This window comes from Saccoglossus kowalevskii, chromosome 10 (genome assembly GCF_978046115.1).
Source record: "Saccoglossus kowalevskii chromosome 10, keSacKowa6.1, whole genome shotgun sequence".
NCBI lineage: Eukaryota > Metazoa > Hemichordata > Enteropneusta > Harrimaniidae > Saccoglossus > Saccoglossus kowalevskii.
The window spans coordinates 10,762,821-10,884,716 of record NC_140650.1 but is presented as its reverse complement, the minus strand read 5'-3'; the positions used below and the strand labels follow the sequence as shown (position 1 = coordinate 10,884,716).

Sequence of the window (121,896 nt, the reverse complement as noted above, 5' to 3'; positions counted from 1 at the left end):
ACATTTCAAAGTTAATTTTTCGCTTAAATCTACATATTATTACTAAAATTAATTCCATGTCAATAAATTGTATTTTCTGTTAAAATTTTGATTCTAAAAAGATTTGCCATTATTAATATCCTTGGTATATGTTGACAGGTTATCTCCAACTAAATCAACTCTACATTCGAAGTAACACCTCTATACACACAAATAATTTTTGTGGAAAATTTAAAAAAAAAATTCTGCCAAAGCAAGAAGTACAACTGAGAAAACACAAGTATATATAACAATGAAAACAAGAACATACCAAATAAAATACTAATGAAAAATATCAGTCCAAGTAATTTACTTTAAAATACTATTAATTTCAATAAAAAAATGGGTGACATATTAAAGCACATAGGGGAACATAAATACTTGAGTAAACAAAAACACAAAGAATATAGTTATTTGCAAATCACTTTGGCAAGATACATGATATATACCGGTATGCACATGATAGTTTGCTTTATACTAGCACGGTATGTGAACATAACTTTTTTTTTTAAATACCATATTTGTTAAATTTAAAGCTCATATGTACACATAACCCATTATTATGGATTATGGAAATATGGCCATTACGTAGGTTCATTTTGTATGTTTTAAAAATACTATACACACACAACACAGGGATTATTGTTAAAAAATTAAAACCAATTACATAACAGGACTCCATAAATAACTTTTAATTTTCTTGAGAAGAGACAACTGAATAATGGTACTGTAAAATCTGTAATAGAAGCAAAATGTTCATAAGGAACGAATACAGTTTTTATTAGGGGTGCTACTTCAAATACAGATTTCACGATAGTGGTAATTCTACTGATATATTGTAACAGTAAATGAATAACTATTTTATAATGAAATCAAATTTGGGTTGTGCGATGCGAGATATCACAGATCTAACAAAATGGACACCAAGGTAAATAAAATAAATAAAATATTTTGGACCTCTACTCATTATTATGAATTTCATAATAACAAACAAGCAGCCTGTCGGCTGAGATAGCTCCGCTGTTAGCAATGCACATGGCAATTAAAGAACAGAAGATATCATTAGAAAATGAACAAATCTGAGAGAGGTCCACATGTAGTACCTATATATGTAATATCAAAGCAATTGGACTTGCGGTTTTTAACAAGAATCCGAAAATATCACTTTTTACCAAAAATTACAAAAATATTCATCAAAATTAGAGAATTAAAGATATCATTATGAAATGAACAAATCTGAGAGAGGTCCACATGTAGTACATATATATGTAATATCAAAGCAATTGGACTTGCGGTTTTCAACAAGAAGTCGAAAATATCACTTTTTACCAAAAATTACAAAAATATTCACCGAAATTAGAGAATTATAGATATCATTACAAAATGAACAATCTGAGAGAGGTCCACATGTAGTACCTATATATGTAATATCAAAGCAATTGGACTTGCGGTTTTCAACAAGAAGTCAAAAATATCACTTTTTACCAAAAATGACAAAAATATACACCAAAATTAGAGAATTAAAGATATCATTACAAAATGAACAAATCTGAGAAAGGTCCACATGTAGTATCTATATATGTAATATCAAAGCAATTGGACTTGCGGTTTTCAACAAGAAGTCGAAAATATCACTTTTTACCAAAATTAGAGAATTGAAGATATCATTACAAAATGAACAAATCTGAGAGAGGTCGACATGTAGTACCTATAAATGTAATATCAAAGCAATTGGACTTGCGGTTTTCAACAAGAAGTCAAAAATATCACTTTTTACCAAAAATGACAAAAATATTCACCAAAATTAGAGAATTAAAGATATCATTACAAAATGAACAAATCTGAGAGAGGTCCACATGTAGTACCTATATATGTAATATCAAAGCAATTGGACTTGCGGTTTTCAACAAGAAGTCGAAAATATCACTTTTTACTAAAAATGACAAAAATATTCACCAAAATTAGAGAATTGAAGATATCATCATGAAATGAACAAATCTGAGAGAGGTCTACCCAAGGTACATATACACCAAGTATCAAAGCATTCAGGCTTGTAGTTTTCAAGAAGAAGTCGAAAAAGTAAAACATTGACACGGACGACGGACGACGACGACGACGGACAATCACTCATATGATAAGCTCCGCTCGACAAAGTCGACAGCGGAGCTAAAAAGAAGAGCTAATTGTACCCACAATGCAACTGGCTTATATTTAGTGCTCCTTTATTTAATACACATTTTACTGTACAGTTAAATTGTGCTTTTTGTTATATATAATTTATAAAGTAAGGGTAAATATACTTTAATATACGACAAAGATCTTGTGTGTATCAAATATATTTTGACCATAAGTATTACCAAATCACAGCGGTCACCTGGAAAGGTTCTACGAAAGTGAATGAACATGAAGATCACTGTATTCAAAAACGCTTGTATAACCACACTTTGCGAATAAGCAAAGGCACCAGCGAATACAGCCTGTAACGAAAACTAACCAATTCTCTCACAGACTCACTCATTTTCATTTAGTATTTCTAGAAATCTATGTTTGTCTTGCGATTTATGTTTATCTCGCATTTCGTGCGTCTTCTTTAATAATTCATTCAAGATCTTTATTGCATAAGTTAATTGTGCAGTTTATAATTTTTGGTTAAACGTGTACATGATTTTATTTTTTCTTTGCGTTAATAGTTCGCCATAAATGATTGAAGACAAAATATGTACATTGCAGTTTGTCCCAAATGGCAGTTGTGGAATTGCTAGCTAGGTTGACTAAATCCTTTGGAAATTTTGTTATCGATATAGAATTTGAATATTAAAGAGTTGTGGTCGCCTCGCAGCGTGTGTTCCAATTTCATGTAAATAATGTATTTTACACACGTTGTATACATCGCTACAGGACAGGACGCGGCACAACGACTACCGCCCTTTAAATTTTCAATACGTTTCCAATTTAGCAAAATTTACAAATATATACAGTAGTACAAAGATACACGATATGTTATCCTGAAAGACCTGGTGGCTTAATAAGTAACAACTTGTTACACAACACATCAACGAGAGTACTAAATAGATGGAGAATATTAAACTCAATCGCCACATTAGTGCCAATGAACAGTGTTACATAATTACTGTTTTGTCTAATTTTTAAGGAAAATTTTGTTTTTTATTAGCCAGGATATTCAAATTAGACTATGTCAATCACAAAGTCAAATTCAAATTAGTAAAAGGTCAAAATACAGGATAACAAGATCAAAAAATTGTATAATCACATGATTCTACGAGTATATTGGGTTAGGTAACTGGGTAATATTGCATGTAAGCGTATGTTGTTGGTGTTTCTGATGACAAATAATAAAATTTGTACCAGTAATTCAATTTTTGAATTGTAGTCTGACATTGGACAATGGGCATTGTCCCAAAAAGTAAAATTTCCCAGATATGGAGATAAATAAGTTGAATTGACATTTGACAATAAAATCCAGATTGTATTCACAGCAATGCACATGTCTTTATGTGCTCGGTCTTGGAAATACAAACACACAAAAAGTTTGGTAAAAACAATTGTGTACAATTATGCTTAAAAATACTCATGATCATTATCATCATCATCATCATTATTATCATCATCATTAGCAGTAGAAGCAATACCCTCGTTTTGTTGTTGTTCGAGGATTTTCAACATATATCATAATTTCGTATCACATAATTCATCGTCGCTTTCTGATTTCTCTGTAATGACTACACCCTTATGTACGCATTTAAGAGTAGTTGCATCGAGCAGAGCGGGCCAAAGATAACCCTTTATCTTTTTGTTTGTATCATTACGATGGAATCTTTGATGTAATTGGTCGTTGAAATCTTTATGATCATAGTCTAAGATGTACGGAGGTGAATGTGTGCTCAGTTGCCAAGCAACACGAACACAGGTGCCGATGAAGGATTTTATGCCAGAAGACATGCGTAGGCTTGGGTAATCATGTAGTGTTGAGAACAACTGCTCGCTGACTTTCTGTGAGAAAAACAAATGCAGTTGTTAATAAAACATTTTCACCAATTGAAGTAGAATTATTATCTTGCGTGTAATCTTAAACAAGAGAAAGGAAGTAGATTAAAATGCCTGCCTCGTCGTCATTGTTATTGTTGTCCCAGTCGTTAACTCTGTTTCTTGTGGTTACAATTTCATATTAATCAGTGTGAAATCTAGTGGCATGATTCGCTTGTTTATTTTAGAAAAATATTTGAAAAAAATTATATTTAAAATTGTCTTCTTGTTGTATATAGTTACAATAAGTCAAACAATTTATATCTGATCACATCCAACCTTTGAAATTTAAACAATCCCTGAAAACGTCAACTATATTAAAGTTCAATTTGTGTGACTTTCATGTCTGATTTTCAAGACATGTGCATATTTTTTGGGTGGTCTGTTAAAAATAATTTCTTACTTCTATGACATTATTCAGATCATACTGCTTTGCTGTCCTATAGAGGTAGTTAGTTGTCAGACACTCCATCTCCTTCACATAGACACTATGCGTACTTATCTGTGCACTAACTCCTGTATTAGGTATGTTGACAGCTTCAATAACTTTGGACATCATTTCCTCAATTTCATTTTGAGAAAAACGAAATGCAAGCTGAAAAAATAAACACAAGGAAAAAAATTAATTTGCATACCTTATAATTTGCATACCCTGTAGTTTGCATATCCTATAATTTGCATACCCTGTATTTGCATACCTTGTAATTTGCATACCTTATAATTTGCATACCTTATAATTTGCATACCCTGAATTTGCATACCTTGTAATTTGCATACCCTATAATTTGCATACCCTGTAGTTTGCATACCTTGTAATTTGCATACCCTATAATTTGCATACCCTGTATTTGCATACCTTGTAATTTGCATACCCTATAATTTGCATACCCTGTAGTTTGCATACCTTGTAATTTGCATACCCTATAATTTGCATACCCTGTATTTGCATACCTCGTAATTTGCATACTTTGAATTTGCATACCTTGTAATTTACATAACTTTAATTTGCATACCTTATAATTTGCATATCCTATAATTTGCATACAATACACAAGTCATATGTAAACAAAACTGGAGACATTCTTTAGACACATGAACATTTGTCATGGCATTCATTATACAGTAACATGCTAGAAGTTACAATAGGATGTAACACAATATGCAAATTATGGTCTGGAAATTTGAAATTTAACATATGTTATATTTATATTCAGAAAGCTGCAACTAGGTATTAATTGATTTTTCTTCATGAAATGGTTCTCATTTTAATAACTTTTTTTGTCAAAATCATACCAAAAAATGAGCACAAACATTTTTTATCTGATATCTGATGTGTAACTTTTAAACTGCAGGGAAAGTTTTTATTGGTGATTATTTTTAAATACAAAAACACATCAAAAATTGCTCTTCACCGAGTTTGGTGTATTGATGTTTTGACATTAAGGATTTGTGTCACACTGCAGGTAAATACATTGTTCATATTATGAGTAAAATAAAATAAAATTTCCTTAAAAATTGACACATTTTTACGGTGTTGAACACGTTATTATTTTGTAGTCACAGTGCATCACACATAGAAAGAAATGTCATAGCTGTGAATATTTGAATGACCGAAGTGTTAAAAGTGCATGGTTCTTTTCAATAACTAGACAATAGTGTGTTTTTGTAAAATGTGACAAATGTAGACAATAACTGTGATGGCTCATTGTTGAATATACCTGAACATGATTGGTTTTCTTTCAAATTAGCTGCTATGTATACAGCATACATGCGTATTGGATACATTCAATACTGTGAATCCCACAATACAAGCTTATCAAAAACAAATTACAAAAATCTCAACCTCATGCGGTTCATTGCAATAACATTGGATTTGTTCAGGAATAATACACTGAGTATTTCAGAATTAATCGGTGAACAGAACTGTAAAACAAATATTACTGTGAGCAGTTGAATTCTTTGCTAGGATTTTTTGTGATTTGACAAATTCATAGCGTTCATGTCGAAAAAAATTCATGAAAAGCGAGAATTCAGTATATTCAGTAGCCGCACAGCGTATATGTCATGTATCATGTCATCAACCTACCACAATGACAGAGAATAAAAGCTTTGATTTGATATCATCTGTGTCATCAAATTGATTCAAGTCGGACATGACATCCAGCACATCCAAAGCATCTTGTCGCGATTCAGTGTATAGTTTAGTGTAAGCGTTAATCAAATCCACTGCAGGCTGCTCTGATGCTTTGCGGTAGAGATGACGCTGTGACGTATCAGATAATCTGAAGAAAAAAAAGTTAATTTCCTGTGACTACTGTTATGTAACCCCTGCATTTTCATTACATTAAGGTAGAGATGCAGTTTATTTGGCTTGCTTTTTAATTGAGTAATTAAACAATGAAGATGGTATTATATATCCAGCATGTTATATATTTTCTGAAAGCTTATTATACAAACTTTGTAAAACTTGTCTTTATTTTAAATATCCAGAATGAGATTTTTATTTTGGGTCAAAAATATGCTTTTTTGGACAAAAGAGGTTTAAAAAAAATTAGCTCAAAAACTTCAAGTCCGTTTGTGGGTAAAATTACATCACTGGATACCTTGGTATACTACTAATTCAAATGCGTCTACTCATCTCTCTAATGGCTTTCAAAGTCGCACAGCATGACCTCAAAGTTCACTCTTTTCTATTTTTGCATAATTTATATATCCATGTTAATTGCGGACTTGTTATTTTTGTTCCACTCATCGTAATAAACTGTCCGGACGCATTTTGAAGGGGAAACACCTTGTCAATAAAGTGTGAAAATTTCGAGGCAAATGGCCAAAGCGTCTATCAGCTATTTTAATTTAAAACCCAAGAATTCACCAAAAATAGAAGACGAGAAAAAGGCTAATTTGCATATTTGCGCGTTAAACCGGGAATTACTGCTTTGTCATACTTTGTCATACTTTCTAGACTATTGAAATTGAAAGTTAACGTATAGACATAGACATTTTATGTAAAATTGTTGGACCAGAACCACTGCTTTTGAATATATAAATCAGAAACACGTCATTCATACCAGTGTTTTGATGGGGTCGGTAAAAACACGTGTCAATGCCCAGTAAACATGACGTCATCTCATGAATTATTAAACAGGGGGCGGTCCTAGGAAGGTGACTTTTTATCAAGATCAAAACATCATGGCTTCTCTTCGATGTATTTTCAATAAAAAATCTACGAGTATTTCAGAGCCTATGGTTTACCGTGAAGAGTACAAAGTGGGATATTAAATTAATTATCCTTGATGATTTTTATGCAGTATTTAGAACCAACCCCAGGAAGCGAACGCACAATAATGAATAATCGCGTAATCCTAGAATCGAAACGCGAGGCACAGAAGTTTTGTTCAGCGTTTCCAATCCCATTTTCCCACTGCAACTTATTTGTTAAAAGAAATATTTGAATTCTGTTCGTTTTTTAAGGAGGCATATTTTTTTTTTTTCGATTTTGGTAACGCCTTATTCAGGGATTTTCTAAGACAGTCGCAGACAATCAGCGCACGGATGTACCTACTAGTACAAAACATGCTGTTGTACTACCGGCGACGGTCGCTGCAAGGAGAGAGCTCCAGCTCCTAACGTAAAAGTTTTAAAATTTCGACCGGTTTTAAATAATTAGTGTTGGAAATCTGACATGACATGAGTGCAAAATTAAGGTGCATTTTCGAGCGGTCGAATTTTTCTGAATAGAAATCAGCAAATGAAAAAATAGGAGTGCTAAACAGTGTGCTCGTTAGTTTTAAAAAAATGGAATGTCCGTCAAATTGACGTAAACTTCTCCATTTTTCACGGAAAAAGCAAAGGTCATGGCCGAGTTGCAGGCTAAAAAATTCAAAAATAAAAACAAAATCATCAATCAGTAAGTATTATGACAAGGAAATCAAAACATCAGACGCCGAGAAGCGGTCAGCGCGTCAAAAGAGTTGTTAATGTATCAAGTTACCTCTCTCTGTGATTTATTTTTCATTGAAATTATTTGCTTGTTTTCAATTAATTTTAGCGTACCTCTGCAATTTATTTTAGCATTGTCAGTTGTTTGCTTCATTGAATTAAACGGAGTTCGTCCGGTTGCAAACAAAGCTGTCTCGCACCACCTAGCACCTAGCATTGGACAAAAGATACACGAACGTTTGTATCTCCCCGACCCAGTGCAATATATCCGGTTAGAATCAAAGCTCACGTGTCCCTTATTTGAGGGACCAGATTCTGCCGTAAATTCGGGATGGGATTTAGAAAAAAATAAAATAGGACTTTTAAGATGTATTTTGGCGTCATTTTCGAACATTTCAATCATTCCTGATGCCTAATATAGAGTCTAAGTTTTACCGTAGTCATTGACGCCTATTCAAGAGTATGATGTTTATTGTGACTAGCGTGAATGGGTAAGCTGCGTTTCGACAATGAGCAGTTATCACTGTAAACAATGTTAAATTATTCTTCACATACTCAGTTTATTTTTTGAGAACAATTATTTAAAAATGAAATCTCTCAGTCAATGAGAAACTCGGATTCACGCCTTCAGGGAAAGTCACGTTTGGACGCTCACATCGATTTTGTTTTTCGTTCGGCAGGCTTATGCCTTCAGTGTAGCTTTTGCCTCTTCCGACATAGAAATCATCTGAATCTTCTTTCTACCTCTCTTTCTTTTCACACCACGCATAATGTAATGATAACAATTAGGAAAAAACGCTGAGGAAATATAATGTTTGGTTTGCTAGCGAACGATAACTGATTCGAGAATAATTGCACATGCGCATGAATTGAATGAACTATGACCCTTACAATCTCGATATGCATATTGTCAATCAAAGGTCCTGTTATTTGCTTACTCATGCAAATTAGGCAATTGGACATAAACATTGCCACGTGTGAGTGTTTTTTTATTTTTAACCAGAAAATAAACAGCAATTTTAATGGTGTTCCAATAAGAATTCATTGGTCAAATTTTCACAGAATGTTCTTTAGATAAAAATCTATATAAAAAACGAAAAAAACTATTTTTGATTGAAATTCACAAATAAACTGCATCTCTACCTTAAGTAATTGATACAGCTCTATTCATTCAATGAATTTAAAACCTGCAAAAAACATCAAACACTGAAAGACGAATTGAAAGCATATGACAATTCTACTTTTCATCAGTATTTCTAAATACCATTTACCATGTATTATAGATAATGAAGGAAAGATTTTTTATAAAAGTTATTTTCTTTTGGCACCATCAACAAATTCATGAATATTTTGTTTTGTAAGTTTTACAGAAACCAAATTTATTAGCGCGTATTTGACCAAATACATTTGTCTCCGGTAGGTGTGAGGCAGATTGAAAAGTCTTACACCTTTTTTTGGCCAAAATATTTGGCTAAAATGAAAATAATAAGTCAAAAAAAAAAAGCATGTACTTTTGTATCCACAAAGTTTTTTATACTATCTTCAGACCAATAAATACTATCAACACTACAAACCCATTCCTTTCATTTCTATGAATATTTATAAACTAAATGGAAGTTGAATCCAACCAGCCAATCAACAAGTACAATGCGTAATGACATCATTAGTAAATGTTCCAATGTTATGCCATTAACCAATAGAAACCTATTGTTTTATTTTGAAATGCCATAATAACATGTTATCTTACCTCGTCATGAGTTGTTTTTCGCGCTGCTGTAGTAGCTGTATCGTATCTTTGCATTTAGCCAATTCCGTTTTTAATCTTTCAATTTCATCGGAGAATAGTTTTTCTCGACTTGATTTGAAAATTTTCACTTCCATTGGAGAAACCCTACCATTCATTGAGGATCCATTAATTTCTACCGAGTTATTTGATTGGCTGTCAGCACTGCTTCCATCTCTCTGGTTTTCAACCTCACCTGTAAGATAAATTCCATGTAGTCGATTAATTTTTCTCAATTTTGTTTTTGCTTGGTAACATTAAATGCTACAAAATAAATCTTTTTTTCAAAAGTCAAGGTCAAATATTTATGTTTTTATAGAAACAAATTATGAAATAAAGAGTACATTTGTACAAATAATACTGTAAATTGTCTAATTTTCTCTTCAAGGAATTTCTGATTTGATAATTTAATGGCATAAAGACAAAAGTTATTGTGACTCCATAACATTTTCACATTTTTTGTGAAATTTACAAAAAATTGTCTCATGCGAAATTAAAACGATTTATGTGAATGAAAACCAAACGATACAACATTGCTGATGTTTGGAAATTTATGTTGCCATGCCAACATTGTTTCATCAAATTCCTCAAAATTCAAATGATGTATTATAAATTTACATACGTGAATATTATGTTAATTTTACAAGAATAGAAAAAAAAAATAAAAAATATCAGAGAAAATGCATTTAAACATTTACTTATAGACAGATTTTGTCATAGAGTACTGACGTCTCACATGTCACGTGACTAAAAACACACAAACAAGTTTATAATTTTACTAAATACATGTAGTCAAAAAACAACCTAACAATAATTTTAGTTGCAGATCAAAACTGTGACAACTCTAAGGGTCAACATACGTAAAGGTACACTCAGCTCTATAGCATAATTAGAGCAGAATGACTACAAAACAGTCTCCATTTCACTCCCTAAGTTAGTAGACATTCTTTACTCCTTAAGTTAGTGGTCATTATCATATCTATAGCATGGAACACAAGCCAGTCTGATTTTGGCACACTTTCTCTCAGTACCACTCTTCTGATACAATTTATGTAGTACTAAAATGGACTCTTTATAAAAATTTCTTTATGTCGTCCATTATATACTCCATGCGAATATCTTGAAATGTAAACTGAGTTGCAAGAATTGCCATAACAGATGATTGCCCTCAGTGGTGATTTCAATTTGTCTTTGTTTTTACACTACATGACATTAGAACATTACAAGACCAGTTTGTGTTAGGTAAATTAGTTCATTAATTATGCATAAAAACAATTTCTGAAGAGTATAATTGTTAGTAACCTGAGGAGTCTAGGATGAAATTAAAATTACAGTGGTTGGTTAGAGTAAAGTAAAGACAAACAGACAAACACATACGCCATAAGTGATAAATAGTTTACAATAAACAAACAAACAATATACAATTCCTGCAAAGTTAAATTTATGTGAAAATTAATTTATAAAGCATGTTTTAACCACCTAGCTTGCTGAAAATTCTTTGATATCAATGATTTTGTGCATTTTACATCAAATTGTTAATAGTTATTAAAACTGTGAAAGTATAATAACAAATATAGAATTTTCAGCAAATAGAGGAAGTGGCTTTAAAATGAAGCATGATGTACCTGTCAAATTAAGATCTGACCACAGCCATTCTTTGGCACCTATACAGTGGATAAATATTGAGGGGAAATAAACACCAATTATATAACATGCATTGAACACCAGTGATTCTACAAGCATTGTGAAAGCTGCTAACACCATTAAGCCCATCACCATGCACATTTTTTTATTTATTTGTCAAACAACCTGAATCGAACATGAAGCTATACGTATTGACTGCATTGCTTTAAACGACATTATCATCTTGCAGCATGTAAACCATCTAAATGCCAAGTAAACAAACACTGTACTACTGTAGAATACTTTATTTTCGCTTGGAATTTAATTTCGCTATTTTCGCTGAAGGAGTGATTCAGTGAAAATAAAATCCAGTGAATATATTTTTTTTCCTACATTTTACATTCAAATCAACAAATATCAGTGAAAATAAATTCCATACAAAACACCCAAAAAGTCTATTCAGCAAAAATTTATTCCAGCTGAAATATTCTACAGTATATAATCAGCCTGTAATCCATAATATAGTTTTTCAAAGATCAATTGATTGTTTGGACGCTTTTTGGTGTATAATTGTATCACATTGAAAACATACATTACGGACAGTATGCAACATTATTGGTATTGAGGTTAGTAGCAAGCAAACAGATTCTAAGCACATGAATAACAAAGAATCTTCCACCCCCATATTCCAGTAATGGTATATTCCATGCGCTTGATTTGCATGCAGGATAATACATGCTGATAGAAATATGGGGGTGGATAAATTCAAGCAAACCTCTTGCATCAACATGTACAAAAAAGGGATTATTAATTTTCAAAGAATTCTGTTATATTTACGCTTTCATGAGTAGGAAACCTAGAACAGTTGAAAATTTGCCAGATATGGGAAAAAAAAAATGATGATGAACAGTTCCTTAATTACAAACATGACAATTAATGAGATGCGTACTCTTAAGGTGTTTCCGGGCTGGAGGATGCGGCTCCGAGCGATCTCGACTACATGACCGACTTCTGCTTCTTTGACCTGTAGTAAAAACACATGCAAAAGAGAACATGCAAAATAAGAAGTATGTTATGTAACTCAAATTATGCTTTGTTAATACAACTTTCACATTGTTTGTTAGAGTCATTGACCAATCTTCAATAGTTTGGGCAGTTTAAGAATAACAAATATGAGAAAAAAGATGTTTCAATAAAAAAACAATGTTAATTCCATTTTTCGACTGGAATTTATTACCGATATCAAAAAAATGGGTTCATGCAGGAAATTATAAGACACAAAGTGTGTGTAAAAAAAGAGGGGGGATTTCCTTTATCAGATTTTTTGTTGTTCATTAATACATGTATCATCAAAAAATAAATTTCAAGTGAAATACAGTATACTAACACCAAAAATTAAGAATGATATTTAATTAAAGTTTTGACTGGCATTCATGGAATACTCATATTAAGACACATTACAAAGTTATTAGGTTTTTTAATTTGGAGAAATATATAATACAAGCCATGCATGGCACAGTCCCTGTTAGTTATCTAATTTAAGCTATACAGTTTTGTTTATAGTAATATAGCTGGAACATAAACATGTCAGGAATATGATGATTGTTTAACATTTAAATGATTGACATTTGTATCTGATTGTCAAATGAGTACTTGTCCATATTGAGAGATATTGCTCTGGAACAACATAAGTTAAAACAAAATCAGCCATTTTGAATACATGTATAATGAATATATAAAATTTGAACATAGTCAGTCAAAGCATGTCAGAGATATGGCTCTAGAAGCCCATTCATTAAAACAAAATGGCCACCAGTCAGCCATTTTGAATCTTATCTGAAAAACAAAATGATATGCATCAAGGTCCTATAATATCCATAGTATATACCAAGTTTGAACAAAATCCATCAGTGAACAACCGAGAAATGCTTGATTTTGATGATTTTTAGAACAAAAACGGCCGCTATTCGGCCATCTTTTAATCAGATCGTGAAACAAATTGATATGCATATGTATAATATCATGTATGATGTATGTGTGAAGTTTGATTATGATTGGTCCAGGCATTATAAGATACAGGTCTGGACGCACGCACACACAGACGGAAGCACAGAGGTCAAAACATAAGTCCCTGTTTTTGGACTGCGTTCGAACGAGGACTAAAAACTATAAAGTGATTTGACTAGTGACCTTTGATGACCCCATGTCAAGCTATATAATAATCACCTGTTGCAGCAGCCATTTTGTTTATTCTGTCTATCATAACTCTCAGTTCAGTGCTCTCTTCTACACTGTTCCTTCTAGGTCTCGTAATTGAATGTTTGATATCATCACGATCTATCGAAACAGAACGCCGTTCTTTTGATCGCCCTCTTCTAGATTTTTCTTTATTTCTTTGCCGTCCTCTTTCCTGCTTTCTTCTGATGTCCTTGCCTTGTCCTAAAGTTATCACTTCCATATCAGAGCCATTTTTACTGGTGGTCGCTATGTCTCCAGCATCACTAGAAGTTTTATCTGCAAAAAAAGAAGTTTAAGTTTAAGTTTAAAGAAAAAACTATCTAAATAATAAGAGCATTGTAACAAAGCTATATGATGGAGTTATCAGTTCTGAGAACTGCTTTGTAACAAGTATGCAAATAAACAGAACAGTTTTTGTTTATTATTCAGGTAGTCTATTTCAGTTAGATTTTCATCACGATCTATTGACACAGAACATGGTTGAATTCTTTCTCGAATAAATTATATGTTCTGAGTTCATTACTTACTGCCATCTTTGCCATAAGAACTATTTTATTTTTTTTTTATATTGAACCTGATATGAAACCATGATCAGTGCTGGGTTAAAAATATAAGATGTATTTGCATTTAAAATCACAAAATAAATTATGATTGGTACTATAATCATTGATGTTGGAAAAGACAATTATAAGTAGTTTGTTGCGCAAGTCCCTATTAAAAGACAAACTGAACAATCGTTCAAGAAAATGTTATTGGTACTTTAATATAACTGCAGACGATTATATTCAATGGATCATGCATGTAGCTCAAAAGTCTAAAGACAACTGAACAAACGCCGTCGGCTAAAAAACTAAATGGTGCTATGGCAAGTTGAGCAAAAGAGGGGTCAAAGGTCAGGTGAATCACTTTGTGAACTACTGTTCTGATAATGCAAATGAATCATATTGAGACGATCAGACCCAAAGTAATCTTAAAGTAGGAATGAAAATAACATAAGATAAATAAAATATGGTCGCGTATATGCAATATTATTTGACAATGTATATATACCGGGGCAGTTACAAGGGGTGACTCCAAATGACAGAATGGCGCCATTATACATTGTGTATTGCTGTGATAATTTATGGAGCGTAACAATAGCGAGACTATTCAAAAGAATTTGGTACTTTTATGTTGTATGGGAAGTTTGCATGTCATTGCTTTGTCAGTCGTATACCTGCGTTCTATACCAAGTCATTTATTCTGAAGTTTGGGTCTATGCTCAGGTTCTGACATGATTTATATAGGAGACATTGCTTTCTAGGTTTATATACCACAAATGCCCTTTTAATTTTCTTCAACGAGTTAGTGGAGATATCAATGCCGCAGATCGTACCATGGAATGATTGGACACCTGATCTGTCTTTTTTTTTCCAATTGTAGTTTTAATCCATAAAACCTAGATAATGAGCTTATAACAAGTAACTAATAACTGTCACTTGAATTAATTTACCCTTTGAACAGCAAAGTTAACTTTTGTCCCAGAAAGTAAAGCTGCATAGTAGTTCCATAGTAAATTCAATAATAGAAAATATATATTTGGATCCACAATTATCAAATCATTTCACTTAATATAAAAATTCTCTACAGGAATTGGAATAATTTTAAAGGCCTGAGTTTAATTACCGGTAGGTCAACTAAGCAGAAAAATATATGTTACACATTTTAATAGAAAGTTTTTATGGAGAATTAAATGACATCATACTGACTAATGGAAGATGATGGTCAAGGTCAAAACACTAGATAAAACACATGTTATGAATGTAGGCCTCTGATCTCTATAATCTGACTCCTAAAAAATGACATAATAACTATATTCCCTGTCAAAATTATGATTAACGTTGCAAAACAAAAAATATCACATTGTAAATAAATTTGATTTCTCTGAAATTTATTAAATTTAGGCATAGATCCCACAAAGGGTCTATGATTTAAGTATTTTAACTAGATATAGTTTAATTAAATAGCTTTCCTATATTGAATTTTAATTTAATTTGAGTTTAATTAAATTGCATTCCTATATAGGATTTTAATTTAATTTAATTTGAGTTTAATTAAATTGCATATGTATTTAAGATTTTAATTCAATTGTAATTATTTAATTGAGTTACTCCACAGATTACTGTTCCAGTTCCATGTTTTATAGGCAACCACTAATTTATTTCCATAGATTTTTTTGTTCCAGCCACTTCATCTGAGTTTCTATTGGCTGATCCCTAATGTATTTAAATTCTTTGTTCATATACATATATAGGTCTATTATAACTCTGGCACTAAACACTTGATTCAACTATACCTGTACCTCACCATGCATTGACAATCAAGTTTCAAATTGAAGCTTTAATTACATTATGTTTTATGTTAATTATATTTTAATTACAATAAAGGAATGTCCTATGTTTCCTGAAATTTAGAAGTTTCTGTTTCAATTGTCATGCACCTCTCTCTTTAACATACATTAAAGGAATGTTTAAGCTTGGTTGTACACAATGTATGCCAAAGCGTTGTATTCTTTTCCTACATATTTCTGCACAATAGAACTGAGTGGCTGAACTAGCATGGGAACAACGTCCCGTGTGACTCAATATGCAACAGGCAACTTCACAATGATTCGCAAAAATCCATACAATGCTTCTAAAGTTTCAAAACAAACAAATTAAACATTTTAGAAGTTTTTGAAGCTTATTGTGTCACAGTGACTGTTAAATAACGCAGTAAAATTTGATTGGTGATAAACGTATTCAGATTTCCCATTCAATCCATTTTAATTTTTCTATAAACACTATTCCAATTTGGGTGTATTCACTGCATGTTTCCTGTTCACATTTATAGTAAATACAATATGCAAATTAGCTTGTTTGCATATATTATAATATGTAAATTAGTTCATTTGAATAATTCAGCTTTGATTCATAGTTGTTAGTTTCATCTTCTTGATGTTTTTGAAACTATAGAACAATGTAGCATTAGTGTAAAAGTAAAAACAAAACTAAAAGGGATGAATTTTCACAAGATAATAATTTCAGGAATATATTTTCGTATGATAGAATAAGAAATTTCCCTGAATTCATTACAGGAGACCAGAGAGGATGGAAACTCACGAAATAAAAAGGAAGGTAACCAGACTACCATTATAGTTATGGGTTGTTTACTTCATCACATATTTGCATCTGACAGATGACTCTATGTAACAAGATTATCCTTTATAAATCACTACATTAGCACTTCAGTGTAGCCTCATTCAGTCACTATCTTCACAGTTCGGGAACACTGACGATTTACACTTTACCATTTACACAACTTAAATAGGTTATTAGCATAACAAACATTTTATTTTCACTTGGAATTTATTTTTGCTGAAGGGGTGATTATACTATGAATATAAAATCCAGTGAATATACCGATTTACATTCAAATCATCAAAAATCACCTAAACTCATTACAAAAGTCTTTTTAGCGAAAATTAATTCCAGTTAAAATAAAGTAGTTTGAAATATCTCAGAACACCTGTCGATCACCACCATACTCTCGGCCATAAAGTGCAGAATAGAAAAAAATCAATTTGCTCCCAAAAAATGATTCATGCACAGTGCATTATGACCATAAATATGAATACTATTTCTTGTCCAAAGATTTTTTTAGCAATCTGCGGTGTTTGCAGCAGATACAGTAAATTCCATGACGGCATGAAAGTTTTTTATATAGAATATTTATAAATGTTTTATATATTTTGATTCAAATGATAGTTAAAATTACTTGACAAATTACAATGTGTAGACGAATACATGCCAGTGAGTGATTGAAACCTGCAAAGACTCATGGGTAATGTGTGATACTAAATGGCTTTTATAGCCAATGAAGCTATAATGTTTGGATTTGAATAAAGGGCACTGATCAATGTAATATGAATATTTTATAAATTTCTATGAAAAACATTTATGCTTTCATGAAATTCACTGTATGTAACCGATGGAACACATGTATATTTCAACTTAAATATGGGACCAAATTCAAAATTGTCACCCTACTTATGAATTATATCGCAATGTGTCAATGAAACCAACCATCATTGGAATGCTAGACAATAACTGTCACAAGCATGAAGAATGTTTGCCCTTAACACATCGTTTGAGACGCCGTTGTTTTCTATTCATTTCAACTATCTGTTGAGGCATTCAGTAACCGATGTGATAACGGTTATATGTCGCATAATGACAATAACTACAGAAATATAATGATTTTATCTAATGACAATAAAACCAATAATATAATGCCTTTCTACTACAAAATGACAATGAAAAATATTGTGACAATGTAAATTATGTCATTATGTAGTTTCAAATTATTTTTTCACTGACATTTTGTGGTATAAGATAGTATATTGGGTTTATACCATATAATGAAAACTAAACAATAGAATGATATACCATGTAATGACAGTGAAAACAATAGTATTATAATATTATACAACATCAATGAAACAATAGTACAACATTTTTACCACAAATTTAACAAATTACAAACCATGGATAAATTACCATGTTTGTTTTTTAAATCATGCACTAACTTTATTTATGTCCCGTGATAACTATGCGAACTATGTCAAGGAGTAGGGTCAGTCTAAGGTCAAACTGATAGTTAATTACAAGTCCAAGTCAGAGTGAAAAGGAATAGAAAACATTTTTATAATATTCAAAATTACAATTGAGTATTGTGCTTGGGATGGCAGTGTTGCATGGTCTCTTTTGTATTCCAAAGTCTGACTTTATTTTTTTTTACAAATGTAGGTTTTATAATTTCAGATATGTTGCAACCAAATTCAAAGCAATAACTCCAAGTATTTCTATGTTATGTAGAAATTAACTTTAAAAAATTTTACCCTATTTTTCGTTGTACCATTTGGGTAAAGGTACCTTACTGATCTGAACAATTAACATTAAAATCTATGGATAGGGTAGGACCACTAATATCTTTCTTTTTCTGTACTTTCTCCATCAGATTGTATTTTTTTAAATCCACCATTTCAAAATTTCAAAATCCCTGGAGTTTCTCAGTTTTGTGTAAAATAATTAGTGTTGCCAATGTATTTTTTGGGTTTAGCAGTATATTTATCACTTTTTACAGTCACTCTTGGAGATGCATTAACAAATAATTCTTAATAACATACCTGGTGACTGTGTCCCGGATGATATCCCTGAATCCACACATAGTTGATCAGATTCATCTTGGGAATGTAATGTATGCTCTATCGTTAGCACAGTATCTTCATCACTATGGTAACCATCACCTGGCATGTTCATCATATCGGTTGGATTCTCATCAGAAACTCTTTTGAATATTTCCAACACTTTCCTCAGTCCCCGTGTGTACTGGGCAATGATCGGAGCAACTTTCACGTCTTGGGGTATAGTTTTGATTTCTTTGCGAAGCTGACCAAACGCTAAAAGTGCACCTTTATCGTTTTCTATGCAGTCTTGTAGAAACTGCAGCAGGTTTGGAAGTTTGGATCTCATACTTGGCTCTACAACATTTAGAAGTGATTTGTTCTTGTAAAGTCGTACTTGTATTTGATCTTGGTTGACTTTCATGAGTTTGTGGTGACTTGGAGCGGCCGTGCGGGCACTGCCTGTGGAAATGTTTTTAAGTGTCATTGGCTTGCTGTGGGAAAGACTTAAATCTTCAAGTTTCTGTAAAGCGGCCTTGTAGGCAATAATATTCTGCTCAAATTCTAGTTTCAGTGCATCATGCAAAGTCATTAACGAGTTGTCTATACTAACTAATCCATGCCCTCCCATGCCCTCCAATACTGTCTCCATCATTCTTTTCCGACTACGAAGTGTTTTCATAATTTCCGGCTCCACGAACGCAATAATACGTAAAATACTAGCGATGGCTTTATCCGCTTGGTCAATTTTCGAAAATTTTTGAGCATTAGGGTCTTCTTGCCTTGCTAGAAATCGTACGATTCTTAAAAGTATGTTTTCTACTTTTAATGTGATTACAGGAAAACTGTCCGGGTCGGCGATAAACAACTTGGAAAACAAACTTTCCAATATGACCAGAGAGTACGGTATTTCTTCAATAAAAACGTCAACTGGCATTTCCGGCATAATGGTTTTCAATGTCAGCTGGTTCATTTGGTTAACTAACTGCGAACAATCATCGAATTTCCGTTTCTCCATTAACAATACGATCTGTCGCAATGCAAAGCCAGGGTTCAAGTCAGACACCTTGATTGGACTGGGTGCGTCGCCGGCAAAACTTTGCACCCATGTTGATTCTTGCCATGGTAACTGTGCCTGGCCCCGTCGCCGTCTTTCCCGTTTAACGCGAGGGACATTCATTTCGATGAGCGTGGGAAACGGGTGTCAGGATTTCTGAATTTACGATCTACCGATACAAATCTTCACGTCACCTTTACATGTCGTCCATTATGCGTCCACCGAGCATCGACAGTGTTTATGTTTGGTCAAACCTGCGTAACTGGCCAACTCCACAGTGGTAACAGGTTGGATAAATGTGCTACCAGAACTGAACAAATCGTAAGACGAGAAGAAACCGATATCTGCCCGGAGAAGGACCAAAACAACCTGCCGAGAGTGGAGTCAACAAAATACACACACACTTATAGACCGTACTAATGCATGTGAAAAGAAAACCAGTTGACCAGAACAAGGCAATCGACAACACTCTTAACCAATGGGCAAAGTGAATCCAGCAGACCTTGCATAATATGAAGTTTAGTTATGAATAAACATGAGGTCGAATAAAAGAACTGCTGTCCGTGTCAGCTGAGGCGACAACAATAAAAGGCAGCCCGTCTCGAGTTCTGGAAAGAAGTTTGACCATGGCTGACCGACCAATAATAACACTGTAAGCGGGTATTAAAATAAACCTGTGTAAAAGTATATCGCTTCACAAAAGACGTTTCTTTATTGAAAAGCAGACACCCGTTTGTAACAAGTAACAGTGGGACGTCCCAAGGGATGTCGGTGACCTAGAGCACTGTGCTATGGCAAATATATTACATACTTTTACTGTTAAAAGAAGTTCTCGATTCACCATTCAAATTTAAGAACGCGGGAGGGGAAATATTAACATAACCACACAGAGTTGGAATCTGTAACGTATTCAAATATATAGATTATATCAAACAAAAATTAAAACGGATACGATGATCTTGTTTTAATCATTTATGGTGTAATAACTTATGTTTTGTACTACAACCTGTACTTGGCCACCTGTTGAATTCGTAGGCATTGTCAACTGTAAACAGGGCGCGTAGATTGAACCATCGGAGCCGCATTTGCTTGAACGAACACACTGAGTCGGACATCAATAACAGCGAGGCGATTGTCTGACACATTTAATGCAGGCAACATTTGGCCAAACTTGAATGTAATTATCGATTATAACAATACTGATTACTATTACGTCACAACTTTATTGATGTTGTAACGTATGTTTTGTTGTGATCGTTAATACCATGTTTACGTTCGTTGTTGGGTCGTCTATTTCTGTTTTTACGTTGTCTGTGATTTGACAGGTAATCTGTGCTGCTTTGTTCTGTGCTGCATGTACTCCCATTATAGACCTAATAGTACGTTTGGACTTTATAGGGTCTATGGTTTAGGTTAAAAGACTATGCAGCTAATGGCGCCGTCTTCTGTCAGACTGTCTGCAACAGTTTGTTGTTTTCATTTATTCATATTAAAACTAACACATGAACTGCAGAAAAGAAAATACATGGTCAAACACATTTATTATAATGGATCGCATAACATGGGTATTTGTACGACTTTAACTGGATTAAGTAACAAGCAAAATTACATTATTATTACAAATCAACGGACGGTGATGTTTGGCGAAATTTCTAATGATGTCCAAGTACATTTTTTTTTAGTTTTTAAAGTATTACTATCCATGTGCCCAGGCTGACTGCATTGTACTTTTACATTTAATTAACAGGATGCTGGATGGGTTGCTTTTTGTGTTCGCTGTTAACAGATAGATGGAAACTGAGTATTACTGCATGTGTCACCGCAATGCCGGAGTGTTGACACGCCAACGCCTCTCCGTCATTTACATGTTCCAATATTTGCTTCAAAGACGCTGCCAACACGTACGATACGAACAGACGATTTCTTCAAGTTGCCGACCTTTAGACACGAGAGGGCAGTAGATCTGGTCAGGTCTTAACTCAACTTCTATAGGCAGCTTAGTCATACCTAACTGGCCTGAGCCCTCGCAAATTTCAAAGCTAATATCACATAAAGTGATTTCTGAGAAACCATATACAATTTTTAGCAGCGTTATACATATTCTTTTACAACAATCGATGCAAACACCGAACGGCAAACACAGTATGTAGAACCAGACGACTAATGTAGCTATTGGCCAGCCAATAAGGAGTAACGTGAATAACCAGAACACGCCCCATAAAAAGTCACATCCATCCATGTTGCGGCATTATCTAAATGATGAAAAGAAAATAATACGTGATATAAAAAAAACTCACTTACACATTTAACATTTTAAGCTGTTAGTTATGTTTGTAGGTCGGTAAAAGCATGAAACAACAAACCGCAGTGGTTCGTGGTTTCATGGTTAAAGTAACGTGACTTGTGTTCCGTATCGTTCCGTATAGGATTAGTGAAATTATTTGAGTGAAACCTTGAAACCAAACATCGTCTATTGACGCTTTCTGTCTACAGTGGATATCACCAGTATTGAATGGATGCCACCGGGAAAGTATTCTAATAGTTGAAGACATCCTCCTTGCTATTAAAAGTAATAATAAGTTATTAATATCAGAGACAACATGGGTGTATGTATTAGTGCCAGGTGTTAAATATAAATCTACAACAGAAAGTGGTCACGTGATACCCCAAATTAATGGGTCATCGATCCTATATTTGAAATAAAAGAATGTTTTAATGGACAAAAAATAATACAATGAACTCACCAATGTGTAACTTGATAAATTTTGAGATTTTTTTTTTATCTTGAACAGATATTTAAAAACAAAACAATATCCAAGTCGTCAAAACAAGCATGACATTAGATTTGATTTAATTTGAAGTACCTCGAGGGTTTCTGTCAATGCTACTTAGCAACATTTATCTAGTAGTATCTAACGATGTTAGGATTACCTCGTAGTCTGTGTTGTAGTTGTTTTTGAGTGTCGTCCCTGTCAGCCCGAGGTCTTAATTCATAGCCACTGTCAGGTGAAAGTGATAGGATTTGACCTCTATCTGCCAACGCCCTGTCTTATAACACGTATACATTGATTGCATGGAATCAATGAAAGGTCGAAAATAAATAGAACGCTATTCATTATGACCGCTCACCGACCATGAAAAACGTTAACACCGTACCATCGCCATGGCATTTGACCTGCTGGAACGTAATACAAAATATATACTCACATACCGTACACTGTATATGTGTAGAATAAAAAAAAAGGTGGGGTCAAGTTGTCTTGGCCCGCGATGATACTGTCTGTATGCCATAGGCTGAAAAAGGAATACAGTTGGTTTTCAGGACTTTTCGGTTACTTGTAGTAACCGCGATATTACATTTTATCGTTGATTGGCCGTGTGTTGTCTTTTATTGACTTTTGCTTGTTTAACAGTAAATTCATTATATTATATTATATTATATTATATTATATTATATTATATTATATTATATTATATTATATTATATTATATTATATTATATTATATTATATTATATTATATTATATTATATTATATTATATTATGCTTTTTGGTTCACGGGTAAAATAAAATAAAAGACGATCACGTAACAGTACAAAAACACCTTGGAACCCCGTAGGCAGGCCGGTGACACCGGTTCGCACTTAAGGGGGTACCAACCCCCCTGCCAAATTCCAAGGGAAAATCAAAACATTTAAAACAAGTAACATAAAACATATATGCGCTGCTGTAAGTGTGTGCAATGATAGCCCACCAAGAGGACAAAACTCTTGGCTCCTGTGCGTGTGCTAAGTTTGTAAATACAATGATGTTCGTTTGTATCGATGTTTAACAACAAGACAAAGCAACTTCCTGCTTTAAATAGATCGTACCTGCCATGTTTACAGTAGAATGCGAAGTGTGTTATCCTCGATTTTACATAGTGCATCCTCTACCGTCCACATAATCTCAAATTCAGGCAGTTGGTTCATGATCCGGAAACATTCATATTCTGTTTCAAGCCTCGACTTAATACTTTGAATAAAAATGTCCAGAGGCTCACTCGATCCTTTGTTTTGCCTTTTATTACGACGGCTGACATGAATTGCAACCTTAGCCATGCACGCTAAGAAACAAAATAAACCTTGTGCCTTGCTCGACATAAAGTGTTTTGAGCGATGGGGTGGTAAAATAGTGAACCACCAAATCGGAATGCGAAAATCTGGTTGAAGCAGTCGCGACGCGATGTTATTAAAATAATGGAGTAAGGCGCTATTTGATGGACAATCATAAAAAATGTGTTGAAGTGTGTCAACTTCATCACAAAAGGGACATTTATCTGAATTGTTCAAACGAGCTTTGAACAGAAATCTCCCCGTTGGAAAGGCACCATGGACAATACGCCACTGCAGATCCCCATATTTGTTAATGACTGGTGTTTCATAGCAATCCTTGAAGTTGGGTTTAGCACTTTCAGGCAGACTAAGGATGTCCCGCCAAACAGTGTCAAGTTTTTGTAAGTGTTGTGTTATTGACTGGACACGTATTAGATATTTATAGATTGCGCCTTTTTCAAACTTATATAGTGGCAAATTTAGTTCATCAGAAAAGTGCAGTTCAAAGCTATGATGTGAAAGAGGTTGATTACACTTCCCATTCCCTTTGAAGTAGGTGTTGATAGTATCTTTCCATTTGGTAGGAATATAATCGTGAATGACCTTGATACTGAGATGGAGAATACGCTCGGAATGGATTTTAATTTTATCCGACATATCAGCGGCCTCCAACCAAGTTTTATTCGTTTCTGATACCAAATCACATACTTTGGTTATTCCCGCGTTAACAAAATGTCTGAGCGCAAAAGGGCTCATTTCGTATGGGATGTATGATGAGTGGGTTGTTAAACAGTGGCTCATTAAGAATATCAGTTACGTTATTATCATTGAACTTACGCACTTTCTCTACAGATTTCCAACACTGGAGGAGCTCATAATAAAATAATGGCAATCTTTGTAAAGGTGCTTTGATAGTGGTGCATAGAAGTTGACTTGCATATGACATATTGCTCGCTTGCATAAAAAAGTAGTCTGTGAACTTAAAACAGGGGTGGTCATGGTTATTATATAAATATCTTTGAATATAGGAAAGTCGCATAGTACTTATGCGTGTTGGAAGATGTGTAACATTTTGTCCACCTCTTTCCAAGGGGAGGTACAGTGTTGCAGCAGATACCCAATGTCGCCCTTGCCAAAAGAAGTCGAGCAGCATTTTCTGTACCTTCAGAACTACGTCCGATGGCGGCACAAGGCTATTAAAGCGATACATTAACTGCGATGAAATCAGATTATTAATGATAAGAGCGCGCGTTCTGTAAGACATGCTGTAAACAAAATGATTCCAGAAGTTGATCTTATTATTTACTTTTGCAACAAGTTCAGCCCAGTTCTGATTCGTATAAGTTAGATTATTCCCAAGATAAACACCCAACAGTTTCAACCCCTCGCTGTTCCATTTTATATTGAGAGGGGAGTAGGTGATGTTGCGCCAGCTACCTACCCATAACCCTTCTGATTTTTCGAGATTGATTTTAGAGTTTGACGCAAGCTCGTAGACATGTAACCAGCGACTTAGTAAGTTGAAATTCTGCTTGCGAGTTATGAAAAATTCCACGTCGTCGGCGTAAGCGGTGAGTTTAGAACGTTGGTTTTTGCTGTGAGGTATAACCAACCCTTCAATGTTTTCATCATTCCTAATTTTATGAAGTAGTGGTTCAATGGCAATGACGTAGAGGGTAGTGGACATTGAACACCCTTGCCTAATGCCACGGGCCACTGTGATGGGTGTAGTAAGGGCGCAGTTAACGCGGACCAGGGACTGGGCATTGGTATACATGAGGCGAATGTAAGAAAGGAAACGATCACCAAAACCAAAGGCACGAAGCGTATTAAAGAGGTATCCGTGATGTATCCTATCAAATGCCTTTTCCTGGTCAATGGCAACAATAGCCAGGGGCGAGTTAGTTAAGTTGGCATAGTCAATACTGTCACGAAGTAGATTTATATTGTCGTGAATATGCCTGTTTGGTATGCTGCAAGTTTGGTCTGGATGAATAATGCTGCCTAAAACACCGCGCAAACGCAATGCAAGCGATTTAGTGAACATTTTGTAATCGCTACATAACAGACTCACGGGTCGCCAGTGTTTTACGTTGGTAGCGTCACCTTTTTTAGGGAGGAGAGTGACCACGGCCCTTGTGCAGGATAGGGGGAGCACATTTTCGTTTGTGGCAGCAGTAAATACATCGCACAGATCACTTCCAATGATATGCCAAAAAGTTTGGTAAAATTTGTTTGGTATTCCGTCGATACCGGGAGTACGCCCATGGGGAAGTAGTTTGACCGTGGCACTCAGTTCGTCAAACGTGATTGGTTTGTCAAGGTCATCACGATCTGTTTCATTTAGTTGAGGTAGCCCTTCAAGGAGGCTATTTTGAGCTTCAATGTCAATGTTATCAGGCATGTACAGGTTATTGTAAAAGGTGTGTATGATTTTCCGTATTTCAGTTTGATTTTCAGTAAGAGTATTATCCTGGTGCCTCAACTGAAAGATCGCCTTTTTGGTTCCCTTCTTTTTCTGTAACTGGAAAAAGAAGGAATTGCAAACATCACTTTCATTTAAAAACTGATGTCGCGCACGCGTAGCACTGCCTTTGTGTTCACGTTGAACAAGGCGTGCGAGAAGATTTTTCTTTTCAGTGTAACTGTTTAAGAGCGGTGCATCGTGTGCAGTACAACGTTCGATGGTTTTAATTTCCATTTCCAATGCTTGTTTTTCGGTTTTGTATTTATTTTGTTTGAGTGTGCAATACTGTTGTGTGAGTAATTTTATTTTATTTTTGCCAATATCCCACCATGTCTGTATATTTACATAATTATTTCGAAGTGTTTGCCACTTCGCCCAAAAATCAGTTAAGATTGCCACATACACTTCATCGCGCAGAATTTCTGTATTCATACACCACACTGGACTTTTGTTTTTACTGTCACCAATGGCGATGTTGATGTGGACAAGGGAATGGTCAGAAAAAGCTAATGCGCCATTGCTTATGTCAATATTCTTAATTTTCCCACGCATACATTTGCTGACATAAAACCTATCAAGGCGCACAAGCGTACCACCACGCCCCCAAGTAAAGTTTAATGTGTTCCCGTGGTATTGGCGCCATGCATCAAACAGTTTGTGATGATTCAGGACAGATTTGAGGAGCTTTGCAGTGCGCATGTTCGGTTCAGTCCCTCTATTACGGTCAATGTCGGGTTCAGTAGTACAATTAAAATCGCCTCCCATGATTACTGGGTCATTATTTAGAGAACTGATGAATTGTTCAATTTTAGTGAAGCATTCCACACGCTCAGCGCCATTAATAGGTGCATAGACATTAATTATGTGAACAAGATTTTCATTAATTTGAACATGAGCGTGCAACACGTACCCAGGCATGATCTCAGATTGTGATAAAATATTCACAGTTGCTCCTGGCGAAAACAAAATAGCCACACCCGCACGATTAACAGTGCCATGAGAAAAAATACCAAAGCCACGCCACACAAGTTTCCAAATATTTTCATCGGAGACAAGAGAGTGTGTTTCTTGTAGCATATAAATATTACAGGGATGGTCACGCTTGAGATAATTGAAAACACTGTACCGTTTGAGGGCGTCCCGGCAACCATTGACATTGTAAGTTGCGCATGTAATTGTGTTTGCCATCATAACAAGGGAAATTAAAAATCAGCGATAAAGTTAACCGTTTTGATTTGCTGTTTAATTTTTTTAATGAGTCTGTGCATGCGAGATTTATCAGATGTGTTCAACTGCGTGGTATTGCGGTAGTTTATCAGATGTCGAACCAATATTTTAAGATTGGGGCAAAATTCAAAACACTTGTCTATAAATCTACGTGAGTGAAGTGTAGACACTAAAAAGGTTTTGATATTAGCGTTTGATATTGTAGATTCGCTGTTATCAGTACATGTTGAAACATTTGAAATGATAGACCCCTCATTCTCACTACATTCGCTGGCAGTTTCCTCCATATCATCAGCGGTTTTATTTTGTGACATAGGTGTGCTGAAAAGGTCTTGTGATTGATCAGTTAAACCACTTAAATCAATGGGGAGTTCGGATAGCGGCGAATCGCGCGGGGATTCAACTGTGAACTCAAGTGAGGGAGATGATGGAAATAGGGCCGACTCCGTAAGCTCGGGCTGTGGCTTTGGAGTGCACACTGTTACATTGGCATATACGTGGGGAAAGGGTTTGTGGGGTGGGGGGAGGCGATGGTGGTGCAATGGAAGGGGAAGGAGGGGTTCGTACCCTCTCTTCATCAATCGGACAATTTTGTTCAACAATTTCGATTGCATTTTCATCGTTACGCTTTTTAGAACTTGGTTCACATTTATTTTCGTCATTTAACTGGTCATTGTTTTGTTCTTCTCTATGAACTGGTGATCTAGAGCGCGTGCGCTTTTTGCTCATATATTTGGATGAATCTGTATTCATTTCAGTTTCAATTTCAATGTTATCTGTTGTACCATCGGTCTCATGATTGTTTATCTCAGTATCTGATGCTTGGGTGTTAATTATATCAGTTATGTCATCGTCTTTGTCGTGCAATGTGTCAGGGGAATTTAAATTAGTTATTACATTCACCTGTGGAGAGTCTGTTTGAGTGCTATTTTGGGCACTATTGTTTTCATCATTCTTCATTTGCATATTCGTTGTTTGAGAGTTTGGGCAAGTTTTACGTGTATGTCCCTTCATGTTACATGAAAAGCACGTCAATTCGTCAGACGAAACGTAAATATTATATGTCTGACCTTGAAAAGTAATAGGTAATAAACCGTTGATATTGAGATCTTTTAAATATACATAAACTTGGCGGCGAAAAGACTTTACATGTTTCAGTGCTGGTCTTTTGCACCCGAGTGGGATCGCTCGCACCGCGCTCATGACACGCCCGTATTTAGCTAAGGTATCTGTAATAAACTTGTCAGGTAAAAAAGGGGGAACATTTGATAGCACAATTTTTGTAGAGGGCCGGACAAGAGGTTCAACAGAAACATGGAGGTCTCCAATGTCAAGGCCAGCGGCAGAAACCATGTCGACCCATGTAACCTTATTTAAAAAGACAATAACCGATCGGTTCATACGGGATGCAGCCACAATATTACTGGCCCCGACTAAATCTGCAACCGACTCCACATAAGTTTCAACAGGAATGCCATCAATGTTTTCACACCGTACCGCATGGTTTCTAGTAAGGTGACCTGTTGGTGTTGACGGTGGCCTTGTGTGAGCGGCAGCCATCTTGGTTGCCGACCACCTTGCCAAGGCAAAGGCAAAAACACTCCAAAACCCACAATAATAACGAAAACAACAACTATAAATTACTCACGTAAAAGGTAGACACACTATATATACAGCTGTGTAGAAACACGGGCGCACAACGAACGCAAAACAGGCAGAAAATCGGGGAGCGCTGAAAAGCACCGCGTTCACCCGATTGTATTATATTATATTATATTATCAGGTTTTGGTAAAAACCATGCATATTAATTACCTAATTTGCATGATAATTAGCTCATTTTTAGCTGTTCCATGACTGTTCCACTGATATCTAAAGAACCACTTATTGAATTTTGATGAAACTTGGTACATAGATGCTCTGAACTAATACCAGGCCTTGATTAGTTTTGGGTGAAAATCTGTGCATATTAATTACCTAATTTGCATAATGATTAGTAAATTTTCGGCTTTTCCACTGATATCTCAACTTCTAATCATCACATTTCAATTAAACGTGGTACCTAGATGTCATAGGACACTAGGTCTGTGTAGTGACACAGACCTAGTAGTTTTTAGGGTAATATCAGTACATATTAATTACCTAATTTGCATAATAAATTAATTTTTTGATATTTCAAGTAGTAAGCATTACATTTCAATGAAACATGCACTATGCAGAGATCGATTGTTTTGAGATGAATATTTGTGCATATTAATTTGCATAATTAGTTAATTTTCGGATTTTCAAGTACTGATCATGACCTTTAAATGAATCTAAACTATGCAGAGAGCCAATTAGTTGTTGGTATATATTTATGCATATTAATCACCTAATTTGCATAATTAATACATTTTAAACATTTTCACTGATATCTCAAGTACTAATCATCACATTTCAATGAAACTTTGTACATAGATACTCTAGGACAAAATACAAATATGACCAGTTTTGGGTTAAAATCTGTTCCTATAAATTCCACAATTAGCATAATAATTCATAATTGTTTGGTTCTGATCACATTTCAATGAAACTTGGTACATAGATGGTCTGTTACATTGCGCAGACCTTATTAGTTTTACACTCTGTTCATTTAAATTTCCTGATTTGCATAATTAGTTTTCAGCTTTTCCATCAATATCTTAAGTACAAATAATTTTGAATTAATTTTTACTGTGTCTCCGATACTCTCAGCACACGGGAGTTGTTTCTAAGCTTTTTTTTTATTTTATAGTTTAGTTTTAAAAACAACTTTTATTATTTGTTCATCTCTTGTATATTTATATGTATTCGCCCTAGTCAATCCTGTTATTGGGCTGTTCATCGTGAATATATCACGTGACATTTCACTCTGTGTTTACTTATTTGGTTCTACAGAGGTAAATTCGATATTATAGTGTTATATGACTTCAAATATAGGAACAATGGTGAAAGTATTTGTTATCTGTCAGTTACCACTTGCCATGTTTGTATTATTTACAGTCACGGTCATGTGCACATATATATCTGACATTCCAAATAACTACACCACGCCTAGAAAACAAAAGTCGATTTATTTTCTACTTCCCTCTTGACCCCACGCAGTCACTGCATACGTGTCACGAGACAGAGTGTCACGGGGTCAAACGATTTCACTTTCGCCTGTGGCAGCGGCAGTTAAGACCTGACAGAGACAACGCTTAGAAAATATATCTACATCGGCACTTGTTAAGGTAATTCTACCAGCGTTAGACATTATTAGTTAAATGCTGCTTCGTGCCATGGAAATCGCAAGTATTTCAACTTGAACTCACTTAATCAGGCGTTCATATACCTCAAATTTGGGTCATTTTTTTAGTGACAACTGAAGTTTAGGAATCGTATCTCTGGTATTTAGGAGTTTTAGATTTTCCTAAATCAAACCACTAATCATGAAAGTTTCGCCGATTACTAAGCGGGGACTAATTAATAACATGGGGTCACGTAATGCGAGTGTCTTATATCGCATGTCTCAATGTACTACTCTAATTACCATTTAGGAATTCTTTCATTTCGAATATAGTATCAATGACCCACTAACTCGGAGTGTCACGTGACCATTCTCTGTTGTTTATTTCTGTTTTTAATGATAACACCTGACTACATATCTTGGCAAATATGATAACATTATTTGCGATATATATTTTGAATACTTATTTTAGTAGCCATGAGCGTACGTATTTTGAGTATTGAAATACGTTTATGTGTCATCCTTTATTGACTATTGGTGTTCATTATTGATTGTTGGCATCTTTTATTGACTGTTGGCATAAATTTAGTCGAAAAGCGACAACAATACGCACCATTGTTTAGTTTCAAGGTACGATAACACTATTTCACCTATAGGTCATTCTAGAAGAGGGCGCTCTTCGTGATGCCGGTGTATGCAAACTACTAGTACGCTATGAACATATCATAAAATAACTGATATATTTACAGCTGACATGTACATTTTGTCACACAATCAAATTAAATGTAATCAAAAAAGTTTTCTTTGCAGTGTACCACGTTTATTTGCATAGTCAACAGTTTGTTATTTTATTATTTTCTCATCACTTAGATAAAGCCGCAACATGGGTGGATGTGACTTTTTATGGGGCATATTCTGGTTATTGGTTTTACTCTTTATCGGCTGGCCTATAGCGTCATTGGTAGCCTGGATCTACGTACTGTGTTTGCCGTTCGGAGTCTGCATCGAGTTCTGTAAAGAGTTCGGCGAAGTACTCATGACGATTATACAGTTTCCAAGAACATGCGCGGAAAATATGGTTAACCAGAAATCGCTTTGCTAAATACTGTGTTCTGTTGGCTAGTCTTTCAACACTCGCTGTTATAGAAGACCACGTGATAGCACCAATAAAGTCGCCAATGAAATAAAAAAAAATGGTAGCAAAATAAAACCACTGGCAGCGCTTGTAATTAACTGCAATAATGACCATAGTTAGATGTGCAATTAACAAACAATTGATTGATTAATTTTAATATGTTTACGTTATGATACCTTTAATGAAATGCCAATTATATTAATAGATATATAACACGTGTTGGTATGAAAGTTTTAGCGTAACCATGGTGACTGCCATGACGACTGCCATGACTTCCAGGTATTCGCTGGGGATAAACTCTCTGGACAATTTAATGTAACATATGCTCTTATATGGGTGTGTCAGTTTCTTCAACCCATACCAATCGGTGACAGTCAGTTTATTCGAGAAAAGTACAATTATTAATTCAACATAACGAAACCGACACTTTCAAAGAGAAATAGAACATGGCAAACACTAAACTCAAATTACAACTAGCACAACTTGTGTTTCTCTTATTATAATGTTAAAGGCGTGTAGTCGTCGCGCCAAGCATGCGCGAGATATGTGCGTCTCATATAAACAAAGTTGTCAACGTTGACTGCTGCATTGTTTTAGGTTATTGGGAGATGTCGAAGGAGTCGCCGGCGGTAATCAGTGCAAGTCGCGTCCAGGTCAAACCTCATACTTGTATTGGAATGTGGAAAAATCAATATTAAAATGTTATCAACACAAATGTCGCACATGCGCAGCGCGACGACCGTCACCCTTTAAGGCTATTTTACTCAGAGATAAAATCATGAATCAGATTTATGCAATGCATCTACTCGATTGATAGATCAAAAGTATGTATATAGAAAACACACAGACATAAGTATGCCCACTTTTGGCATGTTTGTTTATTATTACTGTAAAATACTTTTCGCTTGAAATTTATTTGCGCTATTTTCACTGAAGGGAAGATTCAGTGTAAATAAAATCCAGCTACTATAAATTTTCTCCCTATATTTTACATTCAAATAGTTGAAAATCAGTGAAAATAAATTTCATGCACAACCCCAAACCGTCTTTTCAGTGAAAATTAATTCCAGCTAAAATAAATTATTTTACGGTACTGATCTTACACCGAACAATAGCTCCCTGGACTGTTCAGTCTGTTGTAATATTGACACTCGAGAAATATGTGATTATAAACGTACATCAATGTAACACAAATTGTGCAAAGTAATAACAGTTCCAGTTATTTGGACCCTGTCTTCCGCAATATAAACAATGTATACAAATATGTAGTGGAAAATAAATTAACGAATTATAATTTTAGGTGTATGTATTTGTTATGCTCCCCTTTCTTTGACTACGTCACAGAACATGTTATTATGTTTACTTAGTAATATGATGTATTGTTTTGGTTTATTTTTTACTATGTTCACTGCATTCAGTTATTACTTCTTTTGATACAATGTCATATTTTATTTTCAAATTGTTGCAGTGTTACAGTGTAAGTAGCGTGAGTGTGATTTTGGGAGCCAACATGATAAACATGCACTTGTAGTTGCTCGAAACAAAACGATTTGTAATCTTCGTAATGATATAAAAAAAAACTATCAATACCAAATAAACTTAATGGATATAATTACTATTTGTATGAACGTAATAAATAAAAAAAACAAATGAATGAATTGACTATTTATTGAACTATACAATATTCATTCCCAAGGGTGAAGGTCGGCGGACGCAACAAATAGGCGTCCAGGAAAAGCCCCCCCCCCCCCCACCACACACACTCGTCAGGTTCCGTAGAGGTTCACTTATATTCGAATTCTTTCTAAAAATTTATTTATCAAAGCAGCAGAAAAATACAAATTTAAAGCGGGTGACTTTTTCAAATTACAATTAAATAAAGCTGCCCTTCGTTTATTTCGCTTTTTCATGCATCAGAGTGACACCCGACTTAACACAATGTTTTATTCATACCAGTACCCCAGACCGAAGCGAATGGGAAGAAGTTTTCCCAATCTCGCCGCCGAGAGCACATTAAACGGATGGACAGTTCAAGACAAATGGCAAATGCAAATATTTTTATGGTTTTCTTCTTTCAGAGATATGGCCACACATATCATCAAAAACGACGACTTTAATGATTATTGGAGAGACTTTCACGATCGCGCATGCTCTGAAATGATAATCGCCACACTGTCGACGGTATTTTGACCCGAACTCCCCAAAAAATGTCGGAAAAATATTTATTACTTTTACTTTCGTTTTACTATGTATCATCGACACGTTTGTAGTAGGAAATTTGTGTGTAATAATCATCAGAACCATTGTACGTAAGGATGTGTGGGATAAGGTAGGAGTCTACATTAAGGAAGGTTCACGAAAGGTCATCAATGGTGGCGCAGTTTATCAAACACACAACACAATATTGAAAAAATGGCGACTGCTACCGATCGAATGGATGAACTGGTCCGGGATTATCTACTCTTCAGAGGATTTGCAGGCACACTGAAAAGCCTGGAAAGCGATTTAAAGTCAGACAGAGACAAGTGTTTCAGAGTAAGTATCTTAATTTCTTTAAACTTTGTGTTATTTTTTAAAACCGACATTTGGATTGTAAGTGTCAGTGAGTTTGGATTTATTTTCTGAGAAAAGTGAAATTAACATACCGGTACCCAACAATAAATCGTGTATGGAAATCTACGTCACTATCACCCAAACAATAACAGCACAACCAACAAGATCGACATTACTTCCCATTGATGCAGTTTTCTCCCAATGATATTAAGGGGTTAAACATTTGATGTCATGTGGGTGGGGTGGGGGTGGGGGTGGGGGCACAGTCACTTGGGGGCTGAAAATCAATAAATACTAATTTTCAAAAAAAATCATCCGCTATATGTATATAAATAAACGTATATAAATACGTATATAAATAAATATATACGTATATAAATAAATTTATTTATATACGTATAGCGGATGATTTTTTTTTGAAAATTAGTATTTATTGATTTTCAGCCCCCAAGTGACTGTGGGTGGGGGTGGTGGATGCAACACTTTGTGTGCATTTTTTTTCTTTGTGTCTTGCTTGCATTTTTTTTTCAACCACTATTCCAGCCACCCCTATGGTCGTCCCCAAATACAAGATCTCATTTGTCTATACTTTTACTTCCAGTTTTGATCTGTCTCAGAGCATAATAGTGTAAACAAAGATTTAAGGGTATGCAACATTAAATATCCTAGTACCACGGTTTTTAAGATCCTATTCCGTATGCACACGTCAACTAAAAGTTATTTCTGACCATTGGATTCACAGACTGCAACAGAGTGTCTCCCTATTAACTAAAAATTTACCCATACAAACATTCACTCTGCCACTGTAAAAAAAAATGAATGCTATTTCTAAGAAGTTTCGTTAAGAGATGGCTGCTGGCTAACTACCCGGCTACTCAGCTTTCTCATTCGACTACCGATACTTTGTATTTCTCCCAACTCCCAACCAATAGAAAATTAGCACATTTTAGGTGCCTACTTTTGTAATCTACTTCATGGCTGGTGAGAACATCAAATCTCTGGGGGAGAACCAGCCTTACCCATTCAACTCTCTCTGCAAGAAATTGCTCACACCATTTAATGGCAAGAATATTTTTTTTTCAATGATATCAAGTGTGAATGAAAACTACCGTACATCTCACTAACGGCAAGATAGTGTCTCCTTCTCACTCTGGTCTTTAAATCCAGTAATATGAGAGTATAAGAGAATACTGCAATGTACGCATAAGAGCAGTATAGTGATCGTAATGATCAATGCATAGCAGGGGTCAATGTGATCCAGTATTGCCTGAGTACACACTTTCTGGTATTCTCATGATACCCTTACTATTATACACTTTTTTCCTGCTTATAGTAATAATTTAATGAGAGATAACTTCTCTAACTGTTAGCAAAAATGTTTTGCACGACGCTTTTCATGTTGCATTCACTGACAGAATAGTTAATACATACACTAGATTAGCAAAAATAAAATGGTGAATCTCTCACAGCACACTATCATCCATCTTGCTAACTGACTGTCAGAATATTCTCAGAACCACTGTAAGTAATTCTTACACTGTACTGTATAATTAATATCTGATGATGTATCATTTCCAAATCAATTCAACCATGTGATCCAGCTAGAAAACATTTTCTTTTGTTTTTTCTTTTGAAGGCTAATAAGATAGTGGAGCAGTTATATCAGTTTATTTCTGCGTATGATTTAGAAGCGTTAAGACAGTATTGGAAACACTTGAATCGAAGAATACTTACAAGGTTAGAGTATGTACATAATACAATAATAAGAAAATTAGAAGTCAGTTTAATGAGGTAAGTCATTGCACAGTATGTGTTTCTTGTATCACATGTGATAGTTCACCAGGAAATGTACCATCGACGACCTGGCTTATTAACATGCAAGTATTTATATTAGTCAAAGGTTAATTTACACTTTTTGCTGCACAAGTGAAGTATGATGTTTTTTCATAGATGAGTCATGTGAATATATAGGTATATTTGTCACTGTAGTCAGGTCGCTGCAGACATCCCCAACTAGAGTAGCAGCCCACTTATCCAATAATGATTATCTGAGATATTACTTCTTCACATAATAACATCAATTGGACAAGCTTAAACACAAGAACCAGTGGACATTGACCATCGGTCCCTCAAAGTTGTACCCATTGGTGAATGGATTCAGTAACTTTGGCCTCCAAATTTAGTTAGATAGGAATTTGAACTTGGGTCTACCGGTCATGTGTCAAATGCAACAACTACTATGCAATTAGTGATCAGTTAAATGCTACTTTAATTTCCATTTCAATGTAAATTGTTTATGACATCACATCCCAAATATCTAGATGAATTCTCTGAGAAACACTCCCCCTCCAATTCTCATTCTCCTGTATAAGACTATGTTTAGATGAAATATACCAGTAAAATCTGTATTAGAATCCTCATCCCTAATAGAAGCTGCGTCCATTCTTTTTGACTAATTGAGAAATGCTTTAATAGAAGTCACATTCCTTCTGTTGCATTGTGACATTTTAATAGATGCCATGGCTTTTAATACAGATTTTAAGTAAGAGTTAATGAAATCTCATGAGAGATATATATGTATGCATATATGTCTATATTTTTAGGTGTTTTATAGAAACAACAGGAGAAAATTCCATAAAATTTCTTTGACATTTTTTGTATGACTTCTAAATTCTGTAGAAAAATGCTTATAAAAGTCTGAAGAAAGTCTATGAGAAATTCTATAGAACTGGAATCTCAAGAGATATGTACACAATACTTGACTTACTGTTCACAATGGTGGATGCCACCACTACTTGGGTGTAATATTGATATCCAGTAAAAGGAAATCTCAACATTAATTTTCTAACCCAAAGTGGTATTTTCGTCTTAGGTTATATGTGGTACATGCCATTCAGAATGGAAAACATGACAAAGTTAATGAATTTTTTGAGAAATTGGCCCCAGAGCTACAGGGACAGTCTGAATGGAAGGAATGGTTTGGTAAGTAAGTTTGTCATTGAGACAAGTATTCATTTAATTTAGTCCTGACACTCATTTCTTGGTGCTACAGTTTCCTGGGATTTGTATTAGTTTTGCTATTTAGTTTCATTGCTGAGTCACGGAGTACATGGGACTAACCAAAACTCACCAGATTAGAATCTGGCTAAACCTGGAGTGTGATCCATTCAATCTTCTCAGTCTAGTGTCTTATGGGAAGGACTAAACATCCCAGACTAGTCAGTCAACCCTGCAGAATGACTCTGTTATTGAAATACCTCAGATCAATCTCTGGCCATCCTTGGGTGCACTCCCTCTCTCCGCTTCAAGGTTGAAGAAAATACAAAGTAACATTAAAGCTACAGTATTCTAAATTACCGGTATACCATTTTCAATGATTTTACCAAACAAAGCATACCATACTTTACAATTCACTGGTGTATAGGGGGTCAACATAACAATGCTCTCAGCTCAGTTATAAATCCAATAACCAATTTGGTTGCTGTACAAATCCATAAACTGCATGTTGTATAATACACATTCACTTTACTGTTGTTTTTAATCAGCCAATTTAATTCACTGTCACTGTTTGACCATAAACAAATGGAATATGTATATTATCGTGTGGTTTTCTTTTATTACAGTTCTTCCATTTCTCCGTAATGCTGAACAGAATCCTCTATTTGAGATGTATTTTACAAAAATGTGGCAAGATACTTTAATTATATCACTACAGAATTTCTTCAGTATATTATTCCAGTCCATGCATATCCTTTGGAATAACTGATTTGCATACTGATTTGCATATTTCTGCTGATTTACATAGTCTGTGATTTACATACTGTCACTGACTTCTATACATATCGTAATTTGCATTCTGATTTGCATATTTCTGCTGATTTACATACTGTCACTGACTTGTTAACCTATTTTAATTTGCATACTAATTTGCACATTTCTGTTGATATACATACTGACCCTTTTGTACATATGTTAATTTTCATTTTGCCATTGATTTGCATATTGACATTGATTTGCATATCTGCTGATTTGCATATCTGCTGATTTGCATATTGACATTGATTTGCATATCTGCTGATTTGCATATTGACATTGATTTGCATATTTGCTAATTTGCATATTGGCATTGATTTGCATATATACTGGTTTGCATATTGACATTGATTGCATATCTGCTGATTTGCATATTGACATTGATTTGCATACCTGCTGATTTGCATATTGACATTAATTTGCATATCTGCTGATTTGCATATTGACATTGATTTGTATAATGACATTGATTTGCATATCTGCTGATTTGCATATTGACATTGATTTGCATATCTGCTGATTTGCATATTGACATTGATTTGCATATTTGCTAATTTGCATATTGGCATTGATTTGCATATATACTGGTTTGCATATTGACATTGATTGCATATCTGCTGATTTGCATATTGACATTGATTTGCATACCTGCTGATTTGCATATTGACATTAATTTGCATATCTGCTGATTTGCATATTGACATTGATTTGTATAATGACATTGATTTGCATATCTGCTGATTTGCATATTGACATTGATTTGCATATCTGCTGATTTGCATATTGACATTGATTTGCATATCTGCTGATTTGCATATTGACATTGATTTTCATATCTGCTGATTTGCATATTAACATTGATTGCATATCTGCTGATTTGCATATTGACATTGATTTGCATACCTGCTGATTTGCATATTGACATTGATTTGCATATCTGCTGATTTGCATATTGACATTGATTTGCATCTCTACTGGTTTGCATATAAACACTGATTGCATATCTGCTGATTTCCATATTGACATTGATTTTCATATCTGCTGTTTTACATATTAACATTGATCGCATATCTGCTGATTTGCATATTAACATTGATTTGCAAATCTGCTGATTTTGATAGTGACATTGATTTGCATATCTCCTGATTTACCTATTGTCATTACTTTGCTGTACATATATCTTTTATTTATTCCTTAACATTTCCACCTCTTCCAATATTGTTAAGTTTCGATGAGGAGTATTTAAGGATGAACAAATTAGAAAAAGAAAATAAATTACTGAAACAACAAGTAAGTAAACTGAAATGAGCTGATAAATTTATGTGTCAGTTGTATTTATGACTATTTAGTATGAAATATCACTGAGAATAATTTCACACTAGCGTGTCAATCTGTGTATACTCCAATATAAAAGCCAATTGTGTGACTGAATGATAACATAGTGCGATGACATTAACTCATAATAACTTACCTAACTTTTAAATTTCACAAATTAACTGACTTGCAAAATTCATGAAAGTTTGTCTTGTGAAATGTATCTCATAATAAAGTGCTATTCAATTTTTACATAATTAGATATCATTACATGCTATAGAAACTAATGGAGGACTTATTGCTATAGAAACTAATGGAGGACTTATTGCTATAGAAACTAATGGAGGACTTATTGCTATAGAAACAGATGGAGTACATAATTAAAACAAAACAACATGGATTCTATTCGGTCATCTTGAATTGGATCTACAAACAAATTAACAATGTTCTCATGTATATATCTATATGCATTGTCATTGTATCAATTTTGTTTAAAATTATTCAAATCATCTCTGAGAAACAGTTACAGTCAAGTATTTCTTTTCAATGTTTAAAGTGGTTGCCATCTGGTTGTCTGTTTATATGTTTTGCCTTCTTTGGATAGTTTGAAAAAATGAATCTAGACGCATGCATATTTACACAGAACCAAGATTAACAGGGAATAACATATGTTTGTATATGTTTGTTTTTGACTCCCATGTGCGAAGCACAAAATGGGAGTCTTTGCAGTTAGTGTGTCTGTATGTGTGTATGTGTGTATGTGTGTATGTGTGTATGTGTGTCCGACTGTTCCACTGCTATCTCAAGAACCATACATTGGTTTTTGATGAAACTTGGTGCATAGATGCTCTGGGCCAATGCGCAGATTTGATTAGGTTTTGGTAAAAATCCATGCTCGTTAATTACCTAATTTGCATGATAATTAGCTAATTTTTAGCTGTTCTATGACTGTTCCACTGATATCTAAAGAACCACTCATTGGATTTTGATGAAACTTGGTACATAGATGCTCTGAACATATGCGCAGATTTGATTAATTTTTGGTAAAAATCCGTGCATATTAATTACCTAATTTGCATGATAATTAGCTATTTTTTAGTGGTTCCATGACTGTTCCACTGATATCTAAACAACCACTCATTGGATTTTGATGAAACTTGGTACATAGATGCTCTGAACTAATGCTAGGTTTTGATTAGTTTTTGGTAATAATCCGTGGATACTAATTACCTAATTTGCATAATGATTAGTCAATTTTCGGTTTTTCCACTGATATCTCAAGTACTAATCATCACATTTCAATGAAACTTGGTACATAGATGTCATACGACACTGCACAGACCTGATAGTTTTTATGGTAATATCAGTACATATTAATTACCTAATTTGCATAATTAATTAATTTTCAGCATTTGATATAAGTAGTTAGCATTACATTTCAATGAAACTTGGTACTTACATACTCAAGGACTATGCAGAGATTGATTGTTTTCGATAAATATTTGTGCATATTAATCACCTAATTTGCATAATTAGTTAATTTTCAGCTTTTCCACGGGTATCTCAAGTACTAATCATCGCATTTCAATGAAACTTGGTACATAGATCCTTTAGGACTATGCAGAGACCTGATTAGTTTTAGGGTAAATAATTGTGCATATTAATTACCTAATTTGCATAATTAATTTTCAGCTTTTCTACTGATATCTAAAGTACTAATCATCATATTTCAATGAATCTAGAATTATGCAGACCCAATTAGTTTCCGGTAAATATTTGTGCATATTAATCACCTAATTTGCATAATTAACCAACTTTCACACTGATATCTCAGGTACTATACATCACATATCAATGAATGTACATGGATGCTGTAGGACAATAGACAGACCTGAATAATTGTGGGTTAAAATCTGTACATATTAATTACCTAATTTGCATAATTAACCAATTTTAATCTTTCACACTGATATCTAAAGTACCGTAAAAACTCCAAAATTTCGACTGGTTTTAAATAATTTGTGTTAGAAATGTGACGTGTTTTTAGAGTCAAAATTAAGGTGCATTTTCGGACGGTCGAATTTTTCAGAATAGAAATCAGCAAAAAAAAATGGGGATGATAGACAGTGTGCTTCATTAGTTTTTAAAAAATGCAATGTCCGTCAATTGACGTAAACTTCCTCATGTTTCACGGTAAAAGCAAAGGTCGTGGCCGAGTTGTAACTCAAAATCTAAACAAAGTCATCAATCAGTGAGTATTATGACAAGCAAAACAAAACATCAAGACGCGGAGAAGAGGTCAGCACAAAACTAATAGGTCAAAAGACAAAGCTGTCTCGCACTACCTAGGAAAACTTGTGAATGTTCGAAGTACAGGTACCCATTGGACAAAAGATACATGGAAGTTTAGCAAACGATCTCCCCGACCCAGTGCAATGTATCCGGTTAGAATCAAAGCTCACGTGTCCCTTATTTGAGCACCGTACCGGTGATTTGAGGGACCAAATTCTGCCGTAAATTCGCCCTTGGATTAAAAAATATAATGGGATTTAAGAAAATAAAATGGGACTTTTAAGGTGTATTTTGGCGTCATTTTTCGGACATTTCAATCAATCCTGCCGGCTAAAATAGAGTCTAAGTTTTACCGTAGTCATTGACGTCTGTCTATTCAAGAGTACACGTGTATGATTTTTATCGTGACTAGCGTGAGCGGGTAAGCTTCCTTTCGAGAATGAGCTGTTATCACTGTGAACAATGTTAAATTATTCTTCAGATGACCAGTTTATTTTTTAAAAACAACTAATTTTTTTATTTAAAAAAAATCATGCCGTTTTCGCATCATCCAGCTTTTTGATTGGTTAATTAGCGATTTGACCTATTTGACCTAAGAGAACATGGCGGATATCCTACAGCATCAAACGTTTATACGAGACCGGAATCATTCGCTTACGATGAAACTAAGTTGACTTTTATTTGTATTTCATAACCATTCAACAAATTTATTTTGTGTACATTATTATAATCACTACTGAGTACAGTAATAATCAACAATTCAGAAACGCAGCATGCCGAGATTTTTGTGTTCGTTTTTATTTGAAACTTCGTTTATTTAGAATATATTTTCGTTACCAATAAAATAAAAATCTCTCAGTCAATCAGAAACCCGGATTCATGCCTTTGAGGAAGGTCCCGTTTGAACGCTCACATCGGTTTTTTTTTCGTTTGGGGGAAAACTAAAACTGGTCGCAATTTTCGAATAAGAATGAGTCGGCAATTTTTAGTGGAGTCGAAAATTTGGAGGTAAATAAAACACCGAAACCCGGCAAATAAATAGGCGGTCAAATTTTTAGAGGGGTCGAAATTTTGGAGTTTTCGCGGTGTTAATTATTCCATTTCAATGAAACTTAGTACAAAGATGCTCTAGGACAATGTACAAACCTAATTAGTTTGGGGTAAAAATCTGTTCATATTAATTCCCTAATAAGCATAATAATTCATAATTTTTTGGTTCTGTTACATTGCGCAGACCTCATTAGTTTTACACTCAAATCTGGTCATATTAATTTTCTGATTTGCATAATTAGTTTTCAGCTAAGTAATTTCGAATTATATTTAATGTGTCTCCAATACTCTCAGCACATGGGAGTTCTTTCTAAGCTTTCTTTGATTTTGTTTAGATGTCAGTTTTACAGAAGATAGATTTAGAAAAATCCAGCACTGAACCGAAGATGGTGTTTGGTCAGATAAGAGAAATGAACGAAGACTTTGCTGACATTCCAAAGTATGTCAATATGTTTTTAATGTTGGTACTATGTGTTATGTTGTTAATGTTGGTACCATGTGTTATGTTGTTAATGTTGGTACCATGTGGTATGTTGTTAATGTTGGTACTATGTATTATGTTAATGTTGATACTATGTGTTATGTTGTTAATGTTGATACCACTTGTTATGTTTCAATCCAAAACATACTTTCAAAGTGAAAACATTGACAACACTTCAAGTATTTGATCAAATAATAGAACTTGAAATTAAGTATATCTATGGTCAAAGTAAATCTTATTTTAATAATCTACTATATAAAATGTGTTCTTCTATTAGTGATTGGCTTTTTGTTTCGTTAATTGCTATTACATGATTAGATCAAAGACGATTTGACTGCCAGACATTTTGTTTCCAAAATGTTCCCAAAATTGTTTTCTGGAAATGCATTAATTGATTATGATGTAATATCGCACATAACAGTAAACTGCATTCAAATTTTGAAACAGACAACTCATAATGTCTTATTTGAAAAGATAGTGTAAAATACCTTGCATAATGACTGTGATGCTTTATGTATAGATTTAGACAATTTGATCCAAATGGTGGCCATTTTGTTACATAACTCTGTTTATTTCCATTTCCTGGAAATGCATTGACTGATTTTTGACTCCCATGTGCGAAGCACAAATGGGAGTCTTTGCAGTTAGTGTGTCTGTATGTGTGTGTGTGTGTGTGTGTGTGCATGTGTGGGTGTGTGTGTATGTGTGTATGTGTGTATGTGTGTCCGACTGTTCCACTGCTATCTCAAGAACCATACATTGGTTTTTGATGAAACTTGGCGCATAGATGCTCTGGGCCAATGCGCAGATGTGATTAAGTTTTGGTAAAAATCCATGCTCGTTAATTACCTAATTTGCATGATAATTAGCTAATTTTTAGCTGTTCGATGACCGTTCCACTGATATCTAAAGAACCACTCATTGGATTTTGATGAAACTTGGTACATAGATGCTCTGAACATGTGCGCAGATTTGATTAGTTTTTGGTAAAAATCCGTGCATATTAATTACCTAATTTGCATGATAATTAGCTGATTTTTAGCTGTTCCATGATTGTTCCACTGATATCTAAACAACCACTCATTGGATTTTGATGAAACTTTGTACATACATGCTCTGAACTAATGCTAGGTTTTGATTACCGGTAGTTTTTGGTAATAATCCGTGGATACTAATTACCTAATTTGCATAATGATTAGTCAATTTTTGGTTTTTCCACTGATATCTCAAGTACTAATCATCACATTTCAATGAAACTTGGTACATAGATGTCATATGACACTGCACAGACCTGATAGTTTTTATGGTAATATCAGTACATATTAATTACCTAATTTGCATAATTAATTAATTTTCAGCATTTGATATAAGTAGTGAGCATTACATTTCAATGAAACTTGGTACTTACATACTCAAGGACTATGCAGAGATTGATTGTTTCCGATAAATATTTGTGCATATTAATCACCTAATTTGCATAATGATTAGTCAATTTTCGGTTTTTCCACTGATATCTCAAGTACTAATCATCACATTTCAATGAAACTTGGTACATAGATGTCATATGACACTGCACAGACCTGATAGTTTTATGGTAATATCAGTACATATTAATTACCTAATTTGCATAATTAATTAATTTTCAGCATTTGATATAAGTACTAATCATTACATTTCAATGAAACTTGGTACATAGATGTCATACGACACTGCACAGACCTGATAGTTTTTATGGTAATATCAGTACATATTAATTACCTAATTTGCATAATTAATTAATTTTCAGCATTTGATATAAGTAGTGAGCATTACATTTCAATGAAACTTGGTACTTACATACTCGAGGACTATGCAGAGATTGATTGTTTCTGATAAATATTTGTGCATATTAATCACCTAATTTGCATAATTAGTTAATTTTCAGCTTTTCCACGGGTATCTCAAGTACTAATCATCGCATTTCAATGAAACCTGGTACATAGATCCTTTAGGACTATGCGAAGACCTGATTAGGGCAAATAATTGTGAATATTAATAAATAATTTGCATAATTAATTTTCAGCTTTTCTACTGATATCTAAAGTACTAATCGTCACATTTCAATGAATCTAGAATTATGCATTTACCAATGAGTTTCTGGTAAATATTTGTGCATATTAATCACCTAATTTGCATGATTAACCAACTTTCACACTGATATCTCGGGTACTAAACATCACATATTAATGAATGTACATGGATGCTGTAGGACAATAGACAGACCTGGATAATTGTGGGTTAAAACCTGTACATATTAATTACCTAATTTGCATAATTAACCAATTTTAAGCTTTCACACTGATATCTAAAGTACTAATTATTCCATTTCAATGAAACTCAGTACAAAGATGCTATAGGACAATGTACAAACCTAATTAGTTTGGGGTAAAAATCTGTTCATATTAATTCCCTAATAAGCATAATAATTCATAATTTTTTGGTTCTAATCACATTTCAATTAAACTTGGAAACATAGATTTTCTGTTACATTGTGCAGACCTCATTAGTTTTACACTCAAATCTGTTCATATTAATTTTCTGATTTGCATAATTAGTTTTCAGCTAAGTAATTTCGAATTATATTTAATGTGTCTCCAATACTCTCAGCACATGGGAGTTCTTTCTAAGCTTTCTTTGATTAATAATGATAACCCACAGTTGACACATGCTATTGCATATATTTTTTCAAACAAGAAATGTGAGAGAAATATCAATACTGAGCTTAGCAATACTGAGTACCCAATGTTACCTCTGTGTTTTGCTGCTAATACTCTTTTTATTTGATGTGCAACTACATGTATACATTGATAAGCTTGGAAATGAAACTGTAATGTCTGTTAACAGTGTTTGTGGAACGACCATTGTGTATGCAAGTGCTTGGGAAAAATGGAAACCACTAGTTTAATAAATCTGATATCATAATGTCACGGGATATTCTCTGTATATTACACAGTGCTGCTGTTTGTTTTCAGAGAAGCTCCGAACAAAGAAAAACAATCTCAAAGTAAACTGATAAATAAATTGAAAGCTCCGTTAACAGCTCCATTACAACGAAAAAAATTCACGACCAATACTAGTAACTCAGGGAATACTGGTGGGGCTACTACATTAAGTAGTCAGAAAACTACTATAAGAGACATCAGTGTAATTCAAGATACACCGGTAACTCAGGGAAACACAGCAGATACTGGAATCAAACCCAACCTCTCACCCCAGGTATGCTATACATTAATATTATTGAGACCAACGGTTCTAGCTTTTCCACATAAACAGGAGGTAATCAAGTACCATTGTCTCTGTCCACCCATCTGTCCATCCGTCCGTCTGTCTGTATGTCTGGCCATCCGTCTGTGTGTCATATGTTATTCAATTGATATTGAAAAGGTTTGTGAGTGCTAAAAAAATATCCTCAATTATATTGACTGGTACTGACTTCCAAAATTTGCACTTCATGATTTAACAACATGCATGCAATGCCAAGGTCATCTTGAATACCAGGAACCAGGAAATCAATCTAACTTCTCACTGCTCTTTCTACAGATTGCAGCAAAACTTCCAAAACAAAAGCATTTCAGACAACATGATCAGCAAAGAAAGGAACTGTTTTCAAAACCTCCATCACAATTCAGGAATACAACAAATATTGCTACGACAAGTATTGGCGATGAAATGCAGAAAGACAACCAACCAGCAGAATGCAGCATTATGCCAAATCACACACAGGCTGTTGAAACGAAAGTACAGATGACTACAGATGGTAAGAATTATATTGTTGTAGATTGTTTTTAAATTTCTCCTTCCCCATAATAAATACAGGGAAAAAATTGATCACAATTTCATAATTACTGATTATGACACATGTCATTAACTTTTTTCTCAGTATGAAATATTTGTTTAGAAAAAAAAACTGCCTAAAAATAGTACCAACACTGTAGCAACCTTGCAGCAACCCTACAGCAATCCTACAGGAACCCTGTAGCAACCCTTTAGGTACCCTGAAGGAGCCCTTTAGCAACCAGACAAGAACCCTGTAGCTCTGTAAAACCCTTCAGCAGCCCTGAAGGAACCCTTTAGCAACCCTGTAAGTTACCCTGCAGCTGCCCTGCAGCAAGACTAGCAACCCTGTGGGAACTGCAAGCAACCTTGTAGCAATCCATTCGCAAACCATTTTGCCAACCCTGTCGTAACCCTGTAGCAACCCTGTCGTAACCCTATAGCAACCCTGCTGTAATCCTGTAGCAACCCTGCTGTAATCCTGTAGCAACCCTGTTGTAATCCTGTAGCAACACTGTTGTAACGTTGTAGTAACCCTGTAGCAACCCTGCCATAACCCTGTAGCAACCCTGCTGTAACCCTGTAGCAACCCTGCTGTAATCCTGTAGCAACCCTGCTGTAATCCTGTAGCAACCCTGTTGTAATCCTGTAGCAACACTGTTGTAACGTTGTAGTAACCCTGTAGCAACCCTGCCATAACCCTGTAACAACCCTGCTGTAACCCTGTAGCAACCCTGCTGTAATCCTGTAGCAACCCTGCTGTAATCCTGTAGCAACACTGCTGTAATCCTGTAGCAACACTGTTGTAACGTTGTAGTAACCCTGTAGCAACCCTGCCATAACCCTGTAGCAACCCTGTTATGACCCTGTAGCAACCCTGTTATGACACTGTAGCAACCCTGCTGTAACCCTGTAGCAACCCTGCCATAACCCTGTAACAACCCTGCTGTAACCCTGTAGCAACCCTGCTGTAATCCTGTAGCAACCCTGCTGTAATCCTGTAGCAACACTGTTGTAACCCTGTAGCAACCCTGCTGTAACCCTGTAGCAACCCTGCTGTAATCCTGTAGCAACACTGCTGTAATCCTGTAGCAACACTGCTGTAATCCTGTAGCAACACTGTTGTAACGTTGTAGTAACCCTGCCATAACCCTGTAACAACCCTGCTGTAACCCTGTAGCAACCCTGCTGTAACCCTGTAGCAACCCTGCTGTAATCCTGTAGCAACACTGCTGTAATCCTGTAGCAACACTGTTGTAACATTGTAGTAACCATGTAGCAACCCTGCCATAACCCTGTAGCAACCCTGCTGTAACCCTGTAGCAACCCTGCTGTAATCCTGTAGCAACACTGCTGTAATCCTGTAGCAACACTGTTGTAACATTGTAGTAACCATGTAGCAACCCTGCTGTAACCCTGTAGCAACCCTGCTGTAATCCTGTAGCAACACTGCTGTAATCCTGTAGCAACACTGCTGTAATCCTGTAGCAACACTGTTGTAACGTTGTAGTAACCCTGCCATAACCCTGTAACAACCCTGCTGTAACCCTGTAGCAACCCTGCTGTAACCCTGTAGCAACCCTGCTGTAATCCTGTAGCAACACTGCTGTAATCCTGTAGCAACACTGTTGTAACATTGTAGTAACCATGTAGCAACCCTGCCATAACCCTGTAGCAACCCTGCTGTAACCCTGTAGCAACCCTGCTGTAATCCTGTAGCAACACTGCTGTAATCCTGTAGCAACACTGTTGTAACGTTGTAGTAACCCTGTAGCAACCCTGCCATAACCCTGTAGCAACCCTGTTATGACCCTGTAGCAACCCTGTTATGACACTGTAGCAACCCTGCTGTAACCCTGTAGCAACCCTGCTGTAATCCTGTAGCAACACTGCTGTAACGTTGTAGTAACCCTGTAGCAACCCTGCTGTAACCCTGTAGCAACCCTGCTGTAATCCTGTAGCAACCCTGCTGTAATCCTGTAGCAACCCTGCTGTAATCCTGTAGCAACCCTGTTATGACCCTGTAGCAACCTTGTATAGATTTTTATTAGCCTTTATTGATATGTTTTAACATTACAGAGAGTGTAGACACAAGTCAACCATTTATAGTGTTAAGTCAAGAAGAATACATAGAGCATCATTCATCTATTACACAGGCTAGATTCTCATCTGTAGGCACAACGATAGCAAGTACAGATAGCGATGGTGTAGTGAAGTAAGTCTATCTGAATAATATCAAACTTTGTACAGACATCACATATACTGGGTTACTGATCATCATTGTTTTGTTGGTGTTGTTCTGTCAAAAAATTAGCCTAAATCATAAGATTGAAAATGACTGGTCTGATTTTAATTAAACTCAATATTGTGACGACTTATTGAGGTGCTGACAGGGACTATGTCATTTACTGGTTAAAAATGTCACCTGGCTTTTCATTTGAGGCTACAAGTATGTAGGCAATCGCTTGGTAACGTTGTGTTCAGTTACCAGTCATTCACACCCGAAGATTAAACAAAGTTGTTTGCTGTTATTGTTAATAAATATACAAATACATGTAGATTTTAATAAAAACAACTTACTGGTAACATTGTCACAGCAGATCACAAGCTAGTACTGATCAGTGAGTATCAGAAATTCACTTGCTAGTTCTAAACAAATCACATCACAGTTGGAAAGCCTATTAGGAGCTTCAAATTTGAAGTTAGGGGTTGACCAATTAAAAATGGTGGGGAGGGGGAATGGTAAGTTTTGAAAAAATTACTCTGCTGAAGATATTTTGAAAACATTTCCTTATTTATCATGCTATCACCATAATATTTACAGATGTCTAAATTTCTGTTTGTTGCAGAGTTTGGAGTTATTCGCCATCTCCAGTTACCACTGTTACTATAATGTCCAAATCACCGTTAATATCACTAGAGTGGGTCACAAAAGTTGAAAGATTGGTGAGTTCAATACATCATCTTATAAAGCAATCTGTCGCAACAAATCGTTTTATATGGGTATGTCATTGGATGAGATTTCCTAATTTATGTGTTGTCTTTCTTAGTTACTCTTAGGTAGTAGTAACTGTATTGTCAAGTTATTCGATACCGAAGCAAAAAGAACGTTACATGAAGTACCGACAGATAAGTTATATCCAAGGTAAGAAAGATACTGTATTGGCTCTTTTATCATCTCATCTCTGAAAAAAGACAAATGTAAGCTTAGTTTTATTTGTTGATACATTTACTAAACTGACATTATTTTAGAAATATTACTATTCGGTGGTCAAGTGAGCCAGGGTTTATGGACCAGATAGTGAAATTTTTATGGTTTCCCCATCTGCGGATGTGTTTCTTTAAGCATTTTTCACACAGTGAATTTTTTTTCTGAAATTCAATACTTTGTGAGTAATTTAAGAAAACTATTTGAAAATATGAATGAATAATTTAGGAAACTTAAAGGCAATTTTCAAAAAAACATTGCAAGTGGACGACCTGTCTCAATCGTCTAACCAGCGAGTTTTCTACTTCAGTAAGTTTGGCAACATTTGTTGGGAAAACCACTGCTGTATTTCATCACCTTATCACACAAATCTTTCTACTGAACCTCAACTTATAAATAATAACAACTTTTAGACTTTTGCTGTGTTGATTATCATGATTTGCCTTCATGAATTTTCTGCAGTCTTTATCTCAGAGAATAGCAAACACATTTACTGAAATTCTAAATCAAATTGCCTTGTATGTGGTTGTGATACTTAATTCACTTAATTCAAACCTCGCTGATTTGTTCTATCATCAAAAATTTTATAAAATTCTGTTTACATTATTTTTGTTATGCAAATCTTATGACCCCGTAACTTATTGGTTATTTATCATGGCTAAAATTTGCTACCAGTATTTGATCTCAAACACTAGCTCGTCCAGGCAAATTCAAAGAAATATGTAATGTGCACATTATATCCTTTGAAATGTGTTACATGTAATATATCAACTTCTTTTATCTTTGAGACTAAATTTTTTTTATTTTATTTTCATTTCAGAATAACATCTCTATGTTGTAGTCCATTAGGGTCTTCGTTTGTCTGCTCAGCTACGAAACCAAATATATTAAGTGCGGAACAAACCACATTGTCAGAATACCACAGTGCATCAAACATAAAAGCTGGCAAGCTGTGGTATTGGGATATGAAGACGATGAAGATACTTGTATGTCATAATAATTATTTAGAAACCTGCATTTATGATCATTTACAACCATAAATAGCCTAGCACGTAATTAACTTTCCACTCACTTGGAGCCTAGTCATGATACTAGTAAAGCTTCATTAAAGGGCGATAGTCGTCGCGCCGCGCATGCGCAAGACGTGGGTCTCATATACGCAAAGATGGCGATTTTGACTGTTGCGCACACCAATGAGTACAAACTTAAAAGTTACCAAGCTTCAATTAGGTTTTTTTATTGGTGTTCGAAAGGTATCGAAGAAGTCACTGGCGGTAATTAGTGCAAGTCGCGCCCAGGGCAAAACTCGTATCCGTGATTTAACTAGAAAAGCGCATTGAATTATGGGAAAATAAATGTTTATCAACACAAATGTCGCACATGCGTGGCGCAACGACTACTGCCCATTCACCATTCAGATTAGGGCAATTGTCTACAACCACATAATCTCCAGTGTTTACGTTTACTGCGTTTTCAGTTTGGCAATCATATTGGCAGTCTATACCTGATTGTAATGAGATATTACTAGCATTGTAGCTAGGCTTTACAGCATGGATGGAATGATCAATAATATTCAAATTTCAATTGTAAATTAATTATTGACATGATTAATCAATTACAGCGTGAAGTTCCAATAGAATTACACACTGCTTGTATAAACAGTACACAATTTAATCATAATGGGCATTTACTGGTGACTGGTGGATCCGATGGAGCAGTACGATTATATGGTTTGTAGTTTACGTTCACTTTACGGCAGATTGCAATATCGATAAAAGTAGAGATTGTATCTATGACATCATAACACTGGGTATAATTACTTTACAGACATGCACAGGTATGACTGTATAATGAGTTGGAAAGCTCACAATGGGCCGGTTTATTCCGTCCAATTCAGTCCTGATGAGAATTCAGTGTATAGTATGGGTGCTGATGGAAAGGTGAGCTTCAGTTTTATTTTCAACTCAATCTGGTATGCCTTCAATTTCTACTGATCCACAGTTTAATCAAAGCATATATATATATATATATATATATATATATATATATATATATATATATATACCCAACAAGCAAGCTGCTCTCTGATTGGTCCGATAGTTGGGTGGTTAGGGTTAGGTATCCAATCAGGTACAATCTTGTAAGTATTGACTCCTGATTCACTGTCACTCATAGGTTGATAATAAATGTTTTTGTTGTTTTTACAGTTTATTAATTGGAGTATCCATGACACAGGAAGGAGATTGCTTCGTGATCTCTCTGTACATGATGGAGCAACAGGACCATTTATTGTGTCTGGTTATAGCGGTTATAGACAAGTACATACACCAAAGGGAAAGTTGTTTGCATTTGATGTTGAAGGATGCCATGTGTTGACATGCGCATCAAATGGAGGGGTCATTTACAAGGTAAGATTTAAATTTTACTCAATCCATGATGTGTTAATAAAATATTTATATTAACATTGTCATTTGTATCACTGGTTACCAGTACAATTAAGTTACCGCTAATATTATATGGTGTACCGGTATGTACTGCTATAAAATACTTTATTTTAGCTGGAATTAATTTTCGCTGAAAAGATTTTTTGGGTGTATTGTTTGGAATTTATTTTCACTGAGTTGAATGTAAAATATAGGAAAAAAGGTATATTCGCTGAATCATTCCTTCAGCGAAAATTAAATCCAAGCAAAAATAAAGTTTTTTACAGTATTGTATTATCACTTAATGTCACTTGTTTGTATATCTCCCAAGCTCAACTTCCTTGTGCACATAAATTTTCTCCACCCATGTATAATGGTAATGGAATGTGAAACATCCATAGTTTGAAGTGAAGTGACAAAATAACTATATTTCTTAATTGCAATTTATATGATAAACTAAAAGTAATTGATGTTTAAAGAACAGCAACCATTTATGTAAATGAGTCAGAACATTCTACATTGTCTCGAATATGCACTCACAGATGCATGCAAAATGCATCAAATGAATTGAACACTGTAAAACCATTTATTTTTACTGCAATTTAATTTCACTGTTTTGAGCAATTTCCCTGGATTTTAAGTTCATGAAGTTGACAATTAAAAAATGAATTCTGGTGTTATTCTACATGTTCACATTAATTTAATAAATTTTATTTATCAATGAAAATCACGAACTTAAAAACCAGTGAATAATTAATGCATTTACAGTATCAAATTCATGACATTTCATTATCAGATTTATTAAAGGCTCAAAACATTACAAACTGATATTATAGGGTGATTCATGGGAGATCCTCTTTGTATTATTCATGACGTCACAAGTATCTAGCAACATCATGAACAAGTGATATCAGGTGATAGCCTATTTATCACATAACCAACTGTAGTTGCTACAAATATCCCCAACTATGTTTATCAATCATATGTTAATTTATGCCAATTGTGCATGGAGGTATTTCTGACGTTTTTCCTCTATTATCGATAGAATATTATGCTATCTTACCAATATCTTAAAGGCCCAATTCACTTGCCCCGGGCAAGTGTGAATTGGAGGTGTGGCTATGCTAATGAGTGTTGTTAATCACTTGCATAGCCTATGACGCATCCTGTTTCAGCGATCCAACAGCACGTGACTTTGATTGACAGTAGTTAATTATTCAAGATTAGTAGCGCGTACCTTTCCCCGGTTCGTGTTGTTGACTTTTATCCACCAAAATCTCAGCTCGTACACTATTTATTGTCATAAATACTACACACAGTCACTGTTGTAATATTCATAGTCTTATGCATCCTCTTTGACAAGACGTAATCGACCTGTAAATTCGAGAAAACGCATTTTTACCGGAGCTTGGCTGGAGCTGTTTACTACAGCGTGACAAGCAAGGAAATAATCTCTATTGTTTAGGAACGTATTTATAGTATACCTGGGCCTTTAAACTTTCAGTCTGGATTTAAAACTGTTACTGTGAACAAGAAATCAACCCTACCAGCTACCAATTTTTTTGCAAACAAAATAGCAATATTGATAGTTTAAATGTAACAATTTGTAATAGTAAGCTGATATCTGAAATTCTCCAAAAAAATGACACAATTTATTTTTCCCCATGCACTATATCATTAAGAATATTTTATTTACAACTGTGATATGCTGCATGGTCATCGAATAAAACATTTTATTGACATTATTTCAGTTATCAGACATCGGATTATCAAGAACTTTGACATTACTTGGACACCGTGCACCTGTTGTTAGTGTGGACTGGAGCTCTGCAATGAATTGTGGGATGTGTTTAACTGGATCCATGGATGGCCGAATCCGAGTGACCACCATATTGTCTCAATAAGCACATTTGGCATACTAAACGAGGCTTGATTCCATTGAGTGACCACCATCTTATACCAATAATCAGAGTTGGCATATGAAGGCTTGACTCCATTGAGTGACCACCATCTTGTCTCAATGATCACAGTTGGCATATTAAGCGAGGCTCGACTTCATTTAGTCATTACCATATTGTCTGAATGATCACAATTGAAAAATAAAAAATGCTCTATTGAGTGAACACTATCTTGTCTCAATGATCACAGTGGGCATAAAGAGGCTGAATTCTTGAATTTATTTTTAATCCAGTCATATTTTACCATATAGAAAAAGAGGCTTTTCATACTGCAAACATTTTAAACTTATTTGAAAAACTTAAAAATAATGTAAATGGAACCAAATTTGGTTCATTCCAGTAATATTCTTTGCAGTTATGTTGCAGTCGGTTTAATGGTTTATGTTTGTATATATTTGTATCCTTTGATTCATATAAGTTAGAGCGCCCTCTAGTGGTGAAGCTCGTTAAGTCATGCTGGCCCTCTAGTGGTGAAGCTCTTAATACTTTGACTTAAAATGGTGTAGATAGGCAATGTTTCAACTCTGTTTAGCTACATGGTCATTTGTTGTTCGCACTACCATGATTGTGTAAGTAGTAGCGTACACATATGTAACAGGGCTCAAGATTACCAACATTTCTTGAAGGCCTGGTGGGCTACAAATTTTAGGAGTTGGTAGTCCCATAGTAATATTCCGTGGTCGATCAGGTTTAGAAATATGTGACACATTTGCAAGTAAGTATGAACACAAATAAATAAATATCACATTGCTCAATTTGTGAAAGATACCCAGAGCTTTGAACGTGTACTGGTTAATGTAAAAACAATGCCAATTTTTGGTAAATTTCTACTACTGTAGAATACTTTATTTTTGCTGAAGGAATGATTCAGTGAAAATAAAATCCAGCTAATGTACCTTTTTTTCTATATTTTACATTCAACTTGTCAAAAAACGGTGAAAATAAATTCCATACAAAGCACCAAAAATGTCTTTTCAGCGAAAATTATTTCAAGCTAAAATAAAGTATTTTACAGTAGATTGAGTCCATGTGGGCTACACACATTGGAAAAATAGTAGCCCTGGGAAAGTATTTGTGTGCCTTTGTCTGCTGGTAATGTTGTACTTGGCCTGAATGACAGGCATGTGTCTGTGGTCAGAATACGCTACAGATATATTTTAATGAATGTATTTATTTTTGGTTTATTTGCCCTTCAATTGGAGAGTTACTTCTTGTAAATACTAGTACAGTAAAGTAAATCTCTGAAAAACTGTATTTTATCATGATGGATGCCCACAGATCAAAGCAGTAGTGACGCGGTAAATGCCGTCCATAGCCCAATTACATCACATATTCCATTACTAGAACGCGATTGCCTTACAGTCAGTGTATTACTTTCTATTGCTGTTGAAGAATTTTCACATCTATTGCTGTTTTTTGGTCATAGGTCAAAGATAAAAAAAACATTTTTTTTTTGTTTCATGAATTTTGATTTTTTTCATAGACAAGATACCAGATGTGTTATGGAATTATGTAACAAGTGATTGAGACTACCCCTTTATTTTAAACAATGAATTAATATTGGGGCAATAGAGTTAGGCTTGTCAGCTGGGTACACTATTTTTATTTTTTTGACTTCTCTATGCCAACCAGCTAAACATGTCTGCTCTGAATATATAACCACTGACAAGACTCTAATGTGATATTTACTACATGGCTTTAGCTTTTCTCAAATCCATACATGCTAATTACTTAATATGCATAATGATCAGACAATTTCTAGATTATATTTCAAAGAGGCATTTTGAAGGAATTCATTACAAAAGTACTGCTACATGTTGATTTAACCCAGATTAGTCGAAATTTGTGGAAATAATTTGCATAATAATAGGGGACTTGTTAAAGTAGAAGCCTACTCATAATTTTTGAGGAAGTTGGTCATAAACCACCTAATAATGTTCATTATGAAAAATCATGCAGCTATAGTTTCTATGGTAACATGAAACTGCATTTTTTTTACTTTATGCAGTATTTTGAGAACATGTTTCACACTTTATTCAGCTATTTTTAGAACCATTGCTTACAACAAAATACATGCAATATTTGGCTTATGTGAAAATACAACCATTTTCTCAAAAAAATAGATTGAGCGATCTTATATTGGCCAGGTGTAAGACTTACTGTGAATTTAATAAATTCTGTGTATATTCATGTACATAAAAAGAACATTAGGCTTCTACCTTAATCCACCTTTATTGTATCACAAGAACTAGTTGTTCAAAGGCGACCAGCTCAATATTTTGCAAGTTTGGAGAGTGTTTACGGTTATTTTCTGTGCGTTTTCTGTGGATGCAGATTTGAAAATTTATACAGAGTAAGTATGTCAAATTTGAAGTCAGCACTGTACATTAATTTCACACGTTTAATTGTTTCAAAATATCACAATCCTGTTATACGTATTGTATATGTTTGGAACCAACATATCAAACACAAGACGCTATAATGACAGGGTGTTTTAACATAACACATGTACATGTATTATCCACCTAATACCAGGCACTACTTGTATGCATTACTAAAAATGTGTTGGAATTTCTTTTTAAATTCAGTATTATAATTTGTATTAAATCCTATATTAACAAGAATTACTGTTTGTACTGTAAATGTGTCTGATGGGAACAATAGAATATTATATTGTGCTATTAGTAACTGATAATATTTTAAAATAAAGTGTTTTCAAGTACAATATGCCTGTATTCATTAATGTGTACATGGTGTGCACACAAAACTTGTTCACATTGTGTTTTTGTTTGAAGTTGCTTCATAGTGTTCCTGATCACAGTCCCATTCCTCCAATGAAATGCACAGTCTCATTCCTCTAATGAATGCACTGTCTCATTCCTCCAATGAAATGCACAGTCTCATTCCTCCAATGAAAAGCACAGTCTCATTCCTCCTATGAAATGCACAGTCTCATTCCTCCAATGAAAAGCACAGTCTCATTCCTCCAAAGAAATGCACCTTTTTCAGAATTTTATGGGGTTTCAAATAAAACAATTCAAGTCTCGTTGCTATGCATTGGTGTGATAGACGTTTGGAAGCTGGTCTTAGTGATAACTGATAGACTGGCTACAAATAAGATGACAGCAGAAGTCGGACAAAATACCACATGACACTGAAACAAGTAGAACCATGTATTTTGTGACCACCTAACCAAGGCCCCATGTACTTAATTGTGGCCACCTAACCTTGGCCCCATGTACTTAATTGTGGCCACCTAACCAAGGCCCCATGTACTTAATTGTGGCCACCTAACCAAGGCCCCATGTACTTAATTGTGGCCACCTAACCTTGGCCCCATGTACTTAATTGTGACCACCTAACCAAGGCCCCATGTACTTAATTGTGGCCACCTAACCTTGGCCCCATGTACTTAATTGTGGCCACCTAACCAAGGCCCCATGTACTTAATTGTGACCACCTAACCAAGGCCCCATGTACTTAATTGTGGCCACCTAACCTTGGCCCCATGTACTTAATTGTGGCCACCTAACTAAGGCCACATGTGTTTAATTGTGGCCACCTAACTAAGACCCTGTGTACTTAATTGTGGCCACCTAACTAAGACCCTGTGTACTTAATTGTGGCCACCTAACTAAGGCCACATGTGCTTAATTGTGGCCACCTAACCAAGGCCCTGTGCACTTAATTATGACCACCTAACTAAGGCCACTTGTACGTAATTGTGGCCACCTAACCTTGGCCCCATGTACTTAATTGTGGCCACCTAACCAAGACTCTGTGCACTTAATTATGACCACCTACCCAAGGCCACTTGTACGTAATTGTGGCCACCTAACTAAGGCCACATGTGCTTAATTATGTCCACCTACCCAAGGCCACTTGTACGTAATTGTGGCCACCTAACCTTGGCCCCATGTACTTAATTGTGGCCACCTAACTAAGGCCACATGTGCTTAATTATGTCCACCTAACCAAGGCCCCGTGTACTTAATTGTGACCACCTAACCAAGGCTCCATGTACTTAATTATGTCCACCTAACCAAGGCCCCATGTACTTAATTGTGGCCACCTAACCAAGGCCCCATGTACTTAATTGTGGCCACCTACCCAAGGTCCCATGTACTTAATTGTGACCACCTAACCAAGGCCCCATGTACTTAATTGTGGCCACCTAACCAAGGCCCCATGTACTTAATTGTGGCCACCTACCCAAGGTCCCATGTACTTAATTGTGACCACCTAACCAAGGCCCCATGTACTTAATTGTGGCCACCTAACCTTGGCCCCATGTACTTAATTGTGGCCACCTAACTAAGACCCTGTGTACTTAATTGTGACCACCTAACCTTGGCCCTATGTACTTAATTGTGACCACCTAACCTTGGCCTTATGTACTTAATTGTGACCACCCAACCAAGGCCCCATGTACTCAATTGTGACCACCTAAACAAGGCCCCATGTACTTAATTGTGACCACCTAAACAAGGCCCCATGTACTTAATTGTGGCCACCTAACCAAGGGCCCAAGTACTTAATTGTGGCCACCTACCCAAGGAGCCATGTACTTAATGGTGGCAACCTAACCTTGGCCCCATGTACTTAATTGTGACCACTTACCCAAGGCCCCATGTATTTAATTGTGGTCACCTAACCAAGGCCCTTTGTACTTAATTGTGACCACCTAACCAAGGCCCCGCATACTTAATTGGGGCACCTAACCAAGGAGCCATGTACTTAATGACAACCTACCCAAGGCCCTTTGTACTTGATTGAGGCCATCTACCCTTGGCCTTGTGTACTTAATTGTGACCACCTAACCTTGGCCCTATGTACTTAATTGTGACCACCTAAACAAGGCCCCATGTACTTAATTGTGACCACCTACCCAAGGCCGTGTGTACTTAATTGGGGCCACCTACCCAAGGCCGTGTGTACTTAATTGGGGCCACCTACCCAAGGCTGTGTGTACTTAATTGGGGCCACCTAACCAAGGAGCCATGTACTTAATCAGGGCCACCTAACCATGGCCCCATGTACTTAATTGTGGCCACCTAACTAAGACCCTGTGTACTTAATTGTGGCCACCTAACTAAGGCCACATGTGTTTAATTGTGGCCACCTAACTAAGACCCTGTGTACTTAATTGTGGCCACCTAACTAAGGCCACATGTGCTTAATTATGTCCACCTAACTAAGGCCACATGTGCTTAATTGTGGCCACCTAACCAAGACCCTGTGCACTTAATTATGACCACCTACCCAAGGCCACTTGTACGTAATTGTGGCCACCTAACCTTGGCCCCATGTACTTAATTGTGGCCACCTAACCAAGGCCCCATGTACTTAATTGTGGCCACCTAACCAAGGCCCCGTGTACTTAATTGTGACCACCTAACCAAGGCTCCATGTACTTAATTATGTCCACCTAACCAAGGCCCCATGTACTTAATTGTGGCCACCTACCCAAGGTCCCATGTACTTAATTGTGACCACCTAACCAAGGCCCCATGTACTTAATTGTGGCCACCTAACCAAGGCCCCATGTACTTAATTGTGGCCACCTAAGACCCTGTGTACTTAATTGTGGCCACCTACCCAAGGAGCCATGTACTTAATGACAACCTACCCAAGGCCCTTTGTACTTGATTGCGGCCATCTACCCTTGGCCTTGTGTACTTAATTGTGACCACCTAACCTTGGCCCTATGTACTTAATTGTGACCACCTAAACAAGGCCCCATGTACTTAATTGTGACCACCTACCCAATGCCGTGTGTACTTAATTGGGGCCACCTACCCAAGGCCGTGTGTACTTAATTGGGGCCACCTACCCAAGGCCGTGTGTACTTAATTGGGGCCACCTACCCAAGGCCGTGTGTACTTAATTGGGGCCACCTAACCAAGGAGCCATGTACTTAATCAGGGCCACCTAACCAAGGAGCCATGTACTTAATGGTGGCAACCTACCCAAGGCCGTGTGTACTTAATTGGGGCCACCTAACCAAGGAGCCATGTACTTAATCAGGGCCACCTAACCAAGGAGCCATGTACTTAATGGTGGCAACCTACCCAAGGCCCTGTGTACTTAATTGGGGCACCTAACCAAGGAGCCATGTACTTAATCAGGGGCACCTAACCAAGGAGCCATGTACTTAATCAGGGCCACCTAACCAAGGAGCCATGTACTTAATGGTGGCAACCTACCCAAGGCCGTGTGTACTTAATTGGGGCCACCTAACCAAGGAGCCATGTACTTAATCAGGGCCACCTAACCAAGGAGCCATGTACTTAATGGTGGCAACCTACCCAAGGCCCTGTGTACTTAATTGGGGCACCTAACCAAGGAGCCATGTACTTAATCAGGGGCACCTAACCAAGGAGCCATGTATTTAATTGTGGTCACCTAACCAAGGCCACGTGTACTTAATTGGGGCACCTAACCAAGGAGCCATGTACTTAATCAGGGGCACCTAACCAAGGAGCCATGTATTTAATTGTGGTCACCTAACCAAGGCCCTGTGTACTTAGTTGGGGCACCTAACCAAGGAGCCATGTACTTAATTGTGACCACCTAAGGTCTTGAATTGGCCATTTCAGAATTTCTGTGGTAATGTGCAATTATCTGGCAGACACGAAAACTTTATTTGTGCAATGCAAGCTACGAGTCTTCACAATTTGATACCAAAACTTAACATTGGTACATGTACCCTAACCCTAACCTACACATAAACAAAACATTGCATGCTAGGTTTTTCCAGTCAGCCTTACCTACCACATTGCCCTAATAGTCATTTTAAATGATCCAGCATACTAGGTAATTATTGTTTATGTGCACATCCAATAAAGTCCACAATAAAACCATTAGATATTTTCTAGTGTATTTGGGATAAACTACTTCGAAGCATTCCACCCAGATCAGACAGCACAGTTGACAGTAACTAGTTCCATGGCAGATATTTTATAGCGCACACTTTCACAGCGTTTGTTTTAGTTGTATTAATCAACAGCATTTCATACTCGGAATGAGTATCAAATGTCTTGGTATTAAACTGAATGATTTACCTAGCCGTGATTAAGATCCGGGAAGGTATTTTGCTTCATCTGTCAATTATATACACATCGTCAGTATACGAACGATGTGTATATAAATTGACAGACTAAGAAAAATATCTTCCCAGACCTAAAACCGCATCTATGATTTACCCTGCTGGGGTTTCACCTCTTTATTTTTCTGGGACTTTAGAGCCGATTTGTGACCTTCACTTTTATCATGCTTCTTGAGACCTCTTGTGATCAGTATGGACAGTAACAAACTTGACTTGCGCACATTTCCTAGTACCATAAAATAATTTATTTTGGCTGGAATTAATTTTCGCTGCAAAGACATGGCCTATTTGTATGACATTTATTTTCCCCCTAAGTTTTGACGAGTTGAATCTGCTAAGAAATCATGAAATTGAGTTCGAACATTGCAGACTTGCTTATGGGGAGTTGAAGAACCAGCAATTCTGAGAGACTGAATATACAAAATATATCTTAACAAGTCATTGAAAATGACACAGTCCCGGTTAAATGATTGAAAGTTCTCTTTGTGCTCGTCATATTAAAGCGGAGGGATTGTCGGGAGAGTATCCTTGAAACTTGAGTTCCAAGTGTCGTATACAACAGATTGTTTATTTACATCAAAACACGTGTTCCATGTACTAGTAATATGGCCAAAATAAAAACAGCCATTATTCGGCCATCTTTGATCTGATTATGAAACACACTGATATGTATGATATATGTGCCAAATACGAATAAAAATGGTACATAAATTGTGGAAATATAGTAGTAAGGCCAAAAAGTCAGATGGCTGTCTATCGGTCATCCTTGATCAGATTTTGAAACAAATTGTCATGGACATGCATCCTAACATGTATATGTATAAAGTACATGTATGTGCCAAATTGGAATGAAAACTAACAGAGCACGTCCAAGATACCCCATAAAAAAAACAAGATGCCTGCCAGCAATCTTTGATCCAATTGCGCAATAAATCGTCATGGACATGTATCCCAACATGTATAATCTATGTACCAAGTTTGAATGACAAAGCATGTCCAAAATACAACATTTTCAAAAAACAAGATGGCTGCCAGTTGGCCATCTTTGATCAAATTGTGAAATAAATCATCATGGATGTATAATCTATGTACCAAGTGTGAATGAAAACTGACAAAGCATGTCCAAAATACAACATTTTCAAAAAACAAGATGGCTGCCAGTCTGCCATCTTTGATCCAATTGTGAAATAAATCATCATGGACATGTATAATCTATGTACCAAGTGTGAATGAAAACTGACAAAGCATGTCCAAAATACAACATTTTCAAGAAACAAGATGGCTGCCAGTCTGCCATTTTGAATCGAATCGCTAAACCACTGCATGTGCACATGTCCCACATAAAGTACTAGGCACATGCAAAGAATGAACAGAATCGGTCGTAGGGATTCTGAGATACAACTCCGGACGGATGAACGGGGGCACGGACGGAGACCGAATTATAAGTCCCCGTTTTCGGACTTCGTCCGAACAGGGACTAATAAATGACAGACAAAATTAAATGTTGTAATAGTTATGTATTTTCAACACCTTTCCTGCCTAGGACAATAATCTATTAATAAATGTTAGGTTTTCTAAAAACCAATCAATACAATCATTTGCAGGAAGTAAAAGCTACAACAAAGACATGTACAAAGAGTAAAAGTATCATTACAATATTCAGCTAAAATCACAAGACTTGTTCCTACAAAATTGTTTACAAGATACAATACACTTGTAAATTGTCTAAAAACTCTACAATAATTGTAACACTCAAGACATACACAATAAGCTGATTTTAAACTCAGTTCATAGAAGTCTCTCAGTGAAAAACAAAACAGATTAAATGTGTTTTGTTTTTATTTATTAATTGTATTGATGAAACAACCCTTTCTGGAAATTGACATGATTAGATTCAAGGCGGCACCATTTTCTCAGTCATTTGCTAGTCAAATTGAACAGACACTGGAACAATTGTTACGCTAAACTACTGTTCAGGAAAATGAATTAGTTTTTTACTTAGTAAACATAGAATGGCCTGAGCCATTGCTCGCATGCTTGGAAATTCTCATTAAAAATAATAATAAAAATTAAATGTGGCAGTAATTAAAAAAACATTAAAATTCCTATATTAGGAAATGTGGTTATACATTCTACAGGCAGTATTATAAAACGAATGATATGATTCAAAGAAGACAGGATATAATGAATAAGATGTGTATATATAAATGAGTATATGAATGAAACAACTGAAAAAGATACATCTTGACAATATTAGTTGTAAAACAATACAAAGTCCTCTGCAAGAAATGGACACTCAATCAGTTTATAAAAAAATTTCTTGGCAAAAGATTAAAAAAAAATTAAAATAGTCACTGCAGTCAAAATTAAAAGAATACAGTTCTCTTATTTATAGGTTTAAATAATTTTTTTAAAAATAGTTTACTTTCTTCGTGCCCTAAGCGACCTTTTCGGTGCAGGTGACTTGGCTACTTTTTTTGGAGTAGGTTTCACCTTTGTGGATTGTTTCTTAACTGGAGATTTTGCGACTGCCTTGGACCGAATTGAGCGAGCTTTCTTTGGAGAAGGTGATGAAATGTCTTTGTCAGGTGCACTCCTTTTAGCATTTCTAACGCTTTTTTTCACCTCATTTTTCTTGGCAGTCTTATTGGGCTGTACAGCAATATCAACTGAAGCATTTCTTTTAGTTGCACGTTTAGTATCAGTTTTTGTTTCAGTCTTGAGGCTAAGTGGAGATTTTGTAGGTTCAGCTTTGATTCCTCTGCGAGATTTTGCTGAGGCTGCTATTGGTGTTTCAGGTTTCTTCACAGGGCTTACAAGTTTGGCTTGTCTTCCCCTGCGAGTTTTTGCTGGTGTTGCCTTTGGTGTTGCAAGTTTCTTAACAGGGCTTGCCTTTGCTGTAACAGGTTTCTTCACTGGGCTAACAGGTTTGGCTCGTCTTCCCCTGCGAGTTTTTGCTGGTGTTGCCTTTGGTGTTGCTGGTTTCTTAACAGGGCTTGCCTTTGGTGTAATCGGTTTGGCTTGTCTTCCCCTGCGAGTTTTTGCAGGCGTTGCCTTTGCCGTTTCAGGTTTCTTAACAGGGCTTGCATTTGGTGTAACCGGTTTGGCTTGTCTTCCCCTGCGAGTTTTTGCTGGCGTTTCCTTTGGCGTCTCAGGTTTCTTAACAGGGCTTGCCTTTGGTGTAATCGGTTTGGCTGGTCTTCCCCTGCGTGTTTTTGCTGGCGTTGCCTTTGGCATTTCAGGTTTCTTAACAGGGCTTGCCTTTGGTGTAACCGGTTTGGCTGGTCTTCCCCTGCGAGTTTTTGCTGGCGTTGCCTTTGGCGTTTCAGGTTTCTTAACAGGGCTTGCCTTTGGTGTAATCGGTTTGGCTGGTCTTCCCCTGCGTGTTTTTGCTGGCGTTGCCTTTGGCGTTTCAGGTTTCTTAACAGGGCTTGCCTTTGGTGTAATCGGTTTGGCAGGTCTTCCCCTGCGTGTTTTTGCAGGCGTTGCCTTTGACGTTTCAGGTTTCTTAACAGGGCTTGCCTTTGGTGTAACCGGTTTGGCTGGTCTTCCCCTGCGAGTTTTTGCTGGCGTTGCCTTTGGCGTTTCCTTTGGCGTTTCAGGTTTCTCAACAGGGCTTGCCTTTGGTGTAACCGGTTTGGCTGGTCTTCCCCTGCGTGTTTTTGCTGGCACTGCCTTTGGCGTTTCAGGTTTCTTAACAGGGCTTGGCTCTGGTGTAACAGTTTTGGCTTGTCTTCCCCTGCGTGTTTTTGCTGGCACTGCCTTTGGTGTTGCAGGTTTCTTAACAGGACTTGCCTTTGCTGTAACAGGTTTCTTCATTGGGCTAACAGGTTTGGCTTGTCTTCCCCTGCGAGTTTTTGCTGGTATTGCCTTTGGCGTTTCAGGTTTCTCAACAGGGCTTGCCTTTGCTGCAACAGGTTTCTTCACTGGGCTTGCCTTTGCTGTACCAAGTTTGGCTGGTCTACCTCTGCGAGTCTTTGCTGGTGTTGCTTTTAGTGTTTCAGTTTTCTTCACTGGGCTCACAGCTGGTACGACATTGGTCCCTCTGGGAGATTTGGCCAACTTAACAGGTGTTGGTGTTTGGGGTTTCTTAGAAGGTTTTGTTGCCGGAGTCTTTGGAGAACTTGCTTCAAGTAACTTGGCAGGAACAGGTGAATTAGCATTGGGTGCAGTTGCTGGAGTAACTGCGGCAACCTTGGCTTTTTTGGATACAGGTGGTGATGATACAGAGTCCATCATTTTGCGTTTATTTCCTTGTTTAGGAGTAGCAAACATATCTGCTACACCCGTGAGGTCTTCTGATGGTTGTTTCTGTTTGGGAGATTTCATTATTCTAGCAACACCAATGAAATCATCTACAGCCCTTGTCTTTTGTCTGGGAGATTTCAAAATTCTTGATAATCCAGCAAGACCCAAGCTTTTTCGACTAACTTTAATGTCGCTCTTTGGGGTTGGAACTGCTTTTACTGGCTGGGCTTCGTTTGTTGGAGTCTTAGTGAGTTTCAATGGCAATATCATTTTATCTACAGATTTCTTCCCTGGAGTTGGTTTTGATTTCACCGTTTTGCCAACTTTAGTAGGAGTCTGGGTAGGTTTCAATGGTGATGACATTCTCTCCAGAGATCTCTTCCGTGGAGTTGGCTTTGCTTTTACTGTTTTGCCAACTTTAGTAGGAGTTTGGGTAGGTTTCAATGGTGATGACATTCTCTCCAGAGATCTCTTCCGTGGAGTTGGCTTTGCTTTTACTGTTTTGCCAACTTTAGTAGGAGTTTGGGTAGGTTTCAATGGTGATGACATTCTCTCCAGAGATCTCTTCCGTGGAGTTGGCTTTGCTTTTACTGTTTTGCCAACTTTAGTAGGAGTTTGGGTAGGTTTCAATGGTGATGACATTCTCTCCAGAGATCTCTTCCGTGGAGTTGGCTTTGCTTTTACTGTTTTGCCAATTTTAGTAGGAGTTTGGGCAGGTTTCAATGGTGACATCATTCTATCAACGTCTTTGTATATAGTCTTCTTCGGTGTAGACTTCACAGTAGTTGCCATTTTAGTTGGTGTTTTAGTGGGCTTCAGTGGTGTCAACAACCTTGTAGGAGTTCTGCTTTCACTTGAAGATCCAGGAGAGGACATTGGAGACACAGTCATCTCACCTGGTCCCTCTGGAGTCATCAATTCTGACGGAGTAACTGGAGTCATGGGTGGCGTATTCAAATTATACTTTGGTGTTTTCTTCAGTGATTTGGGAGTTCTTATTGCTTTTGGTGAAGGTGTGCTGAACATCTCTACCATTCCAGTAAAACTTTCATTAGCTGCAGCTCCCGACAATTTTAGTGATTCTTTTCTACCTTTGCGAGGACGCTTAACTGGTTTTGGGGTGTTAACACGTCTTTTACTTTTACCAATAACAATGGTGGCCGGAGAATCAGCATGGCCAGTAGTTCTAACACCAGACAGCAGCTTAGCCTATCAAAAAAATTGAAAGTGAAATTAGAAACAAATTGGCTCTATTAAAAGAGAAATCTTTAATGAAACCAGATAAAAATAAACAATTGCAGTTACTGTAAACTACATCTTTAAAACTTTACAAAGTTATCATGAGAATACCAGAAAGTAAGTACAAGGGCAGTACGGCTATCATAATGACAAACATGTAGCGGAGGTTGATGCGTTTCCATACTGCCTGAATGCACACTTTGTGGTGTTCTTGTGATTACCTTATTATTATATTACATTTTTCCTACTTGTAACAATTTTATGACAGTTCAAAACGACAATGAAAAACATTTTGTGCTGTAGAATTGTTTGAAGGGATCCAAAGACTCCAATTTTTGACATTCGTTATACTTTTGGAAACAAAATATCGCATGGCAATGATGGCAACCCACTACTCGTCACAGGTCCCCTGGCAAGTGACCAGCCAAAAGCCTGTCTTTCCTGTCTCGAGGCACAAGCCTAGGTGGCCATTTGCTCAGCTCAGCCAATCAAAATTACATTACTACCCCACCAGGTGCTATTTTACCCAGCATAAGAAATACAGCCACCAAAATGTGACACGGTCCCCCATTTTACGGCGAGCGTGCCAGAATGAAAATAAATGTTAGAACCAGTGCAATTTGAGGACCATGTACTTTTAAATTCAACCATAGTACTGACAATAATATGGTACTGTACCTTTGCAGGAGTGGCTCGTCGTCTCAGTAATTCTACAGATCTGTGTACAGCTACAACTCTATGCTTCAATGGAAATGAGCGTACAACTGTAGGCAGATCTACTTTGTTTTTGGCAACACCCTTTTTTACAATGTCAGCCCATCTGTTCTTTGGTGCTTGAGTGGTAATAGGAGTCTTCTTTGCAGACCTGGGGGTCTTCTTTGCGGACCTGGGGGTCTTCTTTGCGGACCTGGGGGTCTTCTTTGCAGACTGAATGTCAATATAAGCAGATAAAATTATGAACAAATATTTTCGCCGTGACATTTGGACTGCACACAAAATGCATTTTAAGGTGAAATCAATGTCGTACAGCATTCTGGAATCATTCACAGATACACAAGGAAATAAAATGTGGCATTTTTAGTTGCACAATAAACACAGCAAATTTCTCTAATTTGGTTTTAGAAAATTTCAACCCTCCCTCTCCCCCCCTTTTCCATTAGTCCATTTGTGCAATTTAGATTCCCACACAAAATTGCATACAATGTAAATTTCTAATATTTAGAATTTTTGAGTCCATGTCACTTGTATCACATAAATATTCTACTTTTTTAGTTGTACTTTCAATAAAATATCCAAAATATTCCCAAAAATCAAGCTCACTCCATACATTAGAGTTTATCTATAGATTTATTCCAATGTGAATGCTGTTTTTCTCAGCATACATAGAAGGCGTGCTCTCCTCAATCAACCTGATAAACAACACAGCTCAGATATTACAATGAATACAATAGATGTAACACATTGTTATGCAAATTAACTTGCCATGATATTTTGCAGGGGAGAACAATGCAAAAAACATGCATTTAATCCTAAATTTGGGTCTGGTTAAAAGAAATTTTTTTAAAAACAAAAATGATAAAATTTAAACAAATTTTTGAAAAACATTGCGTCAGTTTAATAATGTTACAAATACAACCTACCTTCTTTGAGGGAGTTTTCTTCAATGGTGTAGATACTCTTTTTGGAGTGATCTCCTTTGAAGACTTGGCAGCTGATTTTACTGGAGATTTTTTGGGTGTGGTGGTGGTCTTTTTCACCACAGGACTTGGTGTCTTAACTGCTGTAGATACCTTTGGACTGGCTGCTTTCTTTGTAGATTTTGGTGTAACTGGTTTTGGCGATCCTTTGGGTATGGGAGACTTCTTGGTTGTTGGCTTTACGACTTTACCACCACTAACTCTTCCCCCCTTTGCGGGTGATGGAGTTTTGAACAAATCTGACACACCGGTAAAACTGGTATCAGCAACAGCAGGCACATTTCCTGATTTTCTTTTTGATGCAACCTTTTTGGCAGGGGTTCCTTTTAGAGTCTTGATTGGAGTTTTTATTGCAGGTGAATTGGTCAGTGTCTTAGTCTTTGCAGGACTTTGTGTCCTAACTGCTGGGGATGCCTTTGGACTGACTGCTTTCTTCACAGATTTTGGAGTTACTGGTTTTGATAGAGCCTTAGGAGATGCTTTCGGCGTGGGAGTCTTCTTAGGGGATGATTTTGGCGATTTTTTGGGCGTGGGAGTCTTTTTTGGCTTTACAATTTTACCACCACTGACTCTTCTTCCTTTTGCTGGTGATGGAGTCTTGAACAATTGTGCCACACCAGTGAAACTAGCATCACTGACAAGCGACAGCTTTTTGAGCTGCTTTGGAGTTAAATTGTTAGGACTAGATGCTTTTGGTGACTTTGCTTTAGGCAACTGCTTTGGACTCGCTGCTTTCTTATTTGGAGATATCTTGGGAGACTTGACTTTGGGAGATGTTTTGGGGCTTGATGCCTTTTTCACAGGTGTTATTTTCTTGGGAGACTGCTGTTTTACTGATCCAGTTTTTGGAGATTCTTCAGCAATTGTAGCAGTTACAGGGGTAGCTGCAATTGAATACCGGGCACGCCTTACTGGTGTGCCCATTTTGGGAGATTTACATGGAGTGGATTTACGTCTACTGGAAGGTGCCAAAGCTCCACGGCGAATCGGTGTATTTGGAGGTAGTCGCTTGTCAAAATGCTCAGGACTCAGCTGGGGACCAAATGATACTCTTTTGCGTTTGGAACTCATTGCTACACTACCAACTGACTTCCTTTTCTGTCCTGATGAAGGAGTTTTTCTTTTTGCTGTAAAAAACAAAAAACAAAGGAAGCTTAGAAAAATCTGTATTTGTAATAAATTTTAAACTTTATATACACAAACAAATTTTGAAAACTATTGAGAACAGTTTAAGAATTAACATTCTAACAACGCATTTCAGGGATCTCGCCAGCCCAACGCGAGTGCTGATCGGTCATGAATATTAATGAGCTATATGAATATTAATTAGCAATGAATATTAATGAGTTCGGTCGCAGTGCAAAATATTTTTGAAATTAAGACATGTTTCACAATTTAGAAGATTTTTAATTTAAAAATTTAATATATTCGAAATGCGAATGCTGCAGACTAAAAAAACAGAGACAAATAAATTATAGTTGCAATATTTCTATTGCAAAAAGTGAAATAAAACGCATTTGAAACGTTTCAGCCAGGAATATGTTCACGGTCTTATTTACTCTAAATACATTCTCCTTCAAAAAAAGTATTGTTGTAATTTATTATTCGTACCATCAACTTCTAAAACGTATATATTCACAGTAATGTACGAACAAATAAAACTTCCGAACTTTCAAAGTTACGACGTGACATAACTTACTTCACAATGTTATACACCGATTATACCAATAATTCTTCTTACTCAGTCATGATGCAAAGCAAAAAAATTTACTTTTTTTTTTGATTTGAAATAATAGTAAAATTTGACTTAGTTTTATCGGGAGTGAATATTTTTGATCACTCGATCGCTTCGGTAAAAAAACACAGCCCGCCATGATGTTTGTGACGTATTAGTTGACCGGCATGTGTTCTTTGACCCGTCGGGTCAATAATTTCATTAACCAATCAGAATGCCGCATGGTAATGCCGGTAGAATCCGAAGTTTTCCGAATGGTTGTGATCATAAAAATTACATTGCGGAAGTAAAGCGATGTTGTAGCATAATGTGTTGACATCTATTTCAGTTGAAAACTGCACGATGGTTTTCGAAAGAGGAGATTAGCAATTTTTAAAAGGTAAAATAGTTCTTGAAAGAGTTTTTACATGATTCGCGATGATAACAGTTCAAATGTACTTTACCAAATCACGCAATAAACACGTTGATTTTTTTCTTGAGTAGCGTAAACTGTCAGATCGTGAATACTGCTTTGACCATGTTATATCGAGGTATAATTGATTTTGAAAGAATTTTAGCTTTCAATCTAAAGAATGTGTCTATCACAGAAAGTATTTACTTACAAACAAAGAGGTGCTAATTTCACAAGATTGACTAGCTGCTACGTATCGTGCGACTAGGTCTATTGTTTACAGATTATAATCCACGACTGGCAGGATGCGTGTCGGTCGGTACATAATTATAATAATAATCGGACAATAGTCCTGGTCGGAAGCATTTTCGTGATGGTCGCTAATTTTGAGGGCCGGTCGGGGCCGACCACCACCGACCAGCATGGCGAGATCCCTGGCATTTTTAGGTTAATTTTATTGTAATTATACATTATTATTAGACATTTCTAATATAACGGGTACAGTTAAACAAAAGTTGTATATCATATGCATTTAATATATGACTGACAATAGATCAACTATTCTAGAACATTGCATGTGCAAAATCATTATTGGATTTACCTCAATTCTTTGTGATAAATATTTTATAACAAGGCAGTGACATTGAAGGCAACTGTCTTCATCACATTCAAAAATTACAGTTGTTCTCTATGTTATTGCTATATACTACAGCAATTCTATAAAATTTGGCCTTGAAAGTGAGACCCTTTCAACTTTGAAGTTCAAGCCCAAGAATATGCATCCATCAAAGTACCAATCAAGGATGCATGTGGCCAAGAAACTTGACGCGAGAATTTCCTTTCTTGTGACTGGCAAGTTGAAAAAACTAACTAATTTTTTGACCACCAAATTGTATGTATTTTAACCAATTTTCGATGGCCACTGGAGTGGCACTTAATGTTGGGGGGGGGGGGGGGGGGGTTTAAATCTGCAACAATCCGAATGTAAAAACAAATCTATAAAAAGTGTCCCACCTGCACTCTGTGGTGACTTCACGGCCTTTGGTGAGGCTTTCGGAGACTTCACAGCCTTTGGCGAGGCTTTCGGAGACTTCACAGCCTTTGGCGAGGCTTTCGGAGACTTCACTGCCTTTGGTGAGGCTTTCGGAGACTTCACAGCCTTTGGCAAGGCTTTCGGAGACACCACAGCCTTTGACGAGGCTATCGGAGACTTCACTGCCTTTGGCGAGGCTTTCGGAGACTTCACAGCCTTTGGCGAGGCTTTCGGAGACTTCACAGCCTTTGGCGAGGCTTTTGGAGACACCACAGCCTTTGACGAGGCTATCGGAGATTTCACTGCCTTTGGCGAGGCTTTCGGAGACTTCACAGCCTTTGGCGAGGCTTTCGGAGACTTCACGGCCTTTGGCGAGGCTTTCGGAGACACCACGGCCTTTGGCAAGGCTTTCGGAGACACCACGGCCTTTGGCAAGGCTTTCGGATACTTCACGGCCTTTGGCGTGGCTTTTGGAGACTTCACGGCCTTTGGCGAGGCTTTTGGAGACTTCACGGCCTTTGGCGAGGCTTTTGGAGACTTCACGGCCTTTGGCGAGGCTTTTGGAGACTTGGCAGCCTTTGGCGAGGCTTTTGGAGACTTGGCAGCCTTTGGCGAGGCTTTTGGAGACTTGGCAGCCTTTGGCGAGGCTTTTAGAGACTTGGCAGCCTTTGGCGAGGCTTTTAGAGACTTCACAGCCTTTGGCGTGGCTTTTGGAGACTTCACAGCCTTTGGAGACTTTACTGCCTTGGGCATGGTTTTTGGAGAGAGCTTGATAACCAAAGGTTTAGGGGAACGCTTCACACTCTTTGGAGATGCTCGTTTTAGTGTGGATTTGGGAGACTTTTTCTGTTGTTTTGGAGAAAGCACATGCTCATCAACTTCCTGCACTGGAGCAGAACGTCTTCGGAGAATGCTGATGCCACTCTTTAATGTGGTACTGGTTGGAAGACGAGGACTGTCAACCTGGGGAGCCTGTCAAATAAAGACAATAACCATTAGTGTTCCCTTCAGACTCGAGCATGATGGCTAATTTGCACAACAATAATTTGTATTACTAATCAGTTTTTCACAACAAACATTGGGGTCCAAAATATAATTAATAAAATTAATGAGCCCATCTAACTGCAATTATATTACAACATATTATACTGATTGGGCAAGAGTGTGTTTTAATTACGCAAGCCAAGCATCAAAAGACAGCAACGCTACAGAGGCATTAGAAAAACATCAACAATGATTGAGAGGTGCCATTAATGATTATTCAGCCCTTGTCATAACACCCAAAAAGTCATGATGCAAATAAAATTCAGAAGAAGACACTGAAATGTTTTTTTGATGTGCATCAAGGTTCCATTATGTTCAACACAAGTACCAGATCTGGTTCCAGAATGGTGAAAAATTTTGATACATTTTTGGCCTGGATGGGTCATGAAACAAACATGTGCGCATGTTCAGTATAATGTCTGATGCATCTGTGAAGTTCGGCCCAAGCATGTGCGAGATACAGTTTGATATGGATATACAATCAATAAGTCCTTGTTTGCAGACTGTTCAAACAGGAACTAATAGGGAAATAGAACCAGTAACTAACTTTTAATCTGAATATGACAATACAGAAAACAATGATTTGTTTGGTCCAAGGGAACACATTCAGCTGTTTAGTGAATATAAATTCATTGATCACAGGGTAGAATAAAATAGAGACCAGATTAAATGACTCAATCATAATTGTGCTGCATAATTTTTACCCTGAACACAGGAATTAAATGGTGAATTTTCGACTGACCAGTAAAATACAAATAGTTGCATTTTCAACAAAATTTGGCCATCAACATTATCTCACTGAGAGAAATAAACCAAGACAGTGAAATGTAGACTTGCCTTAGAGCCACTCTTCTTAGATGAGCTGCCAAGTCGTTTGACTTGTAAAGGAGTTTGCTTTGATGGAGTAGCCTTCTTAGATTCTGCTGCTGACAGAGATTGCTGTGTGGAATTGACAATTCTTTCCTGCAGTGATGCTGAGGACAAATACAAAGTATAGAATTAGAACATATTAGAGTATAATTTGGCATAGCATTAGATATTCAGGAATTATAGTGTATGATTTGACCTGACCATGCAAAAAGTTGTGATGTTACAAGTCCCTGCACTTGTCTTCCCCTCATTTCACTTGTGTTTGATACATGTCTCATGTAAAATATAAACCATGTTGCAACATGTGGTATTTATCAACAGTAGTTGAATCACAGGGAGTTGGATAAACTTATGTATTTTAATAAATTATTAAACAAAATGTTATATAACTTTTCTTTAACACCCCCTCCTGGTATCGATGCCACAGTCGTGGCGCATTTCAACCCTTGGGATATTTTACTATAATAGGGAGTGTCTACATCGCCCGTTAAAATTTGCATATAACATTAGCGCGCAACAAAGATTGTGATAAAGGAAAGAGTGGTATAAACAAAGATCAGTGATTACTTGAAATTGACACCAGGAGGGGGGGTAAAAAAAAGAACAGTTATATAACATTTTATTATTTAATAATTTATTAAAATACATAAGTTTGTCCAACTCCCTGTGGTTGAATTCAACAAACTTATTATTTTGCCAGAACTAGTTTTCATGAGCTCAAAAAACTTGATGAAAAGCCGACAGTGAATACTGTACCTTGTTTAGGTGTTGCTACTTTTGGTGATTTCCCAGATAGGATTTTAGACAGTGTCATGATTTTAGATTTGGGAGAATTACAACCAACTACTCTGACTGGAGTGGTGCTTTTGCTGTTCTTTTCACTCCCCAATTCACTAGCTTTCTTAGTCTTTGATTTCGGACTTGGAGATCTGGTAGCAGCGGGCAATGGTGGAGTAATAATTGACTCCTTGGCTGGTGTCTTGGCTGGTGTTTTGAGTGGTGGTGCAATGGGTGAAGACACAGCATTTGTATTCTGCATTGGTTTCTTACCGGGTGTAGATTTTTTAGGAGTTAGACGATGCCTAGATCCTGCTGGATATTCAAACCTACAATACAGATAAAAGATTAGTACAATAATGTAAAAATTTATTGCAATAAATTGGCAACATTTTTACACTCATAAAAAAGGAAAATGTTATTATTGGATTAATAAGGGTAATTAACTAAACTAATAAGCATTCAACTGTTTTACTAATAATTAGTAACTTAGTATCAGATACAACACTTGCTATATGAGGTAGTTACTGTGTTACTTAAAATCATCAAAACAGTAAGAAGCAGTCATACACAATTTGCACAAATACTTACCTGAACGATCTATCAATAATTGTGAAAACATCCATGTGTTTAATCTGTTCCTGTCCCGATACTGCCCTTTTGTTTAACAATGTTGGATTAACTCCACTCAGGTTAGCTAGAAATACCTGGAAAAGAATGTTAAAAGCAGTGTTTATAGTGTCCTGTCATGTTGACATGGTGATGTCTATACCATATACAGAGTTCTGCTTGGCCTGCCCAAGTGTCTGAAGCTAATTACTATTTTGATTTAAGGATGTAGTAGACTTTCGTGGTGATTTTTTTCTTCATATTTTTTTCTTTTATTAAATGGTGACTTATACCTATAGACAGCCATACGACCTTGTTTTTTTTATTAAATCACGTTTTTATTTTAAGAAAAACGGCTTTTTTTAAAAAATAATTTACAATTAACGGAAACCCCGAGGAATGTGCACTTCGACTAAGCCCCTCTGAGCCAAAACAATAACATTTGTAATTAGCTTAATCCCGCAAATAAACATCGCGTGTACGCGTCCGGTCAAATGACCGGATACACTCACTCGTTGCTGATAGTTCATCGCATCACTTTTCTCTACTATATATTACTGTTCATTTATTTTGTTTTGACCAAGTTTATTTTGAAGAATAGCACAGGGAAAAAATTGGAAAAAAGAGTGTTCCAATGACAGGCGAAACCTAGAACACTAAGCCGGGGTATTTGAAACCGAAACTGTCATCTAATCGTTAGGCCGTCGCTGATTGGCTGCTGAGCTAGAATGCCAATTTTTAGTTTCAAATACCCCCAGGAAAGTGTTGTAGGTTCTTCGTGTAATTAGGTGTTCGTATGCAAGGGATTTTTCCACACAAAAACGACGAATTCGGCCGAGTTTTGTTATTGGTTGGCCTAATATAACCCCAATGAACCGTATTTTTGTGAAAGATTAGTATTTTTGTCCTGATTTGTAGGAATCTGAAAAACAAGTTTCACAACTTGTCTCTTATTTAGTTTTATGCGTCATTCAAGATGGCGGCCCCATATAGTAAATATCGTATTTATTTTATTATCACGTGTGCGCCAGCTGACTGTGACGGCCATACTTCGTTTTCACGTTGCTTTTTTTCAAATTATCGATTTTTTCATAACTTTATCGGCCATGTACCAAACGGGTTGTTTTGATTTTTATAAAACCAACACAATAGCTATCTTAAACATCAAAAATTAACTGAATAAGATGCGCTGAAATGAAAATATCCTCTCGACTGTGCTACTTTTGGTTTTTGAGTCTTTTCATCCATTTGAAACGTAACGTGTCTAAAACCACAAAAATCACGATTACGCGAACAGTTCTTGTCCGATTACATTGATTTTTTCAGAGATTGAACTCAAGATCAACTGAAAACAAAATGTAAAATATTTTTCAAGTATCAGTTATATTTCATTACTAATTGACCTGTGAAAAAAGAGCACTCTAATTTATTACAAAATTCTTCTCCACCACTTTGTAAAAGAACCAAACAATTCAGAAACCATCTCTTTTACATTACTGTTAAGAACATTGTAGTCTTCCTGTTCTCATAAGTATATGTTGGCTAACTGTTTTCGCTTTCTAGGAGCAGTAAAAATAGCAGAACAATCGATTTTGTTTATTTAGCAGTCACGTGACGCAATTAATGTTGACATTAGTGTTATCATAATTTTTGGATAGCGTGTTGCAAGGGCTACAATAACATGTAAAAATTGTTAGTCATTAATAATTATTATTATTTTTATCAAGCTTTTTTCTGTTTTGCCTAACGAAAGTCTACTACATCCTTAATCTAAGCTATTATAATAAATATTCAAAGCATTTAAAAAAAAACGTGTGTTACAGTCAGTGGTTTTATGAATTTGATCTGCTTTCTTCTGTGATGGAAAGTTGTTAAATCAGAAATAATTATTCCTTGACTATCGATAAAACATCTGTTTCATTAATCACTAGAATTAGACCTGATTATCGTGAACAATTACAGCAATGAAGTATATCCTGAGAAGTGCCTATCATTTAGAAATGCCTTTCTACAGTTTTATGATTCATCATCTTTTATCAATGACAACACATCTTTTTATCAGTTTTTTTTCCCAGTAACCTTACCTCATCATTTTGATTTACATCTATTCTACAGTGTTCCTTAGATACATTTGGCAACTGAATACGAATGTCGCAATCATTCATCCTGAAATCAAATCATAATTCAATGTTAAAACAAAGTAACACATACAGGGATCTACAGAACCCAAGAATTGCAGAAAGTGCTCATCACTAATGTCACATTATTATTGTCATGCATGGAGTTGTAATACCCATTCTTTTCAGCCTGGAAAATAATAGCTATGTGAATGAGAGTCAGTCGCCAAATCAATTACCACATTGAGAAAGTGTTTGTGTTTACATTTGCAAACTACCACATTCGACTAAATAATATTTTGGTTCAACTAATGTCAGCAGTACAAGGTACTGTAGGTATCATAATTTTCAGTAAGTAATTTAAAGTAGGTAGCATTCTGGAGTTGTATCCCACAGAAAATTCTAGGATCTTCAACTGATTTTTCATGTATGAGTAATCTGCACAAATTATTTGCACAAAACTGATGTGATGCACGTCTAATCCAGAAAAAAAATGTTAAAGAATTATACAACTAAATATGATATCACAAACAAAGGACTGGCAAATATTGAGAAATAATAGAATGGAAGATAAATCCAGGAACATTGTACACTATTTATTGCTAGATCAGAATAGAATTTGGGCAGCTAAGCTAAAAATAGACCATAAATGCTTTAACGAATTCATTGTTTGCTCTATGGAAATTCTGCCGTCAGATCAGGATTTGTGAATAGGTGGTGTTACCCAAGTAAATACAATAATAAAATTGATATATTACCTTCCAAGAAGACATTCTGTATTTGTGAGTGGAAACCTAGCTCCATCAGCGCCATTGCGTTTAATAACCACGATATTTCCATACAGTGGCATGATTATGTTTTACAGAGATTCAACTCCGTAGATCCTGTAGAGGGAAATTTAAACAATGACACGCATGTTTGAAATGAACAGTGCCTCACTGGTCAAAACACGTGACCAAACAATTGCAGTTGCTCGACAAGAAGGGCTTCTTCGTGTAGAATGCTGCAATTATACAGCACTGAGACAAATTAAAAATTGTGTGACAGTGAACTCAAAGCAATGGTCAATCAACACACGAACAAGTTCATGTCATCAGTTCATATCAACACACTAGTGTGATTCTGATCTGACAGGTGATGCGAACGACGCTCGCTCACTGGTCCATATGCCGATATTTAATAAACGTCATCAACTACAGTTCAGGAAGCCATATCCATTGATTCAATACACATCAAAATGTTGGGATAAGCACATTTGATTTTAACCGGCCAACATATTGAGCATAGTTAACGAGTGCAAAAAGGGGAGCAACTCTTAATTTAAGTCTTTTAACAAAAGCATGAACATGGCACTGGCAATTAGATGAGAGTAATTACACGAAAACTCACCGATTAAGAAATACCTAACGGCCCACCGATCCTTGTTATGTTACATCAACCTTAAATCTCCACTGGTCCTAACTAAACGCGAACTTTCAGATGAAATATCACAGAATTCCGCGCTTAAAAACTTACGCGAAACTGCGAATCTGCGAACCTCCTCTCAATGTTTGCAACTGACGCGAAATGCCTGTTCACACAAAATAAGGCTCCACCATAACATTATAGTTCGCCGGCGATTTCAAAAATATTCAGTTCTTCGTATATGCCAACCATTAATTACGTTTTGACTACAAATAAATAAATATATATATATAATAATAGTTTCAAGATTATAATCTAAGTTTTGCATAAAATCGTAAAAATTTCTTTGCGGATGAATATGTTGATGCTACAAGGCTCGTCAAATCAGTTGACGCCATCAGCGTTTGAATTTCAGCGCCGAGGCACCTGATTGGTTCGCAGGAAAGATAACAAATATTCAAATAAGCTGAATAAGCCTATTGTAATGTTAATATGAGGGGTGGCAGTGAACAAAAGAATGAAATCTTGGGTCATTCGCAGGCTTGCAACCCGGGAATGGATCAGTACTATTAAATTATAAATAAAATATATATAGATCTTTGGTTCACTCACTAGTTTTACGTTATATTTGGTTTTATAGGATATATATATATATATATATATATATATATATATATATATATATATATATATATATATATATATATATATATATATATATATATATATATATATATATATATATATATATATATATATATATATATATATATATATATATATATATATATATATATATATATATATATATATATATATATATATATATATACGAATCATGTTTGTCCATTTCGGCAGTGCATGCTATTTTCAGACTATTTTTAATCTTTGACTGTATGTGATTTTTTTCTAAGCTGTCACCGCTGGGAAAAAAAAACATGGTATTTTATGCTTTAGCTGAGTGATGTTCCAGAGGGCACGTCATGAAAAACATGTATACAACCAGGTAAATCAGGTACATTCATTATTCAATTGGTTTAAATTTCGCTATTTCAGTTGATATTAGGTAAAATCCGTTAAATTAAATCTACGTGAACATGTAAAATAACAATAGAATTCATTGTTTCTCTGGCAAATTCAGCGAATATGCTCAAAAAATCTGAATAGTGAAATTGAATTGTTTTACAACAATACATGTATGTATTGTTACTGTATTTTATAGTATACCACATAACTTGTAGTGACATCAAATACAATGTTATTCTTACACATTAAAGTATGAATATATTAGTAGCTTGCTTTATCAGATTTCCCTGACTTTTACAGCGTTTTTTTTTTCACAAAGCCCGGATAAAAAAAGTAAGGTTTGGTCACAGTCAGAGGGACTGTGGTTTGGTCTATTGCCTTTGTCTATTGCTTTTAGCTCCATGGTGCCACCGAACTACTTTTCGAGTATTATGAAAATGGTGATTTTTGTGCAATTTACCATTGGTGACTATACTAAAGGGTCATGAAATTGTGTTCAATTTCACGTGAACATTTCACTGGGGTTATTGAGACAAGAATAAAAATTGCTTTCGTGCAAATGTGTGTCCAGGCTTTAAACCGTGACGGTCTTACTGTGAACGAAAAAAAAGTAATTCAACGAATAGTATTACTATAACTCACTGTTATACAAATAAAGTACCAATATTACAAACTGTTACATTTGAACTATCAATATTGTTATTTTGTTTGTAAACAGTGAGCATGGATGTACATCCATGCAGTGAGTTATATTCCAATACTGCTGGTTGGGCTGCTTTTTCTTCCACAGTAAATCATCACATCGGGAAAACGAATAGCAACGGAAATCATAACGATTCAACAAGTCGTGTGCATATGATTTGTACTACCGGTAGTATTGGGTAGGGTACTATGCACGAGAACCTGTGTGTTTATTCGTGTTGATACTGTATACTGATAGATACATTGAACTATGAACTGAACACGATGTCTTGTCGCACACATTTGAATATTCCTTCGACGGAGCAATACAATTGTCCAATACGCACGTGCTCTGATTTTTTTATTACTTACAACTGCACATGCGTAGTAGTGGTTTTGATTTTTCATCTAATACAAAATTTTTAGTTTATGACGAATCGTAATCTGATTGGTCCACATTAATGAGTACCGAAGAACAATAACAATATACATGTTCTATGATCATGTTGCATCTTTAAAGTGGTTCACGTGGACAATCTAAAATTGTAACGATTGTTGTTGTTTCAAAATTGTTACATATTTGTTGAGATAGACACACATTCTTGACTTCCGGGTTGTGGCTGAAATATTTTTCCTGGAAAAACGAAAAAGACTGTTTTGGAACTATTTGCATGGGGATTTATTCGTCAAAATTTTCCACAATTTGAAACAACCATAAATGCCAAACTTATAACTAATATTATATTGTATTATTTACTCACAATACTAAGTGACGACGATGGTGGTAAATTAGGGTTATATAGAATTATTATGAATTGACCTAGACTTGCGTACAGTCTCTTGTTTTTTATAATAAAATAAAATATGCTGGGTTACCACGAGATAAACAATGCAAGCATGCGAAATTTTAGTTTCGGTGCGGTTTCTGTCGCGACGAATCTAATTCCAATTTTGATTGGTGGAATATTAATGAACCTGTCAAATCATTGCATCACGCACTGAACCCAGACCGGTGACAATAATTACCGGTGTCGCGAGAGGGCGTCTACAAGGGTCACAAGTCCCTGCTTATTTCGCGGTAACCCGGCTTTCGCCATATACACATTCCCATGATATTTTATTTTATTGAGAGAAAAAAACACCAAAAAATAAACAAAATGCAAATTTTAAAAATCGAGCATTGAAAAACACAGTAAAAATGGCATATCACAAGAAGCAAAGGTACTTGTTTGCAAACAACGACACGCTATGGCCATCTGCCGCATGCGCAGGTGACGGACGAATCACGCTTCAACTGAGATATACTATTTATATGATTTCAAGTGTTAGCATGTCATGCTACAAATATACTACAATAAACAGGAAAGAAATAATAAATGATTGTTATAATTTAGGTATCTGAAAATACAAAATTACATATATTTAATACCCCCGGTATATGTAGAGGAATTCACTAGTACTGTAAAATACTTTATTTTAGCTGAAATTAATTTTCGCTGAAAACACTGGGTGTTTTGTATGGAATTTATTTTCACTGATTTTTGACGAGTTGAATGTAAAATAGAGGAAAAACGGTAAATTCACTGAATTTTATTTTCACTGAAGTGAAAATAAAGTTTTCTACAGTAAATAAATTCACGATTTCTATAAACCGCGCCCTCTAGTGATGGGATACTTTGTGACGTCAAAATGACGTATATGTGTGAAGTCGATGTCGTTCAAAATCACCACTGTTTGTTTGCGGAGCCATTCTTCATCACTAATAACATTTCTAATAAAAACAAACGATCAAAACGATGTCAACGCTTTGAACGGCCTTCTTGTCACCAATTTACGTCAGAAGACGTGATTTACATGAGATGTGTATTTAATTTGCCCTGGAGCGATTTTATTTGGTAAATGTTAATTACATTGTAAACTCAGCCGAGGGACACTTTTCTATCGCAGTACAATCAAATTTATTCAAAATTAACATTACCTTTTTAGGAACATCATATCTATCCACTATATAGGTCTCATGCCACTAATTAACCAATTAACCATTAATAGCTGCTCAATTGAAATGCCCAGCAAGAACCAATGAAATTTTTTAAATATTATTTTTCTCAGATGCTCCCTGTTTGAGGGCGTAATCACCTGGGTCAGAGGTGAGACCAACATGTGGTCTTTTGTTTACTACTTAGCGGCTGTGTACCTGTGGGTTTATTCTGTGTGTTAATGGATGTTCTAATCTTGGTGTTTTTCCAGTGATTTCTCTTGGTGCAATCCAAATACAGTAGGTGTGTCTTGTTTACCTGAGATTTGCAAGAGTTTGAGCTGGCCAACATGTTAGTTTTTTTCATATGGTTGATTACTGGCATGTTGATTTCCCATTTTTGAGCCATATTTTCAACTTTCTTCGTCATTTTCATATAGCAATCTCGTCATATGTTAACATTGTCGTCTATGGAAATTCAATTAGTGGTATGAGCCCTATATAAAGCACATATGTTTTTTTTTACTTCAGCCCGAACAGCCATTTTTTTTTTCATAAATTAGAAATGCTCATCCTGACAGCAAAAACAAAGTGATCCAAATAAAGCCATATGAGGGCGCTCTAAATCACTGAATGAAAGTTCTGTGTTCAGGTACCCCAGCGTTTAATGTTGCACCATGCGTGCACAACAATTTGCGAGGGAGATAAAATTGTGAATGAAAGTACTGCATTTTTGCTTGACAATACTATGTCGTACCACGGTGTAATGATTAATTCTAGATTCATGCTGATATTACTTATGCCACATGTATTTCTAACGAACCTCAGACCACTAGTGGTTAAAACCTTTGACATGTACGCAATGCAAACATCCAAGGAAGGGTCGTCCATTTCTTGACCATCTTGCACGTCAATGAATGAATGAGTCTGCATTGTCACTCATAAAGCTGTTTAATTAAGTTGTTTGTTTAGGCACTTTGAAATAATACCATGAACACTGATTTCTGTCTTTAATTTTTTTTTTTACCAGGGAAGCATAGCACGATTCACTGCAATACTAGATTCCCTACAATGTCATATAAGATGAACTGTCATTATTCATTACAGTGTAATAAAGATATTATTATTATTATAGACAATTCTACACACAATATAGACTAGCCACAGCGACTCCAACACATGCACACAGAGCTAGAGACTGGAGAAACGTGTCTTGGTAATACACAAGTCATTCTTAGGTGTACACATAAACAATATTAATACAGAATCTTATGCTTGTTTATGCGTTATACTGATTTGTTCTATTAGTAATGTATGCAGTCGTCGCGCCGCGTCCTGTTCGATATGGGACTCATAGCGACGTATACAACGCGTGTAAAATACATTATTTACATAAAATCCGAACACTCGCTGCGCGACGACCACCGCGTTTTAAAGGGCGGTGGTCATCGCACCACATCCTGTTTGTTGTATGGGACTCATAGCGATGTATGCAACACATGTAAAATAGTTTAGACTATTTAGTTTTCAGTAAATTTTCTGTTCAGCTTGACATGCGTGTTTATGGTCTAATTAGTAGTATTTCAATAAGACTGATACTGATGTAATTGTTGGTTTGATACAAGTTTCTACTGCAGATGTGCTTCTAAGGTCACATAATATTGATCAAAACTTTTTTTGGGCCAAAAATTAAAAGAAATTACATACTAGTACCTTATTCAGCATAAACAAAATGACCTACTCTTTTTTTTTTATTTTGAGTAAATATCGTAATTTTTATGCAATTTAACAACTATGCAAAGTGATTTGAAAACTACCCGTTATTATTCACTGTCGCATACGACTTATTTACCACTTCCGTGTCACTGAGAATGTTCTAGAACCGTACTGTGTCTGGGTGGAATATTCTAGATTTTGTTTAGAAACTGGTTGAATAGGTAATAGAACACTGTAGGAGGCAATAGAAGGTAATGGAACATTCTAGAAATTGGTAGTAAGTTCCAGACTCATTATGTATGCTGATGTAATGGTCTATTTATAGACAGTGAGGGTGTATATATAGGGGAGTTGTTCAGCACTGAGATCAGATCGGAGATCTCGCTGAATTGTATTGGAGTTTAAGTATCTAGTTATTGGAGTAGTGGAGTTTTACCGCGTTATTGTACTTGATGATTGCAGAGTATAATAATACCAGTACCAGTTGAAACCTCATCTGTTGGCTCCGTGTTCGTATTTTATCATCGCCACCAGGGAAGTCTTTTTGTTACTGTTGCCATTTTGGTATTTGAACCATCACACCTGTACTATACCAATTACGGTAATATTATGTTGCGTGTGACATTCACTGGGTTTTAATTTTGCTTATTTCGCTGACTGGGAAATGCGCTAAATTAAAAACCAGTGAATATGTAAAATTTAGCACAGAACACATTATCTAAATGATAAAACCCACTGAATATGCCTGAAAGGATAAATCAGCAAAATTTAAACCAAGTGAAAATTACTCTAGTCTTTTTACAGTACTTGTGGTTGTGACTCCAGATTTCAACTGGTGGGTTGATTGTTGATTTATATCAGCGTGCATTCCTGTGAGAAAACATTCTAGTGCACATGTATTATTAGTGTGGTACAAACTACCGGTATTAAAACTTGAATAAATTTTAAAAAGGTTGGTGAACTATAATTTTTATTTTTGAAAACTATATTCTCTACAAGCCATTACCTTGGCTTTGAACAAATTACAATGTTTTTTTATATTTAAAAGGGTCAGGTTTTACTTTTTCCTCATAGAGCATGTGTATTACCGTAACTGAACATCCAATTATCCCAAAAACTAGGTCAGTGACCCTGTTTCTTTTATTACATTACAATTATTGTTAATAGATAACAATACAATAATCTCCAAAAAATTGTCAATGTTTTTGTGAAACTGTTTTGATCATCCAAAAGTTTATATAATAGTGTCCATTACTCACAATACCTTGCAAAGAATTAATACATTACTCAATTACAACCCCTAAAAGACAATGTAGCGCCACATAGGATTTAGCACTGTTATGATACACAGAATTACACACTATATTTCCATTTCACTGTTTTGACCAACAACAAGATCTATTATTACTAAATCCATGTGAACATTTTTCACACAAACAAAAATATACTCAGTGCATTAGAATTGTGAATACCAGTGAAAATAATGTTTTACAATATGTGTCAGGTGTTTCATTGTTATAGCAATTAATTTTCAATAGACCAATTGAACCAAATCAGCAGATAAGGTACAGCCATGATGTCATGTACCGGTAAATGCCCAAATATGGATAACGATATATTTAAAAAATGTATATTTCTGATACACATATACACGTTGGCCAGGGAATCAGCATTGTAGTATAGAGTTGCCCAGGGAATCAGCATTGTAGTAAACCTTTGTCCAGGGAATCAGCATTGTAGTATACCCTTGGCCAGGGAATCAGCATTGTAGTAAACCCCTGCACAGGGAATCAGCATTGCAGTATACCCTTGGCTAGGGAATCAGCATTGTAGTATAGCCTTGGCCAGGGAATCAGCATTGTAGTATAGCCTTGGCCAGGGAATCAGCATTGTAGTAAACCCCTGCACAGGGAATCAGCATTGCAGTATACCCTTGGCTAGGGAATCAGCATTGTAGTATAGCCTTGGCCAGGGAATCAGCATTGTAGTATAGCCTTGGCCAGGGAATCAGCATTGTAGTATAGCCTTGGCCAGGGAATCAGCATACAAAGTAGTTATTTAACACCACTACCATACTGCTGATTCCATTCTAAATAAACATCTAAATCTTTTTCTGATACACTGGGTCTGACATTCAATAAAGCATCTTGGAAATCTTGAAAGATGATTGGTCTCACCTACATTAACAGAAAATATGGAAAAATTATATGTTGTCTGCTTTGGTATTCTGTTACTATGGTAATGAAGATATAGTGTGCATTTGCAATTAAGTCAATAATACAATATATACACGGCATTAGGCCAAAGAAAACAAACGTGTTTCCAGTAGCAGACTAACAAAATATTGGATAGGCAGGTTGGGATTTTTAATTTTTCCCTCAATAGACTAAATTCTAACAGGTTATTTCTACTGCAATCATGCATTTAATACAGATTTAAGATTAAAGAAAAAATTAGCAGCAATTGCAAGTTTGTCCTAATAGTGAATTTCCTTAAAGTCGTATTCTTGTCAAGCACTAGATTAAAATAAATAAAATAATAATTTGAGTTTCACCAGTAATAATTTTTCTTTCTTTAGACTTAGTATTATATATAGATATTTGATTAGCATAATTTTTTACCCAACAAAATTTCTACAATTTTTTTGTTGTTGTAAATTTTAGACAAAAGGGATATACTTTTCTATTGGTTACACGTATTGATCACAATATTTGTCCCAAATAAAAGTGAAAAATTATGTGATAATATTCTGTGGGTGTTTTTATTCAATACAAGATTATTCAACAACAAAATTGATGTTTGAATGTTAATGTAAACCGCCTTATTTTCGTTGCTAGGAATTTCTGTGATTTGATGATCACCCTGGGTTTATGGCCTTTGAGAAGACAACATTTTGTGAAAGTTGCTGACACTGCTACGAAATTTTCCACTTACTTATAACAATTTGTCTCTTGTGACATTAAAGCAGTTTACATGAATTAAAAAAGTAACATATTCATTTCATGATATTATTCATTTTCACTGCCCAATAAACATTTCCTAATTCTTCAAAATGTGGTGCACATTACTGTACGTGAAATCAAGAAAATTTTGTGTGAGGTTTCCAATAGACGCACACAATGTCAATAAACAAAATCTTATTTTTTTCTGGCCTTATTTTGTGAAAGATGACAAAATTTGACAAGGGATTCAAAGGTTAACATCATAGACAGGAAATACATGAATTTTAACATATCTGGAGTTCAAGTTAAAATCACAGTACATCACAGGACGTTCCACGTTGCTAAGACGCGCACCACTGTACAATGTATTTCAATGGGCTCTGCGCAAGCTGCTGTGGAACACTGATCGTAGGAGCCGGTGAAAACAGCTGAAGTTGAGAAAACAGCACAAACTTAACTTTGAAGTAATCTGGAGCAACAATTTTATATATGTTGCAAATGTTGGTGTAGTCTTGTTACACCTTTCAGGAGAGTCTCAATAACTATTCCAAAGTACCGTTTTCTGATACTTTTCAGCCTAGAAGTCCACCCCAAGAATATTTGCATGACTGTCATAACAGAAACACATGTGACCATCTCACCTGATCAGCTGATATGTTTTGTATTTCCGACCCTTGGAGACATCTTATTGGTCCGAGGGCAGCTTCACGACACAGATTAGACATATCTGCCCCAGAATAACCTAGAACCAAGCGACAAACATGATTAAAGTTGTACATGTATTATCAATTATACATTTTGTTTGCAATCTTTGAAGTGGTTTGTTGGGCCTACAACAGAGAAGGTTTGATCATGTATGCACTCATTTCTTTCCACCACGTCACATGATATGCAAATTTTCAACTCATGAATATATTAGCAACTCAAGTTATTTGTTTCATCACCTTTCCATTTTGCAAACACTGTACTTTTTCAACTTTCTAAAAAACAATAAGACTTGTAAAAATAAATCTAGTTATTACCTTCAGTCTGAAGACAAATCTGTTGCAACTCAGAATCATTTAAGCTGAAACACTGCTGCCGCAATAAATTCTCTACTATTTGTTTTCTTGCTTGTAACTCGGGTAACGGGATGTATAATCTTTTAACAAGTCTTCTCCTCGCTGCTTCATCAATTTCTTGTGGTCTATTGGTTGCCCCAACAACTAGTATTCTGTCTGTTGTATCAGTAGTGGCACCATCCTGAAGTATAAGAAAGAAAGATGGAGATAAGAAGCATTTAAGATGGATGCAGATCTTTCGTTTTTGATGTAATTCATATAATTTTCTTTTTTGAAATTTACTTTTGTTCAATTTTTTACGCAACTATCACGTCAATCCAATTTTACTGTTAAGTGTCAAGATATATCTTACCAATTGAACCAGAAATTCCGTCTTAATTCTCCGAGATGATTCATGTTCACCATCACTTCGTTGTGTTAATAACGAATCTATCTCGTCTATGAAGATAACGGCCGGCTGGTGAACACGCGCAACAGCAAACAGCGCCCTCACCATTTTCTCACCCTCACCAACCTGCAATTCAGGTCAAAGACAAAAGTTGTCATGGTTACTACCATGATTTGTGTCACATGATAAGAATCAAAGTGAATAACATCTAAACCCCCCCCCCCCTCCCCATGTATATCAGCAACAACAAAACCTGGTATTTTTGAAGCAAATGTTTTTTAAAACAATGAATTAGCTCAATGAACTTATCGTAATACCAAGAAAGAGAAAACACAATGGCAGCAAAACATTTACTGGATTTATTATAGATGCAGTCTCATAGAACCAATTGCAGTTGTTAAATAATAATCAACAATTGAATGAAATGCTAGTTAAATTTTCTATCCAGCAGGACTACCGGTATATTATGAACAAAAAATTTGCCCGACCTGTGCCCCCTAAATCGGCACTAGCAACCAACTTAAAGACGACAGGTCTAGTTTGTACAAAACAATGTATGTTTAAAAAAAATGTGAAATTTACAATAGTGGTTCACAATCTGTTTATGAATATAACCATAGACTAGTGTGTTTAGAGCAATGAATGACTAGGAACAATGAGTCACATGACCAAGAGTGGTATAATTATTAATATTACTAATCTAAAAACATTTACAAGGTAAACTACATCATCAACATGTTCCTGGTTGTCAACGCCACAGTCACTTTCCTTTGTTTAAATTAGAAGCAAAAGTGATAAAGTGGGTAATAAAAATAGAATCGTACAGTGTGAAACATTTATTGCTGGCATTTTTATAGGTTATCTCTTGTAATTAAAGTGTAAATCCTACAAATGGGGAAAAGATGCATAATAATAAGCTTATCACGAGACAACAGCAAAGTATGCATTCAGGCAGTACAGAGTTGCATCAACCTGTGCTATGAGTCAGTCATTTGCCATATACTGGCTTCATGCATACTTAGTAGTATTATTGTAGTAACATTATTATCTCGTATACCATATCAGAAGTGACTTACCCATTTTGATGTAAGTGAGGACGCACTTATACTAAAAAATGTTGCACCTGATTGACTAGCGATACATTTACCTGTGGAGACAACATACTCATTATAATCAAATAATAATAGTTAAAACTTGTATTTTGTACCAGGTATAAAAAATAATTTGATTTGCAGATTCACCAATGAGAGAGTTGTTTTTTTTTGATTGCAATTTTGCTTGTTTGGGGTGCTGTTGAAATACAAAATCATATGTATTTACAAGTTATGTGTTCACAAAACAAACTGTTGTGATGTCACAATTATATAGATCTAAGTATTAAGTATTTTCCATTCAGGTTAATGTTTTCATCAACTTTTGTCCCTTGCTGTTTGCTTCATGAATTTTAAGCGGAACGGTTGCCACCTGCGCATATGCAGAAATTGAGTCCCAAGTGACGATTACAACAGACGCTAGAAACACAAAGGCTTATGGGTAGATGCTATTTGCTAAATATTGACAAGCTACGGTCGTCTACGGCATACACAGGTCATGTCTCCCCACATTAACTCTAGATGAATCTGCTGAGCAAGGTTCAATTTCTCAATCAAAGCTACATACCTGCTCCACAGAATATTCAGACAGAATGTGATAGATACTATCAAGGATTTATAGAATAATAGTAGATAAATGGTGAGATATGTGCTGAAGTTTTCAATACAACAAAATCATGTGAATTGTCAGATGATCGCAAAATGGAAAAAACAAATGTACATTTCTAGAAATACTAAACTAAATGAATTTTCCTGTGTAAGAACTTGTTCGTCTTCAACTGTTTCATGTATTTTGCATTTTAAAATACAGTGATAATCAAGTTTTTTTTCAAGATTTGCAATCAAACTTTCCCAAGCATCCTCTGCCGATTGACAAACTAGTTTTGATTGACACATGTATGGAATGCTAAAGATCAGGAGACTTTCTTTGCATATCACTTCACAATAACATTAATGTCTTATAAACCGTAAATATAAATGGACAAGATTTTACTTTTCATTTATCGGATAGAGTTTACATTTTGTTGCTGATTTTTTGGCTTAGTGATAAAATATATTGAACTTACCAATCAAAGTTTTTCCTGTGCCAGGGGGTCCAAAAAGCAATAATCCCTTTGGAGGACCTCTAAGTCCATTAAAAATGTCACTATAATGAATTTGGAAACATCTAGATAATTATAACACTTTACATATCACACTTTATCACATGAATATGGTTCATATTATTCAAAGTAGAGGCATCACTATAAGTGGCGAAAATCATGATAAACCTCATCATTAGTGTGTGCTTGATCAGTAAACAAAGAAAACCAAATCATCCGACGTTACCATTTTTATCACTGTGATATGAGAATTTGACACTTTTCACACATTTACTAACATAATGCAAGGACAATACCTTATTATAATTTCTGCCAAAAACAATGAAATGAAAAATGTTGGCAGCCATAACTGCAAGCGCATGTTCACTAATGTTCACTAATGTTAAATAACTATAAAAGCCTATTGGTGTGATATTATGGTTGACTATACAAGTTTGTGAAAAGTTAGTTATGCTCAAAAAAAAAATGACCATTTCAATAGCAGTCCTGCACATCCCATTGAGAATATTCGATACATACACTCTGGGCACTTATGATGGAGTTATGCGCCACCAAGTGGCATGTTTCTTCCTTTCTTTTGTTTTACATATTATTATTTTTTTTTTTCAAATACACCAAAACAAACATTTGGCCAAACCAAGATTTTGATCTTGTCATTTGCGAACTGCCATATTGCTTCAGTAGAATACATACAATAGAAAGACTATTATTAGTTCCAATTAATATTTAGATGTTACATATCTCATGTTTGAAGTGCATTGTTGTTGGCATGATTATTATTTATGTGGAATGTTAAATTAACAATAATATCATGCATTGTGTGACAACGGTGAATAGCGCCACTAAGTGTCAACTAGTCGGAGTCTATGGTGGGTAATTGAACAAAGTGAATTTAAGTTTATGCATGTTTATTCTCACAATGGATAATTTATGTCAACAGTAAGATTATTCTATCGAATACACTCAGCAGTAATTCTCTAAATACGAAAAATTTAATGGATGCAGTCACAAGTAGACACTACCGACTACTGAACTATAATAGCACTTGGGGCACAGCACCCTCAATGTTGAACACTAAGCAAATCCTGAATCAATGCAAACACCAAATTCCAACTGAATCACATCTAATTTCACAGAATAAAATCATGGACAAATAACAATATTATACTTACGGTCTTAACATCGGCCAAATGACAATTTCTTTTATTGTAGATTTAGCAAACTGTAAGCCAGCAATGTCATCCCATGCAACAGGTGCACCGTGATCCATTATCTATAAAGTAAGACAAAATGTTAATGTACTTGCTGGATTCTTGATTTAAAGTTGCATTCACACTGATCCTCTGACCGATATATACACCAACCAATGTTGATATTCTAGATGTAGTAATGACTGAGAAACTACACAATATGAATTTAATCAAGCCTCTTAAATTAACAATACACAATATAAACTGAGTTTGTGGGAGAAAAGATGGTTTGATCTTCTCAGCAGTGAAAACTGAAACGGACACGTAATGTAAACTAGAACTCAACCTCGTTTATTCTTCAATAACATACATACAGATGTTAACTCGTAAACAACTGAAACGCAACTGCTCAAAACGAGCGCAAAAACATACAAAATTGCCATAGATCGCGTTGAGTAACAATTTTTAGGGTGGGAGGCGTTCTCATTGACTGATTACAAATATGGTGTTTACTCTGATGTTCAAAACAGATATTGGCAAATTTAAATCTGGGTGTGCTAGTTTCCCATAGCATTATATACATAAAATGAAATACAGAGAAAACATATGGTTATGAATAAAGATCGATAAATCAAATGAATCTCCCCACAGAGTTTAAGGAAGCTCTGTTGTCTTTGAAGGTCAGATTACATTGTAGGTAAGTTTGTTTAAGGAATAAGAACATCCAGTACTTTCAAAGTGAAATGTGTGGCAGGACAGGATATCTACTTTAATCAATATTTCATATTTTCTTGCATCAAAAACACACATTTTATGTATTTTAGAATGTTCTAGGCTTGAACCCAAATTTTAGCATAAAAAGGGATTCCATTTGTAATAAAGATGCACACAATACATTGTCAATACCGCTTGTTTATTAGGACTTGCAACAAACAAAATGCTAACATAATCGCTGATTGTTCCATCCCAGTCAAATCTAGATCAAAAGATGAGACTGCATACATATAATTATAGACAATCAGAAACTAAACATACTTGAACTTCAGACAGGCTTTTCAACGTCTCTCAAACCAGAATGACAACTATAAATCAATGCAACCTCAGACCACATTTTTAGTGGTCTGACTGTAAGACTCAAACGAAGCAAGCAGTCGGTTAGGTAAAAACAATTTCACCAATAGTACACAAACAGAAAACACATTCATTAAATCATCCCTCACCTTAATTAAATCATCCCTCACCTTAATTAAATCATCCCTTACCTTCATTAAATTATCCCTCACCTTCATTAAATCATCCCTCACATTCATTAAATCATCCCTCACATTCATTAAGTCATCCCTCACATTCATTAAGTCATCCCTCACCTTCATTAAGTCATCCCTCACCTTCATTAAATCACCCCTCACCTTCATTAAATCATCCCACACATTCATTAAATCATCCCTCACATTCATCAAATCATCCCTCACATTCATTAAATCATCCCTCACATTCATTAAATCATCTCTCACCTTCATTAAATCATCCCTTACCTTCATTAAATCATCCCTCACCTTCATTAAATCATCCCTCACCTTCATTAAATCATCCCTCACCTTCATTAAATCATCCCTCACCTTCATTAAATCATCCCTCACCTTCATTAAATCATCCCTCACATTCATTAAGTCATCCCTCACCTTCATTAAATCATCCCTCACATTCATTAAATCATCCCTCACATTCATTAAATCATCCCTCACATTCATTAAATCATCCCTCACATTCATTAAATCATTCCTTACCTCATTGCTGATCAATTCTATCATCTTTGGTTCAATATTTTTCAGTCTCTCATCAACTATTTCATCGCTCTCATCTTTCTTACTGCGGTGATTTCTTGAATCTGTTCTGCCATATGTTGTACCACTTGTAAAAAGTAAAGTACACATTATAAAGAGAATACCCCAGTAGCTAGACACGTTTACAGTTCAAAACCAGTTATTTGTGATTAAGTTTAACAGATATGTTTATATCTTCTCCCCTAGAGATATTTTCTATATAAAGTGTGTGTATGAATACTAAGATGTTATAAATTATACTTTTTCCAACTTGTGGTGTTCAAATAAAAAAACAACTTCTTCCTTATTTTACAAGCATTTTGTAAACTTTTAAATGTAACTTAAACCTACAGAACAGAACCAACATAATTAAAACGAAAATATCTCCCTAAATCTGCACATTCCTGCTAACCAGAGATAAATCAAATTAAAGACTGAATACACAACAAGGTAAATACTATGTTGCTTCAAAATAAACAAGTACTATGTTACTCGAACCAACACTCGTGTATGGCACCAATTTGCCTAGCTACGCATCACGTCTTTCCCTTGGCCACTGGACTTCTCCCAAAAAAGATGCCTAATTACCAAGCTCATTTTGTGCAGTGATCTTGAAACGCGTCTCAGTTGATACCCATCACCCAGTGTAACCATGTATGGCAGCTAAGCCACCATGAGAGAACCATGCCACTAAAGTGAAAAAAATTGAATAGAATATCAACCTACCCACCGTCACCGTCCTCATCTCGGCTCACAACTGGTGGTATAAATTTACTATTAATTCCTCTTCTAGTTGTTCCTAAGGACTTTTTCGTACCACCATAGGATGAGGTTAATGGTGGTCCCCTGACTCCCCGGTTACCAGCTTTTTTCTGGTTGTTAATAATCTATATACAGGAATAAAAATACATAGATAAAATCAAATCCATTACAATGTCTACAATCGAGTTCAAGCTAGTATTTTACACAAATTAAGTTTTTTTTTTTTATATAAAACGAATTTGCATTTAGTAAAGTATGCAACAATGTAACACCCTGATATTAACCATTTTGTGCTAAACAGTTAACTTATTAAATAGTGGAATTTTATGATGTCAAATGTACAGATGATGGATTATTTTTCCACTGAATGCAATGTATTGAGTATTTGCATAGCATAACCAGGGAGCATATCAGAGGGTTATGCACCTGGAATAAAAAAAAATTATAGGACTTTTTATCATTTTCCTGGAGTTTTTGGTCATTATTTGTTTTTATTTTCAACATAATTATAGTTGCCTATAATGCTGATTGTCCAAAGAATCTATTTTTTACGTTTTAACGGTAATTTCAACACCTTTTAGAACACCTTTTTAATTTACTACCCTGATATCATTAACACTTCATGCACAAGTCTACAAGTACTTTACAAAATAATTCAATAACATTTTTGCTAGAAAATCCATTTCATTGCAGTCTAGAATCACGTATCACATGGCCATTTTGAGAAATCAATTTCCTTTACTGAAGCTATTAGTAACCTTTGACCTCATCAATCAATACATGTACATATTAATTATTACAAAGATGTCACACTCACCAGTTGATCTCTTGCAGTTTTAAATGCAGATGATGCCTGGTTGTTTCTGGAATCCTCACCAGTATCAGTATTACCTTGGTAACTGTTACCATAGTTACCAGTTCTGCTCATACTATCTTCAGATTTGAATGATCCCTGACCAATACCTTTAATTAAATATAAATATGTTGTTTATTGTCAACCATTAGAAACTTTAAGAAGGAAAATAGTTGAAAAATAGTGAATTTTTTTTTTCATGTAGTTTTGAGCTACATCTTAAGATGTTTTTGTGCATTTTAATTTTATTTGTGTATGTTATTGTAATTTTTAATTTGTTCTCCATAATTTTCACTGTGTAATTATTAGAATCTAATATGTTTTTTTGTTATGACATGGAAATTTGATATTTGATGATGGTCAATTTTGATGAAATAAGAGTGTCTCACGACATACTCTTTTTTTGAACTACAGAATTTCCAACCACTGCAAAGTTTCATAATTTTATTGTATAGTATTGTTCACAAATGAATAAGACTGAAGCGTTTACTGTTACCTGAACTGGATGATGATGATGCCTTTCGTTTAAACGACTGTAATGGTCTTGATGGCTGCCTGCAAGATCCAGACCATCCATCATCCATCTGAGATTGCAACCCCCCACGTTTCCCTTCTCGACTACCAAACCCTTTCGCAAACTGATTCGGTACAAAGTCAGAATGTCGGAGAGGATCATCTTGTGATACATTTGATGATGTACTCTGCCTGACACTGTTTTCAGATGCTTTGTAGTTGAAGCCAGAGTCAGAAGTGTTTCTAGGTTTACTCCTTATAACAGCAGGATTGTCAGTAGATGTCAATGCTTTGAATAAAGGTCTTGGTGCATTGTGACTCGTTGGCATATCAACAGGACTACACACTTGGGTTGTAATACGAGTCTGCTTTGGCTTTGCTATAACTATAGTACTAGAATTAGGATCATCTAGGTTTTTCTGAAAATACAATAAAATACAATACAAAATGTAAATACCGATAATTCAAGCAGTTGATTTACTAACACACATTAGTACCAAAGGTGGCATAGAAAGAACACACTTAGGGAAACACCAAGCATTCACATGTAAATATACCCACCTTGGAATTCTGGATCAGAGACTTTATGCAAGGCACGGATGTAATGTTATCCAATGATACTGAAGATTTCCATGACAAACTTTCTGAAAAGACGTTACAACATTCAAAGTCATTATACATGTACAAGTGATTTCAACATCAGAATGGTATAACTCATAATTTACACTGATATGTGGACAGTACATTATAGCATACTTGTGTAAATAACTTACCACTTGGTCTATTCAATGCAGTTGCTGTATCAGCATAGTTATTGAGACCTTCAATAGACAACATGAATTATTTATTTGGCGGTATAATTGTAATGGACTACATTTAATGTATAAGTAGCTAGTGATTGTATGTTTGCAGGATTATAAAATGATAGTACCACTTGTAGGCTGAATATAGAAATTTGGGAAATATTATGCTAGGAGAAAGCTTGTTATGTAGACATTCTGGGAGAGTATTAATAATTATATTTCTGTATTTGCTGTAAAGAAAGCACTTTTCCAATAGAACTATACATACATGTATTTCATAATATTAATTTATTGCATACAGAAATTACTTTATTTATCTTACCTAATGCTTTATTTTGGTTGTCAACAATGGAGGAATATTTCTCAAAATATTGTCGGTATAACTCACATGTTGCATCATTCTCAGATAACCTAAAAGTCAGACAAAATAAAGATTTCTTTTTAAACTGTTGCGTTAATATCTATATATTGTTTTAACTGAGAGATGTACAATTAATCTCATAAACAAACTATGTACTGTAAAACCATTTATTTTCACTAGTATTTAATTTCATTATTTTAATGATTTGAGCAATTTTTCACATGGATTTAAGTTAGTGAAATCAAAAACCCAGTAAACAATAAGTGCGTTCACAATCTTCACAAAACGGAAAACATGTACAGCATCACTGCACGAAGATTTTCACAAAATTTCAAAGCAAATGTACGTGTGCCGTTCACAGTATGTTTTTCAGTGAATGCATGTACGGTACATGTAGTAGAAAAAAGAAATGATAAAATATGCAATGTAATCACTTTTATTTGCTCTACAGCGCATTCTGATGTGTTAAACCATATATGATTAACACGTTATTAAATGACGACACCCCTGATACCACAGCCTTACTAGTAAGTAGTAATATTAATATTTTGATTGTACAAGTGAGCAAAATATCTAGATTAAATGTAAATACGTTTTGATGGAGATTATTATTCAAAACCTTATAACTTACCTATTAGTCATCTGTGCATATTGTAACTGTGTCAGCATACCTCGTACAGCATCAGCATTTTGACTCGGTGTACTGGTCTCACTTTTCAACATAAAATAATGTCTCTGCCATTGATTTAGCAAACTAGTATCCTCCTTTGATACCATTATTATTCCGATATGTCTATGTGGCAAAACAAACATATGCAATAATACAGACTGAACATTGCAGATTTACCAGCATTTGTTTTTTTCATTGTACTGCTAATGTCAATGCTAAAACACTCTCTATACATTTTCTATGAATGACATTTTCTATGCTGATGACTTGGTTTTATTATCAGAAAGTGCTGAAGGCCTGCAAAAACTGTTTAAGTAAATTATCAAATTATTGCTTACAATGGAGATTAACTATAAATATAAAGAAAACCAAAATTGTGCTATTTAATAAAAGTAACCATGTATTAAAAATAACTTTGTATTGAATAATGAGACTATCACAACAGTAAAAGCACTGCAATTCAGCGCAGCCACCAAGTGGGGGAGATAGGGTTCTCCCTACCAGGGTGTGGAGTTTTTGATATTTCTAAGATAGAATTGAGCATTCTATGGCTTCTGTGGGGTCATCATATTATTCTTTGGACAAATATCAACTGTACAAGTTGGTGATCCCTTGGATGATCACTATACACAGTTTTGATCGTACAATATTTCTATGAAAAAAAACATTCTCTGATGTCAGAGTATGTTTTTTCTATGGATTCAAAAAACAAAACTCTGGCAGACTGGAATTTACAACAAGATCATGAATTATTCATAATTGATGACATCATTTAAATATATCAATCAGGAATACTTGACAAACATTAATGCAGTCTCTTGAATGAGCATGTACATGCACTGCGAAATGTGATTAGTTCAGTCGTAGTTTTGAAAAATATGGGGTTGTCACGAGACTCAAAGCACAAAGGCAGTAACGTGACTTACGACATACTTTGCAGTATTCTTCTAATAACCTAATTATTATAAAACACTTTCCTATTACATGTAGTACTAATAATTTAATGAAAAAAAAAAGCCAAAAAAGTTGTTGTTTTGGTGCTATAGGGCTTTCTTCATCTAACTATACAGGTTTGAATGTGGTGTCAATAATGAACGACTTAAGTATGATATTATAAATAAGTATCTTTCTAAATGGCAATCTGATTGGTTAGTCATTGCCATTAAAAAAAATGGAACTTTCCCATGACAACCATGTTCTTTGGAGGACTGTGCATTTTAGAGCCACTGCTGAACACCACCCTGAGTCATCAAAAAAATTAAAAGACTAACAAAGCTACTAGTTGATGAGCCCTTGTGTTGTATGGGACCCATACCGACCACCGTCCTTTAAATTACTAGAAATTAACATTTGGAATATACCATAAAAATTCTATAATAAACAAATCTCCATTGTTATGTTACCGTATTTTGTCTATTAGAAGCCCCCTCCAAAAAAACAAACAAAAACATTTTCCTTTTTGTCATGGATAAGCAATTAACGAATCATGTACTGAGAGTTGTGAGAGAGCAACATTTGTCCGCTGTCCACTCTAACAGTAAACTGAGGGGAGGCAAGGGGGGTAGCTGGTACGGTTTTACAGGGAATAAAAAGGGCTTTTCACATTTTACGAAGATAAAAAAGACGTTTTTACAGTTTACAGTGTCAACAAATGGAACATTGAATGGTCCGAAGAGCTCTCCGACTCAAATTCTCCACCATTGCTGCGCCGTGTGAAGAGACGCATGCGCGTATTACCCTCGTAGTGCTCTTCATTCGGTTAGAGGGCCTTTTACGTCTTGACATTCAATTTTGTAGTGAATTGTGTCATCTAGTCGTTTTACAGTTTCTAAAATGTAATTTCCCTGGATTATTCTTTACGATTTTTTTATTTGGATTTGAATTTTTGTACGTACGAGAAAAATGACACATTTTTACAGTGTACGAAAAAAATATTTGATTGATTACGTTGTACGTCTAGCCTGTGATTACAGAATTACGGAATTTATTTTTTCTATTTACGTTGTACGAACAAAAAAATATTGCAATTACGTTGAACGAAAATAACCCTTGCCCCCCCCTAAACTGTCGACGAGAAATATTGCCCACTCTTACAGTCGACGACTGACGACGGTAAATATCGCCCACACTTACAGTTGATGACTGACGACGATAAATATTGCCCACTTTTACAGTCCACGACTGACGACGGTAAATATCACCACAGTCCCTCTATCGGGACTGTGATATCACCCACTCTTACATTCGACTACGGTAAATATATAGCCCACACTTACAGTCGACGACTGACGACGATAAATATTGCCCACTCTTACAGTCGAAGACTGACGACGGTAAATATCGCCCACTCTCACAGGCGACGACCATGGAGCTAATGGACCATGGACCATGCGACGACTGACGACGGTAAATATCGCCCACAGGTACAGTCGACGATAAATATTGCCCACTCTTACAGTCGACGGTAAATATCGCCCACACTTACAGTCGACGACTGACGATAAATATCGCCCATTGTTACAACTCGGTTGGTCATTTCTAGCTACAATTACTATTGATAAAATCCTACTGACTTTCATTTTCAACCGTGTTTCTAAATCCCAATATAATGTCGACATTGTCGAAGCATTGTTTCCATGACCTGTATTGTCACCTCCCTACTCAGCCTGTGATCGCGCACTCCGACTGTGAAAGGTGGACAGTCTTTACGCTTTGGTTCATGGAAATTAGTTGCCGGAGATGAATACAACAACTTTTAACAACATTTAACTTACGTAGTTGCAAATGCGTAAAGTAGTCGACAGGTCACACGTTGAATTTACCCGCCACCTGAGGGCGACTGAAATCCCGCGAGGTCTCGCAGAATACGAGAATTTAGACGCCATTTCACATTCTTCGACGAGAGACTGTGAGTTTGTTATTTGATTTTCTTCTGAGGCGTTATAATATTGTGGCGGGTAATCTTTTCTACTCTCATAAGCCTGTAAGTAAATTGACTCTTGAAATGGTCAAGCTTTTGAACCTTGAACGATTTCACATCAATCAATAACTTGACTCAGTCTCAGAGATGAACAGAACGCTAAGAAGTCTGAGTGAACTGTCGGTGTTATGAACACTTAGTCTAGAAATACAGTTCTGGGTTTCGCGATCACTTACACAATTTTACTTCAAACAATCAAGAATCTGGGGGTAATTCACACAATACGGGAAACGTGATATTGCATGTAGGTGTTGGCTACGTATGCTGCATTAGGGATGGGCTATTAGAAACAAACGGGGGGGGGGGGGTCGATGGCAGAAAAACTAAGCGAAATATTTTTTCCTCCACGTAGTGTTGTGCTTAAATCACAGTCCCTCTACTGTAGAGGGACTGTGCTTCAATGAAGGATTTGGCGTATTTTTGTTACTTTCTTGGTGTGTAACATTTTTCCCCCTGAAAAATAAGCATGCAGTTTTTGTTTCTGTTATTGATCCCTGTAGGATTTTTTCCCATGAATTTTCTCCTGTACAATTTTTTTTTTTTCAATTCTGCCATCCCACCAGACAATCAATGAGCACAGTGTGCAACAACATCGTTTAAAAATGTCCAATGTTACGGTATTCAATTGACCAGTTGAAACCTCTCGTTTCAGTTAGCATTGTGAGAAAAAGGATTGTTGTGCCGAGAGTACTGTTGTATTATTCACTAAACTAAAATTTCAATTGTATCTTATAGATTCCGTATTTTGAATTAACATTTCAGAAGTACTTTGCCCGGATTCTCATCCATAATTGTATCTGAAGAAAAAGTTATTCATAAAAAGTACAATGCCGGACAATAAGGGGACATTTCGAGAAGTTCTACCAAAACAAGGAATGCTGTACCAAGAAGACATTCCAACCACAGTTCTGTGTAAACCCAAATTGATGGCGTTAAAATCAGTGACACTGGAGAAGTTAGAAAAAATGCAGAAAAATGCACAGGAGACGGTAAAGCAACAGGAATTGATGCAACAAATGGATCAGGGTAGTCTGATGGGACCACCACAATCGGGATTGCCGGAATTCTAATTTGTGACATTCATTGAATGTGTATATATTATTGTTTTAACAATGATGTCATATTATTATCCAACTCAAGCTATAGCTATTCCATGTGAATATCACAAGAATAAGTCTTGTGAATTGAATACCCAGAACTACCCAACTAAGAAAACAAACGTACCTGTCCAAGCTGTGAATAATGACCAGAACACGCATGTATTCCCAGCCAAAACTACAGTGATACCAAATCACAAATGGGTTCCCCAACAGAAGTGCGAGTATTTGGAGAAAACTACTCAAGTGGTAAATCCAAAGGAGAAATTTTCTGAGCCAGCTCAGCGTTTGTTTCCAATGAAAACATCATACATTTCCAACTCAAGAGAGACTTATGTTGAGCCAAAATGCTTTCTTTCAAGAACTGTAAATATTTCTAGGAGTCACAGCACATATTTGAAATGCAAGAAGAAGAACCTGAATAGCATAAACTGTTTGTTTTCATGCTTTGTTCATAAAAGAGAAACTTAAATGTTATCTTTGGTGTGACCAAACAGTGAGATGCAGAATAGGTTTTTTATATTTATACTTTGTTTATTGTCACTTGTATACACATTTATATTCATCTAAAACACTCCCTTCAACTCAAGTTTGCTAGTTTAAAAAATTTGAAATCTGGAACCATTAATTTGAATTACGTCCATCTAGTCATTTCTCACAACTCAAGTCCTGAAACATTACATATGGTACTGCGTTGCAGGAGCACATTTTTTTTTTACAACAGGTCTCAATACGAGAGTATTCTTATATGACCCACTGTTGGCCATTTTGTTGTTGCTACCACCAGTTCATATTAGGTTCTTGTACATGTAGTGCAATGCATCATGGGATATATATCTAATTTTGTTTTGTGATCTGATCCAATAGACCTTTTTTTCAAATGGCTGCCAAAATCTAGTTGAAAGCAAAAGAGCCACGCGACTTGTTTATGCTGTCTATCGCCATCTTGTCTACTGTTCCAAATACCGTGGTTATGTAGGTCAGGGAACAGGGGAGAATGTTTCAGAGGATAAGGTCAGTTTGTCTGATACATTTTGGATTAAATCCAGAAACTTGAATGTGTTTGCAACAACTGTTTCTTGGAGATGACTGGGTTAATTTTTTTTCAGCGAGCATAATTATATAGCAGTGTTGGTGCTGTGTTGAAATTAAATGGTTTACAGTATATCAGATGGCCTGTTTATTTTTAGTATTTATTTATATATCTTTGTGAAGCAAATCTCTTAAAAAATAAATTTTTAAAACATTGAAATATATTTGTCTTGTTGTTTCAATCCTTATTATAGTATTTCTAGCCTTTGGACTTTGAGCAGAAGATATTACACATTGTTCAAATTAAAACTTGTGTACCCTTCAAAGTGAGATATGAATTTGCTTTCATGTCAGTTCTATTGTAAACATGTTAACTGAAATCTTTAGTGTCCCTTAGTAAAATGGTTACATTTCAACAGTAAATAGCCTCGGTACCATCATAAACCCTAAAAAAGTCTATGGTGTCTGCTCGAGTAATCACTAAGTTTTCCACACATCTCTCTCACAACTGCATAGCAAGTAAAAGTTTGATATGAAACACCCAAAATCTTGAAAAGTTTAATTGGTTTGGCTCATTTGATTTTATGAGCAAAATTGGGACAAACCAACAAATTTTTCAAGTTGCTGTTGTATTTAAATCTGCATTTGTTCAGTTCTGATCGCGATAAACAATAAATAACCCCTTGGAAGGAATTCATCAAGTTGATATTCAGCTAGTGTCAATCTGATTAAAATCCGATGTAGGTATGAGGCTGGCTCCAATTTTTGACTCCCATGTGCGAAGCACAAAATGGGAGTCTTTGCAGTTAGTGTGTGTGTGTGTGTGTGTGTGTGTGTGCGTGCGTGCGTGCGTGCGTGCATGCGTGCGTGCGTGGGTGGGTGCGTGCGTGTGTATGTGTATGTGTGTATGTATGTATGTGTGTCTGACTGTTCCACTGCTATCTCAAGAACCATACATCGGTTTTTGATGAAACTTGGTGCATAGATGCTCTGGGCCAATGCGCAGATTTGATTAGGTTTTGGTAAAAATCCATGCTCGTTAATTACCTAATTTGCATGATAATTAGCTAATTTTTAGCTGTTCTATGACTGTTCCACTGATATCTAAACAACCACTCATTGGATTTTGATGAAACTTGGTACATAGATGCTCTGAACTAATGCTATGTTTTGATTAGTTTTTGGTAATAATCCGTGGATACTAATTACCTAATTTGCATAATGATTAGTCAATTTTCGGTTTTTCCACTGATATCTCAAGTACTAATCATCACATTTCAATGAAACTTGGTACATAGATGTCATATGACACTGCACAGACCTGATAGTTTTTATGGTAATATCAGTACATATAATTACCTAATTTGCATAGTTAATTAATTTTCAGCTTTTGATATAAGTAGTGAGCATTACATTTCAATGAAACTTGGTACTTACATACTCAAGGACTATGCAGAGATTGATTGTTTCGGATAAATATTTGTGCATATTAATCACCTAATTTGCATAATTAGTTAATTTTCAGCTTTTCCACGGGTATCTCAAGTACTAATCATCGCATTTCAATGAAACTTGGTACATAGATCCTTTAGGACTATGCAGAGACCTGATTAGTTTCAGGGTAAATAATTGTGCATATTAATTACCTAATTTGCATAATTAATTTTCAGCTTTTCTACTGATATCTAAAGTACTAATCATCACATTTCAATGAATCTAGAATTATGCAGAGACCCAATTAGTTTTTGGTAAATATTTGTGCATATTAATCACCTAATTTGCATAATTAACCAATTTCCAACTTTCACACTGATATCTCAGATACTAATCATCACATATCAATGAATGTTTATACATGGATGCTGTAGGACAATAGACACTCCTGGATAATTGTGGGTTAAAATCTGTACATATTAATTACCCAATTTGCATAATTAACCAATTTTAAGCTTTCACACTGATATCTAAAGTACTAATTTCCATTTTAATGAAACTTAGTACAAAGATGCTCTAGGACAATGTACAAACCTAATTAGTTTGGGGTAAAACTCTGTTCATATTATTTCCCTAATTAGCATAATAATTCATAATTTTTTGGTTCTAATCACATTTCAATTAAACTTGGTACATAGAGTTTTTGTTACATTGCGCAGACCTCATTAGGTTTACAATCAAATCTGTTTATGTTAATTTTCTGATTTGCATAATTAGTTTTCAGCTAAGTAATTTCAAATTATATTTAATGTGTCTCCAATACTCTCAGCACATGGGAGTTCTTTCTAAGCTTTCTTTGATTTTTTGTTATTATTATTGTGACCCTTTGTATAATATTTATTTGTACTTTAGTTTGCATGTCAATTTTTAGCTCCGCTGTAGACTTTGTCGAGCGGAGCTTATCATATGACTGATTGTCCATCGTCATTCGTTGTCCGTGTCAATGTTTTACCTTTTCGACTTCTTGAAAACTACAAGCCTGAATGCTTTGATAGTTGGTGTATATGTACCTTGGGTAGACGTCTCTCAGATTTGTTCATTTCACGATGATAAACGCAAGTCTGATTGCTTTGATATTACATATATAGGTACTACAAGTGGACCTCTCTTAGATTTGTTCATTTTGTAATGATATCTTTAATTCTCTAATTTTGGTGAATATTTCTGTCATTTTTTGTAAAAAGCGATATTTTCGACTTCTTGTTAAAAACCACAAGTCCAATTGCTTTGATATTACATGTATAGGTACTACATATGAACCACTTACAGATTTGTTCATTTCATGATGATATCTTCAATTCTCTAAGTTTGCTTAATATTTTTGTCATTTTTGGTAAAAAGTGATACTTTCGACTTCTTGTTGAAAACCGCAAGTCTGATTGTTTTTATATCACATATATAGGTACTACATGTGTACCTCTTTCAGATTTGGTAATTTCATGGTGATATCTTCAATTATCTATTTTTGATGATTATTTTTGTCATTTTTGGTGAAAAGTGATATTTTTTAATTCTTGTTGAAAACAGCAAGTCCCATTGCTTTGATACTATACATATTGTTCATTTTCTAATGATATCTTCTGTTCTTTTATTGAAATGTGCATTGCTAACAGCTGAGCTAGCTCAGCCGACTGGCTGCTTGTTTGGTTTTTCTTGCCGTTAATCAGTTTTTAGAAAATCGTGTCCCAGAACTAGAGTTAGTCCCTGTGACAACGATTTTCTAAGAACTGATTAATGGCAAGAAAAAACAAAAATTTGACATATTCAAACTAAAATACAAATAAATATTATATAAAGGGTAATAAAAAAAAAATTGGAGCCGCATACCTACATCGGATTTTGATCAGATTGAGCTAGTGTAACCATTCGGAGGGGGGGGGGGTCAGAAAAACATATAGATCAATCAAACCATGCGTCCCAACAGCATTACCCGGTAGTAGTTGGAATGTACATGCATACTTCTGCTCTCCATGCGCATACCTATTGTACAGATGCGTCGAAAGAACATTGTATTCTTCAGTGGCTCATTCCATGGAACAGCTTTGTATACATAATCCATAGATGAGATTGTCCATCACTATATATCATTAATTTACATACTCTGTGCTCTGTGTGTAACCTAGCAATGTGATACCTTTGAAAATAAAAAAACTAGTCTGCATAACATTACAGTGTTCTGCACATCAAAGTGAGTCTCCCTGTGACAACCAACAACAATTGTTACGGATTTATGGCAATCCAATTAATATTTTGACTTTTCAATTATACCAGATGCATGTAAAATATAGTGACATACTGATTTATGAAAATGAGTTCTAATTTGAATGGCAGTGAACGCCATACCACTATATCTAAAGCTAGTGCCACCAATAGGAGGAAAAGTTTAAAAACAGAAGTATTGTACATTCTTATTATAGGGGATTGATTCTACAAACTGATCAGGCAATACCATCTCATTGTGATGCTTCCTACTGACGAATTTTCTTGCCGGATTCCAACTAATGTGAAGACCTTGATGCTGTTACTAGCTTGCCTGTAATGCAGTCATGGCAATGTTATCCTTTTACATGATAATTCTTTGGAACGAGCTTGTAGAATTTCTCGTATTGACACAAAATTGTCACCACTGGTTTGTTCTGCCACGCCCCTCTAAAGTTGTCACGTTTTTGAGGTGATAAATATGCTAATGAGTAGCACAACGTGCGAGCTGTCAACCAATGAAAAGGGCAGCATTTTGATCTTGTAAAATTTTGTGTCAGACCAAGATTTAAAAAAATATATATAAAATTGCCATGGCTGGCCCAGTCTAGATTCTTACTTGCCACTCGTATCATTCCCTGTCAACAGACTCTAAAATGAGAAACTGCACAACTCAAGATTACAAATGAATAAAGAGAGAGAGAATACGTTAGGAAGACTCATTTTGCACTGCAGAGTGTACAGCCATCCACAGGAGTCAAACACACAATCTCCCTGATGATACGTGAACATCTTAAACCATTGTGCCACACATCAGTATTATCGTACTGATGGGGTAGTAAATATTGAAAGGATGGTAGTTGTTGCAGTGTGAGGGGGCATGCATTATATACTATAAAGGGATAAATTATTCGTTGGTTTTTAATTTCACTATTTTCACCGATGAGTAAAATCTTTTAAATTAAATCTGTGTGATCATGTAAAATAACAATAGAAATCATTATTTCTCTGCTGAATTTGTGAACTTAAAACACAGCAAAAGGGCTCAAACATAATCAAAGAAAGCTTAGAAAGAACTCCCATGTGCTGAGAGTATTGGAGACACATTAAAAATAATTCGAAATTACTTGTACTTGAGATATTGATGGAAAAGCTGAAAACTAATTATGCAAATCAGAAAATTAATATAAACAGGTTTGAGTGTAAAACTAATGAGGTCTGCGCAATGTAACAGACCATCTATGTACCAAGTTTTATTGAAATGTGATTGGAACCAAAAAAAATTATGAATTATTATGCTAATTAGGGAATTAATATAAACAGATTTTAACCCCAAACTAATCAGGTTTGTACATTGTCCTAGAGCATCTTTGTACTAAGTTTCATTGAAATGAAATAATTAGTAATTTAGATATCAGTGTGATAGCTTAAAAGTAGTTAATTATGCAAATTAGTAATCAATATGTACAGATTTTAACCCACAATTATCCAGGTCTGTCTATTGTCCTACAGCATCCATGTACAAAGTTTCATTGAAATGTGATGATTAGTACTTGAGAAATCAGTGTGAAAGCTGAAAATTAATTAATTATGCAAATTGGGTAATTGATATGCACAATTATTTACCCTAAAACTAATCAGGTCTCTGGATAGTCCTAAAGGATCTATGTACCAAGTTTCATTGAAATGTAATGCTTACTACTTGAAACATCAAAAGCTGAAAATTAATTAATTATGCAAATTAGGTAATTAATATGCACTGATATTACCCTAAAAACTATCAGATCTGTGCAGTGTCCTATGACATCTATGTTCCAAGTTTCATTGAAATGTGATGATTAGTACTTGAGATACCAGTGGAAAAACGAAATTGACTAATCATTATGCAAATTAGGTAATTTTTACCCAAAACTGATCAAAACCTAGCATTAGTTTAGAGCATCTATGTACCAAGTTTCATCAAAATCCAATGAGTGGATATCAGTGGAACAGTCATAAAACAGCTAATTATCATGCAAATTAGGTAATTAATATGTACGAATTTTTACCAAAAACTAATCAAATCTGCTCACAAGTTCAGAGCATCTATATACCAAGTTTCATCAAAATCCAATGAGTGGTTCTTTAGCTATCAGTGGAACAGTCATGGAACAGCTAAAAATCAGCTAATTATCATGCAAATTAGGTAATTAATATGCATGGAATTTTACCAAAACCTAATCAAATCTGCGTATTGGCCCAGAGCATATATGCACCAAGTTTCATTAAAAACTGATGTACGGTTCTCGAGATATCAGTGGAACAGACGGACACACATACACCCACCCACCCACACACACACACACCCCCATACAGACATACTAACTGCAAAGATTCCCATTTTGTGCTTCGCACATGGGAGTCAAAAATAGTGAAAATAAATGTTTTTTATGTGCAAAAAAACAGAATACACGTTCAACCAATGCCTTTCAAGATTGCACACATTTATTTTGGACAGCAACAAATAACTGTCAATCCACATGAAAGAAAATAAACAAAACGCTATTTTAACATGTTGAAATCAAAATTTGAAAGTCTGCATAATATTTGGGTTGCTGAAACTAATTGTAATTCATGTTCAGTGTCAAAATAAATTTGTATAAGAAGTAAAGATGAGGTCAAATGTTTTCTTATACAAGCCACACAGGTTGGTGTGTACATAAACCTCTAGGGTCTATGTGTATATGCTAATTATCTGTACATGCATTACTTCATATATGCACAAGCCCTTCATGCGCAAATTAACCATATTTGGGCAATACATTGCCTTATTTAGGCATAATATACTAAATGGATTCATGTACAATGCAAATTAACCATATTTGGACAATACATTGCCTTATTTAGGCATAATATACTAAATGGATTCATGTGCAATGCAAATTAACCATATTTGGACAATACATTGCCTTATTTAGGCATAATATACTAAATGGATTCATGTGCAATGCAAATTAACCATATTTGGACAATACATTGCCTTATTTAGGCATAATATACTAAATGGATTCATGTGCAATGCAAATTAACCATATTTGGACAATACATTGCCTTATTTAGGCATAATATACTAAATGGATTCATGTACAATGCAAATTAACCATATTTAGACAATACATTGCCTTATTTAGGCATAATATACTAAATGGATTCATGTGCAATGCAAATTAACCACATTTGGACAATACATTGCCTTATTTAGGCATAATATACTAAATGGATTCATGTGCAATGCAAATTAATCATATTTGGACAATACATTGCCTCAATAGTTAAAAAAGCACAATAGTAAAATTGGCTGTCAGGTAATATCTCGAACAAACATTGGTCAGCATATGCACCACAGTATTTGCATGTATCTATTAAGCTTTCAGATGTATATTTTGTGACAGTAGCATGCTTAGTATTTTTTAGAGGATGTTTGAATCACAGATTATTATCACCTTTTACCCCTGCTGCTACCTTAACCATGTTTGGACAAAACACTACCTTATAAAGCATAATCTATAAAATGCCTTATTTAGGCATACCACATCATATAAGACATGCAGAGGTTTAAATTCAGCAATTGTCAGGTACACCAAAGAAACCTGCTAATAACTATTTTTAGAAAAATTGTCATATTTGACAAAAAATTATTTGAAGAATTCAAAAGAATAATATTGTGACAATACAATGCCTTCAATACATAGGCATAACGACTGGGACACAGGTTGATGTGCAGTGCAAAATAACCATATTTAGACAAGGCATTGCCTTATATAGGCATACACATGTAATATACTAAATGGTTGACGCAAATTCATATTCTTCGTACTATTGACTTATTTTTATCCTGAATTTGTTCTCCTTTTTGTTTTGTATTTAATTTCTTAACATAATATTATACCAGAATAGTAATCACAAAACAAAGATTAAATAAATTTGAATAATCTCTCTAATGACAAAATAAATAAATCACCTATCCTAGAAACAATTTTTTTTTTTTTCTAAAAAAAAAAAAACTATTTTAACATACCCATTAATATCTCTGGGGAAAACAAACAAACAAACAAACAAACAAAAATAATAATAAAACAAACTTTGATATAATCTCAATAAATAAATTTCTGAATAAAATAAACCCTGGTAATAAATCCTCTTAACACTTGTCGTAATTTTTTTACAAAAATGTTTGTCCTGTACATACAGGCTACGATACTTTATAATTCCCATATATCGTACATATGCTAACAATTTGTCATAAATTATTCTAGTTTAAAAATAGTTATTATATATATATACAGCTGCTTTCAATGCAGCAATAGAACTGTATTCTTTAACAATTTCAGCCTTGGACTTAAAAAATAATAACTTTGGAACTTTGAAGCGCTAACTGCACTTGTCTATTTAAAAGTAGAAAGAAAAAGAAAAAACTTTTCTACGAGTATTGCATATCTGCAAAAAACAAAAATTTCCCTTGAATTGCAAGTGCATTGACTACAACTACATTAAGAAATGAAATATATTCACTGGTAGGTTTACTAACTCCAAGTTATTAATTAGCAGATTTGAGCTAAATAAACTTTTTCACACTACCAGTTTCCAATTGTTTTTATATATGTACAAGTTTTATATGCAAAAAATGAGGTGAACTGACATTTTATTGAAATTGTTATTCAACAAAAATCAGAAAACACGCTTAACTTTAGTTTCAAGAGTCAGTTGCACTCATGGTTGTATTATAGTAAATACACTTGTAAGTTAAAAATTAACATGAGCTTATTGCATCAGTCAATTACTCTCATAAATAAAACCTACAAGAGCTAATTATCACTCTCCAAATTCAAACTAAAGACATAATCTATCAACTACAATATACTCATGAATGCCGGATTGTAACTTCGCATATCATGCATTATTATTCAAATCATTGGATAACAGTGGTGTTATACAGCAGCCTTGATTTAGGCAACCTCACAGTATAGCCCCTGTTATATCCTATGATTTAGGCAACCTCACAGCATAGCCTCTGTTATATCCATTGTGGTTCACTATTGGTGTTGTCTTTCTATTGCATGCTTTCTCATCACTATCATGAGCTCTACAAAATAAAAGAAGAAACTATGTAGATTAGGCCAAATAACGAGAAATAGTGCATTTCTGGTAATTAACTCAGGATACACTCTCCACACAGAGGGTGTTTTATCCTAGCAGGCTTCATGCACACATAACTGTCAATTAGGACCAGCGCCATTTTTGCGCATATTATTATGCATGCTGGGAGCAAACACCCTCTATGTGGAGAGTACAATGGATAGCTAAATGTGGTAAGTCACAACTGGAGGGAGCCTACTTCCTGTTTCTTGCTGCATGCTGTATAAATTCTTCACATGAAAATGTCTGCATGTCCATGAATATATATTCATTTATCATGAGAATTTTTGTTGACATCAAGATTAATTAAAATTAAAAAATAAAACCAAATAAAAAGTTATTCCTACCCCATGTTTGTATACAACATTGCCTGTTTTATTTAGACTTGTACAAGTAATGTGAGCATGCATCCATGTTTAGTCATCAAAACACTTGTATTCCTAAATTTTAATAGCTGCACGTCTCAGCTACAATTTGTCCACTGGTTACAAGCAGACACGTTAAACCCCAGTATGAATGGCAACAACCAAAATACAATATCTCTGTACTGTCAGTCATCGCAATCAGGTGCCGCGTCAACAAAGTAATCACTAGATTGGTGCAGAATGAATACGATAAAACAGCTGCAAACGACGCTGTACATCTTCCATTTGAAACTTTCCTCCAAGTGCACTCTCTAAAACAGGGATAGTATAGGGTAGGAACACCTCGTAACAAATGGAACTGGGATTTTCTATTATTACAAAGTGTTCACTAGGAGCTTGTTACATTTGAAATTTGTAACAACAAATCTGATTGGTCGGTAATTTTGCTATTGTTTACAATCAGATACGACCTCCAACTCATGTATACTTACAGCATGGGTTCGTGGAGAGTGGGATGAAAGATATGAAACTGTGTGATCGATGTATTTTGAACATTTTGCCAGGGATGACATGCTCATATTGCAACTGTTTTATTTAATATGATACTAGGATACACAAACCTTAGGGTTGTGAATGGAATTTTAGTGAAGACAAACTGATACGAACTGATACATTTACAGTACATAGTCAGCTGGTACTTAAAGCGTGGTGGTCGTCGCGCAGCTCATGTTCGAATTTCATGTAAATAAACAATGTATTTTACACGCATTGTATACGTCGCTATGAGTCCTACATCGAACAGGGCGCGGCCCGACGACTGCCGCCTTTAAATTTACTTAGATTTTTATATTGTTGGCTAGTGAGGGTTTACTTGTAAAGTAAGACCATACATTATCATCTATGACAGACAAAAAATAGTTCCAGAGAATTGTTCATCGTTCAGTTAGACAGTTTCGTTAATATTTCGTTAATATTAATGGATTATTATACGAACTGTAGAAAATCCAGAGAATTGAGTAAATTTATTTGCTCTTTGAAGACCATAACTGGCTGTGATAACTTTTTTACGTGTAACAGTCCATCACAATCATAAATCCCTTAATTAAATATTGCCAATATTTTTAATTTGTTTTGCATCGACGGTAGTTACAATTAAGGTATGAAATTCTGATAGAATTACGCACAAGGCATTGAGACAGTAAGTCACAAAATATTGACACAGATGAATTTGAAAAGCCATAGACAAGGTAGTTAAGAATTATTATACAGTCAAGGGATTGATTACTTTTTAATTGACTGAATTAAACGTTCCACCATTACCACAGCAGATCATTATTGATACCATCTTACTGACAAGCTCTCAATTTCAGTAAATCACCAAATTGAACTGGCAAGTCGAATCGTTCGATTTCCGCTTTACTACTATTATACCAAGTTATTGTAACTTCCTGGATTTGTGAAAATAAAATGAATGGGATCAGAATCTGTTACAAATAAAATGAATCCAGCAAAATAAATACTTACTTGAGCATGACATCAATACATGGTGCAATCTCATCCCATGAATATTTTGTAAATTTTATCAGTTTTTTTGTCCACGATGGTGAGAGAAGTAGGCATATCCTGGATGCAGCTATGCATGCAGCAGAAATCAGTGATGGGTGGAAAAACACAAATGCATGATCTGTTAAAAAAGAAAGAATATGGTACAAGTCTAATTATATGCGAGTACAATAATATTACTCCTGGTAGTTGAGAAATTGATAATGTTAGTGATAAAATACAATACTGTGAAGAGTATACATTTAATTACTTGACAATCAGTTCATTTTCAGAACACAAGACTTCGCTAATATGTGCGTTTTTCTGCTGAAGGAAATTATTTGTCATTAAAACTGGGCAACCATTTTTTGTTTGCTTTTTAAATACCTTAAAATTATTAGACAGGGTAAGCCATTGGAGAGTTTTGTAATGAATTAGCTGAACATGAATGACATACCAGAGTATTTAGTTTGCCATTTAATTAATTGATATCAGTGTCAAATTAATTGTTTTCATTTGGAGAAATACACTTTTGAGTCTTTTCAATGTGTCTAATAGAATTTGCCAAGGCAAGAGTTGGGTGGGGGATGGGTCATGTCTGTTAAAGGGGAACTAAATAGAGCCTATTTTGGTGTTTGTATTTATCAAGTTATGTACATTGATTATAAATTTGAAAAAAATAAATAAAAAAAATGATTATCTTCAGAGTTATGATGATTTAAATATGAGAAACCATAAACCTGCGAAGGACTTCCGTTTGCGCCATCTTGCCATAAAAAACGCCCTCATGAGGTATAAACAGGTAAGGTAACAAAGCATGATGAGAAAATAGTATCTGATTAAATATAAGCAACTTAGGGAGTCATAGTTGGCTGGACTGGTGAATTGACTTCTAGTCGAGGTTGTTTCGACTTTTACGTTAATGTTATTTACAAGCATATCAACATACAAACATTATGGATGTGCGATTGATCGAGACAGGCATTTTGTTTTGTTTTTTGTCTAACTGTCTAATAAATGCTGTTTCCAGTACTGCACTGTGCGGCGTGCAAATTATTCAAAGTATAGATGCAGGAGTATGCAATCTTGAGTTCGTAGGGTGATGGTGGAAACATTTTCGTCCATGTATTCACGGGGCTGCACTGGCAAATCATGGGAGAAGTGTCACAGGAACACCAAGCAGATTGTTCACAGACTTCCGTGTAATTTGAAATAAAACTTTCATCCGAACAAGGGGCATCGTCAACGATATACTCTCATCACTCACACTGGACTGATCTGAATCTTTACAGTATACCGTACTTCCCTGATCATAAGCCCGAAGGCATGAACACGTAAGGGAAAAGGAAGGGATGAGCTTGTACTCGAGGACCAACTCAGAAAAAATGATTTTGTTTTGGGGTTAAACACTGTAACCATCTTGCAAACAATGAAATATTATCCAAAAAAATTATTTGTTCACCACGCCGGGCTCGGGAAAATAATACTTATTTTTTTAAAAAAATGCATCATTGATTTGAACGACACTTACAATGAAGAAACAAACATGTTCATAAAAACACACACATTTTATTACAATACGATTTACATACCGTCTGAATTTACAGTGAAATAATGGGTAGGGTCTGTGAGGAAACAGTGGACGAAGGCGTTTATCATTATCTTCCTTTTGGTATGTTTTCGATCGTACGCAAACTCTCGACGCAAAACAATTTTCCACCATCAAGTTTTTCAGCACAATTTGACCTGGAACAACTTCCTTTGACATAACAGGTCATGTCTTTCATTAACCAATCAAAATGATGTGTCGTAATGATGAAATTTTTCGATTATTGACGATGATTTTTTAACGCAATGCGGAAGTGAATTACCGCAATGTTAAAATGCGATCTGTAGCACTGATTGCAACGAAGAAACGATGATTTTTTCCCTAAAAACTGGCGATTCGCAATTTCCGAAATATAAATGACAGTTAATAGTGACCGTGGGTAAACTGAGTGTGGAGGAAGAATTTAAACACCTTTCTCGGTCGCCAACATGTCACATCGTTCAAACCCTAGGCCTTTCATGATAGTCTCAAAGTAAACCATGCCCAATAACCAGGTACACGACTTAACGATCACATTTTTGGCTTTTCGAAAGCTACTACTCAAAGAAATAGGGATTACCGGTACTCCAGAATTGCAACATCGAGGTTCATCCTTAGTAAATGACAGAATAGAAAGCATGCGAACCACGTTGTGTACGTTCGCCATGCACTCTGAAATTAATGCGAGTTTTCTCATAAAACTAAAAGCATGAACCAAACTACCATGCCAATCACGATTATTATGAAATGAAACACACCTTTTACACGCATATTATAATTGTGAATGCTCTCAACTCGATAAATACCAAGTAAAAATATAGGAATGGGCTTCATACTCGAGAGGGACTTACGATCGAGGGGAAGTATGGTACTTTAACGCAATTGGGCTTTCATCACTCTCAGAATACTGTGGTTCAAACGCATAAACAACCCAAGTTTTAAAAAGCACATTGTGCATATAAAAGTTGAGTTTATACTAGTAGTACACAATGCTTGGCAGCATGAACGGCTATGTGCAATGGCGTATACGAATGCGATCAGATACTAAAACGTCATAGCTTTGAAAAGTACCCGGATGTTAAATATGTTCGTTCGTTATTTATTCCCCTCCATGAATGGCCTTCATGGTGTTTAATTGCATGCACTTCAAATGCCTATCCAAGCTACAGTTATAATTAAAACAAAATTAAACTACTGCAATATTATTTCGAATACAGTTTAGAATATACACAACTATAAATTAAGGCCGCATTTAGGTTCGCTTTAATACGCCATTCAATATTTACCGTACTTATCCGGGTAAGAGTCATAACAGTCAGCAAGTCTATAAAAATAAATATTAAAGCAGAAACGGTAGTTCTCTTATTGAAATATGTCGACTCGTGGCCGGCCGTTTAGTGTGTGCTTCCTTAGAAACGATTCAAGCAAATTGTATAAGGAAAGCCGCTAAGCATGTGACGCACTCGTTTGGCTTTAGCGTCGTCGACAATGAAAATATATTGTAGCAACCCGTACCTGGGAGAATTGGTTGAAGTCACGTTATTTTGGCTTTATAAATATTTTGTAGCAGCTTGCGAATCCATAACTGGGGCCAACAATTTTGCAATGTCACGCCGAAGACTGCCAACTTTTTTACCATCTTTTATCACCGCTATTGCATTTCTGTCATGAAAACTATTCTTCTGTCGTTGAATAAAAAAAAAACTTCCTATTTCAAGTTCGCCGCGATATCCATATAGTGAAACATTCCAACCGCCGGAACTTGCTGAGTGATAACTTTCACCGTGATTAATAAGTGTTGACTCGAGTCTGATAAAAAAGCAATGTCACGATTTGACCTTCATGATGAAATACTAGTAGTGATGTCATTCTTAGCCAATCGGTAAAGCAGATGCATAAAGGTCAAAGATGATTGCTAGACTGTAAACAAAAACATCCTGCAAGTCGTTTGCCGCGGCCCAATTTTTCTTGTCTCTTTATTCTGATTAGACGTGAATTAAACGTGCCAAGCTGACAGACTGCTAAGTCCAAATTGTGTGGGACGATATCGACGAACTTCAGGAATAAGTTGTAGGGATTTTGTTCAACGGCTACAGTGACGCCGACTTGGACATTTGAGGGTTTTGAGTTTGACGAAGATGGCAATGAACGTACAAATAAAGATCTGAGAAGTTTTTTCAAACAGCTATGAATTTTCACTGTGTAAATTTGTAAATTATTATTGATCTTGTATGCCGGTTGATTCGTAATTTGTCAAGACCGGAAATCATTTTACGCAGTTTAACCCCTGACATTTTAATTCATCGTTTTTTTTATGGTTTATTTGCCACATTATAAGCAATAAATTATTTTTGTTTACTTCTAATGTTGCATATTGTTCATTTATTTCCGTTGCATGTTTTCATTTGCCCGCAGTGATAGAGGGACTGTGATTTGCCGTTCTATTCCCTGCCGCAGTTCGATCTGCGTGTTGTCAATTTTCGCGAATTTTCGTGTTTTTTTGCCGGGGATCTCCTGGCAAACGCCCACCACTTCTTTTTAGCAATTTTCCATGTTCAAGACCTGGGCTTATACCCGGATTATTACGGTATATGAATTATCTGAACAGACAATGAAATTATCTTTCCTATCTTATCTGTTACCATCCAAATTAACAAGTCAAACTACACTATCAAAGGTTGAGAAAGCTTCCATGTGTCTGTTATCAGTTTGCAGATAAACAGTATATCCTTTATAATGTAAATAAAACTAAGTGCATTTACTTTCTTGAGTTGTCTCATACTGAACCATATTCCTGTCAGTCAGGAGAATTTATTAATCAATTTACCTATCTACCGATCTATTTACCAGTGACATGAAAAATGACATTACATTGAAAACCAAACGCATTTGTTCTGCATCACTTTGAAAAAATGTTCAAACAAAACTTAATATTCAAAACTTTCTGCTATAATGTTTTTTCTCTCAATTGTGATGCTTTTTTCAACACTAAATGCTTTAAGACTATTCTACAACAACTTTTTTCGCAGATTTTTTGGGTATGCTTATGAATAAAATATTAGGACATGGTTGAGTAAAGGTTTGTTGTTATAATACTTTAGTGAACTTTGATGTCATTTGGAATTCTGGCCTGTAGCAGCAATGTATTCAGCAATCATATTGACTTCATTTTGTTTTGAGCATTAATAATGTTTATTATCCTATATTTGTTATCCTTCATTGATTTTTTTACGTCATTTAACTTTCACTCCTGTAATTTCACATAATAATGATCCAACGAATATTAATTGTCAGGTTATTAATTGCTAAATTCCTTAAAAACAATAAGCAGGCTTTAAAACCTTGAAAACATGAATCAGTCACAGGAGTTCTACAAATAAATTACTTGACATTTTCCTTGCTCAGTTAGTCACAATCATAATTTCTATATTCACATTGTGGAACATTTCACCGCTCCAATAACCACAAAGTACAAACCTTGCAAAGAGATTTCCAAGAAATAATGAGCATATTTTTCCATGTAAATTTTGGCTTTCCAAGGACATCGGAGCGGCTGTCCGGCATGAATATCATTCTCACTGATGCATTCCTGGATATAATATTCAATGTAATGTGAAGCTGTCGGCTGACAAACATTCCAGGAAAAGAAATTCAACAAAAGGAGTTCCATCTGGAGAAAATCTTGCCATTTGTAGGAATTGTCCACATATTTATTCAGTCTGCTTATCTCTGGTATTTTGATGTCTCTCTCTTCAAATTTGGCTAGAATTTAAAACATGTATTCATCAGCTGTTATTGCTATTCACCCATATATGTATAAACCAAGTGTGTTTGGGCATGGTTGCTAGGGGCTGAAACCATTTTTTGAGGCTTAATTAGTACACTGCCAAAATAGTACAACACCAATTCTATATGTGGTTGCTATGGACAAGCCCATATAATTTGATAAAATCAGATTTACATTCCAAAAGCGCATGTACCATGTTTGAATAGGTTGCTATGGGCACAGTTATGGTTACTAGGGTAATAAGTAGCCATTTATACTCAATATATTGTCAACCAGGTTGACATTGAATGTGTTAAAAAAGTTAGCATCAATGATTTGGGATTGAGTCAAGCAATTGGAACTCAACAAAACTAGATTTGATGGATTGTTATCTTTAAAATGGCTTCCATTCAGCCATCTTGAATTGAATCATGACACAAGTACTGATGTATATGCCTGGCATGGCACAACATCTAAGGTATGTGTGAAGTTTGATTTTGAGCGGTCCAATCATGTCAAAAATATGGATCTGAAACTGCATTCTTTAATGCAAAATATAACAACAAGATTCAATTGTGTTTAATGTATGTACAAACTTTAAACAAAATTTTCGGCAAATATGAATGATTGATCATCGCACAGACTAGCTAACTGATGGACATACAATTGCACACAATGAGTCAACCAGGGATTTTTGACCACAGGACATCTAAGTATCATATAATAAGAAATTAGTGAGGATGCGTGGACAGACAAACTCTTAGCTCTTGGTAATCACATAAATGGCAGCCAATGTAATGAAAGTTTTGCAGTAGCTATTTACTCACCAGCAATCATGAGACATGTCAATGCAACCAAATGCAGCTGATTCTCTTCAATATCAAACTTGTCCATAAAGCGATCCAACAGACTGACAGCCAGATGCAATGCTGTGCTACATAAGTGTAAATTGCCACTGTCTGATATGACTGCTAACCAATCCACTAAATACCTGCGTAGATGAAGCTGTGGAGACTGTGCATGGTATTTTGGAAGTTGCCTCTCTCTTGCCCTAAGTGTATTATGAATGTCTTTAGCCATACGAGTCTTCCACCATTCTTCTATGGTTTCCATGATGACAACAGAAAAACTGAAACCCGTGTTCAGTTGTTCTCCATGCCCTACTTGCTACACATGTATATTCTACAGGTGGAAGTACATTGAAATAGAAATTTGTACGTATCATCAATATCAATATTGTACATTTTGGGTTTGACATTACAAAAGACACAAATGTGTAAGCTATTTTCTCTGTGAATACTGATAAACTATTTGTTATGGTCTTCATGAATATGGATCAACCAACTACTATAGCAATTGAATTTGTATATTTGTCATATTACCTTAATTATTTCAGCCTTATTGAATACATTAAAAACCTTATTATGATGGCTGAAGGTACAGTAAAGTGAATCATGCCACCGATGACATTAGATGAAAGCCATTAAGGTACTAAGAAATCTACAACTGACTGACATACTAGAACTATTACAGCAGTTCTGAGAATTATTCAGACAGTCAGTTAACAAGATGGTTTGCAACTTAGTGAAGCATTTTGGAGTTTACTTTGGTAGTCTTGATGGCGCCATTTGATTGACACGCTGTCTTGAATTTACCATTTCATAGGGGTCGTCAACATGATATATAGTGCATTACATTCAACTATATTTCTTTCTACACTGTAAATATCTCAAGTAATATTAAAACCTGTAAATTACAGTGAGTGATGTTGATAAAAGTTGAAGGAAAATGTGCGTCTTACTCATTTTAGTCAGTAGTATACTTGGCAGAAAATGTAGACTGATTTTAATCATAGGATCTGTTCTTAACTGGTTCTCGGTAAACCATGATACATATACCATGGAAGGTACTAATGGAAGGAGCCACGACGCTATTGTTTTAGCTTTACCTCATGATCGTTTGTCAATGTTTGTTCACAAACATTGGTTCTCGTTAGCGCTTAACACCTTCGTACAATGGGTTACGCGAATCTTGAGCATTCGGTAATATTCAGGGCATGTTGGGAATGGCGTCTAGTTTGAATGCTGTTGTTTCCGGAGATCTTGGCGAACTTTAATGAAAAATTGGCAGATATAACATCGATTGAAGAAGAACCGATGAACTATAGTGAATCTTTGGGCTAATCTGCACTGGCTCGGAAGGTTGTAAATGATTAGCTAGTTTGAATTTCTAATTTGCATAACATTACTGAGAATGAACGTGCATTCAACGCCACAAGTCTTTTGTTTTTTTAGCCAATCAGAATTCATCTTCCGAGCCAGTGCAGATCAGCAGGAATCTTTTTGTATTTGTAATGGTGATGAGACTTAATCAATAATTGCCTGTGACAATAACCATTGCATTATTCAATGGTACCATTGTCAGTGCGTGGGTTTGACGCCCAAAACTAT

General features: G+C 35.5%; 6 protein-coding genes and 1 long non-coding RNA gene across 11 annotated transcripts in view; 3 read left to right on the top strand and 4 right to left on the bottom strand.

Moving 5' to 3' along the window:
- Positions 1 to 2,628: 2,628 nt before the first annotated feature.
- LOC100371731 (uncharacterized) lies at positions 2,629 to 20,319 on the bottom strand. 2 transcript variants are annotated; one of them, XM_006819497.3, is made up of 8 exons: positions 18,852 to 20,319; positions 13,634 to 13,921; positions 12,357 to 12,431; positions 11,410 to 11,448; positions 9,749 to 9,980; positions 6,149 to 6,344; positions 4,466 to 4,657; positions 2,629 to 4,029 (listed from the first exon to the last, which is right to left on the bottom strand). In XM_006819497.3, the coding sequence occupies exons 1-8, from the start codon at positions 20,026 to 20,028 to the stop codon at positions 3,706 to 3,708; spliced, it is 2,523 nt and encodes an 840-aa protein (XP_006819560.3). In that variant the 5' UTR covers positions 20,029 to 20,319; the 3' UTR covers positions 2,629 to 3,705. The 2 variants fall into 2 exon arrangements, with proteins under 2 accessions (XP_006819560.3, XP_085360358.1); XM_085504232.1 differs by lacking the exon at positions 11,410 to 11,448.
- Positions 20,320 to 30,833: 10,514 nt separating this feature from the next.
- Positions 30,834 to 32,132, top strand: LOC144356658 (uncharacterized). Its single transcript, XR_013421476.2, has 2 exons — positions 30,834 to 30,942; positions 31,809 to 32,132. It is a non-coding gene; the product is annotated as an uncharacterized LOC144356658 (long non-coding RNA).
- Positions 32,133 to 34,466: 2,334 nt separating this feature from the next.
- Positions 34,467 to 57,703, top strand: LOC102802845 (WD repeat-containing protein 91-like). The gene is made up of 16 exons (XM_085504231.1): positions 34,467 to 34,608; positions 36,263 to 36,417; positions 37,499 to 37,608; positions 38,250 to 38,372; positions 39,647 to 39,729; positions 43,431 to 43,534; positions 46,588 to 46,831; positions 47,156 to 47,372; positions 49,469 to 49,604; positions 50,239 to 50,335; positions 50,440 to 50,534; positions 51,418 to 51,583; positions 52,219 to 52,327; positions 52,425 to 52,537; positions 52,805 to 53,005; positions 54,772 to 57,703. The coding sequence occupies exons 1-16, from the start codon at positions 34,486 to 34,488 to the stop codon at positions 54,922 to 54,924; spliced, it is 2,229 nt and encodes a 742-aa protein (XP_085360357.1). The 5' UTR covers positions 34,467 to 34,485; the 3' UTR covers positions 54,925 to 57,703.
- A 5,885-nt stretch (positions 57,704 to 63,588) lies between these two features.
- On the bottom strand, positions 63,589 to 79,407 carry LOC100371881 (uncharacterized). Its single transcript, XM_006819499.3, has 10 exons — positions 79,236 to 79,407; positions 78,605 to 78,730; positions 77,814 to 77,895; positions 75,712 to 75,827; positions 75,100 to 75,449; positions 74,311 to 74,447; positions 72,411 to 73,401; positions 69,214 to 70,397; positions 68,252 to 68,500; positions 63,589 to 67,543 (listed from the first exon to the last, which is right to left on the bottom strand). The coding sequence occupies exons 2-10, from the start codon at positions 78,694 to 78,696 to the stop codon at positions 64,508 to 64,510; spliced, it is 6,237 nt and encodes a 2,078-aa protein (XP_006819562.2). The 5' UTR covers positions 78,697 to 78,730; positions 79,236 to 79,407; the 3' UTR covers positions 63,589 to 64,507.
- Positions 79,408 to 86,629: 7,222 nt separating this feature from the next.
- On the bottom strand, positions 86,630 to 95,965 carry LOC100372031 (fidgetin-like protein 1). The gene is made up of 10 exons (XM_006819486.3): positions 95,826 to 95,965; positions 94,973 to 95,133; positions 94,211 to 94,334; positions 92,406 to 92,506; positions 91,198 to 91,277; positions 90,116 to 90,186; positions 89,004 to 89,165; positions 88,613 to 88,832; positions 88,232 to 88,332; positions 86,630 to 86,825 (listed from the first exon to the last, which is right to left on the bottom strand). The coding sequence occupies exons 1-10, from the start codon at positions 95,934 to 95,936 to the stop codon at positions 86,703 to 86,705; spliced, it is 1,254 nt and encodes a 417-aa protein (XP_006819549.3). The 5' UTR covers positions 95,937 to 95,965; the 3' UTR covers positions 86,630 to 86,702.
- Positions 95,966 to 101,038: 5,073 nt separating this feature from the next.
- Positions 101,039 to 103,537, top strand: LOC100370718 (BBSome-interacting protein 1-like). 4 transcript variants are annotated; one of them, XM_078011309.2, is made up of 2 exons: positions 101,039 to 101,116; positions 101,924 to 103,537. In XM_078011309.2, the coding sequence occupies exon 2, from the start codon at positions 102,016 to 102,018 to the stop codon at positions 102,256 to 102,258; it is 243 nt and encodes an 80-aa protein (XP_077867435.1). In that variant the 5' UTR covers positions 101,039 to 101,116; positions 101,924 to 102,015; the 3' UTR covers positions 102,259 to 103,537. The 4 variants fall into 4 exon arrangements, with proteins under 4 accessions (XP_077867435.1, XP_077867433.1, XP_077867436.1 ...); XM_078011307.2 differs by having other exon boundaries at positions 101,052 to 101,191; XM_078011310.2 differs by having other exon boundaries at positions 101,070 to 101,116; positions 101,951 to 103,537.
- An 8,137-nt stretch (positions 103,538 to 111,674) lies between these two features.
- Positions 111,675 to 121,896, bottom strand: part of LOC100370967 (cyclin-J-like) — a 12,045-nt gene continuing 1,823 nt past the window's right edge. Inside the window, exons 2-5 of the mRNA XM_002737154.3 lie at positions 120,274 to 120,628; positions 119,158 to 119,442; positions 114,075 to 114,234; positions 111,675 to 112,132 (exon numbers count right to left, since the gene is read on the bottom strand). Of these exons, the coding sequence (XP_002737200.2) occupies positions 112,030 to 112,132; positions 114,075 to 114,234; positions 119,158 to 119,442; positions 120,274 to 120,559 (834 nt within the window). The 5' untranslated portion in view covers positions 120,560 to 120,628 and the 3' untranslated portion in view covers positions 111,675 to 112,029. The remainder of the gene's footprint in view (positions 112,133 to 114,074; positions 114,235 to 119,157; positions 119,443 to 120,273; positions 120,629 to 121,896) is intronic.

Excerpts from the sequence above, each read along its gene's own strand:
- LOC100372031 (XM_006819486.3), bottom strand. The coding sequence starts at position 95,936 with ATGAGCAGAACTGGTAACTATGGTAACAGTTACCAAGGTAATACTGAT. Across the intron at positions 94,335-94,972 it reads GATGAGGACGGTGACGGTGG|TGGTACAACATATGGCAGAA; the intron begins GTAGGTTGATAT and ends ACTTTTTACAAG. Across the intron at positions 88,833-89,003 it reads CGGAATTTCTGGTTCAATTG|GATGGTGCCACTACTGATAC; the intron begins GTAAGATATATC and ends CTTATACTTCAG.
- LOC100370718 (XM_078011309.2), top strand. The coding sequence starts at position 102,016 with ATGCCGGACAATAAGGGGACATTTCGAGAAGTTCTACCAAAACAAGGA.
- LOC100371731 (XM_006819497.3), bottom strand. The coding sequence starts at position 20,028 with ATGAATGTCCCTCGCGTTAAACGGGAAAGACGGCGACGGGGCCAGGCA. Across the intron at positions 13,922-18,851 it reads ATCCGGGACACAGTCACCAG|ATAAAACTTCTAGTGATGCT; the intron begins GTATGTTATTAA and ends CTTTTTTTGCAG. Across the intron at positions 9,981-11,409 it reads GTCAGATCTTAATTTGACAG|GTGAGGTTGAAAACCAGAGA; the intron begins GTACATCATGCT and ends TTTATCTTACAG.
- LOC102802845 (XM_085504231.1), top strand. The coding sequence starts at position 34,486 with ATGGCGACTGCTACCGATCGAATGGATGAACTGGTCCGGGATTATCTA. Across the intron at positions 36,418-37,498 it reads TTAGAAGTCAGTTTAATGAG|GTTATATGTGGTACATGCCA; the intron begins GTAAGTCATTGC and ends TTTTCGTCTTAG. Across the intron at positions 46,832-47,155 it reads AACCCAACCTCTCACCCCAG|ATTGCAGCAAAACTTCCAAA; the intron begins GTATGCTATACA and ends CTCTTTCTACAG.
- LOC100371881 (XM_006819499.3), bottom strand. The coding sequence starts at position 78,696 with ATGCCACTGTATGGAAATATCGTGGTTATTAAACGCAATGGCGCTGAT. Across the intron at positions 74,448-75,099 it reads AGTAGCAACACCTAAACAAG|CATCACTGCAGGAAAGAATT; the intron begins GTACAGTATTCA and ends ATTTGTCCTCAG. Across the intron at positions 73,402-74,310 it reads CTAAGAAGAGTGGCTCTAAG|GCTCCCCAGGTTGACAGTCC; the intron begins GCAAGTCTACAT and ends TTTATTTGACAG.